This window comes from Schistocerca americana, chromosome 7 (genome assembly GCF_021461395.2).
Source record: "Schistocerca americana isolate TAMUIC-IGC-003095 chromosome 7, iqSchAmer2.1, whole genome shotgun sequence".
Lineage (NCBI taxonomy): Eukaryota > Metazoa > Arthropoda > Insecta > Orthoptera > Acrididae > Schistocerca > Schistocerca americana.
The window spans coordinates 73,610,250-73,754,428 of NC_060125.1; positions in this window are offsets into that span (position 1 = coordinate 73,610,250).

Here is a 144,179-nt window from a genome sequence, read left to right on the forward strand (position 1 = left end):
GGCTACGCTGCTGCCAAATAACAGACAAATAACTTCCGAAAGAATTGTTAACACGTGCTCAGTTGGTAGTACCTCATCGCCGACGTGCCATTAAAAGATAACCTACCCCCTCACACCAAATTTGTTGATAGTACTGAATTCGGCAGTAAATAATAGGTCGAGCATTGTTTTTCCAAAAATATTGCTTATATAAATCCATTTAGCTGCTTTGCAAACAGAAAAAAATCGTATGTGCAGAACAAGTGAAAAGAAATTTTTAATGCCAACGGTCTTTACAGAGTCACGTTGTTGGTTCCAAACTGGTAACGTCGCTATTAAATGCATTATTAAGATTAGCTGATTACTATCTTCAGTTCTTCACCAAGAATGAATTTATCCGGAGGGCTGAAAGTAAAGGAAGAAAATAGTACACTGTTGACAGACGTCAGTGTATATCACGTACGGGGGTTAAATTCATTCCTTACGATGAATTCTTCATACTTGAACAGTGATTTTCCTTTCATTTACTTTGTCACTTCGTGTCGCAATAGCAGAAGTTACTTCCTGAGATTTGTCTCTACAAGCAACAGCGAAAGTGTTTCTGAAACAAGTTCCCCTTAGCGTATACGAAAGTTTCTGATACAAACAATAACTTTTAATAACAGTTATTGGGCACATGCATCGTTCTGAAATTGCGACCAAAATACAATGGAATACCGGAGTGCATTTCACTCATTGCGTCAGCGATGAATGCGTTAATATTGTGCCTGGATGAATGGATGCAGTTTGATTGTTGGGTAAGGCTCGCAACGAAATTAACGTTCCGAATTGGCGTTTCTGCTATGCAGCAGCATACGCCGAGCACCGAATGCTATGCTTGTTATTCACATATGAAAACTTCCTTCTTGATGAGTATTTATGGAATGCTCGTTACGTAGCAGCACGTATTGCTCCAGCAATTTCCGAATTTAGCAATCATTGTCTCACCTTGACCTTACTAGTCACTTGTAGTAAGACGTGTGTACTGTTTTAATAGAAAAGGAAGTTTCTGAGTTGTCAGAAGATGAAAAGCTACTAATTAAACGGAAAAAGCACTAAATACAGGCTACGGCTAAGCGGGAAATCCGTGTTTGAGACGCGATACGGTAAAAATTTCTATTGTCGTCATTCCGTTACACAGATGATGGCTGTCGATATTCACAAATGCGAATACATTTAAGGAAAGCGAAACTAGTGACTATTTTATCTACCTGACAAACGAAGTAATGATGATAGACTGTACGGTGAGCAGTGAGTTGCCATGAGCGATAACTGAAAATTTTTGCACTAGCTTTTTACATTACAAAATAATGTGTGTACACTGCATGCAGTGTGTGAAGTGACTGACGTTGAGAAATGGACGTTATACCTCTACCATTTTATAATATGAAATAACTTGTATGCAAGACTGTAGAAACGAAAGAGTATAGTAAACCTAGTATAAGCCGAATGAGTCTACATTCTTATAACATATTATCTTTGGAGGATGTTGGCTCCAATCTCTATTCATCAATCCTGTATTAGGTTCCCCGTGGTTGTTCCACATTATTTCAGGTGTTCCTGGGAATATCCCCACCATAAAGCCAACACTGAATATCTGTCCATCCTTGTCAAACTTGACCTGCAGGTATGGGTATACCTGTATGTGTTAATTTTGTCATTTGTTCTTGCATTGTTGTTGTTGTGGTCTTCAGTCCACAGATTTGTTTGATGCTGCTCTCCGTGCTACTCTCTCCTGTGCAAGCTTCTTCATCTCCCAGTACCTACTGAAACCTACATCCTTCTGAATCTGTTTAGTGTATTCATCTCGTGGTCTCTTTCTACGATTTTTGTCCTACACGCTGCCCTCCAGTGCTAAATTTGTTATCCCTTGATGCCTCATAACATGTCCTACCAACCGATCCCTTCTTCTTGTCAAGTTGTGCCACAAACTCCTCTTCTCTCCAATTCTTTTCAACACCTCCTCGTTTGTTATGTGATCTACCCATCCAATCTTCAGCATTATTCTGTAACACCACATTTCGAAAGCTTCTATTCTCTTCCTGTCTAAACTATTTATCGTCCATGTTTCACTTCCATGCAAGGGTACACTCCACACAAATACTTTCAGAAACGACTTCCTGACACTTAAATCTATACCAATGTTAACAAATTTCTTTTCTTCACAAACGCTTTCCTTGCCATTGTCAGTCTACATTTTATATCCTCTCTACATCGATCATAATCAGTTACTTTGCTCCCCAAATAGCAAAACTCATTTACTACTTTAAGCGTCTCATTTCCTAATCTAATTCCCGCAGTGTCACCCGATTTAATTCGACTACATTCCATTATCCTCGTTTTACTTTTGTTGATGTTCATCTCATATCCTCCTTTCAAGACTCTGTCCATTCCGTTCAGCTGCTCTTCCTTTGCTGTCTCTGACAGAATTACAATGTCATCGGCGAACCTCAAAGTTGCACTTTAATACCACTAAATCACCATTATTCTTGTAAAAGAATTCCACGGTTGAATGAAACTACAGACAGTCCCACCACCACTACCGCCAAGATCGTCTAAGTGAAGATAGCGAGAGACTGACGCAAATAATGGAAGAGTACAGGAGCCGAAGTTAAGTGTCTCAGCATTATAATGAATTAATCCACTGTCCAGGTATCGGTCGTTCTTTACCCTAGGATACATTTCTAAACTTCATGAAATGAAATGTACGACTGGAAAACGTTATTAGAGGGGATTTCGCAACAGCAGATAGTATAAAGGGTTTGCGGATATAGCTGATGATGCAGGAATATAATAGTTGTTTGGATATATAGCAGTTTCAGTAGTTTTCACAATTTTTGGATCTTGTTAATCGTTAGTCATATTTTTAATTTATGGTAAATTGTTACCTATGGTATTGTAATGAATCAGTCAGATGCTATAACTGCAAACGGTGAGGTAAAACACATGGTAAAGGAGCTTGTTAGTACATTAAATACTGACTGACTTTTCGTGTGTTTATCGTAAGTAGCAAAAGACTGCACCAAGAGGTAAATTACTGAGATGGATTTAGAAGAATTACTGCTACTTGAGGAGGTTACGTATGTGTTTAGGAAGTGTTGTTACTGTCATACCTGAGAAAGTACATAGGGGAAAGTGGTCCATTCGTGGTAGGAGGGTGAAAAGAAATATCATTCATGATGAGAGAAATGGTGGGATAGGAGCTATGTTAGATTCAAGACACTGTTATCAAAAGAAGATTCGGGACAAAAGCCAGATGTTGCAAGGTACGAGCAGGTGGTTGTTTAGGTATTGGTGCGAGCTTTAGCAAAAAATAAAAAATAAAAACATAAAATAGAGTTGAATTCGATCTTCGAAATTATTTCAATGTTGTTTATCGCATATGGTTCCTATTTTCAATCATTCCACGAAATGCATTTAGATAAGTGACTGCAGACTGTTAAGGTAAACTTAAATGGCTCAGCAGAGAAACGGCATCTCGTATAATAATATTCATGTACTATAGTACGCAGATTCTGCGAAAGAATTTCCTCCCCATCTACCAGCAGCGGTTTAGCGAATATCGTTTGATAAAGGAGAGTTCTAAACAACTGGAAAAAGTCGGAAACCATTATGTTTCCAAAAAGGGTCACAGGACAGGTGAACATTATTATAGGCTTATCATGTTCGGCAATGTTGTTGGGTGCATTACGAGTGGACACCTCTCGCCATATCGTCGTACGTCCATTGTCGAACATGACCGTTTTGGTGGCCCAGGTGTTATGGTATGGGAAGTCATAATGCTGCATGGCGGTACGTACATACAAATCTTTAAACACGTTACACTCACTGGTCAACGTAATGATGGTGATGCTGTATTCATTCCCCACTTGCGTCTTTTCAGGGTTCCATTCGGCCATGACTTCATTTTTTGGATGGCAGTGCCGGACATCATATAACAGTGCAAGTGAAGGACCTGTTACGAGCGAGAGGCTACTCATCAGACTGGGTGATCTGATCATTGCCCCGACTTAAATCCCGTGGAGCACGCATGGGATGCGTTGCGGAGACGTTTTGGAACGCTCTACCACAAGAGCTCTTTACACCCGTGCGAACAGCATAGAAGCACGTTACGGAACGTGCGTTGCCGTCCGTGGTGGTTGCACACTGAGAACCATACGTAATGCCCTAGTGTATCATCATAAATTATGGTGTCTCGAATGTAAGTGTTATATTTCAATAGAAGTGTAATTTCTATTCGTATCATTGGGTGTTTTGACAGTTAATTTTAGTACAATGCTGTTGCACTTCTTTCTATATATGAGCAAAATTTCGTCGAGTTATCTTATTTGCCAGTGATACCTCACGCAGAAGTTACTTTCTTCCTTATGTTTCGTACACCGGTGTACAAGCTTATTGAATAATTGACAACAACTGGCCAGTCGATTGGTTTTTCGTTCAGTCGGTTTTTCTGTCTAATGAACTACAAACTAATGAAATTAGTCTCTGCTGTCAAGTCATCTATATGAATGTTTTTCAGCCACGTTCCGTGGTTTCATACAACGTGAGATCAGCTGCTGACACAAGTCACTAAGGTTACTTCAGTTTAGTGAGTTGTTTTACTCAGTCTCCGTGTTTGAGTCACTTCACTTACACACTTCTGAAAGCTCTTCGGTTACACACGAACCATGAGAAGGGTTATAAACTTTTCTAGAGAAAAATAAGTTATTTTCTTGACGGAGAAGTGAATAAAAAGTGTAAATTCTACGTGTTAATTTACTTAGATAAGAGTTTTTCGCACTTTTCGCACTAAATATGGACATCTGGTCACTTTTAAAATGAAACTAACTTGTGCTACATTATCAGTTTATCTTTAAATAAAGAAACACTTACTTGCTTATTTAAATTTCTTGACGCTTTGTACCCATCGTCAATATTCCTCTTCAACTTTTTTATTTAGCTGGTGATTTACTCAGTTGCTTTTGCACTGTCACTTGTCGAAGCAATTTTTTTGCGAGAAATATTTGTCATCATTCATTAATTTTCTTTGAATTTCAACAATTAAAATAGTTTCAGAATGTGAACCATCCTTTTGGGTACTGTATTTCGCACTGAATTTGTCTTGAGGATCGCTTTTTACCCAGCCATATGATTTCCTGTAGCCCCTTGCCAGTGAGTTTGACCTGCTCACAACTCTCACCATTTGATAGTAACTCCAGCGTTGTCGAACATCATCGTTTTGGTGGGATTCTTTGAATTACATTACTGTGACAACCTGCCAAAAGTCCGAAAAATCGACATTACGGAGCGCGGATAGACGTGCTGGAAGAGAATCAGTGAGGATCTGGAAGGTGCAGACAGGAATCTGGAGCCATGACAATTCCAGTGTGGTGGCCAGCTCTTGAAGGTTTATCGGTTGAGGATCCATGGCAAGAACCCTACCGAGGTGGTCCAAAAGATTCTCGATTGCGATTAAATCCGGGGAGCTTGGTACCCATGGGGGTAGGCTGAACTCACCTTGATGTTCTTTGAACCACGCACGTACACTGCGAGCTGTGTGACACATTGCACTCTCCTTCTAGCAGATGCCGTCGTGCCGAGGAGAAGAAAACTGCATTTTGGGGTGTACATGGTCCTCCAACCTCGATGCATACGTGTGATGTTTGATTGTGCCTTCCTTGTTGGCTAAGAGACATTTCAGGCGGTACACGCCAATGGTCTTCTGTCCGATGGAGAATAAAACGTGATTCATCTGAAAAGGCCACCTGTGGCCACTCAATGGAAGTCCAGTTACAGTACTGACGTGCAAATCCAGCCTTCGTCGCCGATGAACAGCAGTTAGCATGGGTGCATGAAATAAGCGAGTGCTGTGGAGTCCCATAAATAGCAACGTTCGCTGAACAGTGGTTGTTGAGACATTGTTGATAGCCCCCTTGATCCACGTGGGTGGTCAGTTGCTCCACTGTTGCACATCTAATCGCCTGTACACATAACCGCAGCCGTCATTCATCCTGACATCTGTGGCCCGTGGTGCACCATAGTTGCTTCGGCCCTGGTTATGGATAACGCCATTTTGCCATGGTCGTTATACCTTAAGTGCGACGGGACGCGGGCATTTACAAATTTTGCCGTTTCGGAAATGAATCCACCCTTTCCCCAAAAGTCAATGATCATTCCCATTTGGACGTCATATAAATCGCTACGTTTTCGCATTTCAGCGACTGCACTGTTTACCGCGCGCGGCCTCATATCTTCTGGACTGGGTGTTGAGTAGCCCATCTGGAACGTAGGGTTTACCCAGAAGGGCATTTCCTACCACTGCTGTGGATTGTAGGTGGTGGTGGACATCTTGTTTGATAGTCTCGGCTTCTATGTTGATCTGTCTATTCGATCATGGTGACAGGCCGCCTGCAGTCGTCGTGATTGTCATTCGGTCGTCCTAGTTGCTGGACGAGTGGGTTGTCGGAAATGCGGGTGGTCCTGTAAAACCGGCTCGCTGCTTCTTGAAATACCGTGAACGACCAGCTGTCAGTGCTCTTCCGACTCCACGTCGATCCACTTCCTCAAGCAGCCAAGCTCGATACAAGGAAGACCAACTAGCCACGTTTTCAATAGATTGTTATGGATCACCTTCCAGAAGAGCCACCATCGTCAGACACAGACATCAATGCTGCTCTCGACACTCTGACTGCGGCTCTTACCACAACTGTCGTTGACTCCAGACCGCCTCCAAGGATCTCCACTGTGGCAGCTCCTGCTCTCCCTGCAGACATCTAGGATCTCATCCGGGGACGCAATCGCCTAAATAGAGTTTGGCATGAAATACGCCAGCCTCATCTGAAGCGTCAAATCAGCCATCTACGCCGCACAATCAAGGCTGCACTTGCTGCCCATCGCATACGCCAGTGGGAGGAGAAGCTTGCCTCAGTTGATCCTGGAGGTGACACGTGGGAGATTGTCCGTTCCGTCACTCGGCACCCCCCACACCTGTCGCCACTCACTACCATGGACGAACCTGCCTACATGCCTGCAGCTGAAGCAGAGGCCCTGGCAACAACTTTCGAGGCAAATTTCCGGCCACTTGTGGAACCAGTTAACCTGGAGAACGTCCAAACAGTCGAGACCAGACTTGCTACCTTCCTCGATAGAGAACATGGTGACGTCACCATTGTACTGACGTCTGAACGGGAGGTCGCTGAACACATTAGACGGTTGCCCCAGAAGAAGGCCCCAGGGCATGACAATGTTGACGGGAGAGCCTTCAGCAAGCTGCCCAGGTTAGCCATCTTGTATGTAGCAGCTCTCTTCAACGCCATCTTTGAGCAAATGCGGTTCCCTTAAGCTTGGAAGGACCTTACCGGCGAATTATCGCCCCATCAGCCTCCTCCCGACGTTGAGCAAAGTGTTTGAGAGAATCCTACTCTCAAGATTCGGTCGGCTGCTTCCCCAGGACAACATCATTCCACGGGAGCAGTTCGGATTTCCTCAGCATCACTCTACGACTCAGTAGTTACTCCGCGTCGTCGAGGAGGCAAAACTGGCCTTCAACAACCGCGAGTTTTGCGGCCTTGTCCTGCTTGATGTGTCAATGGCTTTTGACACCATATGGCACCGAGGCCTTCTCTACAAGCTGTTCCACCTTGGCATCCCATCGTGATTCGTACGCCTCCTTGCCAGCTACCTCGAGGGTCGTACTTTTGTCGTCCTGGTTAGTATTCCAACTTCTTCTGTTCGCCAAGTCCTTGCTGGAGTACCACAAGGGAGCGTTCTTGGCCCGATCCTGTACAACGTCTTCACCTCTGACCTGCCAGTTAACCCGTGAGTCGGTAGCGCCATCTACGCAGATGACACGGCCCTCTTCTAGCGACATCGGAACATTGATGCCGTCCTCCGACGTTTACAAACCGCACTGCAAGACCTCGAGCGTTGGGCTGCCAACTGGAGGATCGGCTTCAAGGCCACCAAGACGCAGGGGATGATACTTACCCTCCGTCGCCCACCTGATGCGCAACCACTGGTTCTTTGTAACCAGCCCATCACCTGGGCACTGTTTACCGCGTCCATCTGACATGCTTTATATACAACACCCCCCACCCCTCCCAACTGGTAGTGCTGCCACCTACCGTCTATGTGTGGTTATTGCACGTTAACGAAAGTAGTGTTCACATTAAGGTGACTGGCCCGTGTAGGCTCAGAACGTGGTTCATTCCTGTTGATACTCTTTATCGAATTGAATTTATCTCCAGAATCACTTGTTATACAGTCACGTGATTTGCTCCAAATCCACGCCACTACGTCACTTTTTGATCTAGACACCAAGTTCGCTATTAAGTAAACGCATGCTGATAAACACGAACAAAAAACTAAACTAAAAGCCACTGATTAGCATTCAATAAGATACAAATATCGGAATAACAATAACGGTGACGACAAGTAACATATGGCAGTCAACAGCAATGATTTAACTGTGCCAAAACGATCATAAGTTTGCGCTCAGAAGGGGATGCACTAAGGATCAGGCGACTGTCTCCACTACTATCATTTGGTTCTTCCAAAAGACTAGTTCCACTCGCAAGAAACGAATGGAATATTGATCCAACCTAAACTTAAAAGAGGAACTGACTGAATTGATCTTTGTCAATTTGTTGCTTCCACAGACTGATTTCACTCAAAAGAATGAATGAATAATTCAACCGATACATAGACCCACAAGTGGAGTGATAGTTTCCCCACAATCAACTGAATTGGAGCGTTAGTGTGTGATTTCTGATTTGGTGTTTATGAATTTGTGGGCAGGAATCCTAGTCGGTAAGGACGTTGCCTTTAGTAGTTTATAGATTCTGCTGGCAGTTTCGTTGTGGATGAGGAGGAACGAGTAGACAAAAGTAACAGTGAACTCTGTAACAATTCGCCCGACAACCTTTTAAATTTTTTGTATGTCCATCGTTGTGACTTGAGGTTGGGGGGACTACGGCCGTACACTACTGTAAGAAAATGAAACACCTACAGCCGTTCTTGTGATGTCACCTATCGTATGGCAACCAGTTTCGGCGCTTCAATGCACCATCTTCAATCCTTAGTTGATGCTGATGCTGTTGCTATTTCCGAGTCAGTACATAACCAGAACTCTGGTCCATATCTCTAGAATTACTGTGTATATGTAATTATATCCTAATTTCATCTAACAGCAGGAAGTATAGTAGTGTACGCGATCTCTCTGCCAATTGTAAAAATCTTATTGTAGGCTCTTCAATTTCTTAAATGATTTGTATATTGTGTTTCACAGTTGTACTTAAGAAACCAGCTGAAATTTGTCCACAATTAATGCCTGGAAATAGGTTTGTTTACACTCAGGTTGGACAACAGCCAATAATTTAATGTGCGGATGATATTGACTGGTTTGGCTCGTCTATCCCCCCCCCCCCCCCAACTCACGGCCACAACCGCGAATGTAAAATTTGTCGGCAAGTCAGTCTATTATTGCGTAGTATTAGGACTTACTGCTCATATTATCAAACACATACATGCGATGTATCACTGATGTGACTGGCGGCTACAGAAGTGCTGCTTTAGAAGAGCTTCAGAGAATCTCTGATACCAGTTCGGTAGCGGACGGTATTACGGCTGTGTGATGGACGCATATATTCGCTTTAGTTTTGTTTCATGTCACATACAGTTAGTCTTGTAGTTAATTTTAACAAAGGTTCAGTGTAGTTATAACTTCGTTTGCTTTTCATTATTATGGGGACGTACAGTAGTACTTCGACGACAGAAAAGGGCACCATCTTCCTGTTAGTAAGATACGTGGTGTTATGACAAGGGGCTGTAACTGTCGCACGAGGAGGGGTAAGGGAAGAGATATGAGAAGAGGAAAAATGGATTTGGACGTATTTTAAAGACAGAGAGAGAAAGACACTCAACCTGTTGTTTTGTGCTATAATTATTGTTTCATCATCATCATTTTCTTTGGGCCTTTGTCCCACTTCAACGTGGGGTCGGCCTAGTTAATATGGATTTGGCTGTGTTTGTGTCAGATGGTACAGTAAATAAAAAATACTGGGATAAATTGCAGGCTTATAATTGCAGTCGTTAGAACCAGCTACACTTTTAAAAAAAATTACATACGTAGTCTTACGCTCAGGTACACTCAGAACTAACACTCAATGTAGATATTGCCTTGTAGCTTCTTCATGAAATTTTTCTTAATTTATGGCTCTCACGGTTTCATTTTACAATAATTGGAAATGTAATTAGCTGCAGGGTATACCTAAGAGCAAAGCCGAATGGAAATCCTGCCAGAAATTGTTTCCAGGCAATTCAGTTAGCGGATTTAATTTCAGGGGCTAACTACGTTAGCGGCACAAAAAGAGGCAGATACCTGCTCCGCTTGCGGAAGAAATTTCTCGAAACGAGAGGCGCTAATTGATTTAAAACGTAAGTAAAAATTATTACCTGAATAATAATTTAGTGATGGTAACAATAGTGCACATAGCACTTATTGTTATATTTAAAACCGGAGTCTGTGTGAAAAGCAGTACGTAATTGTATAATGGAGGATTCTTCCTGAAGGGTTGGTGGACGACAACTTTTATACTGTATTTCTCATAATCATTCTCGTCGCCGGTCAAACCACAAGTATTATGCATAAAGAAACGTACAAAATGTTACAGTGGTGATAACAGTCGTCTCCATAAAACATTTCAGTGTTCTGCAGCAAAGAAATAAGAACGTAGTCATGGTGACTTCAGTTTGGCACAGAAAACACACATGCTTCAAAAAAACGTCTAGAAATGCAAACACGGTGGTTTCTTACTCTCAAAAAACTGTGTCACTCTAACTTCAGAAAATCTGTTTATTGGTAAGAAACCGCCTCAAACTTCAACTTATGTTGGAATAAACTGGTCACAGATATAAAAATTACGTTATTAACCACTGACAGCAGTCTTGCCTGAACATGTAAGTTACAGGTAATGTGATCCTTTTTAAGCACAACATCTGTGGGGCAGGTATTCGGATCAGTAGGTCCAGTGAAGGATCAGCATCCTAAACAGTTCTTCCTGGTGCAGGTATGGCGATACTATCTGGATGATTAGAAGGGGCTATTCTCCCACAAGTTATCCTGCAGGAAACTAGCAGGCGACACCCACAGTAAGAAAATGCAAAGAGTAGTGTGTTTCTTCAAGTCAAAATCGGCCAATTTCGATTGATGTGTATAAGGATTCCACATTAGTTTTGCCGACGACATTTACTGCGGCCATTGTGAATAAGTTTGCTTTAGGCTACAGACTGTAACATCTATTTTCAAACTATTTTGTGTCCGTATCGATGTTTCTGTGTCAATTTGTAGTACTGCTTACGTATTATGTTGTATTTGTCATTGAAATTCTCAGACTTCGTGTACATATTTCAGTTATGTGAACTTTTGAACGACGTGGCTTAAATTGCGCTTGTGGATTTAAATAACTAATGGAATACCTGCTATGTACTGTACTGTAAGGACTTGGTCCATAATTAGGGAAAGTGTGGTTAAATGTAGAAGATGCGGGAAAGCCTCGTATCTATGGAAGTAGTCTGGCGGAGTGGAAAGATTGTTTTGCGCGCAAGCGGCAACTAGTGCTTTGTGACGGGTAAGGAGTCTGGGCTAAGGAGTGCTGTGGTTAATACCTCGTTAGCAGTAGCGAATAATTGTGGTTCATATTCCTGGAGTTTTGAGGCCAGAAGTGCTTAAGGGCAGTATTTATGGGCCTCGGATGCTGCATTTCATGACACCATTGTCATGGCAGGGTTTTTGGTGCTATAAAAATATAATTTCGGTGCCAAGAAGATATGTAACAGGGCGAGACCAACAGTATTGCTATGATTGCTTCGCTGCCAGGTTAAAAGCTACTGAAATTTGCGTCATCAGTACCATCAGCCTTCATTGTTTATATTTGGCACTGTGTAAATGGACCAGGTATTTGTGAAATTTGGTTGATTTTAATGATAACTGTGGTACTGCTAAGAACTCTATCTTACACCTGTGATTATCCCAAATCACAAGCCTGGGCAGAAAACCTATGCTAGTGCATTTAATTCCGAGTGTCCTAATTTATTATGAGAAAATGGTTGAACTTGAATTTAATATTGTGTTGTCATTTGCACAGCCAATTATAATTTTGAGTAGGTGAAAAGACTGCTTATGAAAGCACATTTGTTATTTAAAGAGTTGTAGTTTGTTGTGCTTTACTTAATTAATAGTTAATGATAAGAATAATTAAAATTTCTCGTACATACTGGTGTAGTTTTGTTCAATTCAGAATAGTTTCAAGAATTTTCCTGTTCAGTATTGCTGCTAATATCTTATAAACTACTGCACCTAGTTCATTTAAGGTACGTGTTGTTGAGAAGCATATGTTGCTGTTTACACTCTTACTGGCCATTTATCTGCAAGGATAGGTTACTGTGTTGTAGTATGAACAGATACCAAGGAAAGAGTTTAGTGTGTGTGTGTGTGTCAAGGAAGGTTAGATTAACCTTAGCAATGCCTTCTGCTTTATCGTTTTACTTGACACAAGAATGTGTAATTAGGCTGGCGACCTGTTTCACTTTGTAATGATACAACTTGCTTTTGTGCAGGGAGAATGTTTGTTCCTGACCCACTGTTTGCTGTTGATTATATTTTACTGGAGTGTTCCGGAGACGAACTCCCGTTTGATTGTTCTGTTTGCATTAGGTAATTTAACGGTCAACTTTCTCAAAAATTCCTCGCATAGGTGTAACGCTAGCATCGATTGCCGTTTTAAGGTGGTCGGTGGTAGCGTTATAACTCGACTACAAAGCGGTTCATTTAGGCTAATCCGTACGGCGCTGTAATCCCAGGGCTTCAAGCTAATATAGACTTAAGTCAACGCTGTCTGCAGAAGTGACTATAATCTACAGATTAGTATGCTTTCAGCCGCTACAGAAAAAAGTCTCTGAGAGAGCTATTTTGAGAGAACTAACTCTTAACTGCCCTCACGTATCATATCTGTAGCCGGCAGCCGTTTCTGATTCGTCGCACATCGCCATCTACAACCTTATAAACTGTCAATAACAGAGTTTATAACTGTGAAGATACTGCACGAAATTTTATGAAGACTAAATTATAACATTGCTGCAACAGGAGGCAGTTTGATGACAGTCATCAAGTTACTTCCTTTAGTATCAACATCAGAGAACTAACAGTGCATCTTGACTCTCAGCAGAAAGGAAGAAATAATCCATTGCCCCATGCGCTCGGCATTTCCAGCATTAGCTTTCTCCTCAGCGCTTCCCAACGCTAATTTATCCGTCATCATGATTGCTGAGCTCGTCGGATGTGGATAAAATTACCTGTAGAGACGGAGCAACCAGACACTCTTCATGCAGCTTTATCTCTACAAAAATTCATTTTCAGGTTTCACCCAAATTCAACTGGCATAAAATAGTATTAATGTAAGGAGAAGTTACGATTTTCTTACGGCGAATCTTGTACCATATCACTGCATTGTTCAAGCTAAAAGTGGGTGGGCTAACAATATAAAAACGTAAAATAGAGTAACAAGTTACAAAATAAACGTAAGATCAGCTGACTATTCTTTAAACGTATGTATAAAGATAGGGAAACAATGTAGCTAAAAGAGCTGTTATTTTGCGCAGGGTGAATGGGGGAAGTGGCTGCAAACCATGCGCCAAAGGTCTTACGCGCCGGCACCTTGCTACGCGAATAAACATGAAATTGTGGCGGCAACCTTGCTAAAATCGAGGAAGATTTTATTTCCAAACGTGGCCACTAAGAAATGTAGTATCGACGAAGGTCGGAATTAACTGGAACTAGGTCATACCCCAAAACAAGCACTGCAATATCTAAAGCTGTATAAGAATTGACTGGTAGCAGAATTTCTTCAGCTGACTCCCCACTGCACAGCCAGTCGAGTGCTGTTCGCAACTACAGGAACTGCACGTCAAGTCGCACGCTGATAAAACTAAAAACGAGGAAGATTTTATTTAAGTGTAAATAAATATCCTCCAGTTCTTAGCAGGAAAGTTCAGAAAAAATGTGAGGTTGTTCTTATAGCACGACTAGAGTGATCCATAGTATAAATGACCTTATTAATAATCCACTAGGGAAATTACTTTTACAAATATTAAATCATACCTGAGGCACTAGATTAGCATCGGACTGCAATAGAAATGTTTCGCCGCCACAGGCGCCTCTTATACGTAACATAGCGAAACACAATACGTGAATTCACTTAATAAACAATCGCAGCCCAGAGTACGGTTTAAAAATAGCGAACTAAGCAATAGCATGTGGGAATAAATCGTGTACGCTTCCATGTGAGTTCATTTTGTAAAGTGAAGAAACGAGCATACTTTTTTTCAATAATATCATAGCTACTGACGTTCCAAGAACAAACCTGTTTAACTTCTTGAATTGGAACTAAAAATGCCACGACCGTATGGCACTAAAGATCGTCTGATGTTCGACTTCTAGGTGGAAGGTTCTCGGACGCTACTTCGCTGACTTGCGTGGACGTACACATGAAGAGAAAAAATAAATTGAACCCACGCAGCCCCCGATAGAAGAAAATTCTCGATTCGGTGAATAATCAAGCCGAGAAACCCTCGAGCTAGAGGCAGAAAAGCAATAATCACTCCTCCTTTTTCTTTTTTTCTGAACCAGATCGAGAACTGCATATGAGTCAGTAAAAATTGCATAATAGCAATAGCCATAGTCTGGTGCAAGTGCTGGAAATTTCCAACACATCAGTCTAAGATGAATAAAAAACAAGAACTAATTTACAGGCAGATCTTACTTGTTTTTTCCAGAAATAACGCTGGTACTCTGTTAGAACCCAATTTTGCACATTTATCTCTCAAGTATTCCATTCCCAGATACGTGATAATGTATCGTGGCTGATGTGGTGTCACCGCCAGACATCACACTTGCTAGGTGGTAGCCTTTAAATCGGCCGCGCCCGGTAGTATACGTCGGACCCACGTGTCGCCACTATCAGTGATTGCAGACCGAGCGCCGCCACACGGCAGGTCTAGAGAGACGTCCTAGCACTCGCCCCAGTTGTACAGCCGACTTCGTTAGCGATGGTTCACTGACAAATTACGTTCTCATTTGCCGAGACGATAGTTAGCTTAGCCTTCAGCTACGTCATTTGCTACGACCTAGCAAGGCGCCATTATCATTTGCTATTTATCTTGTGATGCATGTAACGTCAGACCGATGTTCACCAATTATGGATTAAAGTTAAGTATTCCAGAAGCTTCGTATTTTTTTTTACTAGACTCAACTCCTTTAACTGTTCCAGACCTCACGCCAGCCTGCATGAGCTTAAACGCGTGCCTTTCGGCTTCCTCATAGTGGCTTGGCTGTCTCGCCAAGTCACAACAGCTGAGACGTTGATAGCAGCAGAAACTTAATACGTACTTACAAAAATAATAGAAAAAACTTTATGCCACTCATCGCCATTCTCCCGCCACTTACCACATCCGTAGGGACTTCACAAAGTCGTCCCACACTAAGATCATCGCTCAATATGAAATGTCGTGACATCTGGAAAACCTCTCCAAAGGTGAAGCGTGTGGGATGTAAGGTAGTCCTTATTTGCAGGTAAGAGCGCATGTTACTTTATTTCCTGTTTTGATATTTCGCTTGCGTTGAGTGAATGTATCAGCGCCGCCGTACGTACGGGGTAAGGCTGAGCTGTTGTGGGGGAGGAGACCAGACAGCGAGGTCATCAGTCTCATCGGGCTGGGGAAGGACGGGAAGGAAGTCGGCCGTGCCCTTTCAAAGGAACCATTCCGGCATTTGCCGGGAGTGTGTTAGGGAAATCTCGGAAAACCTAAATCGGGATGACCGGACGCGCCATTGAACCGTCGTCCTCCCGAATGCGAGTCCAGTGTGCTAACCACTGCGCCACTTCTCTCGGTACGGAGTAAGGAGCGAGCGGTAGATACCGACGCTGGCTAGCAGAGACGGTTGGCCATAATGCTTTTTCAGAGCCAGTGAGATGAGGTGGCGATGCTGAAATCGCTTGTGGCGTCAGCAAAGAGGTACGTAGAGAAAGTACATTTATTCTGGCGCGAATTAAGTAACTGTTATTAATAAATGTTTACTAACAAGAGTTGCCTTTTCAAAATGGTTCAAATGGCTCTGAGCACTATGGGACTTAACATCTGTGGTCATCATGTGGGGCGGCTGTTAGAAATTTATTATTTACTGTTGCATATATCCAGAATGAGATTTTCACTCTGCAGCGGAGTGTGCGCTGATATGAAACTTCCTGGCAGATTAAAACTGTGTGCCCGACCGAGACTCGAACTCGGGAGTTCCCGAGTTCGAGTCTCGGTCGGGCACACAGTTTTAATCTGCCAGGAAGTTTCATATGTTGCATATATGTTTGAATGTTGAAACACTGCATTTCCCGGCCGATTAACCATATGTGCGGCGGCGGGTGGAATTATGTTGTTTAAATGTTTCTATTAATTAGAATGTTATTTATGCTGTCTTTCGCCGTTCTCAACACTGGCTCTCTAACTACAATATTGGCTACCAGAAAGTGATTAGCAAAACGTGAAGCCTGTAATTAGAATTCCTAGTGCCCACTTCATCTGAGAATACACTTATAGTTACAGCTTATAGCTCTGAGGAATTAGGAGATTGTCTGGGATTTATAATCAAAAACAGTCGTGAAAAAACGTCCTGTATTCTGAAAGTCACAGATGAAAACAAAAGAATCCACACAATCTAACTAACAGAGCAGTTCAGAGTCTGATGCACTGATGCCACTATAACTGTCCAAATTAAATATTTAAGTGAATGCTCGCCATAATTTGATGATAATGTTCATCAAACGCCACGCTAAATAATGGTAGAATGTTTGTCCCGCGGCGGCACGTGAAAATACGACATACGCAAACTGAAGATCGATAATTAAAGTCATCCCAGAATTAACACTTCACTCGAAAATGATTTCATGGTTACGCGTATCCCGAGTAACTTAATACGGCATCCGAGGCTGTTTGTAGCAATGATACCGACGCGACGCGACGCGACTCCCGACACAGATGGCGTGCTATTCAGCGTTTGGAGAGAACTGGGGCCTTGCTTCCTCGCGCAGCGTTCTTGTATATAAAGCCGCGGTGCGGACGGCTAAGGGAACGCCTGATCAAATCGGCTCTCCCGACTAGCCGCTGGGCTAGTAATGCACCACTTTAAGTTACCTAATAAATCATAGCTTCTCTTGCTGATGGCCGATGAAGCTCTTAGTTTAAATGTGCATTCAGCACACAGGTAAGTATTGATAATAAAATTTTGACGTGACTAAGTTAAATATTTTGGGCGAGAGAATTAATTTAATTACACTGCACGCAGTAGACGAGCTCTGAACTGGCCCTTTGGAGATACGCTATCGCTATAGTTTTATAGGTATTCAAATGAAACTTCTCACATCTTCATAGTTATAGCAGATCTCCAACCTACTTAAATATAAACATCCTAGCCTTATTTATTAGCCTACATAATCTATCTTGCTTCCTTAAGTTTTAAGACAAAACCAAGAAAACATTGAGTTTCAACTAAAATCTTAAATTGTGAGATCCAGAAGACTGTTTATATTAAATAATTATGAAAAAGGAATCTGATCATAAATTTTGAAGTCTCTAGCTCTTTTCTGTTGTGCCAATGATTTTTACAGAAAAACGTCCAAATTTCGAAAATGGCTAAAGTTATCGAACTGATATTCGACACATATTAATTTAGTATTACTCCTGACATGCTAGAAACATTTTAGGTTATTCATTTGATTTTTAAAGTATTGCACAACATTTATGACGTCAGAGCTAGTTACAGCGGACTGGCTGGCACACAATGGAAAGACTGATGTGAATTTACTACGACTTGAGTAGGCTGCTTCCCTACAATCAGTCCCCTAGAACTGAGAACTACTTAAACCTAACTAACCTAAGGACATCACACAACACCCAGCAGAGAAAGTCCCTGACCCCGCCGGGAATCGAACCCGGGAACCCGGGCGTGGGAAGCGAGAACACTACCGCACGACCACGAGATGCGGGCAGTTGCCTTTTGCCTCTCAGACATGAGGAGGTGCATACTGGTCATAAATATCATCTTTCAGTAATTTCACAATACCAGGGAACGTTGGTATTAGTAAATAAATGAATAACTTGGCATAACCGAAAATGTGCGACCTTATACGAACTATGCTGATTGTATGCTCATGTTACAGACTGTGCGCTATGGTCGGCAGTAGGCGATAGGATGCCTTTCGATATAGTCATGTGTTAGATCATGCTCTCGTATCGTTAATAGCTAGCGTATATTCACTGTGAACCTGGTCATTTTACAGTGTGTTGTAAATAAATCTGCAATAATGACAACCAGTGTAAAAATTATTCGCACGAAGATCTCCTTTTCACTTCATTATGTAATACAAGAGAATAGTATTGCACTTCCTGAATTCGATGGCGCTGCTACGGCTCTACAAAGGAACGGAGAACTACGAGAGTATCTCCACAAAACAGTTAGCAAGAATTCCTATGTGATGGTTCACTAAAACAGTTCAAGGACGCACTGGCTTATTTATCGCAAAATTTGAATAAACAGAAGCAGCTCCAAGAACGCAGCAAAAAAGAATTTGATGTGGACAGCATCTTGACCATGTAGACATTGAAAATTCGCTTCCCTTTATTACCAACAGGCGATTAATACACTTGAAAATTACAGGATGCAGGTATGTTCGTTTACTGAATTGAATTATTTAGTCTAGTGTGGAATTAATTTTAATTACGTATTTGTTAGGGCCAATTCATTTATCTGTTTCTTTAACACTACAAGAATGTTTAGATCATTCACGAATGACACATTCTGGATGAATCTTCCCGCAACCTTGTTTTCATGCAGTGAGCTGCCTTGCGCTGCCAGGGGTAGTTAGTCGAACTACGCCAACTCTATCGCCGATGAACTTAACACGCCTAATTTGACCATTCTACACTTTCATCAATTACCTGTTCTCAAAATTACGGAATCATTGACATTAATCACGACTGCTCATTCCAAGAAAGAGTTATTAAACGAGCTGCATATAAATTCCACTGCGAGAAAGAATAACACTATGGTTATCTGCGTTCTGCTACGTAGCTATTGATATTTAAAAGTTCTATGTGTGCTAGAAATAGCACACTTACAGTTACAATTTCGGCGCCAATGAGCGCTCAGTAAGCTTACAAACATCTACCTCTATTGGTAAAAGCCTTACACATTAGGACATGACCCTACATGAGTTCTAAATTTGATCTCATGTTTACATACACTTTTATTCCACTACTGTTTGCGACAGGCTGACCGCCTGACTCAGCTGACTGAAAACTTTACCTGAAATTCAAACTACTGACCTCCAGTTTGAGAACAGTGACAAATAAATTCGCCTCACTGCTGCCGCTATAAATGCCTAACAAAATAAATTTTACCCATTTCAGGCGGAATCGCGTCACAAAACTAGTACATTTGCGGATGCTCTGTACCCAACTGAGAATAATCGTCTGTTTCACTTCACTACTTCACCATTATAGTAGGTTACTCGTCCGTTCTCTATCGTTTCTCTAAACAGGCTAATGAACTACACACATAACGTTTACTCTCACTGCATTGTTATCGCAACAGCGACAATACAAGGTGTTTCAAAAAGAATGTACGTATTTGAAATGCATATATTTATTAAACTTTAAGACATAAGAATATGAAACTTTACACACATATTTACGAATCTTTCAAGTTCAGATTACATATGTTCAAAATGTCCTTCATCAGCGAGACGAACAATGTCACATCTATACTCAAATTCCTCCCATACACGGGCAAGCATGTCCTTTGTCACTAGTGTTATAGCAGTACGGATCGGGTTCTTCAACTCTTCCAGGTTTTGTGGGAGTGGTGGTACATAAACGTTCTCTTTAAAGAATCCCCACAGGAAGAAGTCAGAGAGTGTCAAATCCGGTGATCGTGGAGCCCAGCAGAGACATGCTAAGTCGCCAGCTCCTTGACGACCAATCCAAGGGTTCGGTAGAGTTTCCTTCAGATATTCTCGAACTTGGCGTCTCGAGTGACGCCGTGCACCGTCTTGTTGAGAAATGAATCGGAGGATCAATTTGGTACACCAACCTGAAACGTCTTTGCACTGTAATCACGGAATTGCATTTCGCAAACTCGAGAACACAAAATGATTCCTGCTGCGGAGTAGCCATTTTAAACATATGACGGTTACCAAGAAAAATACAAGAAAACTGACATCCAGCGGCTATTAATATAGACTATATGTATTTGTTTCTCCAATAGCCGAGCTGAGGCGCAGCCATCGATAGTTTGGACAAAATAATACTTTGTAAAACGTACATTGTTTTTGAAACACTCTGTATATCGTTCATGACTTAAGGCAACTAATTATTTGTTATCTTCTGGTTGTGCGATACGCAGTGGGGCCAAATCCCAAAAAGCTGGGCAAAAACGAGAAATAAAGTGTAAGTTTCGGGCATTTTTTATCGGGGGTTAGGCGGATTAAGAGTCGGAAGGTCGAACTGTAAAGCTCAGCGGCTCCTGTCCCTTATACCTGCTATTGTGATTCAGCTGAAAGGGGACACTCAATCGAGCTAGACGTGTCGTGCACGAAGCAAAGGCATCAGCGCTGTAGTCAAGAAAACGCCGACTCTAAAAATCAATCAATCTGAAATCTAAAACTCGGAGTCAGCAGCTGCAAGTAATTATAATGTCATCGCGTATCACAAAATTAATAATAAAAGTTAATGTGATAACAACAAACGAATTATTTTTACCAAAATAAATGGAAAATTTCAAACCTGCAGATAAAAGTTCGGAAGTTCTCTACAGTTCTACAACCGGACCGATCGCATGTTGTAGATGGAGCTATTACTGATGGAAAAAAAATTAAACTAGCTCCAGCTGTGTCACTGATTCGATTTCTTGCAATGAAAAACAGACAGCTCGCTAATTTGTGCAGTTATATCCGTGGCCCTACATGCCAACTTCGACACATAAGATATTAATTCATAGTGCAGAAGTAATAAATGCATCGGTATTGCCGATAGGACAGATGTCCGGAAATGCTCAAGGCTCCACTAATAAATATACAAAAAACAGTTTCGAGGAAATTTCCCGAGAAAATTTTCCCGAGCCAATACAATGAAAAATATTATTTTACGCTTACTATTATAAAAAAAAATCCATTTATTTCGAGTTTGCCTGAATTAGCTCAAAAGACACCGCCTGCCCAGCTGGGTGGTAACGTACTTGCCTACCATGCTGCGGGCCCCGGTTCGATTCCCGGCCGGGTTGGAGATTTTCTTCGTTCGTGGACTGTGTGTTGTGTTGTCCTTGTCATCATTTCATTTCAATCTTCATCAGCAGCGCGCAAGGCGCCCAATGTCGCATCGGCTGATTTAAGACTTGCGCTCAGCGGCCAATGGGGACTCCCGGCCAACAATTCCAACACACTCATTTCCATTTTACCTCGAAACACTCCAAGTTTTTGGTCCCACAAGCAGTTATATTGTTGGTTGCGCCTCGTATACCACTATGCACAGAAAGCTACGGCAATCTCAGAGTTGTTCAAATGAGTGTGAAATCTTATGGGACTTAACTGCTACGGTCATCAGTCCCTAAGCTTACACACTACTTAACCTAAATTATCCTAAGGACAAACACACACAACCATGCCCAAGGGAGGACTCGAACCTCGGCCGGGACCAAGGGACCAGCCGCACAGTCCGCGACTGCAGCGCCTGAGACCGCTCGGTTAATCCCGCGCGGCCTCAGTTGAATCAAAGGATTGTGAACCGGATCCCTCTTCAGAGGACTATGCATACTGCTATTGCTACTACGTTACGTTTTATCTGCACGTGCCAGTTGGCACGCCGATGTTACATTTTGTACGGTCGATCCGCTTCCATTCACGTCCACTGACGTTTCGGCGCATCGTAGTTTAGTCTTCTCCCACGTTTCTCATTGCAGAAACACTGCCAGTTCGCCTTAGCAGCTTAAATTTTGACAGTGCATATCTTTTAATGTATTCTTCACGCGTGAAAAGTACTGGGTATGTTTCGACATATTGGACCACTCCCTTGCCAGATGTACTTAATGAAAATTTAGTATCGGAAAGGACAGTTGGGTGGAGTTCTTGCCGAATTTCTTTATGCTAAATAGGATCAAGGGGTTCATCGGCAGTGAAAGAACGCTTACTGAGACTATAATTTATTACAAATTATTTTAAATGAGAACAGTGCTTTACAAACGATTTGATGTTTAGCTCACGCACGTACTTGAGATGAGCGAATCATAACATAATTCCGTGCAGATACACAGTTGCTAGAAATTGAGCGTTGAAGGCCACAGGAAGAGCAAGAGCATTGAATGTAAATAACAGATGACAGTATGATTACATGGAAAATTACTACTGCGTCGTTGAAGTAGCGTTAGGAAGGTATGTGCAGGAGCTCAAATAGCTGGGACTTCTAGAGCGCATTATAAAGTAACATCCCTGGTGGTCTTACTGAAATCGCACCTGTTCCTGCCGCATTAGCATCTCCCCTCACTTTGGTGCCAAAAGTCACGATATTTAAGAGGCGAGAAGACGAGCTGCGACCTCCACAATTGCAGAAGACTTTTGCGTCTCCACGGACCGCGCTGAGGATGAATTTTGCTCCTTTCATCCCAACCAAGAATCTGTACTGCTCTGCGTCCCGACAGAGCGTACTTACTGCTTCGCGTTCCAAGAGTCCTTTTTGCTTCACGTCTGGTCCAATAGTACTTTCCTCCTTCACTTCCCGTCTGAGAGTAATACTAAAGCAACACTCCTCTGAGTAATCTACGGAAAAATGCCGAATCAGACAGAATGTTGGAGATGCCGCGAATGAAAGGCCACGTAGGAGTCGTTTCTCTCTCCGTTCGGCAAAGTTTGTTGTTACATCGGCGAATCATCTAATAACTTTACAATATTTAGCTGCGAGGCAACCACACTGCGAAATGCGTGCAGCTCTTACCAAACAGAAACCGACACCGAAACCGTTCCAAAACAAAACGCCAGCTCCTCCATTAGGGATAATTTTAGAGGCGATGTCCAGTCACAAAGGTGGAACTTCTCGCGTCCAATAGGGGTGTCGATGAACTGTAAAAATAGGAGCTGCACAACAAGCGAAGACTATCCATAGCGGGTCGTAGAGTCTTAACTGCAGCCGAGAAGTTCCAAGAACAACCTCCTTGCTCATTGACCTAGACCCAAACGCGATATTATCAAAATTCCCAGCAAGACCTATTGTCCATGCAACTGCTCACACAGCCTCTGGGAGATCGTATCTGCAAGCGGCAAAATGGCCAGGAAGTTTAGGACTACTCAGAACTCAGCGCTGCGCCTGATAGCAAGGCCAGCCGTATATTACACTCTAAGGGCTGAACCGATGCAGGGGGTGGGTTGCCGCCTCACACACTGTGCTAGACACAGGGTTATCTGAGTCAGGTAGCTAAGCAGCGCCCCAGCAGTCCATTCTCAGAAACTCTTAGCAGCTCACGTCCTGCCGAATTCCATGCCAAGACAAAATGAAAAAAAAAACACCAGCCAGCCACAAGTGCAACTAATGCAAGAAATATAGTGTTGGAGGGGAATAACAACCTCCGCAATGATCACGAAAGATATTTCCGTATCAGTACCCGGATTGTACTAGTGCAAAAGCCAAAATTCTCCCTTTATTCCTCGTCTTAGTAAATTGCACTCTCGATGAGAATGAAATCGGCGGGCTGCCTCGAGTCTCACGAATCCCAGCTCTACACAAATCTTGCTCGTCTCAGCTTGTCGCCACAAGTAGCTGCCACTAGACTGTGATACGTTCTGTGCAGGACGTCAACAGCTGTGGAGCCTCTGGCTCCTGGGCCTTAAAACGACCCTGCTCCTCAGGAGCATCCATTTCTTTTACTTCTCTTAGTGAATAAGGAAACAGAAATGAGGAACTCGGAAAGGAAATCCTGGTGCGTCTGTTTCTAGAAGGAAGAACACCAAAGAGTGTGTTTCGAATATTGTATCACGACGTTTAAAAAGATGATGGGAAAATTTTTCTGTATTTGCAAATAATTCGGTGATCCTTCGCTAAACTTTTACCCATGGTTCAGCTTCCCGTAAAGGAAACAAAAAGAAAACGGATTTTGCATTCCAGCAAACGAGTAGACTTGCTCTCCCGGTAAATTAACAATATCTCCCTTCGTACTAATATTCCATTTTTTTCATAAATTACACATCAAGTTGTTTTCAAATTATTGATGCGTTGGCTGATGATGCGTCAGATGATGATGGTGTTTGGTTTCTGAGGCGCTCACCTGTGATGCGTTGGATATCACTATATATACTGAAACACGTATGTAACGCAGCAGCGATGGCGAGGCATTGTAGCATCTGTGACCAGAGAGTATGCGCTTGACCGCGCGAGTGTTGCGAGCGGTTCTCAGTCAGTAGTAGTCTTTGCGAGTTAGTTGTCGCTATGCAGAGTAGCAGTCAGTCAGTCGTTGCGAGTCTGTAGCTCTGTCTAGTTGAGAGCAGTACTCAGTCTGTAGTCGTCATGCAGAGCGGTCGGTCAGTAGTAGCAGCCCAGTGCGGTTGTGTGATGTAGGCGGTCGGCAACTCTGGTCAAGATGAGGAATAAGGTATACTGTTAATTAATATAATCATTAGATAATGAAAAATTTTATTTATTGTAATTATTCTCCAACAAGTCTCCCAATAATAATTTTTTATTTCAAAAGCATTTTTTCAAAAATTTAATTTTTTTATTGAACTCAAGATTTCGTTGCACTTCCCATTTCATTCCACTTCTTTTGAAGAAAAACTCCACTAAAATCACAAAAAAAGAGAATATTATTATTTGCAATGCAGTTCCTCCAAGCGGTGCGCAACAACAAGAGCAGATATGTGACATCCATTTATTCTGAGGTAAGACTTTAATTGTGATTGTTTTACACAGGGCCAAAGACCGATATTTCGGTTTAATTGAATTTTTTTTGTCACTGAATGGACTTTAATTTTTTGAAGGATTTATATTTGAGTCAGATTGCGAATTTCACATTTTTGTTGCCATTGTCAGTACATTTCATTGTGGGCAGGTTACGCATAGAGCCATGTCCATCAGCATTTCTAATTAGTATCGTTATTTACTTTTAAAATTTTTGTGGGGTGGTTACACTTGGCTCCCATTTCTATTAAGTATTGCAATATTTTCTTTTTAAAAAATTGCGGTGGGGAGGTTACACTTGGCGACACCCAGTCCAGGATCGTATTTCGTTGAGAGTCTTTTGAGCGACAGTCAGATATCTGTTCTTATTTGCTTAGATAATTAGGATTTGGCGCAACGCTTTTAATAATATTGTGACTTTCTTTCTACAGGTCAACGGCAATTTGCTGCTTTGTTGTATTTGTGTGTTGCTTTTGCATTGTGCTTATTTGTTTTGTGAAAAATTTTGACTATTGTAAAAATGCCGCGAAAGACTGTGAATAGTGTATCGCGAAGTATTGTGAATGAAATTACCGACTTAAACAACGTGACCGATAGTAATTGTGATACGCAACGTAATGATGACAATCCTGCGTTCACTAACAATCAGTGCATTCCAACCACTAAAGATGACTTTCACCTTAATGATGAACAAACGAACTCAATTATCTCGTCTGTTAACTTGACGACAATTGATGATGCAGAATGCTCTATGGTAATGAGCGCTGCCGAGTTTAACACACCCGATTTGGAAAATTCAAGTAATATACAAACAAATTTTTCGAATGAAAATGGTCAGTGTAGTGAAAGTACGACGGATTTATTTAATTCCGAAATAGGGACTGACAGTGTATGTTTAACTGGCAAACCTTTTTGTAAATTGCAGAATGACCAAATGGTCACACAAAGCGCGACAATTCCAGGTACACAATCAAACAACACAGATAATGGAGTAGGTAATGCTACATTTGATTTGAATCAATTTATGGCAATAATGTTACAATTTAAGAACGATATTGGTGTAGATATCAAACAACAGAGTGAGAAAATAGACAACAATCTCAAACAACAACTCAAAGAACAGGTCAAACAACTTAGGGAAGATAACAAACACTTAAAAGAAAAACTTGACAATAATGACGAAAATTTCAAACAACTTAGTGAACAAATTACAGCCGTTGCCGCGCAGTGCCATGACACTAAGGAACAGTTGCGCGTGGAAATTGAGGCTTGTTCACAAAAAAATAGCGAAGAAATAAAGTCTGTTGCGCAAGAATTAAGGGAAATGCAAACAGCCGCGACAAATACACTCAGAGACGAAATTAGCGGAGTCGCCAAACAGTGCTCTGAAAAAGCTACACAATTACGGGACGAGTTTAGAGCAATGACGGTAGAACTTTCGCGCACTATGGACGCAAAGATAGACGCGAAATTCGAACAGCAGAACACTCAGATTAACGAGCGCTTTAATCAGCACATACAGAACAGTGATACGCGTTTCCGCAGATTTATTCAGGATCAAAACAAAGTAAAACGACAAGTCATGGAAACAATCACTGCACAAAGACAAGAGGACAAACGTAAAATATTCGCGAAAGCGAAGACGTATGTAGACAATAATATTACTACAGTGTCCGACAAAATTAATACCATAGAACAATTGAACGCGGAATTACGGGATGAAATTTCTGACCTTAAATCAAAAACAGATACACACACAGTAAATATTCAAACAGTGACAGATAGATTCGAACAGTTAGATCTAACACAGGATTGTGATGTTATCAAAGCTGATGTTAAAAAACTGAGCGAAACTGCGCGCAAGTTGCAAAAACAGATTAATGCGTCTGATTCTAAAACCGATGATCAGGTTAAGATATTGACTGAAAAATGTGATGAATTGGCCAGTCGTATTGATGTTATCGAAAATGCTAATGACAATAAATCAGACGATACTGCACCGGTTTCATTTATCCAAACGCCTGAATTTCAAAATTTACAGCAGACTATTAATGAGATCGATTCATCTAACAACACGTTACGTAGGAAATTATCAAATTTACAACAAGAAGTAACAGAAATGAAAAACACTTCTGTTAATAATACACAACAGACGCCACTTTATGAACATGTGTCAGACTCACGCAGCGCGTATAATTTGGGTAATCTGCAGAGAGTACGGGACTTAGATTCCGAACAACCACAGTTCAATAGATACTCTTACGATCCTGAACCTGTTCCATCATGCAGAGATGATAACTTCGACTACAAACATTTTCTGTCAGTGAGAAAGTTTAAGGTTTTCAAAAACGATAGAACGCAGATTCACCCACTGGATTGGATTCAACAGTTTAGTTTTGCTCTTCCACCGACTTGGCCTGTAACACATAAACTTGAATTTATTTGCAGTTTTTTGGAAGGCGAACCGGCAACTCGTATGAGACCGATCGCGAGACAGTGTTACTCGGTAGAGGAATTTCAGAATGCTTTTCTGTCAGCGTACTGGTCGAAGACGACACAGCGCGGAATTAAAGACCAACTAATTAGTTTGCCAAACTATGAAAACTCAAATTTTCCCAGTGTAACGCAATTTTTTGAGCATATGGTACAACAAAACCAGTACCTAAGTGAACCGTACAGTGAATCCGCACTTATACAACTATGCATCTCTAAATTACCACGGTCATTACGAGTGTCACTTCTAACGGGCCAGCAAAAAGAAAACATTTCAGCATTCAGAGATCTTTTACAGCTCTTGGAAGTACAGCAATCTGATTATTCTTTTGTAAACAAAAACTATTTGAGTAACAACCAAGGTCAACAACAGTACTACAATTATAATCAGGGACATAATTCCAGTCGGAAAGATAACAGACGTTTTAGGAACGACAATTACCAAAACTTTAATAACAGGCAAAATTCGAATTATCAATACCGTCAAAATTTTCAGCAACAGGAACAACACTTTAGTAACAATAGAGGTGTTTCACAACAACAACATCAAAACCAGCCGGTTAACATACCTAACCAACAATGGAATACACAAGGTCAACCAGGCTTTAATGTTTCGCCGCGTGGACGTATAGCCCCTGGTCCAACAAATAGTAACATACGTCAGCAAGGAAACAACTACGTACAAAGAAGACAGTATTTCAATTCCTATCGTAATGCACCGTATAGGAATGACTATTACGACAGACGTAAAAATAATGAGGACAATTTTCAGCGAACATCTAACAACAGTCGGTCTCACCAACAGCAAAATTATTCACAAGAACATATTCTCATGAATGAACCCGACAGTAGATACCATCCAGAGCGTAACACGCCTGGAAGAAGTAATAGGACAGTTCAAATAGTCGAAATGCCACAGAATCCTCCTAATAATAAGAACACGTCAGATAGAATCTGACTAAATACTGCACAGGACGCATCTTCTAATAACACAAGCACTACCTTTGACACGCAAAATGTTGTTCACGAAAATGTAATTACTTTTGACGACATCAGAGACACTCTTTTACAGGAAAAACCAGTTATTCAGAAAACCATTTCACATCCTGTTATCGAAATTAAAATTGGTTCATCGAAATTTTCAGCAGTAATTGATTCCGGATCGCCAATATCAGTAATAAATGAGGAGACTTTTAATGAGTGCAACAAAGAGAATACTTATCCGACGTTACCTTTAGGCAAAACAAAAGTGAAAGGAGCAGTATCGAGTAAAGGTGTAGACGTTAAATTACAGACGCATTTATCATTTTGTATTGGAGGTCATACTTTTCACTCTAATTTTTGGATTGTGCCTTTATTGACAACAGACGTTATTTTAGGTACGAATTTTCTGGTACAACACGACGCAGTTATTGATTTTCAGAATTCTTATTTAATGTTAAAGGATGAAAATGTACAACTTGCTTTAGAATTTCAGCACTCATTATCTGCGGAAGAACAAACAATCAACCGCACAGAGGTCATTTCCGCAACACGTGACATAGACTGTAATCCCACATTGTTAACGGATACGTACGTACACAACTATAATACTCCAGACGAAATGGACTACGACGTAATACAAATGATTTCCGATAAAGTTAGACAAAGCAGTGCAACTACAGACGACGAACGAACGCAATTACACAAAATTCTTTTACAGCAAGCTCCAGTTTTTGACAACATTCCTGGTACTATGTCCGGCTTTATGTATGAATTTCAAGTCAAACCGCACGACACATTTAAAGCAAAGCATTATCCCATTCCATATATTCACAGAGAACAAGTTAAAAAAGAATTGCAGGATATGCTCGACCAAGGAATTATAGAACCAGCAGTTAGTCCGTACATAAACCCACTACATATTGTTAAGAAAAAAGATGGCTCACTTCGCCTTGTACTTGATTCACGTCACATTAATGACATTATTATTAATGAAACAGATCGACCACAGACATTAGAGGAACTTTTACAGAAATTTCACGGCACTGGTATTTATTCCACATTAGATTTGAAATCGGGATTTTGGCAAATTCAACTTCATCCGAATTGTAGAAAATATACAGCTTTTCTCTGTTTCGGCGACTGTTATCAATTTTGCAAACTACCGTTCGGCTTAACTATTTCTTCTGCAGCTTTTATTCGCGGTTTGAACACAATACTCCCGACAGAACTTAAGGACAGAATTACGACGTACGTAGACGACATTCTTATCGCAGAAGCTAACTGGTCCGAACACAATCTGATTCTTGAACAACTGTTACAAACTTTTCATGCACAAGGACTTACAGTTAATCTTAGTAAATCGCACTTTGGCAAAACTTCCATAAAATTTCTTGGACACGTAATTTCAGCAGAAGGCATTGCACCTGATCCGGAAAAACTTCAAGCTCTACGTGACATTACCGTTCCTACGACGAAGAAGCAATTACGCAGTTTTTTGGGCTTAATTAACTTTTTTCGTAAATTTATTCACCATTCTGCTTTAGACACGCCTAGACTATGCCAATTAACGGGTAAAAACACTATTTGGTCTTGGGATAAGCAAGCACACTCTGAATTCATGAACCTGAAACATGCTTTGTTGAATGCACCACTTTTATCGCATCCAGATCTTACTAGAAATTTTTCCATTGCTACCGACAGTTCCAACACCGCCTTAGGCGTACACATTTTCCAGGAAATAGAAGAAGATGGTTCTACAGTAATTAAAAACATCGCATTTGCAAGTCGCATTTTGTCACCTGCTGAACGAAATTATTCCGTCACAGAACTTGAAACATTATGTGTTGTATGGGCTTTCACGAGATTTAGGCACTTTCTTTACGGCAGACATACCACCGTCTACACAGACCATAGAGCGATACAATTTTTACTTTCAGCTAAATTCACTCACGACAGGTTAAGCAGATGGAAACTATATTTACAGGAATTTAATTTTACAATAGTTCACATTCCCGGTACGCAAAATGTTATAGCAGACGCACTATCGCGTTCTCTCAGTAACAATCAGCAAGACGTAGCAACCAACTTCTGCAAAGCAAATTTCAGTGTCATGTACATTCAGCAGGTTGCATTTGAAAATTTTATTTCATCGTCATTACAGGACATAGCACAAGAACAAAATAAGGACAATGTGTGGAAAGAAATTAAACACCTTTGGCAAGATAGGAAAAATGTTACGATTAGGAACCACTACACTGTACGCAATGACATTCTGTTTCGCCGCTCTCATCCTGACAGCAACATTTGGTTATTATGCATTCCTGACGAACTAGTTAACAAACTAATTTGGTACACTCATTTAAGTTACGCACATTACGGAGCACGAAAATGTTTTCTTATACTGAGACAGAACTGTTATTTTACCAACATGGAAAAACGTATACGACGAGTTTTAGCGTCTTGTAAAATTTGCCAGAAAGCTAAATCAGACACCACTTCACATATTCCTCCTTTATATCCCATTATACCTGTGAAATTAAGACACATGGCCGCAGTAGATATTTTTGGTCCGATTCCGAGAACTAACAGAGGTTTTTGCTACATTTTTGTCGCTGTTGAGCTCACTTCAAAATTTGTTACTTTCACTCCGTTACGCAAAGCTACTGCTAAAACTGTTTCAAATGCATTTATAAAACATTTTCTATCTCATGTAGGGCATGTAATGAAAGTAATTTCTGACAATGGATCTCAATTTCGTAGTAGTGTATGGACACGCATGTTACGAGCTAGAAACATTTCTCCGATCTATATATCCAAGTACCACGCTTCTTCGAACCCTTGTGAAAGATTAATGAAGGAAATTGGTAAGCTGTGCAGAATATACTGCCACAAAAGACATATTGATTGGGATACACACATACTCTCATTCCAAGATGTAATTAATTCCATTCCAAATGAATCCACTATGCTATCTCCGACTGTTATACTGAAAAACGTTGAACCACCGAACAAAATTAAAGAATTAATAGAATTCCCCAAAAATCGTCGCCTACGACACCACGAAATAATTGACATTGCGCTGAACAACATCAAACGTGCCGCAGAGCGCCGGAGAAGACAGCAAAAACAGGTTTGTACACGCCGCGACTTTCACGTTGGACAGAAGATATTAGTACGTACACACTATTTATCCAGCAAATTAAAAGGTAAGTGCAGTAAATTTGAACTTCTATACGCAGGTCCGTATCGGATTCGCAGCATCCCTCACCCCAATGTTGTACACGTCGAAACTTTGAGAACCAGAAAATCGAAAGGCAATCACCATATCTCAAACATTAAACCGTTTATTGAGTGAAACCACTGTATGATTCAACACACTATGATGCCATTTACTAATGCAATTAATTCACCTGACTAATTATTGATGATTATCGTATTTTTTTCTTGGCAAGTGCCCGGCAAGGTAAGGTTAGCAGGTCGCTCTTCTTGTCGTTACACATCAGACCGTGCATATTTTTCCAGATGAATTTACACATTTACGACTATTTCTGCAATTATATTTATGTGACTACTTATTGATGATTATCGTATTTTTTTTCTTGGCAAGTGCCCGGCAAGGTAAGGTTAGCAGGTCGCTTTTCTTGTCGTTACACATCAGACCGTGCACATTTTCCATTTTTTTGTGTATATGACTGTACTCCAGTTTTGTTTGTATGTACTATGAAATAGTTAAGATATAACACACACCAGTCGACTTTGACATTTTTTTTTTTTTGCCTTATGACATCTCAACATCGTGACTGTTTCACATTTTTTTTTTTTTTGCTACTGCATTGTATTATTCTGTGTACATTTTTTCGCATCCGAACACTGTCAATGTCTTGGACATATTACGTTTTCTGTCATGTTATGCTGTATGGTTAATTGTGTCACCATAAACCAGTCATTATTTAGTGGGTATATGATTTAAATGCAAGACATTAATCTCTGTCATCAATTTCAGAAAGAAATGGTGCGTGTAAGAAATAAATTCAACAGAAATGGGAATTTCACCTACGGAATAAACGAAAGGAGATGCAATAACTTTATGAGGAAGAGTAAATGGATCAGGATTAACAAACATTAACAAGAATATACTATACTCATCGAAGAATAGCAGTCTTAACTAATTTTTTCTTTCAGAATACAAGGTGATTGATGCAGGCTGTCAGAGAGAACTACACATCTTAGTTTTAGTGATGAAATATGCTAGAGATAAGGAATAGTTATGTAATGAGTAATGAAGTGATTTTTTGCAGATGATAGTGAATACTGATGAATAATGATGAAGGAAATGATATTATGAATAATGAAGTTTTTCTTTACAGGTGATGATAATGGTGAAGTTATGATGATATGGATAATGAAGTTTTTTTCTTTACAGATGAGGATAATGTTGAAGTAATGTATTTATGCTACGTAGTTATTTAAGTATTTGTTGCGGTTTGCTTTGACAGCAGGTGTTACATTGCATAGTAGGATGACGGAAAGTTTTGGAAAGGACAGCTATGGAACACATTTTATACACATTTCACTACTTGTTAATTCGAAGTTCACTACTTTTCAGCATAGTGTGCGTTTCTTCTTTCAGGTCAATAATCCGTTTTTGTATTTTTTCCAGGAGAAGTTTTTCATGACACTTACTAAACCTGTTACTTATTATACCTGTTCTAGTACTTGCATTTTTATATTTTTTACCCATTTGTGTTTATCATTTATAAATGTGATCACATGTACTGCCTTGTTACATAATCTTGCTACAGCTGACTCATGACGAATGACGTTACCTATCCTCATTTGCAGCAATAGGTCAAAAGCAAAAAGTATTATGCCTCAGCAATTAATTATCGATCCCAACGCAATGCATTGCTACCAAAAAAATGTATTACCAGTCCCACATAATGTCACTAGTTTATGATAATTCTGAATAATACTGATCAACTCTGAATAGCATGTCACTCGAGTAATGACCTCTTAATGAGACTATATTCAAAATAATGCTTTGTCACTAGCTAATAACTGCCACTGTTTATTGTAATGCCTGTGATTACTAATGATTTGACTGTAATTAACTGATTTTTAATAATGACTTTGTAATGATCTGAATAATACTGAATGATGAACTATGTTTTATTCTATTCAATACTTGATGGCCACTGAGTGCCAATAATTAATGTCAATCAACGAAATTGTTATTAATTATGCCATTGATTAGCTCTTGTTTCCAATGTTGATACTTTGTTGTTGGAAATGAATGTGACTGTTTCATAATGCTTTGTAATTAGGAAAAGACTAATGATTCTTAATAGATTGGAATGACACATAATTAATTAACTATGGTACTGTTTAGTAATGCTTTGTAATTAATTAAGGCTAATAATTCTTAGTATATTGAAATGACAAATGATTAATTAATTAACTGTAATTAGACAAATGATTAATTAACGACAAATGATTAATTAACTGTAATTAGACAAATGATTAATTAACGACAAATGATTAATTAACTGTAATTATACAAATGATTAATTAACTGTAATTAGACATATGATTAATTAATGACAAATGATTAATTAACTGTAATTAGGAAAAGGCTAATGATTCTTAATTATACACTGTAACTGGAAAAGAATGCGATTATTTAATAATGCTTTGTAACTAGGAAAAGAAGATTACTGATTCTATGTAAAACAATTAATGAACATTTTTCTGTAATACTACATACTTGGTACAGAAATGTTCAATAACTGGGCTATGAATGCCACGAACTATCAATGAAGACTGTAATTGTCAATATTATGTGACTTGATGTCCTTCACCTCATAAGCTGACTACCCTGAATTACTGCAATGTCCATTTGTCCTGTTTATCCCAGTGATCATGGAGCACTATATTTGGTTTTGCACTAATTCTACGTTGGTGTGCCTTGTAAGAGTGTGGTGTTGACACGACATGCTGTCCACCACCATGAGCGATGAAGACATTATTATGGTCCCACTGTTTGGTGTACCTAATGTACTGCCAAAATGAAAACATGGAACATTACTACGACAGTTCAGTGTCTTGGCTACACTGATAAATTCTGATGGGAAAAGAACTTCAAGTTGTGTCACTTGGTGTTGTACTACTGTGGAAAGATATGGACTTTCAGAGCAGCTATGTGCAATCTAAAGTGCTACAACCATGATGCAATCCTTCCCTTTCCTATCCTGATTCTTGTCACATAAAGAAAAAATTTTTTTTTGGTAACATCATTTATGTTCATAGGTTATACATTTTTCGATTCGCTAAACTCCAGTGTGAGTACACTTATGTCACTGGTCGACATGATGTTTGCCATTATGTTTATTTGTTGTGAAAATACTAAAGACATTTTTCAGTGCATGTGCACTTTGGACATGAATTTTTTTTGCCATTATGTTTATTTGTTGTGAAAATGCTAAAGACATTTTTCAGTGCATGTACACTTGTCAACATAATATTTTGCCAGTCTGTTTATTTGTTCTGAATATGCTAAAGAATTTTTTCAGTGCCTGTGCACTTTGTTATCTGTCAAATAATTTGTATATACTTTTCTGATTTGCTACTATGTTTTGTACTCACATTTTGTCTTTGTCTGATATATTTTGTACTTAGTGCGTGTGCACAACATTTACTTTATGTACTACATCTAATTATTTTTGCCAGTCTGTTTATTTGTTCTGAATATGCTAAAGAATTTTTTCAGTGCCTGTGCACTTTGTTATCTGTCAAATAATTTGTATATACTTTTCTGATTTGCTACTATGTTTTGTACTCACATTTTGTCTTTGTCTGATATATTTTGTACTTAGTGCGTGTGCACAACATTTACTTTATGTACTACATCTAATTATTCTTGCCAGTCTGTTTATTTGTTCTGCATATGCTAAAGAATTTTTCAGTGCCTGTGCACTTTATCTGTCAAAAAGTTTGTATATACTTTTTTCTGATTTGCTACTATGTTTAGTATTCACATTTTGTCCTTGTCTGATATATTTTGTACTTAGTGCGTGTGCACAACATTTAAATATTCTGTAAGTTGTAGGATTTTGTTAATTAAAGAAAAATTTTGCCGCGCTTGGCAAGTCCAAATGACTCACCATCGCTGCCAAATTTTTGCCCCCCGAGTGGAGGGTTATGAAACACGTATGTAACGCAGCAGCGATGGCGAGGCATTGTAGCATCTGTGACCAGAGAGTATGCGCTTGACCGCGCGAGTGTTGCGAGCGGTTCTCAGTCAGTAGTAGTCTTTGCGAGTTGTCGCTATGCAGAGTAGCAGTCAGTCAGTCGTTGCGAGTCTGTAGCTCTGTCTAGTTGAGAGCAGTACTCAGTCTGTAGTCGTCATGCAGAGCGGTCGGTCAGTAGTAGCAGCCCAGTGCGGTTGTGTGATGTAGGCGGTCGGCAACTCTGGTCAAGATGAGGAATAAGGTATACTGTTAATTAATATAATCATTAGATAATGAAAAATTTTATTTATTGTAATTATTCTCCAACAAGTCTCCCAATAATAATTTTTTATTTCAAAAGCATTTTTTCAAAAATTTAATTTTTTTATTGAACTCAAGATTTCGTTGCACTTCCCATTTCATTCCACTTCTTTTGAAGAAAAACTCCACTAAAATCACAAAAAAAGAGAATATTATTATTTGCAATGCAGTTCCTCCAAGCGGTGCGCAACAACAAGAGCAGATATGTGACATCCATTTATTCTGAGGTAAGACTTTAATTGTGATTGTTTTACACAGGGCCAAAGACCGATATTTCGGTTTAATTGAATTTTTTTTGTCACTGAATGGACTTTAATTTTTTGAAGGATTTATATTTGAGTCAGATTGCGAATTTCACATTTTTGTTGCCATTGTCAGTACATTTCATTGTGGGCAGGTTACGCATAGAGCCATGTCCATCAGCATTTCTAATTAATATCGTCATCTTTCTTTTAAAATTGCGGTGGGGAGGTTACAATACGTATGTATGTATGTATACGCATATGTACGTGGATTCAACATCTCCTCCTAAACCACTGTAATATTTCAACAAAACTTGGTGTACATATCACTTACTGTCTGGAAACATCCGCTTATGGGATAAAGCTCCTACCTATCAAAGGGATGGAGCTGGAGGAGAAGAAGTAACGTAGCTCATGACGCGAAAACACCCGGATTATATTCATCCATCATTTGAAAATGAAAACACTTAGTGACTTGCAACGAACTTTACAAATCATTTCAAACGTTTAAATAGCTTTCTTTTGCCGAAAACAGGCACAAAGGCGATGAAAGGAAAAACGTTTATCGCTTACTACATTTTTCGCTGTTCATGCAGTAAAATTGCCGTATCATGCATGCCGTTTAGAATACCACTTATTTGCTACTAATTGTATTCGCAGTATATTTCGTAGACAGTATCCACACACACCACTGCATGTACCTGCAAAATTATTTTATCGTTTAACTTCCATCCCCCTGAAGCTGAAGTTAAGTTATTGTGGATGAATAATATCTAATTACTTGACTGGAAACTTTTGGCGAAAGAAGTCATTTCTCCAGTATTTTGACACAATTATCTGTCACTCTTGCAGGTATAAAGTTAATTACTACACCTCGAATAGAATCACTGTGGCTCTGCAGAATTCCGTCTATCGTCGACTCTGCAAATTCTTAAAATAATCGCAGGTTCAGCCGTACGCCGTGCTATGATATACTGACTCTGCACCATGGGAATCAGTGTCCAAGTTCTGTAACAGTTTGGATAAAGTCCAAAACTTAATCTCTTAAAATAGAGCATAAACGACCGTGGTGCAGGCTCTACTGATTTCCCAGGCTACAGAATCGCTTAAGAGTTACGACACACCAAATACTGTTCCGAGCCACAGACAAGGAAGAAGAGAAAAAAGGCAAAGAACTGAACGTACCTTTTCCATTAATGAAATTATAATTTTCCATTAATTAATAAGGTATACATCATCCTCTAGTATGAGATTAATCAAATTTCATCCCGTATTCAAAATAGCAGCTTACAACAATGTCGCTAGTTACAATTCCACTGCTATCCCACTTTCCACGAGTAAGTAAGTCCACTGTACACGTAATGTTCCAGATTCGAGCCACAGAATTACTGTATATCGAGTCAGAGACAATCTGCCTTTCGCAGTTGGAGAACGTCCTCCAGTGATATAAATCACTTTTTCAATCCACCACACAGACATAAAGGATAAAATTAAAGCCGGGTATACTGTGGAAAATCAACAACTCTGAGCCAATCGCGATATAGGAAGGACGGGTATTAAAATTGTGAAAATTTCACACAGAAAAATAATTAAACCGAAATGGCATGTACAAACCATCCTGGATATCTTAAAACATTTAGATTGCTAGTAGGGAATGAAATGATGTTTGTGTAAGTAAAACAGTTCAGTGAACAACAATAACAGTCTGTTGGTTTGTATTCGACGAAGGTTGATGGGGCCAGATGCAGTTGGTCGACAGATGGGTGGCTGCCTGCTAGAAGCTGACTGTAACTGTGAAAGCTAACCCTTTGGGGCTGTTATATAAAATGACTGAGAATGTATGCAAAATTTAGTTTACTAACCACACTTATTTTCTCAAAACAAAGACAGACATTAATTATGCTAAACAAGTTTTTATTGTATACCGTAAACGACTGACAGTTGGTTTAAAACCGTAGTGGACAAGGATCATGGGCAGCAGTGAGTCTAGAACACTGGTCCTAAAAAAGTGGATAACGCTATCTGAATTGATCTGACGCTGAGCAGACTCTGATTGATAAGCTACAGAAGTTTCTCACAAGGGAACCTCCCCATCGCACCCCCCTCAGATTTAGTTATAAGTTGCCACAGTGGATAGACCTTGAAAAACTGAACACAGATCAATCGAGAAAACAGGAAGAAGTTGTGTGGAACTATAAAAAAATAAGCAAAATATACAAACTGAGTAGTCCATGTGTAAGATAGGCAACATAAAGGATCAACAGAACACAGGAGCGCCGTGGTCCAGTGGTTAGCGTGAGCAGCTGCGGAGCTAGAGGTCCTTGGTTCAATTCTTCCTTCGAGCAAAAAGATTATTTTTTTATTTTCAGACAATTACGAAAGTTCAGGCACTCACACATAATCAACTTCGCTCTCCAAAATTCCAGGACATGTTCAGATTTGCTTGGACATACCCAGGATTTGACGGTCTACACACGAAACAATTTGAAAACGTAAAAAACTTATGTTTTGACAGAGCACAGGGAAAAGTTTGCGAGTGTGAGACTTTTGGATTCGTTTGTTGCAGTTTATGTGACAAACTCTTATGTTTTCATCGCTTTTTTGGGAGTAATTATCACATCCACAAGAAAACCTAAATCGGGCAACGAAGAAGAATCTTTTTACCCATTCGCCAAGTATACAAGTTAGGTGGGTCGACAACATAGTCCTGTCATATGATGCACATGCTGTCACCAGTGTCGTATAGAATATATCAGACGTGTTTTCCTGTGGAGGATTCGGTTGACCTATGACCTTGCGATCAAAAGTTTTCGGTTCCCATTGGAGTGGCACGTCGTTTCGTCTACTAATCGCACGGTTTTGCGGTGCAGCCGCAAAACACAGACACTAAACTTATTAGAGTGAACAGAGACGTCAATGAACGAATGGATAGATCATAACTTTGCTAAAATAAAGAAAAATTTTTCGCTTGAGGTGAGACTTGAACCAAGGACCTCTCGTTCCGCAGCTACTTACGCTAACCACGGAACCACGGCGCTCCTAATCTCGGTACATCCATGATGTTGCCTATCTTCACGTGGACTACTCAGTTTGTATATTTTGCTTATTTTTTATGGTTCCACACAACTTCTTCCTGTTTTCTCGATTGATCTGTGTTCGGTTTTTCAAGGCTTATTGACTGTGCCAACATACAACTAAATCTGAGGGGGGTGCGATGGGGAGGTTCCCTTGTCAGTATAGGTGCTGCTGTGAATCGATCACGGGCTTGAAAGAAATGCAAAAATTTCACAGTTTATCGATCAGGCAGACGGATCAAAATCTACTCTCTACCGGAGCCCTGAAATCACTGTAGATTTTAGTGTGTGACATATCCGTTCGCCGGTCATACCAAGGACCAATTTGGCTCACTTATACGACAGAGCGCACAGGGATACCAAATGTCAGGACTGATAAACCAAAAACGAATAAGTGTGCCTTCGGCAAACGAGTAGTCGGAGATGTTTGAAGTTCAAATGGTTCAAATGGCTCTGAGCACTATGGGACTTAACTTCTGAGGTCATCAGTCCCCTAGAACTTAGAACTACTGAAACCTAACCAACCTAACGACATCACACACACCCATGCCCGAGGCAGGATTCGAACCTGCGACCGTAGCGGTCGCGCGGTTCCAGACTGACGCGCCTAGAACCGCTCGGCCACCAGCGGCCGGCGATGTTTGAGGTCACACTGTCGGTACAGTAAGAACATCGCCACAGACTCCCCAGTCTAAACCACTCGCAAGTGAAGTCAGTCGCCGGCAGGTGTGGCAAAGCAGTTTTACACGCTTCAATCTGGAACCGCGCGACTGCTACGGTCGCAGGTTCGAATCCTGCCTTGGGCGTGGATGTGTGTGGTGTCCTTAGGTTAGTTAGGTTTAAGTAGTTCTAAGTTATAGGGGACTGATGACCTTAGATGTTAAGTTCCATAGTGCTCAGAGCCATTTGAACCAGTTTTTGAAGTCAGTCTCAGGACAGGTCCCAAGTACCAACCATACATCCCAGAGCATCGGCCAGACGTCCTCTTACCAGACCAAAGTCCAGCACCCGAGAGCCCCCACACCTCTTCAGAAAAAAATACATTTTCCCGCAAACGACACAGCCTCCACGCCGTCTTGAGCCAATTACAGCACTCTACAGGGGCTAAATCTCCCCTCCCACACGACAGCAAAAACTCCTGTCAAACCAGGGCAATATTTAGGAAACCAGCGTCTCTGGAAAAAAGGAGAACCCGCCAATTACTACCGTCTTTAAGTTTTTGCAGAGGGGGAAGATGTTTTTCTCCGAAGTTGCATCGCTTCCCACTGCAAGAAGCGAACAGACACAATCTTAAATATCTTCGTCTAAATTGCCTGTGCTCGGAGCTTGTTGGTCCTATGAGATATAATAAAGATTCTATTTCTAAATGTTTCTCAGGCGCCGGAGTTTTTTATACAACTGAGGCAGCTGATGGAAGTGGGTCAGGCCTATTTGCAGTATCGGGGAACACGAAAACTTGTGAATTTTTATTAACATGGCTCTGCACGCAACGCCCGGCCTACGGCTCCACTGTGTGGACGCATCCCTTCAGTCCATCTCCCCCCAGTCCAGCCTTCGGCTGGCGCCAATTCAGGTATAGCGGCATTATTCTGTTGGAGGCCTGTCTCGACAAAGGGCTGCTCTGTCTGCCCGGTACGGCTTTGGGCCTATTCGGCAAGATTTACTGAGGGATGTGCTCGCCACCAATTGCTTCCAGCTCCCAACATGGCGTTTTCACCAGCTAAGAACTATAAAAATACCTCATGCTTTTAGCTCCCTACCAGGCTCCATCAACGTCTGCTCAGGCCGTTTACTTTCTAGAGTCTCATTCAAGGTGCATCATGTTGTAATAAAATCTGTAATAATTTTCAGTATACGAAAAATAGGTGAGAGAATAACTTTTCCTCTCTCAACTGTTGGAGGTTGATGTAAGACAAAGCTGGTGGGAACAAGGAATCAGGGTGCAGGAAAGAGGGATAATGTCGAACCTCATGGCACCAGATCCGACCAATAGAACACTGAACAGCTGCAAACATAGGATCACTCAGATATCTTTACTTAATACACCGCAAAAGTACGGGTCAACAGCATGTTACTCCATTGGATCTTTCATGAATTCAGTAGATTCATAAGACGTATAATCCACTGCAGTGTCCAATGCAAAGCAATAGGTTTTATCAATTTTAAATTAGTATTTCAAAAAAATGATCCATAATAAATAGGTATTTCCAAAGTAAATCATTGCTCATGATAAATTCATTATATTCAGGTGTTCTTGGACTATATCAAGACACAGATCATGCAACATTTTTTCTAACCACATAACTCGACATACACGAATTTTTCGTTTGAGCCAATATTCAAGAAAGATCATCCTTCATTTTAAGAATCCTCTCTATGCACCAATATTACATCATCATCATTCATCGTAAGAAAGTATAAATTTTCGTATACCTGAAGTTAATGTTTCACCTGGAAAATGCTGCTGACGAAGACTATTATTAACCACCTTGCTTTGGCACCAATTCTATGCTTCCATCATACAGTTATCCTTTAAACTCCTATGCCTTCTCAGCTCCTTTTCAGGCCACGTCCGAGCCAGAATTCAATTTAGAGCAGACAGAAAAATTAATTCCTCTTACATCCATGATTATTTGAAATCCAAAAATTCACGAAAACATAAAGAAGATATCATCTTCCCGAAAGTAAAATTCATTAGGGTCAGGAACGATCAAACCAATCCCAATCTACACCTTATATACCAACCAACTTGCAGCTGCACTTAATGGCAAGAATGTAGCAAAATTTAACTGTTCATTATCGATCATTCCTGCACGTCGACAGAAAAAATCACCATCAGTATAAAGCAGAATATCTCCTTCAGGTAAGTTCAGTCAATTCCGTTACATTTTCTCTCACACGAAAGAGTAACTTACGATGCATGAACCTGAGTGGATAAAATGGGTAAACACATCCTAAATCAAAAGTTAAATAATTAAAATTAAAGATCACACAACTATACATACATACTTCCTAGAAATAAGGAATTAACTTGGTCACCAATAAATACAATTAATTAGTTACTTATTGGATAAACACTACTATTACTTCTCTAAATTACTTATTTGTAGCTTTGGTCTCACTATGAGTGCATCATTGTCCAACACAAAACACAATTACATTACATTTAATCATAGTCCATCGCTCCTCACTATGTAATTCCTAATCTCTATGAATTTAATGATTATAGTCCTTTTCACACAGTTAATCACTTCATATGACCTTTCTTAATATATTGATGAGGATACGGTCCCCTGATTGGTAAATTTTCTGGATACGCCAATAAATATGCAGCAAGATTTGGAATATTCACAATTACAATAGTCCAGTGTATAAGAATTGCCACTTCCTTTTCTTTTTAGAAATTAATGAACATCGATGACGTGTTCGCAGCAATACCTTTTTGTCTACCCTGAAGGCCAGCATCCATTTGAGTTTTCTGTTGTAATCCTTTTTTCTGATTCTGGCCTTCTCGGTAAGATTCACCAGAGCCTGTCTAATTTTCTTCCCAGCGTATGTCAGTATCTTCTGCCATCAGAATTTTATCTACCCATTCATTTCTTATTTTTCTTCGAAACGTCAGTTCAGAAGGCGTGAATTTGATGTGTGAACCAAGTTTCTCATATTTTCCTCTTCTACATGTTTCATAAGACGCCAGCAAACCGGATAGAAGCTATGACTGTATGTCCCATGTGGCATAACTTCAGGTTGACACATATATGCTTTGGTGATTCGGGTTTCTCTTCAAAAACAACCGAATGAGGTAATAGGAGGCTTGATACTAGATGCTTGCATTCATCAGTGAGGTGCATAGGTTCCATTATGTTCTCGGTTATTTGATCTGAAAATGTAGATAATTTCACTGTGTTCAGGGAAAATATTGTTCGGGATTTATTATTTGTGATGATGAAGTTTATGATGGCTGCACGTCACTGCTGCCCGTGTACTACTTCCTTCCGAAGTAAGTCAACCTCCACTGAAGCACCGAGATCGAATATTTCGCTTTTTCAACGATCGGGAAAGCGCATGTAACTGCTGAATTTCCCAAATTCAATTTCAACCGTGTCTGCATCCTAACACTTGTGCATCTTTTGCTTAGTGCTCCTATATTCTCCAGTTCTCCAGTAGCAAAACTGGTAGTTTTGTTTTTCGCGATAGTTTTTGGAACAAAGCGCTTGATGTCGCCCTTAGCCGAAGCTCCCGTGTCTAATGTTACAGTGACTGGAATTTCTTCGATTGTAGCAAGGATTTCCGAAACTGGCATGAAAGGATAAACCTAGTCACACTGATAAATATCCTCACGCAATTCCTCCTATAATTTCCTTCGATCGTTATACCGTAGGGTCAGCAACTTCTTGTCGTAGCTCCTATTCGGCACGCACTGTCGCGGTTGATTCTGTTGTTGCTGTTGCGTCAAGTTATTGTTAAGAAACTCGCTAGTTGACGGACGGTTGCTGGGAATTAGGTTGGACTGGATTGTACTTACGATCGCATATATTAAATTTGTTTCTGGCTGGTGGGAAGCTACTAACATTTCCATTTCCACTGTTGTTCCTCCAACTTTGCTTGGATTGCATTGCTTGAACTTGATTTATCCATTTGGTTGGTTCTTCGTGCATTACTACCATTTACACGGCCACGTATTACACCCGTTATTCGATCCGACGTGGACTTCAAGTCTTCTTGAATCAGGTCGAACGAATTTAACACAGATAAAATTTCTCCATATTTTCGACTGACAAATTAACTAGCTGATTTCTGACACTGACAGATAATCTATCTTTTAACATTCTCAGTATATCCCGTTGTGGTAAAGGATCGCTCCAGTAGCGACATTTATAAAGATATTTTTCGAAGTACAGGGTGATTAAAATTAAAGTTAAGCCTTCAAAACGCTTTACAAATACCGTCACTGGCCGGTATGGCTTCAAATTCCAACGCAATATTATCGGAGAAGGAGGAAAACGTATGTCAAAAGAAAAAAAAATAGTATGAAAATTGGTCAATAGATGGCGCTGTATCTGTCAGAATATGTAAAAGAAAACACCTGTCATGTGCACGATCCATTGAAGTTGGTATAAACGCGCCGGGTATACGGCTTTTCCTCCTTTCGCGTCCGCGACGTTCGCCATGACTGTCTCAACGCAGGATCGCGCTCTGCTTGTAAATCTGTATTACAAGAATGATAACTGTGCACACGTCGCTCTGCAGAAGTTCCGGACACTGAAGGGTTCGAAAAAAGTCGTTGTTACGATGACTGCCGTGGGTCTGGAGAAAATGATTCGGAAATTCGAAAAGACGGATTCTTTTGGTGTTCAACCTGTTAGAGGGAGGAAACGAATTGATTCGACGTCAGTGGAGCAGTGGCCACAGCAGTGCGGCAGGAGACGAGTGGTGATGTGCAAACGTGTAGTGCACGCAGAATTGCCCGAACACTGAATACACCCGTGAGCACGGTGCTCAAAATCCTACGCAACATCCTTATTTGCCATCCATTCAAAATTACCCATGTGCACGAGTTGCTTCTTGTTGACCTGCCAGCAAGAGAGACCTTTACTTTAGAATTTCTTGCTCGCATGGCAGTGGACAATGATTAGTCGTGGAAGATTTTGTGGACAAACGAACCCCCCTTCCGTCTGACAGGATATGTCAATACACAGAATTGTCGAATATGGACAACGGAAAATCCACACGCAAATCAGCCAGTAGCACTACATCCTGAAAAGGTCACTGTGTGGTGCGGGTTTACAGCACTATTTATCATACTGCCATATATTTTCGAAGAGGCAGGCCCTTCCAGTCCTGTTAACTGTACCGTCACTTGTAAGCGCCATGAGTGTCTTTTGCGCAACCTCGTCATTCCAGCTCTCCAACAGCGTGGATGTGGGGATGGGATCATTTTTATGCAAGATGGCACACTGCAAATCCAGTTAAGCAGCTGCTGAAGCATCATTACGGAAATGCTAAAATTATCAACCACCATTTCTCTACAGCCTGGCCGTCCCGATAACCTGATCTTAATCTGTGTGACTTCTGGCTGAGGGGCTGTCTGAAAGATGTTTTGTTCAGTGTTCCGACTACCAGCTTAGTTGCATGAAAGGCACGTATTCTGCAACACATTCTGAACCTGATTGCGGAAACACTTTTATCTGTTGTGGAACATGTTATTTCTCGACTTCAACTTGTTGCAGAACACGGTGGACAACATGTTTCGCACCAGACACTCGGAAATTAATAATCCGATTTGATTTTAAATCGAGCTTTTTATGCGGAGTTTGGCCTCAGGACAATTAAAAACGGATTTTCTCCATCCGATGTGATGACCTTGCCGTGGTGGATGGGCTTACGTAACTAACATTATCACACCTGTACACTCATGCACATCGAGTAGTACAATTTGTTTAACCTGCCCCTTAGTCATTGTTGTATGATTCATTTGTTACTTTTAGTCAACTACAAATAAATTATGATGCTTACAGCGCCATCTGTTGCTACATTTTGTAGTCATTTATTTTTATTCTGCCATACGTTTTCCCTCTTCTCCGATAATATTCCGTTGCAATTGACATTATTCTGACCAGCGGTGTTTTTCCTACACCGGTTTGAAAGCTTAACTTTAATTACAATCATCATGTACTTTCTTAACGTCCCTTGCTTGAATGAGAATTGTTGTTGTTGTTGTGGTCTTCAGTCCTGAGACTGGTTTGATGCAGCTCTCCATGCTACTCTGTCCCGTGCAAGCTTCTTCATCTCCCAGTACCTACTGCAACCTACATCCTTCTGAATCTGCTTAGTGTATTCATCTCTTGGTCTCCCTCTACGGTTTTTACCCTCCACGCTGCCTTCCAATACTAAATGAGTGATCCTTTGATTATTCATTGTAAAATATTCCGTGGTGAAATCCGCGCTAAGAACACCTGTTTCACAGGATTCACATGCTTCGGTTGCCCGCAGTGCACCTTCTCCTTGAGTATAACCTGATACAAAGGTTATTTTCTGTGCATTTGTCCATCTCCTTGTCAAAGCTTCCCTGAAGCTTCGCACCAATACTAGGGGAATGACCGTCCTCTTATCCGGACTACATACCTGAAATTGCCGATATTTGAGGATTTTCTTTTCGATATTACGTGCAGAATACATGTACTGGCCCGTAGCGGCTTCTTGTGGGCTGTATGGGGGGCTATAGTCTGGCAAATATACGTCTGGATTTCCGTAACTGGCTGCGTCGCCCCTAGTTTGCTGTCGTCGAGCTTTATATACCTTTGCTACCACTGTTCACCGCCCCTCGAAACTCTTCTAGCTTTTCGTTGGTCATCTTAGTAGATTCCTCGACTTTCTCCTTCCATTTCGCAAAGTCAGAACCCAGATGATTCTTAACCTCTTCTAATGCTTTCTTCTGGCAATTCTTCCGGGAAAAAGGATGAGACAGCAGATTTTACACCCTCTGTAATCGCCTTATTCAGCTGCTGTTCCTTCGACTTTGCCCAGTTATTGATCTCCTCCGAAAAGTAACGCTTATGTACCTCAAAATTTTCTTTGATTTTATCTTCCGGTCCTGAGGAAATATTTTACATTGTTTTGCTGTGGCTAGCAACCGTTTCTTCTCTGTGATTATGTCGATACATTATTTCGTTGACATTATACCCTTTATCCCCTATCATTTCGATTTCTATCGGAAATTTGTCTTGAGCCTGTCGCAGTTCTTTTAACTCATTCGACGTGGCCTCTTGCTTTCGGATAACATCAGCTATCTCCTCTTGCATATCGTTTTGATTTTGCACGAACAGCGGAATTAAGTCAACCTGTTTCTGGATTGTAGACTGCGCTTGCGCTATGGTTGACTGCACTTGCACTATATGAGACACATCATCAGATGGCAAGCTAAGCTTTTGCACAATTACGGTGAGGCGATCATTGCGGGAGCTGAAGACCTAGCTAGATCCTGTACCGGAATTGTGGGGTCATCTACAGCGTCCGTCAAGTTGGCTGACTCTATTTCGCTTTTGTGTTCCGCTTTTATTTTAAACCACGCCCGAGTTAAGACCGTGAAATGCTCCCAGCTACCGGAATTGTGGGGTCATCTACAGCGTCCGTCAAGTTGGCTGACTTTATTTCGCTTTTGTGTTCCGCTTGTATTTTAAACCACGCCCGAGTTAAGACCGTGAAATGCTCCCAGCTATTCCGTAAACTCTACTTTTCTGATTAACAGGCACAATAAATGGCGTCATTATTTCATGCGCAACTTAAATCTCGTAGCACTTCACAAACTACCGCTACAGATGTTTGCCTGCAGAATGATAGCGAAATTTGAAAACTGTATTGTACATAGAATAGCAACAGAGACCTTGCCACTTCTACTCACTACAAGAACCAGGTTGGTGGCATAAAAAGGCAGAAAGATAATGTGTTAGAGCTCCGCCTTTATACGTTGCATTCCGTCAAGTTTATGGTTTGAAATTCGCATTGACGGGCTTCCGTAGTCTGCACCCAACGTAGCAGCAGTACTCGTTCCGTTGCGGCATGAAACAGATGCATACAAACATTATACACAAAGTCCTGGCCTACACGATCGTCAATTTAACTTCCCTCGCCCTGAAAGTGAACTTAAAATGGTATGAGTGAATAATATTTAGTTACCTGATAGGAAGCTTCTGCACGAGAGAAGTTGATTTTCATAAGTTTCTCCCACTCTTACAGGTATAAAATTAATTACTCCACCTGGAATAAAATCTCTGTGGCTCTGCAGAATTCTTGCCATCGTCGACTCTGAAAATTCATAAAATGATCAGAGGCAGAATCGTACGTAGTGGGGAAGCAGTCTTGGGTGCTATGATGAACTCACTCTGCAGCATGCGAATCATTGCCCAAGATGTGTATCAATATGGATCAAGTCCAAACTGCAATCTCGTAAAACAGAGGAAAAACGACCGTGGTGCAGACTCTACTAATTTCCCAGGATACAAAGTCCCCTACCAGTTACGACACACCCTAAGATGTTCGGAGCCACAGGCAGGGGAGAAGATGAAATAATTGAAGAACTGAACGATTATTTTCCATTCATGGAGTTATAATTTCCCGTAAACGTTTTTCTTAGCTACATTCCAGTATACATCATCTTCTTCTATGAGTAGAAATGTTATCAAAATTAAGCAAATTTCATTCCGCATTCAAGATGGCAGCTTACAGCAATGCCGCTAATTACGGTTCCACTGCGATCCTACTTCCTACATTTTTAATGAGAAGTAAGTAAGTCATTGTATAGATAATTATCCTGATTCGATACACAGAGTTTTTATATCACGAGTCAGAGATAATCCGTCTCTCGCAGTCGTAAGAGGTCTGTCAGTCGTATAAATTATTTTCTCTTGCAAGGCCTGGCACTTGAATCACAGTTGTATTCTTTCTCAGTATCAGCCCCCGTTTTTCTCCCAATACCCAGTTACCTCTGCCCGCCCAGTTGCCCACTTCCTCCTCGCTAGGGCGTATTTCTACTCCTGGTCGATGTACTGTTGCCGTCGGAGGGTGGTACGGGCCTCCAACCCACACCTCCAAAGTGCAATGCAGTGACGCAGTGTCACTGCCCTGTAAATTAACTCACTACCTCACCAATACAATTAAACATGTCATGCTGTATGGTACCATATTACAAAAAAAAAAAAAAAAAAAATTTACGATCTAGAGGCGGGGCGTGATTAAAGCCAGCAACTAGGTACTGTGGTGGTTGGTTGGTTGGTTTGTGGGACTGAAGGGACCAGACTGCTAGGGTCATCGGTCTATGTACGGTGGTGAGGCTGAGTACGTGTGCTGTGGTGAGGCTGAGTACTTGTGGAGATAATGAGGGAGGAGGGATGGTTGGAGAGAGAGGACTGAGAAGAAAGAGAGAGGAAGTGGAAAGACATCAACTAAGTACTGTGGTGGTTGGTTGGTTTGTTTGTGGGATTGAAGGGATCAGAGTACTAGGGTCATCGGTCTATGTGCTGTGGTGAGGCTGAGTATGTGTGCTGTGGTGAGGCTGAGTACTTGAGGAGATAATGAGGGAGGAGGGATGGTTGGAGAGAGAGGATTGAGAAGAAAGAGAGAGGAAGTGGAAAGACAGCAACTAAGTACTGTGGTGGTTGGTTGGTTGGTTTGTGGGATTGAAGGGATCAGAGTGCTAGGGTCATCGGTCTATGTGCTGTGGTGAGGCTGAGTACGTGTGCTGTGGTGAGGCTGAGTACTTGTGGAGATAATGAGGGAGGAGGGATGGTTGGAGAGAGAGGATTGAGAAGAAAGAGAGAGGAAGTGGAAAGCCAGCAACTAAGTACTGTGGTGGTGGGTTGGTTGGTTTGTGGGATTGAAGGGATCAGAGTGCTAGGGTCATCGGTCTATGTGCTGTGGTGAGGCTGAGTACGTGTGCTGTGGTGAGGCTGAGTACTTGAGGAGATAATGAGGGAGGTGGGATGGTTGGAGAGAGAGGATTGAGAAGAAAGAGAGAGGAAGTGGAAAGACAGCAACTAAGTACTGTGGTGGTTGGTTGGTTGGTTTGTGGGATTGAATGGACCAGACTGCTAGGGTCATCAGTCTATGTACGGTGGTGAGGCTGAGTACGTGTGCTGTGGTGAGGCTGAGTACTTGTGGAGATAATGAGGGAGGAGGGATGGTTGGAGAGAGAGGATTGAGAAGAAAGAGAGAGGAAGTGGAAAGACAGCAACTAAGTACTGTGGTGGTTGGTTGGTTGGTTTGTGGGATTGAAGGGATCAGAGTGCTAGGGTCATCGGTCTATGTGCTGTGGTGAGGCTGAGTACGTGTGCTGTGGTGAGGCTGAGTACTTGAGGAGATAATGAGGGAGGAGGGATGGTTGGAGAGAGAGGATTGAGAAGAAAGAGAGAGGAAGTGGAAAGACAGCAACTAAGTACTGTGGTGGTTGGTTGGTTGGTTTGTGGGATTGAAGGGATCAGAGTGCTAGGGTCATCGGTCTATGTGCTGTGGTGAGGCTGAGTACGTGTGCTGTGGTGAGGCTGAGTACTTGAGGAGATAATGAGGGAGGAGGGATGGTTGGAGAGAGAGGATTGAGAAGAAAGAGAGAGGAAGTGGAAAGACAGCAACTAAGTACTGTGGTGGTTGGTTGGTTGGTTTGTGGGATTGAAGGGACCAGACTGCTAGGGTCATCGGTCTATGTGCTGTGGTGAGGCTGAGTACGTGTGCTGTGGTGAGGCTGAGTACTTGAGGAGATAATGAGGGAGGAGGGATGGTTGGAGAGAGAGGATTGAGAAGAAAGAGAGAGGAAGTGGAAAGACAGCAACTAAGTACTGTGGTGGTTGGTTGGTTGGTTTGTGGGATTGAATGGACCAGACTGCTAGGGTCATCGGTCTATGTACGGTGGTGAGGCTGAGTACGTGTGCTGTGGTGAGGCTGAGTACTTGTGGAGATAATGAGGGAGGAGGGATGGTTGGAGAGAGAGGATTGAGAAGAAAGAGAGAGGAAGTGGAAAGACAGCAACTAAGTACTGTGGTGGTTGGTTGGTTGGTTTGTGGGATTGAAGGGATCAGAGTGCTAGGGTCATCGGTCTATGTGCTGTGGTGAGGCTGAGTACGTGTGCTGTGGTGAGGCTGAGTACTTGAGGAGATAATGAGGGAGGAGGGATGGTTGGAGAGAGAGGATTGAGAAGAAAGAGAGAGGAAGTGGAAAGACAGCAACTAAGTACTGTGGTGGTTGGTTGGTTGGTTTGTGGGATTGAAGGGATCAGAGTGCTAGGGTCATCGGTCTATGTGCTGTGGTGAGGCTGAGTACGTGTGCTGTGGTGAGGCTGAGTACTTGTGGAGATAATGAGGGAGGAGGGATGGTTGGAGAGAGAGGATTGAGAAGAAAGAGAGAGGAAGTGGAAAGACAGCAACTAAGTACTGTGGTGGTTGGTTGGTTGGTTTGTGGGATTGAAGGGACCATACTGCTAGGGTCATCGGTCTATGTACTGTGGTGAGGCTGAGTACGTGTGCTGTGGTGAGGCTGAGTACTTGTGGAGATAATGAGGGAGGAGGGATGGTTGGAGAGAGAGGATTGAGAAGAAAGAGAGAGGAAGTGGGAGGGGAGAGAGTGATGAGGGTGGAGCAGACGAACGGCGGGAGGAGGGGAGATTCACGCAATGTCGAGTACTCAGTTAGTTATTTAATAAAACTGGAAATATGGTATTTGTCCAGTTTCTTAATCGTTTTGTTGTTGTGACACTCACCAACTGCTTTGTCCTATGAAGAACATTTGCCTCTAACGTCCGGCGGAAACTAAGTTATTATTGCCTCCCATGCTTTAATCTTCTCCAGTAAATGCGAATATCGCACTCAACATACCGTATCTTTCAATTTCAGAGGTGAAATCTACTCTACTCAGTTCCATCTCTAGCCAACTGTGTGACCTAAGACGACCGTTCTACAGTGAACATCGGCCACAATGCAACACGTGCCTACTGTTCACACGAGGCGAAGTGCAGCTTGGCCACTGCTGGAGGCAGTGTTACGCCACCCGTGGCGCTAGCCCGGTTAGTAGTAACACCCGTCCCGGATTATGCATTTTATGTCCAACTTGTTTATTGTGTTTAAATCATTTTTTCAACACAATATGCAGAAATTGCAATATTTAATGCTAGTTTTCCACTCGAAATAGTTTATAAAGTTGATTATTCTTGTGCAAGATTCATAAAACTAAATATTTGTCCTCCAAATAAAACGGTCTGTGAATGTGACATGTGTTTATTCAGATATATTTATGTATATTCAGATAAAGAACAAATTACAAACCTTCTACACTCATTTTACATATTTAATGGAGCACTGTAAATATTTGTGTTTATCAGATTTCCCGCACGTGCATGCCGTCATTCGCTGCGTAGCGACGACAACGAAAGAATTTTTTCTCTTTTCTAGCTTGTCGTCTCTTTCTCTTTTTGTTGGATCGCTAAATCCTTCCCTTTCACGTAGAATATTTGAAATAGTTTTCCTGAGGTCATCCGGTAAGTTTGGAATATGAAGCCGTCTCTACATGTGTCCTCTAAGCTCAGTCCTACGTTCTTCATGAACTCAAATCATTACATCTTACCATTATATGGATACATAACATAGGCATTTGTGCACTCGCTGGTGTCCGAGAGTAAAATAGTGCCAGTTGTCATCAATTCGTTTGCCGAATAGCTGAGTAGTTGCTGTGCTTTATGCCTAGAGCGTCTACGGCAGTTTTTCTGACAATGCTGAAATAGACATTCGTGGTTTGTTACATTTTTCATCGCTATAAGCACAGGGTAAATAGAAGAAATCGATATAACACTTTCGATATTTTGAAACAATGTACAATATAGTTAAGACCCTTCCCAAAACCGTAAATACTAAGGCCAACTCTTTTGGGGCTTCTCTTTCGTTGGATATTGTGGATATTAGAGTTACAACATGTCAACTTCTTTTTTGAGGTCTACTTACACAATTCAGTGGAGGAAAACCCCTTGTCTCCTGTGGTACTCTTGTTTGTACCATATATAAGCACGTTTGCCACGACAAGTCACAGATTGAGTTAGTTTCTGGAACTTTTTCTCTTCCCCTTCCATCGTAGTCTTTCTCCAAGCATTATATAAACACAGTGAGGTGACGAAAGTCATCGGATAGCGATACGTACGTAGTATTGCGTACATAAGGTATAAAAAGGCATTGCACTGGCTTAGCTGTCATTTGCAGCAAGGTGATTCATGTGAAAAAGTTTACGGCGTGATTACGGCAGCACGATAGTATTGCAGGCAAAACGCGGAATGGTAGTCGGAGCTAGAAGCATAGGACATTCCATTTCGGAAAACATTAGGGACTTCAATTCTCCGAGGTACACAGTGTTAAGAGTGTGCCGACAACACCAGATTTCAGACATTACTCTCACAACGGACGACGGAGTGCCCGCCGGCCTTCACTTAACGACCGAGGTCACCGGCATTTGCATAGAGCTGTCTGGGCTAATAGCAATACTGCTTGAAATAACTACAGAAATCAGTGTGGGACGTACGATGAACGTATCTTTTCGGAAAGTCCAGCGAAATCCGGTGAGTCCCGATTTCAGTAGGTAAGACCTGATGGTAGGTTTACAGTGTTGCACACGCCCCACGAAGCCAAGGGCAAAAGTTGTCAACAAGGCACTGTGCCACCTGGTGGTGACTCCACAAAGGTGTGGGCTGTGTTCAGATGGAATGGATCCTCTTGTCCAACTGAACAGGTCACTCACTGTAATTGGTTATTATGGGCTACTTGGAGACCATCCGCAGCCTGCTTGTCATGTAGCCAAACAACGATGGTATTTTTATGGATGACTATGCGCCATGCCACCGGGCCACAATTGTTCGCGATTGGTTTGAAGATCATTCTGGACGATTTGTGTGACTGATTTGGCTACCCAGATCGCTCGATATGACTCCCATGGAACATTTATGGGACAAATCGAGATATAAGATCTTACACAACGTCCTGCAACGGAAACACTTTCGCAATTATGGATGGTTACAGAGGTATCAGGCCGCATTACCTCTTGAGGGGACCTCCCACGACTTGTTGAGTCCATGACACATTGAGCTGCTGCACCATGCCGGGTTATAGGATGTTCGACGCAATATTACGAGGTTTCCCACGAATTTTGTCACCTCGGTGTATGATAAATATGCTTGTCTGAGATACCTGGCCTTAATGCCATTTTGAGCAGTTTCGTTGGGCTTAAATATTTTGAAAGGCCATCTGCCACTACATGGACCCTTTACTTCATATTTACATCTACAGCTACATTCCACAGTCCACCTTGCAGTGTGTGGCGGGAAGCACTTCTGGCGGCGCAGGATACTTCTGCTGTAACTATCTGATGCCCCCTTCCATTTCCGTCAGCGAATAGCGGGTGGGAAGAATGGTGGTTAGTAAACCTCAAAATTAGCTATAATGTCTCGGTAAATCTCACTGTCTGAGGGACTTATGTGGGAGACAGAGTTACTCAAGTTAATTATAATAACAGTTACACAAGTACTGAACGGAAAAAAAGAGTTAAATATCTCACATCACCATGCGTGTTATCTGTTTGTAACTCGACGCGTCAGTGTAGATTTCAGTTAGCTGCGCTCCCTATCCGTTCAGTATTTGTCACGACTGTAACAGACAGCACAAAGTTGCATCCTACACAAGAGCCAGTTCTTCCATCTAGCAATGTTTCGGACATGCCTTCTGGAAAGATGGAATACGTTGTACGAATTCATAATTAGAAAGCCGTCGAAACGCCAGCGAATTATGGCCTGTGCTCCGGAAGATCGTCTGTTACTTAACATTCATCACGTATACGACAGAGTTACAGTCTGTGCTCTGAAAAAATTGACTTTTACCTCTCACAATATACAGGTGCAGCACTATGAATATCACAAATCTGATTCACACGTACATCTCCCATTCTTCGGCTCGTTACGACTATCTTGACACACATAAAGACAATACTTTGTGTCTCAGTATTTCTACAGCGTCCTTTTCAATTAATTGCAGGCTGCAGATTTCTTGTGGCAATTTTGTGGCCTGAACGCCATACTCCTGAGCGAATGGATACTGCCATCAACTACAATCGCAGTATCAGGCTTACACCTATATGAATTTCCGAAGCAGACCCAACCCTCAATGCGTTATCGACTTTCCAAAACTTGAGGCAGTGAGGTAGCATCTGACGAAGGCAAAGAGTCACATTGTCGAAATGTTGTGAATGGACGACTCTGATATCCGGCAGAACACTTACCAATTGGATGCCAACAGACCGTTTGAAAAGCATGAAGAACTGCAGCTTCACAAAAGATTTTTGGTACATTGTATTTTCTGTGTATTAAACTGGGGACCTAGAAACGACGGAGAGGCTTCGTCCCACCGTAGCCCTCAGTGGTTCACAACCCCACAACAGGCCACAGCTGTCCAGCCACCTCATCGCCGCCCCACATCGGACTAAGGGTTACTGTGCGGTTCGGCCCCCAGCGGACCCTCCCCTTCCCCCTCCCCCTGTCAACGTCTCATACCAGACGAGTGTAACCTCAAATGTTTGCTTAATAGAGTAATTATGCTGCACGCGTACGTGGAGACAGTGTTTGCGCAGCAATCGCCGACATAGCGCTGAGACGGAATAAGGGGCACCAGCCACCATTCGCCGACGTAGGTGGAAAACCGCCTTGAAAACCATCCACAGGCTGGCCGCCACACAGGACCACGACGCTAATCCGCCAGGCGGATTCATGCCGGGGACCGGAACGCCTTCCTTCACGGGAAGCAGTGCGTTAAGCCCGTCTCACACGGAGCAAGATTCGCTGTAAGTTTCCTTGCTGGCTCGCGCGGCGGCTGCCTTGCGGGCTCCATCGTCTGCTAGCGGGCTACCTTGCTGGGAACCTTGTAAGATTTCCAGGATAGGTCCGGTGCTATTTTTCTTGCAAGGTTCCCTGCGTGCTACCTGCGTTGGCCAATCAGGAGGCGTTTCGTTTGTGACGTCAGACGCGGAAATCTTGGGCAGGAAGCCTTTGTTGATAGTCGCTTTTATCCTGTCGTGAGGTGCGGTAGGAACTTCTTATAATTATTAAATAATGGCACCGCAGTGATCCAAGGAAGCGATTGAAGCATTGATATGTACTTATAGGGAAGAACTGTGTGTGTACGTAGTGAAAAGCGCAAACTATTGTAATAAACACTTGCGTGCAGAGGCACTCGAAAGAGTTGCAAATACCAATACATCCATTCGTATAAAATTTGCAAAGGATGTACAGTCTTCTATCCTATAAAATAAAGTAGTATATAACAGTCATTATTGGTATATTTATCGTCACACAAACATTAAGAAGAAAACTTTTTTTGGCACGATGAGATAATGTAAATACTTCCTTACTACATCCACAGTTTTTAATAGAAATTCGGTTCGTTAAATTTGTGCAAAATAATAACGTTAAGACAATGATTGATACGTGGCATTCAAGGATCAGAAAATAAAATTTCAGAAAAGTACCATTTTTAAAACCAAGTAAAACGAATTGATCACGTTCGTTTTGATACAATTTGTGAGGAACACGCGTCATTGTGCCTAGCCTTCATCATGCTACGAAACTACTCGGTAAACTTGTGTTATTTTCAATAGTTTAGTGTCGCACGAGAAATTATTTTCGCCACATTTTCACAAAAGAGGGTCCACTAGGGTGGATGTGAAACCTGGCAACCAGTCCTACACTACCGTATGGATGATTTCAAAAAGTTAGTCCCACCCCTGGTGTCTCAGTGGAAAGTAAATCTTTACTGTATTCGAAAGTAAATGAATTATAGCAATAACACTGAATTATCAGATCATGTGTCTGTTACTGATACCTACTGTCACATTGTTAACACCGGGTATGATGCACTTAGAACCTACTCTCTCTCTGTCTTTTTATATTGGTAGCGTACATATACAAAAAAATAAGCTTCTTCAGAGTTTCTCGATTTCCTGTTGGCAAATGTCGCAGATACTAGAGAGAGTTATATTTCACTATCGTAACATTGTATTATGTTGCTTTTAGACAGTGTTACTATATCAAATTAGTCCACAGTGACCGGCAAAGCAACAACGATGCAAAAGAAACTCATGAACCGCGAAACTACAACACATTATAGAAAGATAGTCCACGAACAAGGGAGCTAACTTCATTGTAGATGGCTCGTATCAAAGGAATGAACTAGGGTAATGGCAGGCTTACTATATTAGGTATCCGTTAACAACTTTCTGATTCGTAATCAACAGAACGTTGTTCTAATTAACTGGGTTATTACGACTAGCTCGGATAAAATTTTGAAATCCCTCTTTAAGCTTCGCACTGTTGTCAAATTACGACCCATAATACATGGAGTGACCAGCACTCGCTTTTAGAAATGAGCTACAGTTGTTAGTACTCACTGTAGATGTAAACTCCGCCTTCTTTCCATTGGACGGTAGGTAGTATACCATTCGCAACTACCTTGATAGATTTTCTTAGACCCCGGTTCGGGGCGCCGCGATGCGCTGGCCCGTGGCGTTTTATAACTGTTGCTACGTGCCTAATCCGGCACTGTTAATAGTGAGAGAAGAACTTGATATACATAACGGAATAACTTCCATGGTTCTAGAGGTATCTGCAGTGGGTACAAACTGTAGAGGAAGACAGAGTTTGGAATACATCCAGCAACTAACTGAGCACGTAGGTTGTAGGTATATACTCAGAAATGAAGAGGTTGACGCAGGAGAGGAATTGATGGCGGACTTCGTCATACCAGTCAGAAGACTGATGACATAAAAAATGGACGCACACATCACTGAACCCAGAGGAGCAGCCTTTCTTCTGAAGCAAATCGATGTCGACGAAAGTCTTTCTTCAGGCCTTCAGAAATATATAAATCGCATGTGGAGGGATCGGGACTGCTTAGAGAATGTTTAAGGACAGCGAGAATTCCGTAGTGTAGGCGAATCAACGTTGGCAACATGTGGGCTCTCCCACATGCACAATTTCGTCTGAGTCGTGAATATCACAGGTGTCCCATCTACAAGATGTTGCATGCTTCGTCAGTCATGACCTGGGGCGGATCCAGTCCATGCCTGGCTCTACGTCGACCTCCGTGCGATTGCGCTGCAGTGCTGTGACAGAGGGCGTGGTCTTCGCGCCTCGCACCCTTCGTTGCTGATTGTAGCGAGACATCGCCAGTGTCTGTGGTGTCGCCCACATGTTACCAAGGTTGTTTCGACTACGTTGCAGAAGTTTCGCTGGAGGGCCCTTACACATGTGTTCTGGCTGGGCCAGTGAAATCTTAGCGCACTAATGCCACCTGTGAACCGAAGTGGCTTCAGATGAAGCTGTTACATGGTACCGACAAGAGTTTCCATGCACAAGTGATGAAGAGCGTCAGGTGACATTGACTTGAACGCATATGGTACATCGATGTGGGAAGCAATGATACAAGTGAGGTAGATATAAGCTCAGGACCCCAGTAGGAGAGTCGCTACAAAACGGGAGAAAAATGTAGTGACTGTGTTAACGCTTTAGTACTGTCGTGAAGCATGCGTGGAAAAATTTCTTTACATCTTAGTTCATGTTTGTCAGTGTTCCTTTTAGTTACCAAACTAAAGAAATGTGGAAGTAGGATTATATCAGACACCTTCAAACACAGCACAAAAATCTTAGTGTTTGAGGCAGCTACACTTCAATAACGGAATTAGAAGGCACTTCACGATGGACTGCCAGAAAGTTTGGGTGGGTCTGTGGGTGTAGTATAACTGTAATAGTCAGAATATTTTATCATTCTAGCAATGTGTTCAGAATATACAGGATGAACAGGAAAAGTATAAAAAGCTTAAGTGTGTTTCAGGGTACGTTGAGCTGAGGAAGAATTTTTAAGAAAAAAATTTCTTACACAGCGCAATATCTCAGTTAATTAGCGTTCAAATTAGCCAGTCAGGCTGTTACGCACGCAAATTCAAGCGGCCTGCCAGAGATGGTGTTGCCAAACATGTTCTTCGTTTGGTTTCCTGAAACTGAACAAGAGAGACATAGAAAAATGAGACAAGAGATGGTAGTAAGGGCCGAGGCCCAAGCCAAAGGTTGAGCAATGTTATGCGCTATCATCTATGCTATGAGAACAACTGACATTAATTGTATCTGGTAGATCACTTTAAATTCCATATGCTATTTTGTTGGCTATCTTCAGTGCTAATTAACTTGGAAACGGCACAATTCATCGATTTTTTTTCTGAATTATCGGTCCTCAGCACAAGCTACCCTTCAGCGCCCTCACAAGCCCTTCAGTCTGTTTCTGACAACCCTGTCTGTCTTACAATATACCATTAACTCTTATTTTTAAAGGATTTTTGTAGTGTCGTTCAAAGACCGCTGTGCCACATAAAAGTCAGCAATGCACATCGATACCACACACATTGGAGATATCTTGTTGCAGTCTGCTCTCCTGAAGACCACATCCTCTCTCTCAGCAGTGCAGCGCCATCACACGGAGGTATATATAGAGCGAGCATGGACTGGCTCTGCCTCAATTCATGGCAGATGAAGCGGTCACCATCATGTAGCTGGGATACCAGTGATATTCCCGACTCACGTGGGACTGTACTTTCATGAATGTTGAACTTCCAGAGATGAATTTCTAATTTTGTGCATCAGTATGTACTTCACTATTCAAATACTGTTGTAAATATTCGAAACATTCCTGTGACAACGGACCATATAAAGTTATACAAATCTTCTTATTATTCCTGTAGAAATGTTACCATATTTTGTAGTACCGGTCAGCCATCTACCAGAGCACTCAGAGATCCCACAGTTGTAACCGGAGGATTGCAGTTTCGTGAGATTTGGATCATCTTTTATTAACAGAAGTACATAACATTTCAAAGTAACGAATTTATTTTTTTCTTTTTTTCCGCTCTACCTGTCCATCGTGGCCATGAGCTATGATAACACATACAGAAGACGCCGGGTCCATGTTGAGCGGATGTTGGTCTATAGTCAAAAAGTGCCACTGGCCATATTGTAGTCAAAACAACGATGATTACGTATCGATCAACCACCTGGTATAAGTCTTTCGGTTGGACGCATTTTGGTGACTTGCGTGTCCCTAATCAATGCTTGGAATTCGAACTACGTATAATTCCTTTCCGTCGTTGAGATTGTGAAATTTAGGTTAAAAATAGTTCAAAATATTCCGTGATATTAGTCGGTTTCGATCTAGCGAAGTTACGTCGTCCAAGCACGTGCTTTGCGACTAGAGCAGGGCCAACAGTGATGACGTAACAACTGTGCATGCCCCAGCAATTAATGGCGAAGACGGTTGATTAGTAGCGTCATTATTTCTAACGTAAAACAAGGATTCGAGATGAAGCCACTGTTAGCAGTAACTAGTAGGTTTACAAACGTTAGTAAAAAAGCAAAGTGAAACTTTCATATTAATTGTATGGATTACTGGTAGAATCATTTACTGAAGTTTCGCATGAACGTCATCCTAACGAAGCTGGCAACCAATTAAATGAAACAAAATTAATAACTGTTGCCAGTGCATTTATAAATACATAATGTGGGTACCATTCCCGGAGTAGAAGCTGCTGTCAAGTACACGACATAATAGTACAGGAGATTTAAGCAAAACAACATATTTCTTATCATCAGTGTCAACATAATACCTCATGCTGAAGAATTGTTACTTTAGATCAACAACTTACCTACATTTTACTCCCTGTCACCACGTTGCCGGGAAAAACGTAATAACAATTCAAGCGACGTCATAACTGTACTGCAAAACACGTTTTTAGGGCGAGAATGGCGTCTGCGAACTCAGGAAGATTGAGACATAGCGGCTTGTTGCTCGCAGCGCAGCGGACGGGTGTTTTGCTTTCCCTGAGCGTGATGGATGATCCAGGCCTGCCAACTTGCCGCAGTCTGTGCGGCCACGTCTGCAACTTGGCGCGGTCTAAATACCCTAATTTAATTACACGAGCGGCCGTGGTTATCAACAAGCTCCTTCCAACTCACACTGGTGCTCTTATCGTGAATGAGTGATGATGGCGAAGCGGGGAAGTTTGACCAAGTCGGCCACTGTACTCAGGACCGAAGGAAATTTCGGAGGTAGAATTCGTGAATGTTCAGTATACGAGCTAATGCAAAAGACCACCGACAAAATTTCAGATCTTTTCCGGGAAATATTCTGAGCATTTTGGTATGAGGGAACGTCGTAACCTGTGGCTCGTTATGCCATACATTTTTGTGTCTGTTTTGCACTGCAAATTTCTGCAGATAAAACAAAAATCGACGGTGTGCGGGGTGCGTCTTATTGCGGAATAGAATTGTTCCCTACACTCACGGTACTAGCTGGTGAGAACATTAACTTCTGCTTTACTGCTCGGTAAAAAAATCAGGTTTGTTTATCCGGCAGGAGAAGTTGCACGTTGAGGGTGATAAGCAGTAATATGGCTAGGTTGGATGGTAAAGATTTGGCCGATATGTGATATGTGTATAGATTCACTGAATGCATTTTTCGTGTAGGTCATGGCCAAGTGACATTCATTCGATTGGACGCGACTTTGGTGACTTGGGTGACCCTAACTGCGGAAAGAGCGCCTACAGTTTATCGCAGAATCCGAAGCACTTGTATTTTCCAGCGACTCGTCGCATCCTTAGGAGGTGTAAGCTAGGTTAAAATCGGGCTGAAAGTTTCCTTGATCCGATTGCGATTCGATCGCTTTATCTCGAAATTTCCAGGCACACTATTTACCATTAGACCACCAGGTCCAACAACTCTGAATACAACGAAAGAGCGGCATGATGACATATTGCCGACATGTTTCCGCAGCGACCGCAGACAGCGCTTTTTCATCTGTGTTCAGGCTCTTTGACAGACCGGTCTATCATACTCGCTTTTAAACGTGTCCGAAGGAATTTTTTCATGCTGTTAGTTAGTAGGGATCACACAACGAAAAATCGTTATTTCATTATTACCAAAACACCCAGAAAATATCTCTCAACAACAGCAGAACTTTCGCCGATGGATTTCAGTTTCAGCCTGTAAATAATAGAAAACTTCATCCAACTAGTCTAGTTTACTGAGAATGTGGTTCTCGCAACGCTCTTCACATATTCAGAGATAAGTGTCTCATTTGTTCTGCGTAGGAAACAGTTTAACCGTAGATATGAGTGGACTACTTCTGAAAAAATGGTTCAAATGGGTCTGAGCACTATGGGACTTCACATCTGTGGTCATCAGTCCCCTAGAACTTAGAACTACTTAAACCTAACTAACCTAAGGGCATCACACACATCCATGCCCGAGGCAGGATTCGAACCTACGACCGTAGCAGTCGCGCGGTTCCGGACTGAGCGCCTGAACCGCGAGACCACCGCGGCCGGCGACTACTTCTGACATTTCATCAACAAATATCGCCATGACAAGGCAATTGGAGGGTTTGCACCAGATTTCACAAAGAATATTGTGCTCATGTGAAAGTCATAAATATTACAAGAATTAAAAGGAAAATGCAAACGGAATCGGGAAGCAGGTGTCTGAAAATATTAAGGTTTGTAATGACACACAAGTCTTCAATTATCTAAAAAAGGTATTATTGCTGAAAAAAGCTTTTAAACAAACATCCTTGTGAAACGTTTCAGCAACTCATACAAGACGACTGAAGTACGAGTAATCGTCAACGAATGACTTGGAGAACTCGTTAGTAATTCCGACAGTCATTGCGACTTCAGTAGTATTAAGTAAGTACAGTGGCTATTTTCAAATCCCGTGTCTCAGAGCCATTTGAACCATTTGAACCATTCTCGGTACGTTCTTGCTTGAAGAGAATAGACCCATGGGCCTGCCCCATGTACAGTGACGTTTGCATGTTATCGAGACCTCCTTGTACAGCAAGGGGTTCCTGCTTTGGAAACCACTGTTTTCATGCAAGATTGGGGAACACCTCATGTCGATCCCCAAGTGGGAGATCTGCTTAATGCAACCTTCCACGAACGTGTTATCCCCAGAGATTACTTGGCCTGAAAAATCACCTGCTCTGAATCCATGTGACTTTTAGCTTTGGGAATATCTAAAAGAACCAGGGAAACGTTAGTTCTCTAACCGATCTGAAGGTAATTATACAGGGACGCTTTGCTCAGATACAACCGAAACTGCTGCGAGCAACTATTGGTCACACCGTTTTACGGATGCAGCGTTTCATCGACATTTCCGGTCCTCATATTGAATAAATGGTCTAAGTGGTTGTTAATAATAAAGTTAACACTATGCTTTTCTCATTTGTTTCACGTTTTGTGCTCAGGTCCCGTTCTTAAAACATCAGTTATGGAAACATTTTTACATATCTTTCTTGCATTCGCAGCACCAGATTTGCACCTGATGACCAAAATTGGAACTAATTTTTTCTAGTGCAAATCTATTCTGAATTACCTTGTTAAAATACCTACCAATACTCGTAGTAGTTCAGTTATAACCGCCACAGGCCGGGGTCGCCTCAGTCGCAGTTCCCGCCATACATGTCCTTCAAGGGTGTCTCAGATTGACAGAAGACAGTGCAATGTATCAGGCATCCCACCCAAACACAGGGCGAATATACTCAGTCTCAATGTCACCATTTGATCGACGGTGGCTAGCACAGAGACCAATGCGCTCTCAGAAACACACGCTGAGGGGCTGCGACACTGTCGATGCAGAACTCCTAATCTAGGCTGGTGGGGCCTACGGCGCTCCTTAGCGGGACGCCGTAGCACTCGTTGCTAGGTGACGAGGTTCAGATGCGGGGGAGGAAGCCTCTACCCACAATCGTACGATGAGGCAATAGACGGCTCACCGCTTTTCACTGATGGCCCCATTTCTACCTAAGGACATCACACATATCCATGCCCGAGGCTGGATTCGAACCTGCGACCGTAGCAGGAGCTCGGTTCCGGACTGAAGCGCCTAGAATCGCTCTGCCACAACGGCCACTTGCGCGAGTTCCACCAGAGCCACGGGCTGCGCTGAGGATGAAGATATCGACTTCGCCTCGGCTAATTGCCGGCCGAGTACAATCCGCCAATGACCGAACGATCACGGACGGAAACCTACTCGGAAGATAGGAGAGCAGCTCTCACCCACTTGGTCATAGATCCTTGTGCAGGGCTGACTTAGGTAGGGAACGTCGATTAGTGAACTCTTAGAAGTGAACAGGCACTTGCTATGTACTGTGAAGTTTACCTATGATTATTTGCACTCAGCCATTGAGAGCCTTTTTTGTGCTATTTTGGAATCAGTGTTGCAGACTTAAACAAGTCAGGAAGATAAGTAAACCTTTTAACTCATTTGCTTGACTTCGTTACTAATTTGTTGGAGTACCGTCGAATCTTCGTTCTCCTATCCTGTTTTCTGATCCTGGGTCATAGCTGTGTGATAGTGGCAGGGAGAAATTACCTTAGCGGTGTACTGCACCGCCGGCCGAGGTGGCCGAGCGGTTCTAGGGCTTCAGTCTGGAGCCGCGCGACCGCTACGGTCGCAGGTTCGAATCCTTCTTCGGGCATGGATGTGTGTGATGTTCTTAGGTTAGTTAGGTTTAATTAGTTCTAAGTTCTACGGGACTGATGACCTCAGCTGTTAAGTCCTATAGCGCTCAGAACCATTTGAATCATTTTTTTGTACTGCACTAGAAGGCGTTTCACGAACTCACAAACTCGGCTTAGAGCAACAACAGTGGCAACTCGGCCTCCACAGCAGTATCGACGAGGACTTTACTAAACTAGCGAAGAGGGTTTACAAAATTATCCACCTGAATTTCTTGTTTGGCGTATTCTACTGAACTTATCTCATAAATATTCTGGCTCAAAAATACCACAGTTCTACACATAAAAAGAATGGTGACGCCTGTCCGGCAATTAATGAAATTTCTTCTTGTTTGTTGAATGAAGCCCTGGTCATTATTCACCTACGAGAAAAGAAATTTCGATATCCTCAATGCAACAGAAGTCATTCGAGGTGTAAGAGTTACGGGCCTCATTCGGTAGAGTGTAAATCAATATAACTCGGAAAAAATTGTGCTAATACAGAGCTGACATTCAAAGGTAAAACTCTAACCTATGTCTTTATTTGCAGACTCAAGCTATATAGGGTATAACGGGCATAAGTGCAGATATTTCTGTTGCTGACTGAGAAGGGTGTGCCGGCCGAAGTGGCCGTGCGGTTAAAGGCGCTGCAGTCTGGAACCGCAAGACCGCTACGGTCGCAGGTTCGAATCCTGCCCCGGGCATGGATGTTTGTGATGTCCTTAGGTTAGTTAGGTTTAACTAGTTCTAAGTTCTAGGGGACTAATGACCTCAGCAGTTGAGTCCCATAGTGCTCAGAGCCATTTGAACCATTTGAGAAGGGTGTACTGCACAACATTACATTAGTATTTACGAGTCATTTGCAGCTGTTACAAGTCGTACGTTTTTACGTTCGGCAGTACCTCCAAGAATAAGTGGAAAGAGCAAGCCATAAATGCTTATTTTCTCCTGGGAGACAGGTCATATATTCAGGTGTGGAGACGTCCACAGAAAACGGTTAGCGTGTACTGAGTACACAAAGCTGTAGTCCACTTAGTGGTGCAGTTACAGCCAGCAGAGGACATTGGCACATAATGTTTGCGACATGTTTATGGGAAGACTGTTCGACATAGAGAGAAAGTAGCCAACACACTGATGCTTGCACGTATTAAGGTACCACATATAAAAATATCTGCCCTTATCCCCGTACCATCCTGTATATCGACGATGATCAGTCTGGATGGTAGACTGTAGACTACAAAAATTGACTAGTGCTAATGTTGATATTTTATGCAAAAAATCTGATGGTAGACTCACGGACATCTGGGAAAAATTGGAAAACAAGTTTTACTTTTGTCATGTATCCTTATCATTTTCACTTTTGTGAGACTGACACGTCTTTCTCTCTGTATCATTGATGAGATGACGTAAATTTTCAATTGTCTTTAACTGCACTACGAACTCAATTTGTCAAAGCACTTCACATGCTTATAAATCCTGAACAACAAAAATACCTCAACCATTAGATATGAAAAAGTCTCGTTCAGTGGGCATATTTAAGAAAATTTCTAGAGTTAATTACTATGGGGAGTTGAGCGCAGTTTTGTGTCTGTATTAGCCAGAGTTTTCTTAAAATGCTCCCATTGATTTATTGTAGGTTTATGTTTCCACAGTCACAGATTTCAGCGTTACTTTGCTCAATATATGCTAACCGAAATAAATCACAACACCAAATAATAATTAATGGTGCAAAGTTTTGAAATTTCGAGAATGTATTTCTCTAGTATTAGTAATATTTGATTAACATTCCAAGATCACGGTAATGCAACCGTGAAATGTTGGTTCATTTATAACCGGTAAAAGCTAGAATGTTGAATGCAAGCATGTAAACGTGCATGAATTGTGTTGCACAAGTTCAGGATGTCGGTTTGTGGGACAGAGCTGCACTCCTGTTGCACTTGTTGGGTCAATATGGGGGCGGTTAATGCTTTTCGTGGATGATGCTACTTGTCGTCCGATGATGCCCAATATGTGCTCGATTGGCGATCGATATGATGATCGAGCAGGCGAAGGCAACATGTCGACATTCTCTAGAGCACGTTGGGTTACATCAGCGGTATGTGTGCGAGCGTTATCCTGCTGGAAAACAGCCCCTCGAATGCTGTTCATGAATGGCCGCACAACAGGTGGAATCAGCAGACAGACGCAGATATTAGCAGTCAGGATGGATGGGGCAAACACGAGAGTGCTGCTGCTGTCATACGGAATCGCACCCTACACCATAACTCCAGGTGTTGTCCCAGTGTGTCTGGCACGCAGACAGGCTGCTTGCAGCCCCTCACCTTGCCTCCTTTTAACCAAAACGCGGCCGTCATTGGCACCCAGACGGAAACAGCGTTCATCAGAAAACAGAACAGCTCTCCTCCCTGCCCGTCAATGAACTCCCGCTTGAAACCACTGAAGTAGCTAAAGACGGTGGTTTGGTTTCACTGGAATGCACGCACTGTGCAGGGCGTCTGGTTCGAAGCTGTCTCACTGTGGAGCCAACAGCTGCTCAAATCGCTGCTGCAGATGCAGTACCATACGACGGAGGCGCTGATCTTCCCACTCGGAAGTACCATATCGCTGTCCGCTTTCCGGTCTTCTTGCGGCCATACATTCTCACGACCATCGCTGGCAGCAGTCATATACAGTGACTACATTCTTGCGCACCGAGCGGGGTGGCGCAGTGGTTAGACACTGGACTCGCATTCGGGAGGACGACGGTTCAATCCTGCGTCCGGCCATCCTGATTTAGGTTTTCCGTGATTTCCCTAAATCACTCCAGGCAAATGCCGGGATGGTTCCTCTGAAAGGGCACGGCCGACTTCCTTCCCAATCCTTCCCTAATCCGATGAGACCGATGACCACGCTGTCTGGTCTCCTTCCGCAAAACCAACCAACCAACCAACATTCTTGCTAATTCTTCCTGCAGTATCACAGAAGGAACGTCCAGCTTTTCGTAGCTCTATTACTTGACCTCGTTCAAACTCAGTGACGTACTGAATATTGTCTCTTTGTCGTCCAATCGCAAAGGTAACTGACGCTCACGGTGGTTTCAGCGTCTGTTTAAAGTAAACTTGATTTGCATTCTCATAGTGGAGCTAGTAGCGCCACTCCTATGCGACTGCCGTGAAATTAGAATAGACTTCACTTCCAGGTACAGAAAAACGCCTATCAACTTCTAGTTGTATGTTAAACGGGGACCTAGAAACGACGGAGAGGCTCCGTCCCAGTCGCAGCCGCCGTGGTCCACAACCCCACGACGACTACCGCAGTCCACGCCACCCCTCCGCCGCCCCACACCGAACCACCCATTCAGGGTTATTGTGCGGTTCGGCCGCTGGTAGACCCTCCCCCCCCCCCCCCAGGGAACATCTAACACCAAACGAGTGTAACCACTATGTTAGTGTGGTAGAGTAATGGTCGTGTACACGTACATGGAGAACTTGTTTGCGCAGCAATCGCCGACATAGTGTAGTCTAGTCTTGGCTCTGAGCACTATGGGACTTAACATCTATAGTCATCAGTCCCCCAGAACTTAGAACTACTTAAACCTAACTAACCTAAGGACATCACACAACACCCAGTCATCACGAGGCAGAGAAAATCCCTGACCCCGCCGGGAATCGAACCCGGGAACCTGGGCGCGGGAAGCGAGAACGCTACCGCACGACCACGAGCTGCGGACGACATAGTGTAACTGAGGCGGAATAAGGGGAACCAGCCCGCATTCGCCGAGGCAGATGGAAAACCGCCTAAAATCCATTCACAGACTGGCCGGCTCACCGGACCTCGACACAAGTCCGCCGGGCGGATTCGTGCCGGGGACCAGGCGCTCCCTCCCACTCCGGAAAGCCGTGGGTTAGACCGCTCGGCTAACTGGGCGGGCAACTTGTAGTTACTTGGCTCAACTCCTATGGGTTATGATTTTTTTCCGTCATTGCATATATTGGCTGTCCTTTGTAACAGTCGTAGGCCCCAATTTCTCCGATGTTTCAGCAGGTATTCCAGGGTGTAACTGTAGTCAGACCAAGCAAATACTACTCATCACGTATTTTATACCGCTTCAAAAGTCGGTTCGTTACTCATTAGAAACAAAATCATTTTTGAAGTGGGGATGTTACAGAACTACTCCAAATGAGCCCAGTGCAGTATTTGCTTTATCAGTATGTACAGCAAACAGGAAAAAGCCAGCAGCGACTGAACAGCGCTGCTGCTTGGCGTTAGCAGTCAGTGCGGGCCAGGGGGTTGTTGTCGCTGCTAAAGTGCTCGCTATTCTTCGTGTTTTCTGTCCCTCTTAATACATACCTACATAATATCTCGCTGGACTGGCTTGCGACCACTCTATCGAATAAGGACTTAAACATCCGCTTTAAAAGTAATTTTGTTTGCGGTGGGGGTAAACCGTCGCTTTCCGTTCCGTCAACACGCGGCGTCGTATGAAAGATGTAATGAGCAGTAACACACACACACACAAAACACAGATATCCACCCACCCATCCACCCACCCACACACACACACACACCCACACACACACACACACACACACACACACACACACACACACACACACACACACTTTGTGTGTGTGGTACTGCTCATCACGTCTCTCGTTCGACGCCTCTTATATATACACTAAGTGATCAAAATTATCCTGACACACCCAAAAACATACGTTTTTCATGAAACATCCTAGCAGATTAAAACTGTGTACCGGACCGAGACTCGAACGCGGGACCTTTGCCTGTCGCGGGCAAGTGCTTTACCAGCTGAGCTACCCAAGCACGACTCACGCCGCGTCCTCACAGCTTTACTTCTGCCAGTACCACGCACTTGCCCGCGACATACAAGGGTCCCGATTTCGAGTCTCGGTCCGGTACACAGTTTTAATCTGCCAGGAAGTTTCATATCAGCGCACACTCCGCTGCAGAGTGAAAATGTCATTCTGCAAATATCTCCAAGGCTGTGGCTAAGCCATGTCCCGCAATATCTTTTCTTTCAGGAGTGCTAGATCTGCAAGGTTCGCAGGAGAGCTTCTGTAAAGTTTGGAAGGTAGGAGACGAGGTAGTGGCAGAAGTAAAGCTGTGAGGATGGGGCGTGAGTCGTGCTTGGGTAGCTCAGTTGGTAGAGCATTTGCCCACGACAGGCAAAGGTCCCGAGTTCGAGTCTCGGTCCGGCACACAGTGTTAATCTGCCAGGAAGTTTCATATCAGCGCACACTCCGCTGCAGAGTGAATATCTCGTTCAGGATACGTTTTTCATGTTAGGTGCATTGTCCTTCGACTTAGTGCCTGGTACTCCATATCAGCGACCTCAGTAGCCATTATACATCTTGAGACACAGAATGGGGCGCACCGCGGAACTCACCGAACGTGGTCAGGTGATTAGGTGTCTCTTGTGTCATTGGTCTGTACGCGAGATTTCCACACTCCTAAACATTCCTAGGCACACTGTTTCCGATGTGATAGTCAAGTGGAGACGTGAAGGGACACGTTCAGCACAAAACCAAACAGGCCGGCCTCGTCTGTTGAATGACAGAGACCGGCGACAGTTGAAGAGGGTCGTAATGTCTAATAGGCAGATATCTATCCAGACCATCACACAGGACTTCCAAACAATATCAGGATCCACTGCAAGTACTATGACAGGCGGGAGGCGAGGAAACTTGGATTTCATGGTTGAGCGGCTGCTCATAAGCCACACATCACGCCGGCAAATGCCAAACGACGCCTCGCTAGCTGTGAGGAGCGTAAACATTGGACGACTGAACAGTGGGAAAACGTTGTGAGGAGTGACAAATGACGGTACACGATGTGGCTATCCAATGGTAAGGTTTGGGTATGGGGAATGCCCGGTGGACGTCATCTGCCAGCGTGTGTAGTGCCAACAGTCAAATTCGGAGGCGGTGGTGTTATGGTGTGGTCGTATTGTTCATGGAGGGGGCTTGCACCCCTTGTTTTTTGTGTCGCACTATCGCAGCACAGGCCTACATTGATATTTCAAGCATCTTCTTGCTTCGCACTGTTAAAGACGAATTCGGGGATGGCGACTGTATCTTTCAACACTATCGACCACCTATTCATAATGCACGGCCTGTAGCGGAGTGACTACATGGCAATAACATCCCTGTAATGGACTGGCCTGCACATAGTCCTGACCTGAATCCTACAGAACACCTTTGAAATGTTTTGGAACGCCGACTTCGTGCCAGGCCACAACTACCAACATCGATACCTCTCCTCAGTGTTGCACTCCGTGAAGAATAGGCTGCCGCCGGTCGCTGTGGCCGAGCAGTTCTAGGCGCTTCAGTCCGGAACTGCGCTGCTGCTACGGTCGGAGGTTCGAATCCTGCCTCGGGCAGGGATGTGTGTAATAACCTTAGGTTAGCTAGGTTTAAGCAGTTCTAAGTCTAGGGGACTGATGACCTCAGATGTTAAGTCCGATAGTGCTTAGGGCCATTTGAATGGGCTGCTATTCCCCAAGATAGCTTCCAGTACATTATTGAACTTATGCCTTAGAGAGTGAAAGCTGTCTTCAAGGCTACGGGTGGGCCAACACCATATTGAATTCCAGCATTAACGTTGGAGGGCGCCACGAACTTGTAAGTAATTTTGTCAAGTGTCCAGATATTTTTTATCATATATATATATATTTAATTCTGTGTGTGTGTGTGTGTGTGTGTGTGTGTGTGTGTGTGTTTGTGTGTGTGTGTGTGTGTGTGTGTGTGTGTGTGTGTGTGTGTGTGTATGTGTGTATAGTACAACTTATATTTCTGTTTGGCCCGGTTTTGTGTAGAAACGTCTATGTGAAGCTAACATGGGTACCACATGTCGCTCGGAAATAAATGTTCGTGATAGAAAATAAATATAGGTTTGCTGGATTATCTTATTGTTATCCATTTCTTCATACAGAATAAATAAATATTCATGCATAATTTTGTGTTGATATTCCTCACCAATGTGAACAGATGATTTTAGAGACAACACAAATTTTATATTTGTATACAAATATTTTAATTCAGTCAGCAGATTCAATGATTCGCCTTATAAATCAATGGAACCAGGGACTATAGAGGACAGAGTTCCATAGAGAGAGGTGAAGAACCGTTTCTCACAGTGCATAACTTTGGTCATTATTCTGTTATTCAGTTTATAGCAGGTGACATTTAATATCATCAAGCCTTATAAAATTGACTACCAACGGGGAAGAAATGAAACATGCCATCAACGTAATAGATCGAATCATTCTTTTGTCAGTATTTCAATATGTGCCATGAGATGTCAGGATATTGTCAAACAAATCTTTTGTTTTATCCAATACGAAGACGCATTGTATTGAATCTAAAATTTTCTGTAATTTCTGCCTGAGCAGTATTGTTCATCACCAAAATACGGCTATGTCGTCAGATATTAACATCGCTCACAATCTGACTAGTAATTCATCTTAGTTGTTTTGTTCTTTTAGTAGTTCCTGGTCCTTTTAAGTTTCGTCATCACGGCATTTCTTGGTATGAAATGCTAAATATTTTTATTTGTGAGAACTTTAAACATGTTCTATTCATAAAGTCAAGGCTCTCATCCAAAGTCGAATGAAAGCCTAGAGTAGCGTGACAGCGTCGCCGATACTCTCTGCCATTGACGACTTCAAACTTTTCTCGTTTCCCGAACTTTTGACCCTCCCCCTCTGGCGCAGCGCATGTAAAGTTTTTCAATTAACGGAAAGGTGGGCACTGTTATCCGTATCTTGGTTCCTAATCTGTCTGCCATAGTGTCTGTTACTTTGACAGGTTTCACCCGAAACAGCAAATATTTTCAGCTGAATAAACCAAAGACGTTTCTACACCAGGCGCTCTAAGACGAGAAAGGAAATTAATCTGAAGTAAAAAATACTGTAGAACATCAGTGCTACTTACGGAATACACCAGGTAAATAATATTCGGATTATGTGTTCATAAATGGAGATTCATACTCTCTCTCAAACAAAGGCAAATAATTGTTTGAAATTAAGAAACTGCATGGAAGCTGTGGGACCGGCTGATTAACAACCAATTTAGTTGAACGCTGAGGTGAACGCGTCTTCAAAGAAGATAGTACATCACTCTGAACAGGTCCTCAATCGAGATGCGTACGAATGGAGATGATGGTAATGTGTAAAACAGAGAATTACATGAACATATTCTTACGGTAATTCAGACATCTAGTACTGAGCGCAATCTACACTACTTGCCATTAAAATTTCTACACCACGAAGATGACCTACTACAGGCGCGAAACTTAACCAACAGGAAGAAGATACTGCGATATGCAAATGATTAGCTTTTCAGAGCATTCACACAAGGATGGCGCCAGTGGCGACACCTACAACGTGCTGACATGAGGAAAGCTTCCAACCGATTTCTCATACACAAACAGCAGTTGACCGGCGTTGCCTGGTTCAAATGGTTCAAATGACTCTGAGCACTATGGGACAACATCTGAGGTCATCAGTCCCCTAGAACTTAGAACTACTTAAACCTAACTAACCTAAGGACATCACAACATCCATGCCCAAGGCAGGATTCGAACCTGCCACCGTAGCGGTCTTGTGGTTCCAGACTGAAGCGCCTAGAACCGCTCGGCCACACTGGCCGGCCATTGCCTGGTGAAATGTTGTTGTGATGCCTCGTGTAAGGAGGAGAAATGCGTACCATCACGTTTCCGACTTTGATAAAGGTCGGATTGTAGCCTATCACGATTACGGTTTATCGTATCGCGACACTGCTGATAGCGTTGGTCGAGATCCCATGACTGTTAGCAGAATATGGAATCGGTGGGTTCAGGAGTGTAATACGGAACGCCGTGCAGGATCCCAACGGCCTCGTATCACTAGCATTCGAGGTGACAGGCATCTTATCCGCAAAGCTGTAACGATCGTGCAGCCACGTCTCGATCCCTGAGTCCACAGATGGGGACGTTCGCAAGACAACAACCATCTGCACGAACAGTTCGACGACGTTTGCTGCAGTATGGACTATCAGCTCGGAGACCATGGCTGCGGTTACCCTTGACGGTGCATCACAGATAGGAGCGCCTGCGATGGTGTTCTCAACGACGAACCTATGTGCACGAATGGCAAAACATCATTTCTTCGGATGAATCCAGGTTCTGTTTACAGCATCATAATGGTCGCATCCGTGTTTGGCGACATCGCGGTGAACGCACATTGGAAGCGTGTATTCGTCATCGCCATACTGGCGTATTACCCGGCGTGATGGTATAGGGTGCCATCAGATACACGTCTCGGTGACCTTTTGTTCGCATTGACGGCACTTCTAACAGAGGACGTTACATTTGAGATGTGTTACGACCCGTGGCTCTCCCCTTCATTCGATCCCTGCGAAACCCTACTTTTCAGTAGGATAATGCACGACCGCATGTTGCAGGCCCTGTACGGGCCTTTCTGGATACAGAAAACGTTCGACTGCTGCCCTAGCCAGCACATTCTCCAGATCTCTCACCAACTGAAAACGTCTGGTCAATGGTGGCCGAGCAACTGGCTCGTCATAATACGCGTCACTACTCTTGATGAACTGTGTTATCGTGCTGAAGCTGCATGGGCAGCTGTACCTGTACACGCCATCCACGCTCTGTCTCAGTACACATGCGTATCAAGGCCGTTATTACGGCCAGAGGTGGTTGTTCACGATACTGATTTCTCAGGATCTTTGCACCCAAATTGCGTGAAAATGTAATCACATATCAGTTCTAGTATAATATATTTATGCAATGAATACCCGTTTATCATCTGCATTTCTTCTTGGTGTAGCAATTTTAATGGTCAGTAGTGTAGAATCAGCAAAATGACATCCGACTGAAGGAAATAAAACGGTTCACTCCAGGGAAAAACTTGTAGAACGGTTTTACAGTACTTTCATCTCTGTTCGCGTTGGCCAAATTGGAAGTCTATTTTCGGCCTATGATCCGTACGTTAGCCACAATTAACTGCTGCAAGTCCACACTGCCTCATAGAGCATACGGACGACAGCTTCAACAGAGGCCCGGCACAAAATTGGATTTCATCATTTAGAAATCAGCCAATTAAACTGATCATAGAAGCGACAATAAAACAATGGTTGGGAGCCCTACCTGAACTCGCAGGTCTGCCTTGTAGTACCTATCTGGGACAATGTGGTAGTTTACATGTATCAACTCACCCTGTTTACGAACTGAAGTGAATTAATTTCCGCTGCGGAATCTACAGCTGATATACACTTAAAATGCCACATAAATTGATACAGCTACCTAATATCGTGTAGGGCCCCAGCGAGCACGCAGAAGTGCCGCACCACGATGTGGCACGGACTCGACTAATGCCTGAAGTGGTGCTGGATGGAACTGACACCATGAATCCTGGAGGGCTGTCCATAATTCCGTAAGAGTACGAGGGGGTGGAGGTCTCTTCTGAACAGCACGTTGCAAGGCCTCCCAGATATGCTCAAAATTTTCATGTTTGGGGAGTCTGGATGCCAAGAATGTTCCTGGAGCTGCTCTGTAGTACTTCTGGACATGTGGGGTGTCGCATTGTCCTGCTAGAACTGCCCAAGTGCGTCGGAATACACAATGAACGTGAATGGATGCAGGTGATCAGACAGGATGCTTACTTACATGTCAGAGTCGTATTCGAGATGTATCAGTGATCCCATATCACTCCTAATGCAGAGGCACCACACCGTTACAGAGCCTCCACCTGCTTGAACAGTCACCTGCTGACATGCAGGGTCCATGGATTCATGTGGGTGTCTCCATTCTCGTACACTTACATCCGCTGGATACAATTTGAAACAAGGCTCGACGGACCGGGCAATATGTTTCCAGAAATCGACAGTCCAATGTTGGTGTTACCGGTCCCAGGAGATGCGTAAAGCTTTGTGTCGTGCAGTCATCAAGATCACACGAGTGGGCTTTTGGCTCCTAAAGCCCGTCGATGATGTCTCGTTGAATGGTTCGCCTGCTGACACTTGTTGGTGGATCAGCCTTGAAGTTTGAAGCAATTTCTGGAAGAGCTGCACTTCTGACGCGTTGGACGATTCTCTTCAGACGTCGATGGTCCCGTTCTTGCAGGATTTTTTCTGGCCGCAGCGATGTAGGAGATTTGATGTTTCACCATATTCCTGATACGATTCACCCGTGGAATTGTCGTACGGGAAGATCCCCATTTCATCGCTACCGCTGAGATGCTGTGTTCCATCGCTCGTGCGCCGACAATAACACCACGTTCAAGCTCCCTTAAATCTTGATAACCTGTCATTGTAGCAGCACTAGCCGATCTAACAACTGCACCAGACACTTGTTGTCCTATATAGGCCTTGCCGACCGCAGGGGTGTCTTCTGCCTGTTTCCATCTCTCTGTATTTGAATACGCATGCGTATACCAGTTTCGTTGGCGTATCTCCTGAGGGCACATCGTCGTGCTGTATGACGATGCCATCCTGTTAAGTAAAGTATAGTGACCTCCGGGAGAAGAATATCCAGCAGGATATTGACACGAGGAATACTAAAACTAGCATTACGCGAGTTGAAGCGTGAAGTGTTAAATACCTTGGTCACATAGGTATGTTATAGAATTTGTATGGGAGGAAAGATAGGTTGAAGTTAAGCACTATTGAAGTGTGGTGGCAGGAGAAATAGCTCAGTGCACGGTTACTAACAAAATATCAATATGGGATTTGAAGAAGTCAGTCTAATATAAAATATGTATATAGAAATATGGCTGAGTGAATATGAACCGCGTAGTGATTTGTACATCATAGCCGAGATATACATGAGGCCAACACCGTCCACTGCAGTAGACGTTTAGATGCTTATTGCCTACGCGGATGGGGTGTAAATTGAAAGAAAAGTTGCATGAGGAGCTAAGAGATGTTAGTTAGATTGTTAAGGAAGGAGAGGGGACTGGAAATCAACAGTAGGAAAAAGAAGCGCAGGAAAATAAGTAGGAGAATGTATACAGGGGGGAAAGTGGAAGCTACCTGCTAGAATTTTCACACCGCATATCAATCATTGTCAACTCTTGCTTTGAGAATCGAGAACGAATATTGCATTCGTGAAAGAGACCTGGTGATATCAGAAGAGTTGGGATGAATTACATTTTATCAGAACAATTTTCCAGGAGCAGATGTAGACTCACGATATAATTAAATTGGTATGAACCGCATATTTAATCTGAAAAAATAAAGGAAAGTTATAAAGTATGGGTGATGAGAGCAGGGTGAGTTGAAAGAACCAGATATTGTCGACAGGGAGCATCAGGTAACGATTTACTGAAACGGAGGAAATAACTACGATAGAAAACGAAAGGGAAGAGAAACTTTGAGAAGACAGCAGACCAAAAAACAGCAAGAAAGGCATTTTCTAGTACGACTCGTTCGATAAAACGTGAAATATCTAATTCAGTGATGGAGAAATATGAAAAATCCACAAATAGGGCAGGGAAAAGGGAATACAGTCAAGTAAATAACGAGAGTGACGTAAAGTCCAACTTTTGAAACATGAGTGGTTGGCGAACAAATGAAAAGCTATAGAAGCATTCAGACAACGGGAAGCAAAAATGGTGCGAACAGGACAATTAAAGAAACATTTGGAGGAAAGGGAAGGAGCTGGATGAATACCAAAAGCTAAGATGACACAAAGTATAGGTATGAAGGCTGACAGGTGGAAGTACTATGTAAGATGGATAGATAAAAGGAACAGATTAGGAGATAATATTATAGAGAGGGAATAAGAAAACTGGAAACTTGTGGTAAGGTCATATGGGACCAAACTGCTGAGGTTATCGGTCCCTAAGCTTACAAATGCTTAATCTAACTTAAACTAACTTATGCTAAGGACAACACACATCCATGCCCGAGAGGGGAACCGAGCCTCCGGCGCGGGGTGGGGGATGACAGGGAATAAGAAATGGATTAAGTCGAAATGAGAAATATTAAACTGCGAGAAGAAATTGAAAGAGCACTGAAAGGCATAATTCAAAACACTCCTTCAGAATTATTGACAATTTTGGGAGAAAATACAATAGCAGAACTATTCTACCTTGAATGCAAGTTAAATGAGACAAGTGAAATACCCTCATTTCAAGAAGAAGGAAGGTACTGACTGATATGAGTATCACTGAATCGTCGGTTCAGTAAGTCATAGCAGCAAAATACTGAGACGAATTGTTTACAGAAGACTGGTAAGGCATACATCGTTCAGCCACACGCGTGAGCGTTGCACATTAATGAGAATGTGAATTTTATTCCATCCCTTGACAATACACTAATTCTTATTACAGACAAACTTTCCATCTTCGATCAGTCACATTTAGTTATTCAGCTACTTACGTCTTCCACACATCATTCTTTTATCGAAATGGTGTAGAGAGTGTCAGTTTCACTAGAGGCATATACTTCTGTTAAGTAAGTAGGTATCTATGGTTTCTTTGACCCGATTCCTTTCTGAATGAAGTCTTTTCCTCTTCTTCTGTAGATCTTGTGCTGTTACCGCATTGCTTCCATAATTCTGTATGCATGCCTGATGCCAGTTTGTCGTAGAGGCCATTAATACCTCATCACTATGCCACAAACACTGCTCACCTCTAAAGAATTCGATAATGAGGTCATATTCTTGAATCAACATTGCCCAATGCATGATACGGTTGCTTGCGAATATGACTGACTTTAAAAATGTCAGCACTTAGATAGTATGTACCTACTTACACATTTCTGCCCGCAATATAATGTCTTAATCACTTTACGGCAAACACTACGGCCAGTATCTTTGACTCCATCATACGAGGGTGAGTCAAATGAAAACCTTAAATTTGTAATAAGAAATCTAAATTTGGCGCCCTTATCCTGTAAGTTGGTAAGCATGCCACAAACAGCGTGCAGAATGGCCTGTAGGTGGCAGCATTGCGCAGATGCACACATACCGTCGCAGTATCAGTATAAAGATGGCCGCCCCACTTGCGACTTGCACCAGGAAAGAATAGCGTTCTGTTATTCGGTTTTTGCGTAGTGAAGGTGTGAAACCTATTGAAATTCATATACGAATGAAGGTTCAGTAGGTGATGAATGTTTGTCACAGCAGCAAGTCTACGAACGGAGTAGGAAGTTCGCAAATGGTTTGACTTCAGTGGAAGATGCTTCTCGTCCAGGTCAGGCACAAGGAGTTGTGACTCCTCAGAGCATTGAAGCAGTTGAAGCCATAGTGAAGAAAAACCGCCGTGTGACACTGAATGACATTGCAGCATGTTTACAGATTAGTCATGGGTCAGCACACCACACTGTGCACGACGTCCTCCATTTTCACAAAGTGTCTGCAAGATGGGTGCCACGGCAGCTGACTTCTGAAATGAGAGAACGGCGTGTTGATGCTTATGAAGAACTTCTTCGGCGCTTTGAACGAGAAGGTGATGGCCTCCTTGCAAGAATCGTTACTGGAGACGAAACCTGGTTTCACTTCCACCAGCCGGAAACGAAGAGAGCGAGCAAGAAATGAAGACATTCCTCATCACCAAAACCAAAGAAGTTTCCAACAGAACCATCAGCAGGGAAGGTTATGCTGGCTCTCTTTTGGGACGAAAAAGGCGTCATTTTGGAGCATTACATGCTAGAGAGACCACTGTCACCAGTGCATCATACACAGATCTCCTAAAAAAATCATCTGCGGCCTGCAATCAAATGAAAGCGACGTGGATTGCTGTCAGCAGGTGTCCTTTTGCAACATGACAATACATGGCACCACACTGCCCGTACAACAGTTGCAACAATCACAGACCTGCATTTTGAGTGTCTTCCTCATCCACCATACTCACCAGACCTTGCCCCAAGTGATTTCCATATGCTTGGACCGCTCAAAGACGCAATGAGAGGAAAGAAGTTCCGTTCTGATGAAGAGGTACGCCACGCGATGCATGGGTGGTTGCGCGAACTACCAAAAGAATTAAGGAGTAAAGAAGAAGAAAACCTTCAGTGTATCAGAACGCAACCCCATCAACAATCACAAACACGAGGAGACAAGAAACAGCAAACTTCTTCATTTGTACGTCGGGCCTAATGCCGTTAAAGCGATTGTTACGCCAAATATCTATACTTTAGCAGAAGAGATGACACAAGTTAGAACCTTAAATCCAAGAAACATGAACAGTTGTTTCGTGACATGAGGGTGTATTTATGAAAGGGAGGATAATTGCATGTAGAAAAAAGGAAGCATTGTAGCAATGATACTGTATAAGTTAATAAGTGATGTATGTGTGCCCTGTGAAAGCGTTGGCCAAATGAGGTTCTACATCGGAGATTGCTGAATAATAAGAGAGAAATGGACACCGACAAATACTATGACAGTTAAGTCTTTGGAGCAGATAATATGAACTAATTAACATTTAAAACGTGAAAACAGTGCCAAGGATATTGTAAGCGGAAAGAACATATTCACACGCTGGAAAACCCAGAAGGACTGTTACTTGCGCTTAGAAGCTTAGAAATGAGTGTTGATAATTGCGTTTACTTTTTTGAATTTCCATACAGTGTTGTTTTTAATTTCAATTACGTTTCTTTACGTCGTTTCCGTTCTTTTCATATATATTTATTTCCACTGCATAGTAGCAGGCTTTTGTTCCTTTTTTGTATTTATGTAAATGTCAGAGACGAAAATGTCACCAGAACACATGTAAAAATTTTTATTACATGTAAGCTGTGTATACTTTGGGCCACGGAAATTAGAAGTATTCTTGTTTTCATTATATGTATAGTTTTCATATACTTCTGAAGATGTTTCTCTAAAGTACATGAGAGGCTGACCAACTACATGGTTCGGTAGGTGACAGAATTCGCACATGGAAGATCTTTTTCTCCTTGAAGTTCTCAGAACGTAGAATATTTCTGTCGTAAGGGCATACATTTTTATAATAATACGAATATTAAGATATGCTTAATATTAGAGGTACAGCTATATAGTGTCACCATGAAGCGCAGAATTTTATCACTGTGAGAAAAGCATGGGGTGCAATTGAGTGTTAGTGGGTCGTAGAAAGATAGTATATTTGGTTATATGTGGAGCACAGCGACGTAAGCGAAAGAAACGTAGGTTCTGCTTAAACTTACATCATTTAAAATTGGTGCTTGCGTAATGTTTGCCGGCCGAAGTGGCCGTGCGGTTAAAGGCGCTGCAGTCTGGAACCGCAAGACCGCTACGGTCGCAGGTTCGAATCCTGCCTCGGGCATGGATATTTGTGATGTCCTTAGGTTAGTTAGGTTTAACTAGTTCTAAGTTCTAGGGGACTAATGACCTCAGCAGTTGAGTCCCATAGTGCTCAGAGCCATTTGAACCATTTTTGCGTAATGTTTCAACGCTGCGACCACCTTTTTTAAGGCATAATAATTGCTCCCTGGGTCTTCCATTCCTCGTAAAAGACACAGGTCTGAGGCAAGAGACGCCCCAGGACGGCTCTTTCACGCAGTCCGGATAGTAATAGTTATTGGAGCCCAGCGGGCAGTGTCCTTCTGTAGACGGGAAGTGCCGAAGAGTCACGGACTGTCACTGACACTGTCGAACTGGAGGAAAACGAGATGTTAGCAGCCGAAGAGGCGGAGGGAACACTACAGGACGTGGGACATGAATGTGAAATGTACGATATGCATTTGACAGGAGAAAGAAGGCCTGCCATGAATGACATTTTAACGTCTGAATGTGGTCCCTGCATTTAGGGATGTGAGAGCACTCACTGACACAGACACATATTGTCTAGACAGAATGAAAGAGGACGGGTGGAGGTGAGGGACGAGTGGACAGGACACGGGACATCCATACTTATCTAGCGACATACTGTTGCTCAATAAAGGAATGTCAACTACAATAAAGACAGCGTGTTCTTTTCCTTTCCTGCAAGAGAGTTGACGGCGTTACAGATTATTTCACGAGGATGTTATCGGCAGGAGGAGGCTCACAAGCTAGGCAATTGTATGTGTGGCCACACCCAGGGTGACAGCCCTGGGAAACACAAAGAGATCTCCATGGAGTGACATTTCCTTCCAGACGCGAAAGAAGAAACATACCACTGAGAGAGCAAATGTGACACTTTCTGGGTTAAGTCTACAGATGACACATGATTGTGAGCAGTTTCTGACAACCCCCCCACCCAACGCCCCACAGCCCGTTCGACGCACAGCCAACTATAAGCACTGTGACGTGTCAGCTCCATGGCTACTGACAGGGGATGTGACCATCCCACATGCAGCTCAAATTCTGCTCCCACACCAGCAGCCCGGTCACAGTCCGGTACAATGCACTCCAGCTACCTTGTCCAACACTGCCTGGCAGCTCTATTTCTCTCACACTAACTACGATTTAAGACCCCGGTAACGATGTTAAGAATCTTGTAATGGAAAGCAGGCAAATTATTATTTCATTTTTATGAATTAAAGTAACTTGTAAGTTTTATTTTCAGAGCCGTGGTCCAAAAGCACTTTGTTATAAAATTAAATATTTATGAACATTCTCCATTTAATATTTTTGGGGGTGGCATTCCTAATCATTTTATACAATTACTTACAAATGCCGCTCTCGAGTGATTTTTAAGCTATTTTGATTTCTTTTACCTAATACACAAATCACCAGAAACAACAACAGGAATAAAAACTAGAGGAATGGAATGTAGTCTAACTAAAGCAGTGAATCCTCAGGGAAAAAGAAAAAGAAACTGGTACACCTGTCTAATATCGTGTATGGCCCCCGCGAGCACGCGAAAGTGCCGCAACACGACGTGGCATGGACTCGACTAACGTCTGAAATAGTGGTACAGGAAATTGACACCATGTATCGGGCAGGGCTGCCTATAAATCTGTAAAACGAAGGAGTGGAGATCCCTTCTGAACAACACGTTGCAGGGTATCCCAGATACGTTCAATAATATTCATGTCTGGGGAGTTTGGTGGCCAGCGGAAGTGTTTAAACTCAGAAGAGTGCTCCTGGAGTCACTCTGTAGCAATTCTGGATGTGTTGGGTGTCGCATTCAAATGGTTCAAATGGCTCTAAGCATTATGGGACTTAACATCTGAGGTCATCAGTCCCCTAGACTTAGAACTACATAAACTTAACTAGCCTAAGAACATCACAAACATCCATGCCCGAGGCAGGATTCGAACCTGCGACCGTAGCAGCCGCGAAGTTCTGATCAGAAGCTCCTAGAACCGCTAGACCACAGCGGCCGGCGGTGTCACATCGTCCTGCTGGAATTACCCAAGTCCGTCGGAGTGCGCAAAGGACATGAACGGATGCAGGTGATCAGACAGGATCCTTACGTACGTGTCACCTCTCAGAGTCGTATCTATATGTGTCAGGGATCCCATATCGCACCTCACACCATTACAGAGCCTGCACCAGTTCGGACAGTCCCCTGCTGACATACAGGGCCCATGGATTCATAAGGTTGTCTCCGTACCCGTACATGTCGATCTGCTCGATAAATTTTGAAAAAGAGACTCGTCCGACCAGGCAGTGTGTTTCCAGTCATCAACAGCCCAATAGCGATGTTAACGGGTCCAGGCGGGGCGTAAAGCCTTGTGTCATGCAGTCATCAAGATCACACGAGTGGGATTTTGGCTCCGAAATCCTATATCGATGATGTCTTGTTGAATGGCTCGCCTGCTGACACTTGTCGGTCGTCCAGCATTGAAATCTGCAGCAATTTGTGGAAGGGTTGCACTTCTGTCACATTGAACGATTCTCTTCAGACGGCGTTGGTCCCGTTCTTTCAGGATCTTTCTCCGGACGCAGCGATGTCGGAGATTTAATGTTCTACCAAATTCCAGATTTTCACGATATACTCGTGAAATGGTTGTACGGGAAAATCCCCACTTCATCGCTATCTCGGCGATGCTGTGTCCCATCGCTCTCGCGCCAGCAACAGCAACTCACTTAAATCTTGATAATCTGCCACTGTAGCAGCAGTAACGAGTCTAATAACTGCGCCAGACACTTGTTGTCATGTATAGGCGTTGCCGACCGCAGTGCCGAATTTTGCTTGTTTACATATCTCTGCATCTGAATACCCGTGCCTATACAGGTTTCTCCGCGCTTCAGTGTATTAGGAAATGAGACACTGAAACTAGTCACTCAGTTTTGTAGATTGGGCAGCTAAATAAATGATGATGGCCGATGTAAGGAGGATATAAAGTGCAGACTGATAACGGTGAAGAAGAATTTTCGGAGATGATAAATCTGCAGTGTATATATTTTTTTCCTTATTGTTATTTTAAACCTTTACAACAGGTAGGCCGGCAGCGGCCCATCCACGCCGCTACAGATGTACCTGTAGGATAAAAACAGGAGACAGACAAATGAAAAAGAAATGAAGTCGTTCACGGAAGACAGTGTCGCACTCGGAAGTTCAGCTCAGTGCACAATATTGTATATCAATGCTAATAATAAAACTGCAAAACCATCGTGACTGTTTGTTTCAACACACTAACCTCCAAAACTACTAGACGAAGTTTCATGGGGGTTTTTCATGTAACTTGAGCGTAGCATGGTTCAACGAATCTGCTTTATGAAAATAAGATCACGGAAAAAAACATCTTAATTTAAAGTTTTAAAATTCTGCTCAATTAGTGGATCGGTTGATTACGTTATTGACACGACCATCACAGCATGGTAGACCACAGAAATAATAGATGGCACTGACAGTTTCGTAGTACCGCAAACAACCAATAGAATACGCTGTTAGTTCTTCTTTCTCGGTATCAGAAGTATTTTCCGAAGCATACAACAGCGATAGAATTAGGCGTCCCAATCTTATCTTCACGAATACAAACTAACATTGTATTTAATTGGCTAGGATGTACAGATTTACTGATTTCGCATTTAGTATTAAAACCTTGACGGAACTGCTTTGCTTCTTTCGATTGGTTTCGTTTATATTTGACATCTTGGAAAGGAAAAGCGATCCGCCCTATCCTTTGTTATGCCCATCCGGCTTGGATCTCCGCCCCCCCTCCCTTTTATAAATCCCTCCAAATCCTTGAACGTCATGCTCTCCGCCTCGCCTATCGCATCCGTCTCCCCTCCCCCACGCGGATCCTGTACGATCTCATCCCCTTCCCCCACCTCCTCCTTTTCCTTGAAAGGATACAGATCCTGTACACCTCCCGCAAACTCGATCCTCCTCACCCGCTGGTCTCCCCGATCCTCTCCCACCCCCGCCCGCTACCACACCTGTATTCCCACGTCCCACCCGGTCTCCATCTCTCCACCCTCCTTACCCTCTCCCAAGGTGGCTTCCGCCAGCTCTCCCTCCCTGATGATGTCCTCCTCCCCTCCATCTACCCCTCCTACCAACTTTGATCCTCCCTCCCTCTTCCTGTATCTGTTCCTTTGGGCACCCTCCGTCCCTCCCCACCCTTCCTCCCCACTTCTCCCCCGGGCCTCCCCTCCCCTGTCCTTCTACTCCTCCTCCCCTCTCCTCAGCCATTGGCATCTCTGTTCTCCCCTCTCCACCCTCTCCACCCGCCCTCACCCTTCTTCCCCTCTTGGCAGGTCCCCGGACTCGTACACGCTACGTGGACTTTCGCGTGCCGGAGATCATCACTTTCTGTGTCTCGTGTGTGCGACGTCGTTTAGTGTTTTTAGTGTCCGCCGTCACGCTTCTCCGTTCACTTGTGCCATCGGATTCATCAATGTTATGTGCGCCGTGTCAATGTGTTTTCAGTGTCTTTTTCGTCGAGTGTGAACGGCTCCGTTTTTTTTGTGTGACTGTGACCACTATTTTTTGCCCGTCACTATGTTCATTTTCATTCTCCATTCTTGTACTGTGATTGTCAACTCTATGGCTGAAGAGCGGCGTAGCATGCCGCTGCCAGCCTACCTGATTGTTCAGGTGTTAAAATAACAATAAAGTAAAAAAAAAAAAAAAAAAGGAAAAGCGAATTCATTGACAATCTGATTTTGGTCCCCCCCCCCCCCCCCCCCTTTTTTTCAGACTGAGGTGCGGAACTTTAAAAAGCGACGGTATTCAAAATCTTTTCCTTAAGTTCTATTGTGAACCATGGACGTATCTAATACAAATTTAACGGTTACGAAATCGTTTCTAAAGGTATTTGTATGTATCCCAGCACAGAAATGAAATGTGAATTTGAAGTAGTCCTAACAGGGTTGTAATAGAAGCTTTTGAAATATGTGGGTTCAAAGTTTATTTGTGACAATACTGCCATAGAGATGCAATGCAGCAAAATTAAATTATGTCGCAAATACTATACGTCAGTTAGTTATCTTATCTCGACGCAAATAGATTGAACTTCGCCACGTCATGCGCATGCGCTGTTAGAAGAAGAACAGAGAACCGTGTAGGTCTAATACAGGGCCAGCCACAATATGCCGAGTCACACGCGAGCCAGATAAGCGGGCTGCGAGCGTGCCGAGGCTCGGACTCTCTTGGACTTGGTCGGTCCTTGTCAGGAGTACTCGGTCCAGCGCGACATTTCGTTTAGCATTGCGGTATGGTATTTTACGGTGTGGTATTTTGCGGTTGGCACACCTCTCTTCAGTTCAGCAGAATCGTGGTGCCCGCGCTCCGTATCCTTCGCCACTTGTTCGTGTTACGACGGAAGGCCTCAGGTTAAGAGGCTATTTTCACAAAAGTAGCCGTCTAGTATATATTGTCACAAGCCTTTATAAATGAATGTGAATGACAGCAGAGAGGGATGAGAATTCTCGGTATGTTCTGGCTGTAGTATAATCGATTGTACTGCAGATTTGCTATGAAACTACATTACAACACCATGCAGAAAAATTTAAAGATTGAGCTCTTAAGAAAACAACGAATCGACCGGTAAGATTCATTGTTCTCTACACCACGAAGCACTTTAGGCTAAATTTGCAGGAATAGAACACTTGAAGAAATTGGCGGTATGAACAGAAAGATTTTGAAGTCGTAGACATTTTTTCCAATGTCAGTTGCAATAGTTTTCGATGGAACGGAATAAAGAGTATGGAAACTTTATATATTACTAAAATATGGGGTGCTTAAGTCTCGGGGTATGCAGTGAAAAGATTTTTTGATTTGATACTTGCTGTTGTTGAATTTATGAAGGTAAAAGGAGTGCCTGCACGAAAATAAAACGTCTGGTTTGGATTGCAGACCGCCTATTTTAAGTGGGCTTGCCTGCACACCGTCCATTGTAGAACCCTACATGTTCAGAAACCGCTTACTTCTATTCCACTTGGATGCATTTAAAGAGAATTCATGTTGTAGAAGGGAAAAATTATGACAAAAGCAATGCAGTCCCCTAGGTTCAATGATCTTAAAGAAAACACGAGGTATGAAGATTTTATCTTGGACTTGAAACAATTGCAAAGTTTGTTTACTAAACGTTTTGAGGATACTACCAATCGTACATCGCTTTTCCAGCTGTGTACGATACCGTTTCACGTGCCGGCCGGTGTGGCCGTGCGGTTAAAGGCGCTTCAGTCTGGAACCGCGTGACCGCTACGGTCGCAGGTTCGAATCCTGCCTCGGGCATGGATGTCTGTGATGTCCTTAGGTTAGTTAGGTTTAACTAGTTCTAAGTTCTAGGGGACTGATGACCACAGCAGTTAAGTCCCATAGTGCTCAGAGCCATTTGAACCATTTGAACCGTTTCACGTTTCAGTTGAAGGCTTTCCTGTGCATGTAGCTAATTGATCTGCCTTATAATTCCCGTATTAAAGAGAAATCATTTTATGATAAAACTATCCAGAATGTCTACCTTGTACACAGGTACAGGTTCCACGTCTCTACTGCATGGTTGGAAAAATGCTACAAGAGCTGGATCAATATGTATGAGCGACCTTTATTCGATAGTGAAACTAAGGAGTCACTATTACGTGGCAACTTGATTGCGACAATCTCTGAAATTATCTGTGTCTCTCTATATGCCCGACAGTTTCTATGAGATAAAAATTATGTCTTCACCACGTCAAAAATTAATACAAAACTGAAAATGTATTTATGTATGTATGTATTTGTGTAAGAACGTTCCACATTTCCTCCTAAACCACGAGATCGGAAAACAAAATTGGTACACGCATAGTTCACTGTCTGGGAATAGTGCTGGAAAAGCGGTTTAGCCCACGACACAAGAGTTATCCAGTATCTGGCAATGAGAGCACTTAGAGACTTGCAACAAGCTTTGCACATAAATTCAAACCTTTAAAGAAACATTTTGCAGACAATATTCACATATACCACTGAATGTACCAGAAAAATTAGATTATTGTACGATACTTAGGCCAGGAGATATCACATCATAAACATTGAGATGCGTGAACCACTTTTCGCATGACGTTTTGATTTACTACTACGTTACTGGTACTTTTATCCACAGTACATTCCGCAGAGAGTAGGCATATATTACCGCTGATACAATGCAAAATTACATCGTTATACAGCACATAGCTCAGGCGATACGATGTCATGAACGTTATGGAGCGTGAAAATGAAGGTGCATGGCGAAATTCGATAGACGTACTAGAGAAATATGTGTACAAATACGAGCGATACATGTTAAAAATCTGTGAAATATATCTGACAGGTGCGCACGGGACGAAAGTCGTAGCTATAAACTCATCCCAAACCTCCGGAACGATCTCATTTAAGTTTCTTACACATATTCATTACAATATGGAAATAAACACTGTAACAATAAGTACCACCAGTCTCCTACTGGGCTGAGTGTGGTAACGAGAGAGAGATGGGAGGGCAAGGAGATGGGCAGACAGGGGGAGAAGGAAGGATGTGATTGATACCGATAGGAAGAGAAGGAGAAGGATAGAGACAGGGAAGGGGGGGGAGGGGGGTGGCCGGATATAGTGGGATGTGGAGAAGGGCAGAGGAGGAAGGAGCGGATGGTCAGAGGGGGCAGGTGCAGATTGACAGAGATAAGGAGAAGGAGGGTATTGTGGTGTCACCGCCAGACACCACACTTGCTAGGTGGTAGCTTAAATAGGCCGCGGTCCATTTAGTACATGTCGGACCCGCGTGTCGCCACTGTGTGATCGCAGACCGAGCGCCACCACAAGGCAGGTCTCGAGATACGGGCTAGCACTCGCCCCAGTTGTACGACGACTTTGCTAGCGACTACACTGACGAAGCCTTTCTCTCATTTGCCGAGAGACAGTTAGAATAGCCTTCAGCTAAGTCCATGGCTACGACCTAGCAAGGCGCCATTAGCCTTACATAGTTGGATAGTTATAGTATGAAATGTCTCATCCGGAATGCTGTATTCACAACAAGGATAAATAAAAGTTAAGTATTCGAGGAGCTGCATACTTTTCTTATGAGAATTCACTACTTATCCTGTTCCAGAATTCACGCCCGTCTGCGTTAGATTTCGGCCTCCTCTATCTACAAGGTGTTGGCACATTTGCCAACACATCAGGTATGGATACAGAGAGGGACAGGAGGAGATGGACAGAGAGTCGGGGAAGTGGAGCAGGTGGACAGAGAAAGATGGACAGAGAAAGATGGTCGTAGAAAGGGCAAACAGAGGGGGCAAGAGGAGATGGACAGAGAGAGGTTGAAGAAGGGGATGAACAGAGAGAGGAGGAAGGAGGAAATGGAATAATAGAAGACTGAAATAAATAAAAACGACAATTCTTGGTTTCTCAACTAGTAATCAAACAATACCAAAAATTTATTTCGTTTGTGAGCTATGTTTTTGAGAAATACGAAATATGAAACCAACTTGTGTGTAGCGCTATTGCATTGGCGTCTAAATACGCCGAGTTGGCAGATTTCCCTTCTCTCATTTGCTCCCACTAGGACAGAGTGGTGTGTCTGTGGAGCAAGCGTGCAGCTAAGCCGAACGCTATGGCATGCGAAACACAAAAGCTCGGCTTGGGAGTTGGAGTCTCGGCCGTCCCTGGTCTAACGTAATGCAGTCATGCTGTTTTCGAAACAAGAACTCAGGGGCTTGGGAAAAATTGAGTGAAGCAGAGGACGTACAGCACAACAGTGGCATTAAGGACTTTAATAAGCTTGTTAGCGTCTCCACTGCCTTACAGAACCTTTCTAGGGTACATAAAAATGTCGAACGAGGGAGGCAAATTGTGTCTCTCGGCCAGATCGCCCCGGCGTCAGTGACGATGCGTCTGATACTACCACACTACCGATCAGCGATCGACACCAGACAATGCGTGGCCCGAGAGAGAGCGCAAGACTGTTTTCGCATTCTGAAGGAACGCCTGGTGATGCGAGAAATTGCTTCACGATGGTTTCACAAGAAGCAAATGGAAAAAAGTTTGAGATTTTCACTCTGCAGCGGAGTGTGCACTGATATGAAACTTCCTGGCAGATTAAAACTGTGTGCCGGACCGATACTCGAACTCGGGACCTTTGCCTTTCGCGGGCAAGTGCTCTACCAACTGAGGTTCGCAGGAGAGCTTCTGTAAAGTTTGGAAGGTAGGAGACGAGGTCCGGCACACAGTTTTAATATGCCAGGAAGTTTCAAATGTAGAAGAGTTTATGGTACGATCCGTTTGTACTCACTTGGAGTGAGGCATTCTTCTGCTGGATCATACAAGCACACCTCAAATAACAGTCAAACAAATGATGTCATTACGGATCACCAAGACGATCGAAAGTTTCTTCAGAAGCCCAAGAGTGTGAAAACGCTGGCGCTTCTCATGTACGACTTAGATGGTGCTATCCTAAAGGTAGGTTCCTGCTTAACTTGTTTTGCATGATGATATTCTGAGTACCATGCAGCAGGGACAGGTTCAGTTCCCGGCCAGTCGAAAGTTTTCTCTACTCGTGGACTGGGTGTTGCGTTCTCCTCATCACGCTATCATCACGATCGACACGTAAGTTACCAAGCGTGACGTGAACTGAAAACACTTGCAACGTGGCAGCCGAACTTCCCAAGGTGAGACTCCTGGCCGTAAGTAGCGTACGACCACTTCATTTCACCCCATACCCCATGACGGATGATGACAGGGCCTTGTCATGCCCCAGTGGTAGGGAAAGAAGGAGTCCTAAGTTTTCGTCTCAAAACACTTGAAGGTTAGTTAGCAGACTCGCGATGCATGCATAGTGCAGAGCACCTAAATGCCACGATGGTCGGGCAGCAGTCGGTAGTTCGTGGCCTGGTGACAGTTACGGTAGTAGCATCATAGTGATGGCATTGTCGTCAAGGTACCTAATAGGGCAAAGTGACTTGCTGGTTCTAGGAGACTATATTACAGTGAATTGATAGTTCTTTTAAAATTCTCTCTGACATCACATAGCATGCAAATTGGCAATGTGACGGCCGCACGTTGGGTGTCAAAAATATAGTAAACTGATAACTCCTTCATGATCTCTTTCATTAAATGACATGTAGATTACAAATTATACTGCTCTACGTTGGGAGCCTACAATTAAGAAAGATAGAAAAGCATAAGTTTATGAGATTAAGGAACTGATAAAGGAATGTAACAGATTGTTTCTACGAATAAAAAATGAAATGACGGCAATTATTTCTGTATCTTTTACGCACAAGGTAAAACAAAGAAAATTGCTAATCTCTGACCCGATTTGACTGGGAGTGTACACGGCTCAGTTTAATTAAAGGGAAGGTAGAGCAATGAATCATGTCATTATTCTTTACAGTCAGTTGTCATGTGATGGTGAGAAAGAGATCGCCTTGCAGTTGTGCAGTGACGATTCTGCTGCTCTCCTCAGTGGCCTGCAGCTATGCAGTGAGGATCGGGAATAGTACCCGCGTTGACAGGTTGTAGTGTGTTACCATATCCAAAGCAGCGTTATCACAGTGTCTCAAGGTGGAAATGGATGGAACAGCCCCCATGTCCCCTCGCTTCCGCGCTGTCACACCGACACGCTTCACTTTTCATTACTCTGCTAAGCTCACCAATCTAGGATTTTCCCTACTCTTGGCGTTATGCTTAGCAAACTCTTATTAGCATTGACAACCAAATGACTGCTGATTCGTGACCACACCTCCCTATGCAGATTGGAAATTTTCTATCTTGCTTGTGCTGGTGTGTGACTCGTGAACTGGAGTCTGTCTCACATTTCACTGTCGAGGTTGTTGCTAGCGTTGGTCACACATTGTTCCGAAATTTCTCTGCATTCCTTAGTTGCTGTTAAACCAGCCACACGAGACTTCTATGTAACGGCTACCTCTGCGTAAGGTCTGGACAGTGCCATGCTTGTGCTTCGTGTAAGAATCCGCTGCTGTTCGTAGTTTATAAGAAAGCTCCTTACTGTCCAGGAAACATTTTTTTGAGCAGACTTTCTTCTGCAGTTCTTTGTTTTCGTATTTCTCCCTATGCGGATTCTAGGGACTTTGTATACGCTCCGTCCCAGTGCTTGTGGGGTGCTGGAATTGTCGACACACTCTCGCTTTCAAAGGCAGGTAAAAATAGGTGCTGTGGGCCAGAAGATTCACATGCTTCCACATGAGTATTATTGACACTTTTTGGTGCACACACCAGCCCAGTGAGTGCAGAGGTCCGACAGTTTTTGGCACACTCATTCTCCGCTAGGCTCTTTGCAAGGTGTCCTTTGTAAAGCTAGATGAAGAGATCATTCAGCCGACGCCCCGCATGTTTGTAGAGTGCCTCTGTGGCGCTTGCCCTATGGGGTCCGACTTCCCCATCGTGCTGGGACACTGCTGCTGTGGGTCGGCTAATGTGGACACCAGGGAGTTACCATACAGCTTCTTCTGATACGGGTGAGAGTCATAGCAAAGTGGCACATCTGTGTTGACTTGGGTTGTCGCATACAAATACACACGTCAAAAAGGAAAAAAAACTCTATTACCCAACAGTAACACTGACACTTCAGTCACTAACGTGAGGTTATGTAGGGATATTACATTTTCAGTTTCGCCCTAGCGTTTCAAGTCCAGTCGACTATTTACGCAAAGGTTTCCCTTGATGCATAGGTAAGAGACATGCACATGTGGAACAGAAATCGCATTGAACGTGGTGATAACGTTACAGATGTAGACAAAACATATACAACATAAACATGGAACCAAGACGTGTTGAAATAAAAATGAACCACACTCTGTAATACTGTTCATCATGAAAATACGTGTCTCAAATGGGAATGCTATTTGTCTTAAGACACATAGGGCTACAATTGGACACAAACAGTGGCAGTGGCAGAAGAATTTGTTTTACATTCACTGCCACAGCCTACCATCATGGTATGACGGTCTGATGATGGTCAAAAGCAACCGAAACCGGTTACCACAAAATAAATTTTTCTGCTGTCGACATAGTGTCCATATTTGAGTTACTTTTTGCCAGTCCGCAACTCTTCAAGAGAAACATCCTCAAAAATTACATAAGGTTCGGATAGGTGAAACAAAAATGAACTTTGCATCGCGATGATGTTTATCAAAGAGTTATATATTACAAATGTCAACGTGTAAAACATATAAGACACAAAGAATGAAGACATGTGACAAAAGTTTAAGGTATACTAGTAACGCTCCTCTACGAGCTCTAAAACATTGGATACAAAATGGATGTCAGTTCAAGCTCCTGGTCAGCCAAAACAATAAATTTTTGCTGAGATACATAACTGGTCTGTCTTGGGCAGAGCTGGATAGTACTGGACGGGTCACGCCTTAACATTTTTGCCAATAGCACGCTATGTTCCGTCTCCGAGAGTTTATGTTCCTACCTTCTAACACACACAGGAATAGCACTGCTACATTTTTGCCAAAAGCACGCTATGTTCTGTCTCCGAGAGTTTATGTTCCTACTTTCTAACACACACAGGAATAGCACTGGTACATTTTTGCCAACAACACGCTATGTTCTGTGTCCGAGAGTTTATGTTCCTACTTTCTAACACACACAGGAGTAGGACTGGTACATTTTTTCCAACAGCACGCTATGTTCCGTCTCCGAGAGTTTATGTTCCTACCTTCTAACACACACAGGAATAGCACTGGTACATTTTTGCAAACAGCACGCTATGTTCCGTCTCCGAGAGTTTATGTTCCTACCTTCTAACACGCACAGGAATAGCACTGGTACATTTTTGCCAATAGCACGCTATGTTCCGTCTCCAAGAGTTTATGTTCCTACCTTCTAACACACACAGGAATAGCACTGCTACATTTTTTCCAACAGCACGCTATATTCCGTCTCCGAGAGTTTATGTTCCTACCTTCTAACAAACACAGGAATAGCACTGTTACATTTTTGCCAATAGCACGCTATGTTCCGTCTCCGAGAGTTTATGATCCTACCTTCTAACACACACAGGAATAGCACTGGTACATTTTTGCCAATAGCACGCTACGTTCTGTCTCCGAGAGTTTGTGTTCCTACTTTCTAACACACACAGGAATAGCACTGGTACATTTTTGCCAATAGCACGCTATGTTCCGTCTCCGAGAGTTTATGTTCCTACCTTCTAACACACAGAGGAATAGCACTGGTACATTTTTGCCAATAGCACGCTATGTTCCGTCTCCGAGAGTTTATGTTCCTACTTTCTAACACACACAGGAATAGCACTGGTACATTTTTGCCAACAGCACGCTATGTTCCGTCTCCGAGAGTTTATGTTCCTACCTTCTAACAAACACAGGAATAGCACTGGTACATTTTTTCCAACAGCACGCTATGTTGCGTCTCCGAGAGTTTATGTTCCTACTTTCTAACACACACAGGAATAGCACTGGTACATTTTTGCCAATAGCACGCTGTGTTCCGTCTCCGAGAGTTTATGTTCCTACCTTCTAACACACACAGGAATAGCACTGATACATTTTTCCCAACAGCACCCTATGTTCTGTCTCCGAGAGTTTATGTTCCTACTTTCTAACACACACAGGAATAGCACTGGTACATTTTTGCCAACAGTACGCTATGTTCTGTCTCCGAGAGTTTATGTTCCTACGTTCTAACACACACAGGAATAGCACTGGTACATTTTGGCAATAGCACGCTATGTTTCGTCTCCAAGAGTTTATGTTCCTACCTTCTAACACACACAGGAATAGCACTGGTACCTCATTTTCTACCACGGAATTTTCAATCATTATCTATAATGTACGCGTCACTGATCCATTGGGAAGCTTTCTTCTTATTTACCTGGTGACATTGTGTATCGTGTGTATTAATCCGGGGACCTAGAAACGACGGAGAGGCCTTTCGCTCCGCCGCAGCCCTCAGTAGTTCACGGCCCCACAACAGGCCACAGAAGTCCACCCACCCCATCGCCACCCCACACCGAACCCAGGGTTACTGTGCGGTTCCGCCCTCAGTGGACGCGCAGGGAACGTCCCATACCAGACGAGTGTAGCCCCAAATGTTTGCGTGGTAGAGTATTGATAGTGTACGCGTACGTGGAGACAGTGTTTGCACCGACATAGCGTAGCTGAGGCGGAATAAGGGGAAACAGCCCGCATTCGCTGAGGCAGATGGAAAACCGCCTTAAAAACCATCCACAGGCTGGGCGGCACACCGGACCTCCACGCTAACCCGCCAGGCGGATTCGTGCTGGTGACCGGAACGCCTCCCCGCTCGGGACGCTTTTCCGCTCGGGACGCTTTCCCGCTCGGGACGCCTTCCCGCTCGGGAAGCAGCGCGTCGGACCGCGCGGCTAGCCGGGTGGGCACTTGGTCGCATAGTCAGATGTCCATCAGCTGCGTGAACGGACTCGAACATCAAAAAAGAAAATGGTGCATCTACCTAACTTTATATGCTCGAGTGATCTTAGCCTACCATTAACTTTTAACATGCTAAATACGAGCAAACTTATTCACAAAGCTTAATAGTGTCAGCTGTGCGAGCTATGCGAATAAACTCAAGCGTCCACAATATAAAAAAAAAAGTCGTGCATCTACCTCATTTTGAACACTCAAGTGAGTTTTACTTAACCTTAAATTCTAACATACAGCCGGCCGCGGTGGTCTAGTGGTTCTAGGCGCGCAGTCCGGAACCGCGGGACTGCTACGGTCGCAGGTTCGAATCCTGCCTCGGGCATGGATGTGTTTGATGTCCTTAGGTTAGTTACGTTTAATTAGTTCTAAGTTCTAGGCGACTAATGATCTCAGAAGTTAAGTCGCGTAGTGCTCAGAGCCATTTGAACCATTTCTAACATACAAAATAATCCAAAAATGCTTAAATTCACATCTCATCACTCACCGCGAGTGCTTCTAGCACGTATGTGTGTGCTGCAGAGACTACATACTAATTACTAGGACAGAAAATCTGTTCACAAAATACAGTGTGTTGTTAACAGTCATCTACAACTGCCTATACCGCTACCGCTGAACGTAAAGCTGTTGAGTCACATATGCCTTCACACTGCGGGCGCTAAATATCCCTTTAATTGCGAAGGCATTCGGCGTTGTCTGCAGTGTCCCCTGATTGCGAGCGAGACATCAGTTTTTCGCGCCACTTCGATGCATGGAACCCACCTGTCGTCCACAGAGAATCGTCCGACTTTTGCTCATTTTTCGATCGTGTACGGAACATCCTCATATTCTAATATCTGTGGGTGGGCGTACACTATACTGTCGTGGCGCACCTCACAGTGCTTCTAAGCTGCTCAGCAGCCTCTTTCGAATTCTCCGCTTCATATGAGCTTCCCTGTTGCTGTGGCGATTTTCAGTTCAATCTTTGTCATTTTTTCGGCACGCTTGTCGTCACTTCATCTGATTGTGGTCCGTCGCTGGAAACTGTTGAATTCCCTTTGGAGTCTGTCTGCCGTACTCGCATGGGAGGCTTGGAGCGTCCCGAGAGCGTATTCATGAACGGCCTCTGGGTCTCTGAAGCCCCTAATGAGGTGGTGCTGAACAGAATTGGGGAGAAAATGGTGGTGCAATCTGACTAGAAGAATGGATAGCCTGATAGGACAAGTTCTGAGACATCGAGAGATTACGAATTTAGTACTAGAGGGAAGGTTGGGTGGTAAGAATTGTGGAGACTGACCAAGAGATAAATACAGTAAACAGATTCAGAATGATGTAAGTTGCAAGAAAACAACACCACTCATGCACCTGGCATCACACACAAAGAGGTTAGCATATGCTAATAAAAGAATGGGTGGTTAATTCTATCTGTGTCGTGTCGAAAAATTTAGAAGTTCTCACTCTGACAAAAACGCGTGAATGAAGTCAAACACCACTTCGGGCGTCAAAATGTAATGAACTGAGTGTTGTTTCAAAATTCTCTCTGATGTCGCATAGCATGTAAATTACCAATCAGATGGTCCGACGTTGGGCGGGGAAAATGTAGAAATTGAGAACTCCTTTATGATCTCTTCCATAAAATGACACGCAGATTATTAATTGTACTGCCCTGCGTTAGGAGCCAATAATTAGGTGGCACCAATCAAAACGCAATAGCTTATGAGGTTACGGGAATGACAAACGAAAGAAACAGATTGGTTAGATGAGTAAAACATGAAATAAGGGCACTTTTTAAAATACAAAACAAGAACATTACATATCTCACGGCCGGTTTAACTGGACGTGTACATGACTCGGAAGGAGGAGGGGTTAATCATCTAACTATTCTTCACAGTCACTTGTTGTGCGATGATGTCGGAGACAGGCTCTGGGTCGGGACGATGTGTCGCATTGGAGTTGTGCGCTCGCGATTCTCCTGGTCTCTTCGGTGGATTAAAGCCATTGAAGAATTTCTGTTACGTAACTGTGACTCCTCATTGAGGTGAGGCCATCGTTTTTCGAAATATGCTTGAAAATCTCCAGCTCTCTGAATACGTCGAGCCTATGACGTTTATTTTCTCGAAGTAACATGGAAATTTCTTCAACGCCTTTCGGTCTGTGACCGTAAAATAACAAATGATCAGCAAAAGTTGACTTATGTACATTAGCGCCTCTTTTTCCCAAGAAATGTTCCTTGTACCTAACACCAAAAGAACTTCCAGTTTGCCCTATACAGAAAACGGAATACGTATCACAAGTGATTTTATACACTCCTGAACTGTGTATAGGAGCAACTGTGGACTTGAGATCACGACTAAGATTTTTTTTTTCAAGTTATTGTTAACGGAAAAGGTAGCTTAACATACGTGTTTCAGTTAGAAGACGATGAATCTTATAAGAAAAAGGGCCTAAAAGTGCGAGAAAACATTTTTGTACTCGTTACTGTCAGAGACAGCACTGATGCCTGAAGTGGTCACATTAGCGTCGTTTTTAACTTCGAAGATCTTGTCAACTAATGACGGATAAGGAACGTTGTTAACTGCAATATTTTTTCGTTATATTGATCTGTTCAGTAGGCTTGTCACGTGACAAAGGTACAGAAACTGCACGATAAATGGCTGAATGGAAGAATGCTTTTTTGTGGGGATGAGGATGCATTGAACTAGAGGGCACAATTTAATCTGTATTAGTGGGTTTTCGAAAAATACCCAAAGAAAGTGTGTTGTTGTCAATAGGAATACTGAGGTCGAAATAACTCAGCTGAGAATCGATATGTTCTAAATCACTTGTGAAGCTGGCTTTTTTTCATGAATACTACACAAAATTTTAAACAAATACTGAATTCCTTCCTGGGAAGCACTGTATAAGATCAAAATGTCGTCTACGAACCGAGAATATGGCAAAATACCCAGATCAGCAGCTGAAAAACTATTGAAGAATTTCTCTTCCAGTGTATTAATGAAAATATCGGCCAAGACTCCCGCCAGTCCGTTACTCATTGCCAGGCCGTCAGGCTGATTGTTTTGTTTGACGTTTAAAACAAAATAGTTGTATTTTTCTACTATTCTTAGCAAACGAATTAAGTCAGTGATTTGCTCATCATAAACATCTTTTTCCAACGTACGTAGGTTTTTTTCAACGATGTCAATGGTTTGGTGAACAAGTATTCGTATATACATTCGTAATATCCAATCAAAACAATTTAGTATCTTGATCACACTGCAGAGCTTTGATTTTACTGACTAGATTTCCACTATTGGCGACAGATTAATTATTTCGAAAAAAAAGGATTTACTGTTAATACTGTTCGCTATCGGATGGCGAATTTTATGTACTTTAAACTGGGAACGCAAGTTTGGGGCCTATTGATTCATACTAATTAGCTGTTTTTTATGAAACGGTTCAAGCAAATGCATAGCGCTGTTTATGGCATGCCTAATTTCATTTCTTTTTGTATCACGGGGGTCGGATTCTCATCTAGCTCTGAAATATTATTCTCTTCAAGAAACTGTAATGGCCGGCCGCGGTGGTCTCGCGGTTCTAGGCGCTCAGTCCGGAACTGCGCGACTGCTACGGTCGCAAGTTCGAATCCTGCCTCGGGCATGGATGTGTCTGATGTCCTTAGGTTAGTCGGGTTTAAGTAGTTCTAAGTTCTAGGGGACTGTTGACCACAGATGTTAAGTCCCATAGTGCTCAGAGCCATTTGAACCAAACTGCAATGTTTTAAACGCATATTCGTTCTGAGTAGGCCATATTGCTTATAAAATTCGCCGTCTTCTAATTAAAAAATATGGACGCAAATTTACGTTTTCCACTAACAATAACTTGAAAACAAATCTTATTTACAATCTGGAGTATACAGTTGCTTCTATACACAATTCAGGAGTGCACGAAATCACACGTGATACGTGTCCCGTTCGTTGTATAGGACAGACTGCAAGTTCTTTTAATGTCAGGTGCAAGGAACATTTATTCGCAAAAAGTGGCACTAATGTAGGTAATTCCACTTTGGCTGATCATCTGTTGATTTTCGGTCACAAGCCAATGTGGTCGAACAGCTAAAGATTTCTAAGCATATATCTAAGAACGTAGGCCTCATCCTCAATGATCAGTTACAATTACGTAACAAAAATTTTTTCAATGGCTTTAATCCAGTTCTCGTGCAATTTTGATTCGTCTATTTTTTTATTATATTTTCCTGCCGCTGGTTGCGAAAAACATTTTTCTTCAAATCTCATAGATGTGTACTACAGAAGTCATTTTCATAGAGAAATTTTTTGGATTGTACACCTGTTTGCATAAATTTTCTGAAGTATACTGTCCTTTATGTAACAATAATTTCTGTAAAGCCTGACGGATCGCTCTTAGTTATACGTATCTGCATGAGTGTATTTTCCAAGCTACATTGAGCTCTCTTCCTTTGTAATTTGTTTTTATGATTAACTGTTATTTTGTGTAAACGTGTGAGAGTACAACAAAAGAAATTTAAATAAATCCTAGATTTCAGAAGCGTTAGTTTACACAGTTCTTTAACAGGATAAGACTGACTGCAGTCAACGTGGCTTTCACGCTTCCCCGTGTGGCGCTCTACTTTTTCGTTTCGTCGCGAAGACAATACAGGGTTTCGAAGCAAAGACAGGCAGCAAGTACAGTAAGTGTCGTATACAGCCAATTTAAAACATTTACAACTGTTAAATTATGAAACCATTTTTTTTCCTTTTTGCTTTTTTATAGTAATTTTTAAATTCAGCTGCAACTCCGTGTAAAGTCATATTTGATGCTGGTGGGAAGTCCGTTAGTTCCAGTAGTAGCCAACCTCTTTATGAAGCACTTCCAGGACATCGCCTTGGACACGGCTCCTGCAAGGCCGAACTGTTTTTATCGCTACGTCGACGATACCTTCGTCATTCGGGCACATGGGCAAGAAAAGTTAGAAGAGTTTCTGGAGTACCTCAACAGCATCCAGGACCACATCAACTTCACAATGGAAGTAGAGAAGGAGGGTTTCCTGCCGTTCTTGGACGTGCTTGTCCGTCGTAAACCCAATGGCTCCCTAGGTCATAGCGTTTACCGCAAGCCCACCCACACGGATCGGTCTTTGCACGACACCAGCTTCCATTACCCAGCACAGAAACAGTCAGTTCTGAGGACCATGGTACATCGAGCTGAAACCATCTCAGACGCTGAAAACTTGCCGAGAGAATTGAGCCACCTACGCAAAGTTTTTAAGGAAAACGGTTACTACAACAAACAGATCTCACAAGCAGTATTATCCAAGCCTCAAAGGAAAAAGGCCTCTGAAGAAGACAACAAGCAGGTTGCATTCTTACCGTTTTGTGGTTCGACAACAGGGAAGATTAGTCGGCTCCTGAAGAGGCATAAAATAGACATAATCGGCAGTCCTCCGGCAAAGACCCGCCAACTAATGAAATCTGTGAAAGACGATGTAGGCCTCAGAACGCCAGGAATTTACGAGATACCGTGTGGATGTGGGCAGTTTTATGTCGGCCAGACTGTTCGCACAATTGAACAGCGCCGCATAGAACATGAAAGGTGTCACCGTCTGCGCTGTTCCGAAAAGTCAGCTGTATCAGAACATGCTGTGGGAAACGGATACCGAATTGCGTTCGATGAGACGACTGTTATTAAACGTACTATTGGCTTCTGGGATAGCGTGGTAGGCCAGGCCATAGAGATTAGAATTTCTGACAACACCTTCAATAGAGACGGTGGACTGCAGCTGAGTACAGGGTGGGATCCGGTGTTGAGGGAGTTGAAGTGGGCCCGGCAGCTGCGCGGCCAAAATATTACCATATATGGTGCGGGATCGAGCACCAGTGACGTCACGACTCGGCAATGACAGCCACACGACAGTCATCCACTTGACAATGGAACAATTATGTTCTACCAATGGACACAGTGGAGAGGCTGGGATGGAGGGTAGAAGCCTGAGGGAAGGTTGGTCGCTAGACTGATGCATTTCCCTCGTACATAGGTCTGCAGAATGAATGGCGTGGAGGCAGTTCCCCACTCTCGCTACCACACCACGTCATAAAAACATCTACAATGTGTTTCACAAAGTTACACCAACCCTTCCGCAGCTTTCCTTTTCAATCACTCATGCAATACGCAGATATGCCTAGTGGCGTTTATCTTACGCAAAATGCTTTAACATTACGTGGAATACAGATAGGTATTATTAATAACAATAACACAAGATTTTTTCCGTCAGGCGAAGGTCCGGGGGAAGGAGATAAAGTCTGTAACTTTCAGACATGTTGCTGTCAACATGGTAGCTTGATTTCTACAGCGTCGGCTTTCTACAATTGCGCCGGCATAAGTTTCACGAACCGTAGACACTTGTAGCTGTTTAGAGACCTACAAAAAAAATAAAATAAAAAAAAACAAAAAAAAAAAACTGACACGGATGATTCGCACACCACACGATGACTGACTATGTTAGTTGTTGGTTCACTTCTCAAAGTCAGTGTAGACTATCTGGTGACCAGTGCTGCCTACTATGAAGGTAGATTTGCCAATGGTTTTTAAAGAACGCACGATAATTCATGCGGAAACAAAATTAGACTAAAGAAAGAAACAGCGCATCGTAAAGGAATTATCGGAATAGGACGGAAATCGGTAGATGTGATGTACATGTATAGACAAACCAATGATTACAATTTCAGAAAAAAATGGATGACTTATACAAGGTTCACAAATTGAAAGAGTCAGATACGCGGTGGTCCATATCAACCCATTCGCCAGCGCTTATTTGGTTTGGCGTTGATTGACAGAGTTGTTGGATTTCCTCCGGAGGGGTATAGTGCCAATATCTACCCAGCTGGTGCGTTAGATTGTCAAAATGTCGAGCTGGTTTCAGAGCCCTGCCCATAATGCTCCAAAGCTTATCAATTGAGGATGGATCTGGTGACCTTGCTGGCCAAGGCACGTTTTGGCAACCACGGAAACCAGCAGCAAAAACCCTGTCAGGGCAGGCATTATCTTGCTGAAATTTAAGCCGAAGATCGCTTGCCATGAAGGCAACAAAACTTAGCGTATAGTAGTGAAGCAACATAAATAACTTAATAAAAGCAAGTCTTCTGGTTGAGACTGTATACCACTTAGGTTGCTTTCGGAGTATGCTGATGCATTAGCTCCATACTTAACAATCATATACAACCATTTGCTCGATGATCCGTACCCAAGGACTAGAAAGTTGCACAGGTCACAGCAATATTCAAGAAAGGTAGTAGGAGTAATTCACTAAATTACAAGCCCATATCGTTAACGTCGATATGCAACAGGATTTTGGAACATATATTGTGTTCGATCATTATGAATTACGTCGAAGAAAACAGTCTATTGACACACAGTCAACACAGGTTTAGAAAACATCGTTCCTGTGAAACACAACTAGCTCTTTATTCACATGAAGTGTTGAGTGCTATTGACAAGGGATTTCAGATCGATTCCTTATTTCTGGATTTCCGGACGGCTTTTGACACTGTGCACACAAGCGGCTCGTAGTGAAAATGCGTGCATATGTAACATTGTCTCAGTTATGTGACTGGACTAGCGATTTCCTGTCAGAGAGGTCACAGTTCGTAGTAATTGACGGAAAGTCGTCGAGCATAACAGAAGTGATTTCTAGCGTTCCCCAAGGTAATGTTATAGGACCTTTGCTGTTCCTTCTCTATATAAACGGTTTTGGAGACAATCTGAGCAGCCGTCTTCGGTTGTTTGCATATGACGCTGTCGTTTATCGACTAATAAAGTCATCAGAAGATCAAAACAAACTGCAAAACGATTTAGATAATGTATCCGAATGGTGCGAGAAGTGGCAGTTGACCCTACATAACGAAAAGTATGAGGTCATCCACATGAATGCTGAAAGGAACTCGTACAACTTCGGTTACACAATAAATCAGGCTAATCTAAAAGCCGAAATTCAACTAAATACCTAGGTATTACAATTACGAACAATTTAAATTGGAAGGAAAATATAGAAAACGTTGTGGGGAAGGCTATCCAAAGACTGCGTTTTATTGGCAGGACACTTAGAAAATGTAACAGACCTACTAAGGAGACAGCCTACACTACGCTTGTCCGTCCTCTTTTGGATTACTGCTGCGCTGTATGGAATCCTTGTCAGATAGGACTGACGGAGTAAATCGAAAAAGTTAAAAAAAAAGGCGGCACGTTTTGTACACTACTGGCCATCAAAATTGCTACACCAAGATGAAATGCAGATGATAAACAGGTATTCATTGGACAATTATATTATACTAGAACTGGCATCTGATTACATTTTCACGCAATTTGGCTGCATAGATCCTGAAAAATCAGTACCCAGAACAACCACCTCTGGCCGTAATGGCGGCCTTGATACGCCTGGTTATTGAGTCTGTGTTGTCACTACAACACTTGCTAGGTGGTAGCCTTTAAATAGGCCGCGGTCCGTTAGTATACGTAGAACCCGCGTGTTGCCACGGTCAGTGATTGCAAACCGAGCGCCGCCACACGGCAGGTCTAGTGTAGAGTGACTCCCTAGCACTCGCCCCAGTTGTACAGCCGACTTTGCTAGCGATGGTTCACTGTCTACATACGCTCTCATTTGCAGAGACGACAGTTTAGCATAGCCTTCAGCTACGTTATTTGCTACGACGTAGCAAGGCGCCATATTCAGTTACTACACTCCTGGAAATGGAAAAAAGAACACATTGACACCGGTGTGTCAGACCCACCATACTTGCTCCGGACACTGCGAGAGGGCTGTACAAGCAATGATCACACGCACGGCACAGCGGACACACCAGGAACCGCGGTGTTGGCCGTCGAATGGCGCTAGCTGCGCAGCATTTGTGCACCGCCGCCGTCAGTGTCAGCCAGTTTGCCGTGGCATACGGAGCTCCATCGCAGTCTTTAACACTGGTAGCATGCCGCGACAGCGTGGACGTGAACCGTATGTGCAGTTGACGGACTTTGAGCGAGGGCGTGTAGTGGGCATGCGGGTGGCCGGGTGGACGTACCGCCGAATTGCTCGACACGTGGGGCGTGAGGTCTCCACAGTACATCGATGTTGTCGCCAGTGGTCGGCGGAAGGGGCACGTGCCCGTCGACCTTGGACCGGACCGCAGGGACGCACGGATGCACGCCAAGACCGTAGGATCCTACGCAGTGCCGTAGGGGACCGCACCGCCACTTCCCAGCAAATTAGGGACACTGTTGCTCCTGGGGTATCGGCGAGGACCATTCGCAACCGTCTCCATGAAGCTGGGCTACGGTCCCGCACACCGTTAGGCCGTCTTCCGCTCACGCCCCAACATCGTGCAGCCCGCCTCCAGTGGTGTCGCGACAGGCGTGAATGGAGGGACGAATGGAGACGTGTCGTCTTCAGCGATGAGAGTCGCTTCTGCCTTGGTGCCAATGATGGTCGTATGCGTGTTTGGCGCCGTGCACGTGAGCGCCACAATCAGGACTGCATACGACCGAGGCACACAGGGCCAACACCCGGCATCATGGTGTGGGGAGCGATCTCCTACACTGGCCGTACACCACTGGTGATCGTCGAGGGGACACTGAATAGTGCACGGTACATCCAAACCGTCATCGAACCCATCGTTCTACCATTCCTAGACCGGCAAGGGAACTTGCTGTTCCAACAGGACAATGCACGTCCGCATGTATCCCGTGCCACCCAACGTGCTCTAGTAGGTGTAAGTCAACTACCCTGGCCAGCAAGATCTCCGGATCTGTCCCCCATTGAGCATGTTTGGGACTGGATGAAGCGTCGTCTCACGCGGTCTGCACGTCCAGCACGAACGCTGGTCCAACTGAGGCGCCAGGTGGAAATGGGGTGGCAAGCCGTTCCACAGGACTACATCCAGCATCTCTACGATCGTCTCCATGGGAGAATAGCAGCCTGCATTGCTGCGAAAGGTGGATATACACTGTACTAGTGCCGACATTGTGCATGCTCTGTTGCGTGTGTCTATGTGCCTGTGGTTTTGTCAGTGTGATCATGTGATGTATCTGACCTCAGGAATGTGTCAATAAAGTTTCCCCTTCCTGGGACAATGAATTCACGGTGTTCTTATTTCAATTTCCAGGAGTGTATAATTACTGTGTTCAAGAATGTATTCTGCAGAGATAATATTGTGAATCATGTACCGTCAAGAGCAACGTTCATCATTAATGGATTAAAGTATCAAACTAATTACGTCCGCTTTCTGAATTCTCATTCCTTGTCATGTTCCAGACGTCACGGCAGTATAGTTCTTCCCTCCTCATGCCAGCCGGCGTGAGCTAAAACGCGTGCATTTCGGACTCCACTCGGAACACGGTGTTGGCTCTTCTGCTAATACAAAAGAGTCAAACAGAGCTTGGATGGGTTGTAGAGCTACAGTTGCCCATGCAGCTTCAACACGGTTCCACAGTTCATCAGGAGTAGTGACTGGCGTATTGTGACAAGCCAGTTGCACGGCCACCATTTGCGAGACGTTTTCAGTTGGTGACAGGTCTGGAGAATGTGCTGGCCAGGGCAGCAGTCGAACATTTTCTGTAACCAGAAAGGCCCGTACAGGACCTCAACATGCGGTCGTGCATTAATTTGCTGATATGTAGGGTTTCGCAGGGATCGAATGAAAGGTAGAACCACGGGTCGTAACACATCTGAAATGTAACGTCCACTGTTCAAACTGCCGTCAATGCGAACAAGAGGTAACCGAGGCATGTAATAAATGACACCCCATACAATCACGCCGGGTGATACGCCAGTGTGGTGATGACGAATACACGCTTCCAATGTGCGTTCACCGCGATGTCGCCAAACACGGATGTGACCATCATGATGCTGTGAACAGAACCTGGATTCAACCGAAAAAATGACGTTTTGCCATTCGTGCAACTAGGTTCGTCGTTGAGTACACCACCGCAGGCGCTCCTGTCTCTGATGCAGCGTCAGTGGTAACCGCCGCCATGGTCTCCGAGCTTATAGTTCATGTGCTGCTGCAAACGTCGTCGAACTGTTCGTGCAGATGGTTTTTGTCTTGCAAACGTCCTCATCTGTTGACTCAGGAATCGATACGTGGCTGCACGATTCGTTACAGCCATGCGAATAAGATGCCTGTCATCTCGACTGCTAGTGATACTAGGCCGTTGGGATGCAGCACGGCGTTCCGTATTACCCTCCTGAACCCACAGATTCCATGTTCTGTTCACAGTCATTGGATCCTGACAACGCGAGCAGCAATGTCGGGATACGATAAACCGCAATCGCGATAGGCTACAATCCGACCTTTATCAAAATCGAAAACGTGATGGTACTCATTTCTCCTCCTTACACTAGGCATCACAACAACGTTTCACCAGGCAACGCCGGTCAACTGCTGTTTTTGTATGAGAAATCGGTTGGGAACTTTCCTCGTGTCAACACGTTGTAAGTGTCGCCACCGGCGCCAACCTTGTGTGAATGCTCTGAAAAGCTAATCATTTGCATAGCACAGCATCTTCTTCCTGTCGGTTAAATTTCGCGTCTGGAGCTCGTCATCTTCGTGGTGTAGCAATTTTAATGGACAGTAGTGTATTTTGCAGTAAGACTGCGTGGGAAAACCACGAGAGTGCTCCTGCTGTCATACGAAATCGCACTCCAGATAATAATTCCAGGTGTAGGTCCAGTGTGTCAAGCACGCAGGGAGGTTGGTTGCAGGCCCTCAACTGTTCTCCTTCTAACCAACACACGGACATCACTGGCACCAAGACAGAACCATCTTTCACCAGGAAACAGAACAGACCTCCACCCTGTCGTCCTCCAATGAGCTCTCGCTTGACACCACTATGATGCAAATGGTGTTATTTTGGCGTCAGAGGAATGCACGCTACAGCGCATGTGGTTCGGAACTGTACTTCGAGTAATCTTGGAGTGTGTTTCAAAGTATTGCTTTATCACTTTCCTTCAAATTGGAACACTATATACACTACTCAGTAACATGTAAATAATCGTGTTGCTATCGCAGGATCATGGATAATGCTACGCTACATGATATCTCTGGCTGTGCTCTCAATTTTCTATTAACTACTAGTATTAGATGATCGATTTATGGAATGAGGCTGGCAATCATTGCAGTTCACTATTTCAGTCCCAACAGTAGCTCGATCACATCATCCCAGTAGGCTGGACCGTATAAGATAATGAAGGCAATATGTTGCTATGTTTCGTTTGATTTTTGTATCAGATGAAGCCCTTGATACCAGCCTCCCGCGAGTATAGTCTGCGAGTGCGTTACATAACCGTTGGGGTATCCTCAACTGTCCAAATAATACGAACAACGAAATTGACCATAGGCTATAAAACGCTCCGGCTGTGTCTAACGTGACGGCTAAACGTTTCTTGCTGTATTTGTTGTTAACAGCGATCGCTTGATTGCCGCGCGGGATTAGCCGAGAGGTCTGAGGCGCTGCAGTCCTGGACTGTGCGGCTGGTCCCGGAGGAGGTTCGAGACCTCCCTCGGGCATGGGTGTGTGTGTTTCTCCATAGGGTAATTTAAGTTGAGTAGCGTGTACGCTTAGGGACTGATGACCTTATCAGTTAGGTCCCATAAGATTTTACACACATTTGAACATTTTTTCGATCACTTGATTAACAGCATTTAGATCAGCTACCACTTCTTGAAGCTACATTTTGTTCATCAAGACATTTTACCTCTCTTTGCGTTGGTAGTGGATCACGTATGCGTCGTTTCTGCATATTTTCCAGAGTGTTCAGACGACAAATAAATGTCTTGTGACTAGGGCCTTCCGTCGGGTGCAAGTCTTTCGATTTGACGCCACTTCGGCGACTTACGCGTGGATGGGGATGAAATGATGATGACTAGGATAACACAACACCCAGTCCCCGAGCGGAGAAAATCTCTGACCAGGCCGGGAATCGAACCCGTGCCTTTAGGATTAACATTCTGTCACGCTGACTACTCAGCTACCGGGGGCGGACGTCTGTACAATGTGAAATCAATAGTATTTTGGTCGTCGCGGGGTTTAGAAAGAATCATCTCTGCCTCCTTTCAGATAATTGGTACTATTACGCGTGTATATTTGTGACTATACCGTATAGGCTGCTTAGCGTATTTTTTGTCATCAATGATACGTTTCGGCTAAACCCATGATTATAATCAAATCTTAGATAATGTGAAACAAATTTCCGTGTCACTTGCAACAAAAGAGCTACGCTGTTGTAGGGCTTTGACGTTCGGTTTCGGTTTAGCTTCGGACCTCTCTCTTACGTTGCATGTCTTTGCCAGAGTAAAGATTTGACGTAAAAATGAGATTTTGATGTCTTTCGAGCACTGCAAAAGCCTCTAACCGCTCTGTGTAGGCCTTATTTTTTAGACCATATTGAAGATAAATCTTCATTGGCAGTTATTTTATGGATGCCGCTGTGACCTGTGAAGTTACCGCCTGATCATCTGATAGTGCATTTGTTTCTCAGTCTTACCCTTGAACAAGACAGTTGTTTATGTCTCGTGAGCAGCGAATGGCAACCGCTGCGTTTTCTGTAGTTTGTTTGCGCTTCCTGCATGCAGAGTACATTTATCTTGCTATCTTCAGCTATCTTCCGTAGCTCTATCTACATGAGGAGGCAGCTCATAGAATTAATTTGTCCTACCTTAATCTCTGCCGTTAAGTAATCAATTGTATATATATATATATATATATATATATATATATATATATATATATATATATATATATATATATACAATTGCAAACTTTGCACAGTAGGTTGCAGAGACATTTATTGCTCCTAGAAAGATTCTGTCGAATGCCTCTGGATTCGCTGATGAAACATTAGAAGTCTTCTGGACGACTGTATATCTCAACGCAACAACAAGGCGGTATTTGTATGGCCCCCAGAGGTGGTCTCCAAAGTGATAGTTGTTCATGCCTACCGAACGTTGCCTCCATGCTGCCCCATACACTCAGCTAATTCCCATGGAAAACGTAACTTTAGTTTCCGAGATATTTATGCACCACACCTGACGCGCCTCCGTCGCTTTTTTATGTTTTCCTTGCTTCATCCGTAATGTGTTCTTTTACTTCCAATGAATCAGATCCCTTAACTTCGCCTTCTTCGTGGTCACCAAATTTCAATACAAGTTTATAGATAATAATGCTACTTCCCAATAATTTCACCTTTCTTCGGTTTATCCTAAATCAGTAATCAGTACTCAAAAGACTTATCATTCCATTAAACAGATTCTGTAATGGATTTTCATCTTCATTTAGGATAGCAACGTCATCTACATCTACATCTACGTAATTACTCTACTATTCACAATAAAGTGCCAGGTAGAGGGTTCAATGAACCACCTTCAAGGTGTCTCTCTAAGGTTCCACTCTCGAACGGCACGCGGGAGAAACGAGCACTTAAATTTTTCTGTGCGGTCACTGATTTCTCTTATTTTATCGTGATGATCATTTCTCCCTATGTATGTGGGTGCCAACAGAATGTTTTCGAATGATTGCCACTCCAATCCACGCATAATGTCTGTGACACTATCTCCCCTATTTCGCGATAACACAAAACGAGCTGCCCTTTTTTGTACTTTTTCGATGTCATCCGTGAGTTCCACCTGATGCAGATCCCACACCGCACAGCAATACTCCAGGATAGGGCGGACAAGCGTGTTGTAGGCAGTCTCTTTTAGTAGACCTGTTGTACCTTCTAAGGATTCTTCCAATCAATCGCAGTCTTTGGTTTGTTCTACCCACAATATTATCTATGTGATCGTTCCGATTTAGGTTATTTGTAATTGTAATCCCTAAGCATTTAGTTGAATTTACAGCCTTCAGATTTGTGTGACTTATCGCGTAATCGAAATTTAGCTGATTTCTTTTAGTACTCACGTGAATAGCCACACACTTTTCCTTATTCCGGGTCACTTGCCACTTTTCGCACCATACAGATATCTAAATCATTTTGCAAGTCGTTTCGATCATCTGGTGACTTTACAAGACGGTAAATGACAGCATCATCTGCAAACAATCTAAGACGGCTACTCAGATTGTCTCGTATATCGTTAATATAGATTAGAAACAATAAAGGGCCCATAACACTTCCTTGGGGAACACCGGATATTACTTCCGTTTTCCTCGATGACTTTTCGCCTATTACTACGAACTGTGACATTTCTGACAGGAAATCACGAATCCAGTCGCACAACTGATGCGATACTCCCTAGCCACGCAGTTTGGTTAGAAGACGCTTGTGAGGAACGGTGTCGAAAGCCTTCTGGAAATCTAAAAATATGGAATCAATTTGACGTCCCCTGTCGATAGCACTTATTACTTCATGAGTATAAAGTGCTAGTTGTGTTTCACAAGAACCGTGCTCACTATGCGTCAATAAATCGTTTTCTACGGGGCACTTCATAATGTTCCAGTACAGTATATGTTCCAAAACCCTACTGAAAATCGACGTTAGTGATATAGGCCTGTGATTCAGCTGATTACGCCTACTTCCCTTTTTGTGTATTGATGTGACTTGAGCAATTTTCTAGTCTTTACGTACGGATCTTACTGTGAGTGAGTGGTTGTATATAATTGCTTAATATGGAGCTATTTTATCAGAATACTCAGAGAGGAACCTGACTGGTGTACAATCTGGACGGGAGGCCTTGCGCCGGCCAGTGTGGCCGAGCGGTTCTAAGCGTTTCAGTCTCGAACCGTGCGACCGCTATGGTCGCAGGTTCGAATCCTGCCTCGGGCATCGATGTGTGTGATGTCCTTAGGTTAGTTAGGTTTATATAGTTTTAAGTTCTAGGGGACTGATGACCTCAGATGTTAAGTCCCATAGTGCTCGGAGCCATTTGATTTGGAGACCTTGCCCTTATTAAGTGATTTAAGCTGCTTCGTTACTCCGAGGATATCTACTTCTCTGTTTCTCATCTTGGCAGTTGTTCTTGAATCTCGTCAGTGATATCCTTTCACCGCAAATTTTAAATCCTCCCTTGAAACTTCTTTCACTTACGCCAGTGCTTCACCGATCCATACACTGAATCACAGGAGAGAATAATGACATCCCTGTCTCACAACCATTTTAATCCGAGTGTTTCGTTCTTGGTCTTGCATTTATGTTCTTATTTTTTCCGTTATTGGTACGTATATGGATCTACTGAACGATAGTTTAAATTGTTTGCACTCCTGTCTTACATCGTTACTAATCCGAGCAGTGTGTTCTTTGTCTTCCATTGTCATTCTTCCACTCTTCGTTCTTTTACTTATGGTATATTAACAGCCATTTCCTAAAGGTTACTCCTATTTCACTGAATTTCGAAAAATTTGCACCTTGTGACACTTCCAAAAACTTCTTATTGGTTGAAAAAACCAATGGAGTTGTCTCGATTGTTCTGAAATGTTTTTTACATTATCGATCGCAACGTTAATTCTAAAAAAATTGATTCCCATAAGGAACTGTAGTGCACAGCAACCGTAGACTATAAGGGAGGGCAGGTACACAGCAATCAGTCTCAATGCCACTAGTTTTTATTACTCTTGCATATCTACACTTCGCCTGTATATAGCCATCTTCAGTTCATTTGAGTTACAACACAACGAACTCGTGGCAGTACATGGCACCATACGAGCTTGTATGGTGACATGTACTGCCGCGAGTTTCTTGGGTCGTAATTCAAATGAACTGAAGATGGCTATTTACAGCCGAAGTGTAGATATGCAAGAGTAATAAAAACTAATAGGGTTTCGAGTGATTTCTGTGTGTCTCTCCTTCCTTCCAAAAAATTGTTTGGCGCAAGTGCCACAGCATTTACCATCTCATTTTATGTGCGACCTCGTGAGATATTTTTTAAGCTCGTTTGCTGTAACTTTCGTAACTTTACGGCGGTTAACATGATGAGGAGCTTTTAAGAATATTTTTGTCGATTGACTTCCGGAGCCTTAAAGAAATTTGTGAATGACTTGATATATCGCTCTGCGCTGATCTTTGATATATAACAATGTAAAGTGTGGCTGGTGTCCGTCAACATTTAGTTTACTGCAAGGAAAGGGTTAATGAAGTGACTGCATAAAGTACTTAGGTCAAAAAACGTGATATTTATGAGTGGCAGTGCTTGATAATAGTCTTAACAGAAAGCATTCGCACACTGATCAACGGTTTCCACAGTAGTTTCCAGTGCGACATGTCGACTTACAATAGTTTCTTCAAAAATTGGCATGTCATGTTTCGACAATTACAATATGAAATGTATACATGTTCAACCAGAGAGTTGTCAGCTTTTATGATTTTATATTCAAATTAATAATTGGTAAGCAATAACGGTGATAATGGATTCATTGTATCAAAGGAGAGTGAATGAAATGACTGAAAGTTTGTTGCTAGACTTGGTCTGTGGTTGGTCATAGGTGTTCGAGTTTTTCCACACACGCTATTTGTCTTCGGTGACGTTCGTCGTTTATGATGGTGTGTCCCTTTAAGTCGTTCAGGCTCTGGACTACTAAACACCGTACAAGTAGTCCGAAAGTGTTCAGCAAAGTGAGAGTGGCACATAGTCTCGGCGCTCTTGTGGTTTTACCCTGAACTTTTTATTGCTTTATAGTATATTTGTCGAGGAAAATCGGACAATACGTAGTCCGCTGATGGTCCCCAGTGAGAAAGCGAAGCGTGAAGCAACATGTGACAAGCAATGTCTCATAAGGCTAATGGACACGATCAGTGCATTTTGCATGTTCCAAGAGAAGACATTTCGCTGTCCAAACGTCAGCCTGTTTTGCAAATTACCCCCGCGCTGCTTCTATTCTGTGTGCAGTGCACTTACGGCTCGTTAGGAATGCTTAATGATGTGAAGTTGCGGCTAATGACCGAGGTCATTAACGCTACACAGGGCTTCATTCCTGGGTCTCCGAGCAGTTTGTCGCTGCCGAGGAATGCAGGAAGTTAGCAACAAGGAGAGGTGATTCCTGTAAACACTCCTTGCAAAGCGTTTTCTAGATTATCATTTCGTAATATCTGGTTTCGAGATGTATGATGGACAATACGTGTAAAATGGGAAAAATTGGTATCGCAGTGACGCTGCTGTGATGCATCACTTTAACTTTACTGGAAATTGCTACTTAATTTCATTGCAATTTATGAAACCTAGACTTCGTTCTTTTCTAGTTTTAGTTAGGAGAACTTCGGCCTTCACTCTCTACTTTTTTGTTCCATATTCTAACAAGTAAACTTTAACACTTAGTACTTGTAGTGTATTGAATACTATGAAAATTCGTAGTAAATTCACTAACACACTGATGTATAACCCAAAACAATAAAATTATTTTTACATTTTACCCATAAGTAGCATGGCTTTGATATGAAAATTTGTGCTTTGTCACTTCGTAGCTTTGTAGTTGTTAACTTTAATGGAACCAGTCCACCAACACATCAGGAAACCTACAACGTTGCGAGTCATAGTTTCGCTACACACCGTTATAAGGTGCGCTTTGTCAACAGTTAAGTCCGAGACAGTAAGCGATTCGGAAACTGAACTCTATGACGTCAGCTTTAGACGATGGAGCATGCATCGTAATTACACCGGCTTCTTGCTCAAAGCTAACAGTAACTTCGTAGCAACGTACTTTCCATAAAAGGAAGCTTATCGGAGACTAATATCTTCATTATAGCCACTGAGCCGAAGGATCAACGCAAAGCGTAACTTTTGTGGCGTAACAAGAAGTTGGAAATTAGAACAGTTTGGGCTGGAAGATGGTCCGCATGGATCCTCAGTGCTGCCCTCGGAATTCACTCGTGAAATTACAAAACTTGACCAACATATCAGTCGAAATACTCGTATGAAAATATTTAACAGTTTCGGAAGTTTTCAATAAATCTCATTCATCCTACTCTTGATATTCTCATGTAAAAATTGAAATGGATTAGTCATAGCAGTCACAGACATTATAATATTTAACAGTTCAATGTATGTGACGAATAATTACTTGTAAATCTTTACTTACAGTTGTTCTTGCTCCTTAAGCCTTATTGCAGCATATTTAGGTTCTCTAGCGTTGTGGTGGAAATAACATTACTGGGTCGACTGTTTTTTTGGTTGCTCTTGTAATGAAGAATGAGTATATCGCAAGTAACTGATCTGTTACAGAATGTCGTCTTCAGTCGAAAGATTACGTCTCTGCAAATGAAAGAACAAAGCACGGTGACTCGCACTGTTAACTAAGGCGGGTCACAGGGGTCGTTGTAGATATTGTCAAGAGATGTACGGCTCATCTTCTAAAGCTCATTAAGATTAAATTTTGTAGATGCAAACATGTCAGCGCACCGAAGTATTAAATTCCTGCTTATGTAGCCACCAGGCAATATTTCGGATTTTCGTCATTTAGTTTTAGAAAACGTTTCACGCATATGTACTCATGTCGTTGGCACTGAGAAACAAAAATACGAAAATAAACAAATTGCTTTTGCTGCCATGTAGCATTAGAGCGCAAACTAAAACTATCTGTGGTAAAAGGTTTTACTTTTATTTTTCTAAAATTTCTTCTCTGCCTTAACCAGTCCATAACATGGCAAACGTAGACCATGAAATATATTTCTATTTCATGAGTAAAAGGCTTTCGGCTGTCTGTATTTCGATATTTGTTGAATTCTTATGCCGTAACGTAATCTTAATTTCCTGGGGTTCTAAATTTCAGCTAAGGCTCTACATCTGGTGATACAGTCGGTCATGTATATTATGAGCATTTGCTTCTGTGGTGATTCGTGGAAAATCTTCTGCGTTGTTCGCTTTTCATTATATACTTTTCATCAGCAAAGTGTTATAATATTCTTTGTATTTACATTAGCCGTACGCCTTACATTTATTAATGTCATTTACATTCACTGAGGGCATTAATGTATATCTGCCTCAGTCCTCCACAGTCACTTGTGAATATCTCTCTCCTACTCACTCTATACACAACTTCCTGGAAATCTCCACGTGGAGTTTGCGCCAGAAATTTATAAACGCAACTGAAAACCTTCCATGCCAACTGCGAATTACTTCGTGTACTAAACAGCCTCCCTCCATAATATGGGAATTAAACTGGTTCTCCAATCTCAGCATGTCTCAAGGCAACGAATAGGCGTCCACGGTGAGGATTTCTGAGGTCATGATCTGGGTTCCAATCAACAGACTGTTATTTTTCGTGTGTGGCAAACCGTGCTGTCCTGTGTTTCTACGTGACTTAAAAAAAAGCACCACAGCATACTCAGCAACACTGTGTGGCCTCCAGCAGTGATTCCACGAAATCCTTTCGCCTTTTGCTGTCCTAGCTGATACCCATATTACAGGAAGTTTCTCAGGATACAGCATGAGAGCACCTACCAAAATGGCGAAATGTGCTTCTCCTCGGCAGGGAGCAATTGCTGATCCAATTGCTGACGCAACTCAGCAGAAGTTGTGAAAACTGACCACAGGGACAATCCTCCATGGCCCTCCATTTCCTGTGGCCAGCTACCCCCTGTGGCTCAGTCTGTTCTGTGCGGTGTCGTGCACTATGCTGCAGTGCTTGCCAGGTTCCCCTTTGCTTTTTCTATACCTATAGCCTGCCGTGTTTTGCGAATTGGCACCATTACGCCTTACAGCCGTGCCTCTGAGAGCAGAACAAGCGCTCATGTCCTCCACCTCAAATAACTTCTTGCATCTAGCTGCTGTTGAACAGACGCTGTAAACCCTCTCTAATAATGAATAAAATTATTCTAATAGTTTCACTGATCATTGAACATACAATTATCAGTTGAGCTCAGTAAATACAGTGGAAGAAAGGTGCGCCGAAGGAAGCTGCCATCTTTTAGTGTAAGCTTCTGCATTATTGTGGCGTAATTTCTACTAATTTTATCGTCAGCAGTTCGACAGATTTCTACTGAAGTGTGGAACAGAGTTAGTGTGTGAGTGGTATTTGACTGTGGGTGGTGCAGATGTCAATTTTAATCTCCCATTTAAATAAAAATTTACAATGCCACAATACATCCACAAATGAACACAGAGTTACTTCCCATGCTCTACTGGCGACTTCTTGGGTCCCATGCCACAGCAACGTCACCTGAATACGCCCTCTAGTGGCTGGAGGTCAAATCTGCTACAATACACACTTATTGGGGTTGCATCGCGTTGTAGACTATGCTGCTTACATCGAAGATCGAAATGAGGAGAACTTTCCCACATCCAACATGACTGCTTTTCCTCAGTTATGTTCTATGGGAAGCTCTCGTTGGGTGTACCGCGGTGTCCATTTTACAGACATCTATGATTCATCAGCATTATTACCACATTTTGTCGTTTTGGATCATCGCAAATTTCACTCAGAAACTCCTGGGCATTCTTTTCATGGTCTTCTTTTTGGTCGGATTTCAAGGCGTTCGGAATGAATATTAATATGAAGAACTTGAATATGCCAAAATATTACTTGGCATCACCAACTGATCTAAATCTGCATGGATACTCTGCAAATCACTTTTAAGTGCCTGGCAGAGAGATCATCGAACCACCCTTACAGTTCTCTATTATTCGAATCTCGTATAGCGGGCGGAAACAACGAACACCTATATCTTTCCGCGCGAACTGTGATTTCCCTTATTTTATGATGGTGTTCGTTTCTCTCTATGTAGGTCGGCGATAGTAAAATATTTTCAAATTCAGAAGAGAAAGTTGGTGGCCGGAATTTCGTGAGAAGATTCCGCCGTAACGGAGAACGCCTTTGTTTTACTGATGTCCATCCCAAATCCTGTATTATTTCAGTGAAACTCTCTTCCCTATTTCGCGATAATACAAAACGTGCTGCCCTTCTTTGAACTTTTTCGATTTACTCCGTCAGTCCTATCTGGTAAGGATCCCACACCGCACAGCAGCATTCTAAAAGAGGACGCACAGGCGTAGTGTAGGCAGCCTCCTTAGTAGAACAGTTGTATTTTCATAGGTCCTACCGATAAAATGCAGTCTTTGGTTAGCATTCCCCACAAAACTTTCTATGTGTTCCTTCCAATTTAAGTTGTTCGTAATTGTAATTCCTAGATATTTAGCTGAATTTACGGTCTTTAGATTTGACTGATTTGTCATGTAACCGAAGTTTAACGGATTCCTTTTAGCACTGATGTGGATGACCTCACGCTTTTCGTTATTTAGGGGCGATTGTCAATTTTCGCACCATACAGATATTTCTTCTACATCGTTTTGAAATTTGTTTTGATCTTCTGATGAGTTTACTAGTCGATAAACGACAGCGTCATCTGTAAACTAGTTAAGATGGCTGCTCAGATTGTCTCACAAATCGTTTATATAGATAAGGAACTGCAAACGGTCTATAACACTACCTTGGGGAAAGCCAGAAATCACTTCCGTTTTACACGATGACTTTCCGTTAATTACTACAAACTGTGACCTCTCCGACAGGAAATCATGAATACAGTCACGTAGCTGAAAAGATTTCACTAAAGGCCCCTTCTGCGGTACAGTGTCAAAAGCCTTCCGGATATCCAGAAATACGGAATCAATCTTAAATCCATTGCCAGTAGCACTCAACACTTCGTGTGAGTAAACAGTTAGTCGTGTTTGAGAAGAAAGATGTTTAGTAAATCCTTGTTGACTATGTCTCAATTGACCGTTTTCTTCGAGGTAATTCATAGTGTTCGAATACAATATATGTTCCAAAATCCTGCTGCATATCGACGGAAATGACGTGGGCCTGAAATTCAATGGATTACTCCTAGTACCTTTCTTGAATATTGGTGTGACCTGTGCAACTTTCCAGTCTTTGAGTGCGCATCTTTTGTCGGGCGAACGGTTTTATATGATTTTTAAGTATGCAGCTATTGCGTCAGCATATTCTGCAAGGAACCTAATCGGTATACAGTCTGGACCACAAGACTTGGTTTTATTAAGTGATTTAAGTTGCTTCACTACTCCGAGGATATCTACTTCTACGTTACTCATGTTGGCATCTGTTCTTGATTCGAATTCTGGAATATTTACATCGTCTTCTTTGGTGAAGGAATCTCGGAAGGCTGTGTTTAATAATTCTACTTTGGCAGCACAGACTTCGACAGTATCTCCTTTGCTGTCGCGCAGGTAAGGCACTGATTGTGTCTTGCCTCTAGCGTACTTCACACGCGATCAGAATCTCTTTGGATTTTCTGCAAGGTTGCGACACAAAGTTTCGTTATGGAAACTATTATAAGCATCTCGCATTGGATCCCGCGCTAAATTTTGAGCTTGTGTAAAGGATCTCCAATCTTGGTGATTTCTCGTCTGTTTAAATTTGGCATGTTTTTCTCGTTGTTTCTGCAACAGTGTTCTTACCCGTTTTGTGAACCAAGGAGAATCAGCTCCGTCGTTTGTTAATTTATTTGGTATAAATCTCTCAGTTGCTCCCGATACTATTTCTTTGAATTCATCTGGTCTACTCTTACATTGTTAATTTGTAACGAGTGGAGATTGTCTCTCAGGAAGGCGTCAAGTGAGTTTTTAACTGCTTTTTTGAATAGGCATATTTTTCGTTTATTTTTGGAGGATTACTATACTCAGTCTCGCTACGACAACCCTGTGTTCACAAATCCTTGTATCCGTTTTGGTGCTCGTTATTAATTCAGTATTATTTGTTGCTAAGAGTCAAGTATGTTATCACAACTGTTTACTATTCACGTGGTCTCATGAACTAAAGGCTCGAAATAGTTTTCAGAGAATGCATTTAGCACAATTTCGGGAGATGTTTTTTGCGTACCTCCAGAATGAAACATGTGTTTTCGGCAACATATCGAGGGTAAATTAAGGTCACCACCATCTGTAATTGTATGAGTCGGGTGCGTGTTTGAAATCAAACTCAAGTTTTCTTTGGACCTTCCAGCAATCATATCATCTGAATTGGGAGGTCGGTAAAAGGATCCAATTATTATTTTATTCCGGCTGCAAGGAACGACCTCTGCCCATACTAACTCACAGGAACTTTCTACTTCAATTTCACGACAAGATGAATTACTTCTAACAGCAACATAAGAATGGCCTGTGACGAGGGCCTCCCGTCGGGTAGACCGTTCGGCTGGTGCAAGTCTTTCGATGTGACCCCACTTAGGCGACTCTAACAGCAACAAACATGCTACCGCCAAACGTGTTTAGTCTGTCCTTTCGGACCACCATTACGTTCTACTCAAAAATTTCTGCTGAATTTTCTCCCGCTTTAGCCATGTTTCACAGCTTATAACGATTTGAGCATCAGTGCTTTCCATTAGCGCTTGGAGCTGTAGTACGTTCCCAACACAGCTACGACAATTTACAACTGTTATACCGATGGTTCCTGTATCTACGTTCTTCCTGTGTTCAGCCTGACCCGTTGTGACTGAGTCCTTTCTGTGTTTTCCCGAGACCCTCTAACCTAAAAGACCGCCCAGACCACACAGCCCCTGCTACACGTGGAGACACTTCCTGCGTGTAATTGACCCTTAACCTAGTCAGTGGAACCTGGAACCCAACCACCCTACGGCGCAAGTCCAGGAATCTGCAGCCCACATGGTCGCAGAACCATCTGAGCCTCTGATTCAGACCCTCCACCCGGCTCTGTACCAGAGGCCTGCAGTCATGTCGACTATGCTGCAAATAGTTCGGCTTTCATCTCGCAAGCAAGACTGACAGCCATTACCACTTCTGTTAGCCGCTCGAAATCAGAAAGTATGACTTCAGACCTAAAGCGACACACATCATTGGTACTGACGTGAGCCACGACCTGCAGTTGGCTGCACCCTGCGCTCTTCATTGCATTCAGAAGGACCCATTCCACGTCTGGAATGACTGTACCCGGTAAGCACACTCAGTGCACATTGGTTTTCTTCCCCTTCTCGGCTGTCATGTCTCTAAGGGGCCCCATAACGCGCCAAACGTTGAAGGTCCCAACTATCAATAATCCCAGCCTATGTGATTGCCTGTATCTTGCAGTCTGAGAGGTTTCCTCTGAAACAGGACAGGCGACTGCATCTGGCTGAGCAACAGTGTCAGCCACAGACAGCATCTGGAACATGTTTGTCAGATTAACCGGGATGACCTTGCGTGTGGCCCCATGGGAAGATTTTCGCCGCCTGCTACGCCCCGGGGCGACCTCCCACTTGACCACAGGTGAGAGGTCAACCTCAGTGTGAGCAGTAACTGGACTGGCCACCAGTGAGGACTGATCGGACGACTCTGACGTGCTGAAAGTCAGTTGGATCCACACAGCCAATTCACAACAGTGGTGACCAACGACTGCAACATCAAGGTGAGTAACCGAAGCCATCACGGCCTGGAGCTGAGAGCGAAGTGTCACCAACTCGGCTCGCATCCACACACAACAATCACACTCCCTATCTACACTAAAGACCGTGGAAAACAAAACTACCCAGATAAACGGACTATTGGCACGTGGTGCGGAGCTGTACAGTAGACGCTGATGAAAACGCAGGAACTGTGTTTAATAAATTAAATTAATACGCAGAGACTCAAAAATCTAACTACCAAATCACTCAGGTGAAACTAAATAATTGGTCCCTGATGAGGAACTTGTAATATGTCACAAAATCGGTTTACTTTCCGACGCAAACGTAAACGCGAGAACTGTGGTTATCAGGTGTTAAATTAACGCGCAGAAACTCAAGAAACTAAACTAACAAAGATCACAGATGAAGTTATATCATTTGCTCCCGGTTAGAAACTCGTAAAAGTCACAAAATCGGTTACTTACCTGTTGCTGCGTCTGTTCGGCCGGCTGCTGCTGCCTGACTGGCTGACTACCGCCAACGGTGTTGCAGGGTCATCAAGAACCTCCCTTATAGTGATTTGGCGGTTGTCAGTGACTGTTTATGAGGCTGGGGCCTCCAGGGCATTCGCTACATTTAACGACTTCCGTGTGCTCTTGGAAACGTGTGTACCATGTCCACACACTTGTTTCATTTACAAACACTTTGTCGAAAGCAATCTTAACAGTTTAGATTGGTTGCTGCATCACACTCCATTCTAAAAAACCAAAATTCAGTGTTCTACATTTGTTTGATTTCTCCAACTGTTAAAATCACCTTCCATACAAACACAAGTGTACGCTTAGCAACAGATGACAATAAGGGAAGTATTCAGTATGGGTTCAAAGTACGACTTCAACAAGTGTATCGATTCAGCAATGAAGATATGGTTACTGGCTATGTACACTCTGAGTGTAGTTACCGTATTTATATATCATTGGATATTGGTTATATTTCACTTCAATATTTTACTTTCTTGAAATTTCTTTAGTAAAAATGGAGGAACGTTGCAGCATGATGATCATACATGAATAAACAAAATTTATGTGACATGAATGGAGAGGAAATTGTGAGACATTTGTTAAAAGAACAACCAGTGAGGTTGGTTCCAATGATGAGATGTTTGATTCAGAATGGAGTCAGTCTAATGACATGGATGTGCATCGCGGTGGATCGTGTAAACTGCAGCCGTATTCCTGAGAAAAATGAAGGTGAAAGAGATTCCGCATGTAAAAAAAAGATTCAATTACAAAACAATACTATAACGGCGATGCAGGTCATCTACTAACACGCCCTCCATAAAAATACCAGTGTCTTGTCTTTTACAGACGACTTCGACGATTTTCCCGTTATAATTTCCACGAAGGGAGAAACTCAAAGAAATTTTACAACACATAACTGACGTAGAAATGATTCCATGACAGTTGTTTGTTTTGTTTTAGCGCGTAAAACGTCCATGTCAGTAGCTGTGAAACACTGTACAGCACTAATGGTAGTTCCATAATATTTAGAACAATATCTTGTCAAATGCTTAGTGGCCCACGTTATAAGGTGTCAGGCAAATCCAACACCTTCCATGAAAACCCTGACATGTTAAGCAAATCCAGTAGTATGTCACATAGCTCCGAATAAATCGTGACATTAAATTAACCAAAGTAATACGAGTTACGAGTGAGCAAATGAAATACCACAGACTAACACAAGAATGCCTAAATGCATGTCATACCTTCCCACCGTGAGACAGACGCAGTTCCAAGGGGAGAAACGAGAACAGAAGCCGAGAGCAGAACCGTGTTAAGCTGGATGGCCCTACGATAAGGGGCGGACACCCACGTCGCCAGCTAACCGCTAGGACCATCCCAGCCGCAAGTTTTAGTGTGAGACTTTGTCGCGTCTCTGTTACGTCAAGACCACCCCCCAGCCCATGTTAAAAGCTAGAGCCCTCCAGAAGAACAGTATAGATCTTACGATAACACAATAAGGGCCACACCACCCGCAAGTTTTAGCGTGAGTTTTTTCGCGTCTCTCTTACGTCAGGACCACCCCCCAGCCCATGTTAAAAGCTAGAGGAGCCCTCCAGAAGAACAGTATAGATCTTACGATAACGCTAAAAGGACCACACCAGCTGCAAGTTTTAGCATGAGACTTTCTCGCGTCTTTGTTACGTTGCAAACTTTAAAAACACTGCCCCACCACGAAAAGTATAACGTTTCTCATTGGATGGACATAATTTCTGTAGGCGGAGCTTAAGGTTAACATTTGGACCCTGATTGGTCAGATGAAAACACAGCCAGATAGTTTTTTAAAACAACTTTGATAAATTGTAGCAAGGGGAATTTAGGAGAGGGTTGCTTCCGAGACGGCGAGGTGAGCGGAGCTGTGCTGCGTGCCGCCCCCTGACGAACACCGACAAGGTAATGAACGCACGCGATGCCGCATAACAGCGCATAAAGCTTCACTCAGAACTGCAGAAGTCTCATCTGTTACACCCCCTTTTTTGCGTAATACTAGTGTCGATCGTCAATTAAAGCTCACGGTGCTCACATTTGCCACTTGAAGTAAAAATCAGAAACGCGATGATTTTTCTGTTATATAGTTATTGAGAAGCCACATCAGCTACTGTAATATACGACAAGTTAGATAAGTAATTAAGGATAATTGAGGGTCACTGTAGACCATTTTGATAGTTTTCTCTCTTGTGAAACTTAATTTAAACCTAGATTATAGATGTGATATGGCATAGGTCATCCTTCGATCCACTGTAGAACTTGGAAACCCACTCAGGGAATATTCGTTCACATTTTTGTTGAGCGCAGTTGGTTTTTACCATCCTGTATTAAAACATTTCCTTTTATCAATAGCGCAATTTATAAACAATGTTTTGTGAGTGGAATAAAATTTCCAATGGTAAACTTATCTGCTTTTTCGACGTTATTTTACCAGCTAACTAAAAATAGAAAAGCCGTGAACCCCTTCCACTAAATTTAGTTAGTATTAAGTTTCTTTTACAGGGAGTGCAGTGGAGCTGACGTCAAAATCATTAAGTATTTGGTTATATCATCGCTAGTCTCGCTGTACTCTTCTGAACTCTACATGTCATGTGTGGCCTGGCGTCTCCTTACCAGCAACAGGTCCCAGGTTCAAACTAGTCAATTCCCTAAAAAACACGCTCAGAGCGTCGTTGCGCGAAAGTGGTAGGGAGACACGATATAGAACATACAGACACCACGCAGAATGCTAGAACGTCACCGTTTAATCGTAGAAGGTGTATCCTGTTGAAAGTTCTCTACAATATTTCACAAAACGTACCCGTAGAATGTGGACAAGCAAATTTAATATTCCACTCGTTCTTTGTCCTTATGGTATATTACATCAACACCATCGAATACTGCAGCAATTTTTCGCATTACGGACACCATTCAGTCGGGTGGGTAACAGGATTTTTCTGCCGTGATAGCCTGGATTTTCGAATGTTATTGATAAAGCAAATTAAAAATTCGAGATCCAGATTCTGAATAACTGACAAGTGTTGTTGACGGAGTGAAATACCAACTGGATATTAGTCCTAGTTCTGGATATACGAGCGGTGCTCAAAAGGAAGCTACGAAACAACGTTGCGTGTATTATTGAGTTATTTATTCCAAAGTAATCACCAAAGGCCTGAGCATAGCTCTCTTCCCAGAATCCCTTTGGCTGTGACAGGGTGGGTCTTCTATCGGTCCTTCAGCTCGTCGTCCGTGTTGAAACGTTTCTCTTTGCGATGTTTGTTTAGCGGCCCAAACACAGTGAACTCGCAGGACGGCATGTCCAAACTCTAGGACGGATGCTCAATCTGGCCATTACACCTGTGTGATCTTGGAGACATAAGGACGCGCGTTGTCGTTGAGCAGAATCATTACCTCCACGAGCAAACCAGGCTGTTTGCTCTTGATGGACTTGCGTAGGTTACAGAGTTGTCGCAGTACATGTCACTGTTAATGGTTTTTCCGTGCTCGAGGAATTCGATGAGTATCGGGACTCGGACTTCGGAGAAGATAGTTAACATTACCTTGCCGGCCGACGGCATAGCTTTAAATTTTTTAGCAGAAGGTTACTACACTACGTTCGCGTCCGTAGGTGTCTCACTATGTTATTGACAGCCGTGGCGACCGAGCGGTTCTAGGCGCTACAGTTTGGAACCGCGTGACCGCTACGGTCGCAGGTTCGAATCCTGCCTCGGGCATGGATGTATGTGATGTCCTTAGGCTAATTAGGTTTAAGTAGTTCTTAGTTCTAGGGGACTGATGACCTCAGAAGTTAAGTCCCATAGTGCCCAGAGCCATTTGATTTGAACTGTGTTATTCCATTGCGGCATATACAAATTTCACCACTTTCGTTCTTACGATGTTCCGTACCTTTTCATTGGCACATTCCTTGTAACATCATCTATAACAAGCTCAGATTTAATATAGTCTGTGCAAAGTGGGTCCCAAAACAACCCCAATGAAGCGTAAATCGTCGACAGTTACTGGACCATCATGCCAATGAATGTGAAATGTTTTCAAGCGTATGATGACTGGAGATGAAATATGGGTTCATCACTTTGAAACGGAGGGAAAATTCCAGAGTTCTGAACGGAAATTCTGCGGATCTCTACCCAAAAGAAATTCACGAATCAGTTCTTTGCAGGAAAAATGATTCTATCAGTTATTTTGGATGTCCAACGACGCGTTCTGGAGCATTACATGGAAAAGGTGGTCAACAGCAAACTGTCTTTGCAACGAGGTGACATCGCAATTGGAAACAAATGTCGTTTTTCTTCTTTTTTCATTTTTCGTTAGCATGCCAATTCGCGTTCCTGTGTCCCCACCCACGCAGTTCAAACTCTTGTAATATGGTGTGGATCATTCGGAATGGAGACCTGTCCACGCCCTGTCAGGTTTTCATTTCTCCGTTCCAGTTAATGGGGGTTTAACAGATCGTCGAATCACCTTCGACGAAGTGTTGAAGGAAACGATGAACGTGCAGCTTGCTACTCAATCGAAAAATTGTTTTTTTGAGGGCGTTGTGCAATGATGAACCAAGTGCGTTGATATCCGGGTGATTATGATGAATAGTTGCCACTGCAGGAGTTTTACTGTTCTTCTGCGAAATTAGAAAACGTTTGGGCAGATACTTTCCTAGTTAATCTCTTACATTCACTGGTGTTATGAGCCTCAAATACCACCATGGAGTATATGAACTGGCACGTAAATGTAAGAATCCTAAGGGCTGAAGAAGTTTCTGCAAGAAGTTCAGTGATCACAATATTGTTACTGCTATAGAGTAAACTATTTTACGAAAGAGCTGCAGTGAGAGAATGTACTCAACGTTAGCGATAAAGAGCTGCGACATGCTCACCGCAATGAAAGACTTCTACTTACAAAGCAGGCACAACTGAATTTTTTTTGTTTACTAACCCTTGCTGGGGCCATTCTGGTTTGTTTCCCATCTGGATGCCCAAGAAACGTACACGAAGTCGTACTGATATTCAGGCACAACTGAAATTTTTCGTTACTAACCCACTTGCTGGGGACATTTCGGTTTGTTACCAGTCTAGATGCCTAAGAACCTGACACGCAGTTGGGCAGATATTATTGTGTAGCACATTCAGTCAATGATGCAAATGAAGTTTAGATGAACTTCACATGCACTATCTGAAAAGTTGACTTTTTGACTATGCAACTACACTCCTTCAAATATTATTTTATAATTTGACTTCAATGTTTATATTTTAAAGACTGTCTTTTTATAACTATGACTAAAAGAACTAATAAAATTAAAAAAAACTGAAGACAACATGCCACGCACTAGCGGCACATGTCAGCTATAACTTACATCTTTGTATAATGTTTTCAGCCGAGCTGTTAGTTGAGGCGCTGATTAAGCAAAGGTTGTTGTTACTGACACTGAACCTAGTGTCGAAAGTACTAAGCTTTTGGTGAGGCAACGTTTTAAGAATAACGTCTTAATTTTTCGCATTTCGTAGCTTCGTGTTACATAATTTGGATTACCATATTTTCTTGTATAGTGCCTAGTAATGCACAAATTGCCTCACGTTTATTCTTCGTCGTCTTTCCTGAGCATAGTACATTGTTTTTTTGTTTTTGTCCTTTAGATTACACAGAAAATAATTTATCAGTACTGTTCTTAGAGTTCTTTTAGTTATTGATTAATATTCTACTATTCGATACTTATTTTCAAGACAGAATAAAACTGTTCATGCAGTGTGTGTGCTAAGTATAGCTATAATCAGCGTTCGTCCTGTAACTTTGTTCTGGACAGTGAAGCTGAGTCCACATCTCTGATTTATTGAAATTATACATAACCTTTCTACTTGAACCTGATTAATGCGATTGCTGTACTGCCGGCATTTGGCTGCTATTGTTTTAAGTTGAAGAATTTATTTGGTGGTGCAGACTTCGTGCGTGACAGACAGTGGAATTTAGAAATAAATTATCAACTGGTGTTGGACTATGTCCTGTACTTGTTGAGAATTTTGTGAGGCGATCAAACGAAAAATCCGCATTAATAAATCTTGATGTTCTTGGTAAGACCCGGAATGTAACCAATGTTGAAATCTCCAGAGACAAATACTTCCATAGCATTTCTGCTATTCCGTCAGTACACTTTCTCCTAGCTCCGTTACATTTGATACACTCTAAAAAATGAAAAACAAACAACTTTCTTGAAAGTTTCCAAATCTACTACAGTTCGACGAGTGAATAAGTTTTGTAATTCACTGCTACTTCATACCGCGAGACGTAAGATAAATTATTGAGCTATGTGGCCGAGCGGTTCTAGGCGCTCTAGTCTGGAACCGCGCTGCTGCTGCTGTCGCAGGTTCGAATCTTGCCTCGAGCATGGGTGTGTGTGATGTCCTTAGGTTAGTTAGGTTTAAGCAGTTGTAAATCTAGGAGACTGATGACCTCAGATGTGAAGTCCCATAGTGCTCAGAGCCATTTGAACTATTTGTTGTTATGCTAACAGGAAACAGCCGTTGCAGTATGAGAGGCCGAAAATTGACATGTGAAGCCAGCGCAGAGCCCTGAATAACGATGAGTTGTCGTTATTTCAGTTTTCACATGGAAGCCTGGGTTCATGCAGTTCTCCACATTGGTCTATTCTGTGCAACCGACTTCATGTTTACGTAGCCAATGCAAGCTACATGCTTGAAACGGTGGTCAATTCGCCTCCTTCTAATATAATTACCCCCACATTTCAATGCATTACCAAATTGCTCAAATCTCTCATCAGTTCATTTACTCAATCTGTACCATCACATTCTTGTTTTTCCGATTTGCTTCACTGCCACTTCATTATTTATCCGTGCGAGCTAAAGGTTTCTTCCGAAGAACCAAATTTCTATTTCTCTCAGAATCGCCTGATTTAATTCGATTACATTCCATTATATTTTTTTTTCCACTTTTTTAATATTCATCTCATAAAATATTTTCAATACCACTACGTTCAGTTGATCTTGCAAGACTATTGATGTCACTGGGATAACAGCAATATCATCAGCAAGCACTAACGATTTTGTTTTTTTCTGACTTTAGTGCTATTCACGTACTTCTCATTTGTTTCCATTACTGTATGCTCCATCTTCAGATTGAATAACACGAGGCACACTCTACTAACTTAACTGCTTTCGTTCCATTCGCAACTACTGCCTTCATGTCTGTCGACTCTTTCAAATATAGTCTAATTTCTGCATACGTCTTAGGTAACTTTCTCTCCCTGATTGTTATTACGCTACCTGAAGAATTTTAAAGCATGTGTTCCACTCAGCAGTGTCAAAATGTTCTCTAAAAGTGCAAATGCTACATGTGTGAGCTTGGTTTTATTCAAGGAGAAATCGTACTGTTAATAATGCCTCGCCTGTTCCTACATTTGTTTGAAACCGAAACTAATTCTGCAGTACCTGTCTTCCTTTGATTTGCAATTACTGCATTCCACTTGAAGTGCGGAGGAATTTCACCAGTCTGATGTAATTTGTATCCTAGCTTCAAGCTACAAAGGTTGTCTGGCGTACGCTACACTCCTCCTATGTGATTGCCATAGTTTTGGAGCCCTGAAGGAAGACTTTCGTGGCCAACGATTTGCTTCGGACGAAGAGGTGTATGCCTTGGTACAGTCATGGTTCTGTAGACAACATTTTCCTGTGAAGGTATTGACTGCCTTGTCTCACAACGGGATAAATGTATTAACAGCTATACCGTTTACTTTCGAAACAGCAGATATTTCACTTATTTATCTCCCCATCTGTTCCGTTTTCATTTGTATGTCCCATATTTATTAACATGAACGAGACAAAATGTTTTGTTTATATGGTTGTTTTTATATCAAAAGGCTACATTCAAGTAATTGTTTGGCATACGCGATGGAGCAAGCAAAATTCACCTGCCAATTTCTTTCTTCTGGCAGCAATCCTAGTAAAGATCTAATACTGAATTATATTTTCACAAAAATCTGGCACCTATTTGCTATTACTGCAGCCGGCCGCGGTGGCCGAGTAGTTCTAGACGCTTCAGTCCGGAACCGCGTGACTGCTACGGTCGCAGGTTCGAATCCTGCCTCGGGAATGGATGTGTGTGATGTCCTTAGGTTAGTTAGGTTTAAGTAGTTCTAAGTTCTAGGGGACTGATGACCACAGCAGTTAAGTCCCATAGTGCTCAGAGCCATTTGAACCATTTTTTCAAACTCATATTACAAGTACTTTTTTTTGTGCTATCTACATCTACATCTACATTGATACTCCGCAAGCCACCCAACGGTGTGTGGCGGAGGGCACTTTACATGCCACTGTCATTACCTCCCTTTCCTGTTCCAGTCGCGTATGGTTCGCGGGAAGAACGACTGTCTGAAAGCCTCCGTGCGCGCTCTAATCTCTCTAATTTTACATTCGTGATCTCCTCGGGAGGTATAAGTAGGGGGAAGCAATATATTCGATACCTCATCCAGAAACGCACCCTCTCGAAACCTGGCGAGCAATCTACACCGCGATGCAGAGCGCCTCTCTTGCAGAGTCTGCCACTTGAGTTTATTAAACATCTCCGTAACGCTTTCACGGTTACCAAATAACCCTGTGACGAAACGCGCCGCTCTTCTTTGGATCTTCTCCATCTCCTCCATCAACCCGACCTGGTACGGATCCCACACCGATAGGCAATACTGAAGTATAGGTCGAACGAGTGTTTTGTAAGCCACCTCGTTTGTTGATGGACTACATTTTCTAAGGACTCTCCCAATGAATCTCAACCTGGTACCCGCCTTACCAACAATTAATTTTATATGATCATTCCACTTCAAATCGTTCCGCACGCATACTCCCAGATATTTTACAGAAGTAACTGCTACCAGTGTTTGATCCGCTATCATATAATCATACAATAAAGGATCCTTCTTTCTATGTATTCGCAATACATTACATCACTGCTGAACAATCGCATTGTCTTCACTGTTATGTTCATGTATAGCGTGAGATATCCGAATATCCGAAATTTCTTCTCCAATGACAATTTAGCTTCAGAAGTTATCATCTTAGTTACAGTGCCGTCAAGGAAGTTCAATTTGCCAGCTAACCCAATGGTACTGGGCGCATTACTCAGTATTTCTGGTAAACATCATAAACACAGTGGTCGGTCTGTGGGTGTTGAATCGACTTTTCACAAACTTTGAGGGAACTGTTTAGACAAGGGCGAAATTGAAAAGGACCTTTCTTTCCTCAGTTTTCTGCGCCATGTCAGCAGGGATGACAAAACGTCGCCAGCTCCACAGTTCTTCATAATCATTAGTACGGCCCTCTTTACCTCTTTAAATCTCCAACTAACATTTTTACATCGGCGTGACTTATAGCGCTTTCTCCAGAAACTTTACTAACCTGATGATGTATTTCGACGACATTCGCTAGTTTTAAACACGGAACATGAATCTTTGCCCGTACTTCACACACGACGGTAATTTAAGATAACTGAGGCATTTTAACTAAATATAACACGGCACGCATGCTTTCGTTACGGCGACTGTGGGCATCCAACCAGATACAGGTGTCAAACGAGAAGCCGGCGGTGGTAGGGCCGCGGGGGGCCTACTTGAAAACGGCGTTCACTTAAAAAGCAAATGCAGAGACTTCAACTAGGGATGGACCGTTTCCTTACGGCAAGTCGTGAAATAGGCAGTGAAGCTACTCCTGCCTCTTTTACGAGGCATTATGTATCTGAAGAGGATAAAATCCCGCCCCAGTACGCTTTGTACCCTTTCGCCGTTCTTCATTTTTGTTCTCCGTGAGCGTCTAGAGCACAGTCCAAGGTTCTACTTGGTTGTATTACATGCACACCTTTGAGACTTCTTTCTCTATGGAATCTCAGTAAGGTGAAACATGAAATATGGTTCGAGACTCTACAAATCTCGAGGTACGCCGTTTTGTAAAATTATATTGCACTATCAAGGAGCCTTGAAAATTTCTGAATTTGATGTACCTTTGCAGACTTCACCATCCGAACTCGGTGCAGATAGTCTACGATGCACAATATTTACCGTATTCGCCTCGAACGCTGTATAAATCCGGTGTTTTCAAGCCTGGGCGCATTTATTTAGTTTCAGCTGGTGGTCGGAGTCCTATCCGAGTCTTTCTAAACGTACAGCGGCAACATAGAAATTGGGCAACGAGTTCGTTTCTTTTCCTTTCCTCTCAACTGTTTTACGTCTTCTTACGACCACGAACGCTAATTTGTGTCTCCCATACACCATTTTTTAAAAATAATGGGATCTATAAAATTAATGAAAAAACTTCGTATGACAGCTGGGGACTACAAAGCAGACAAAGTTACGGCATAATGCTACTTTGCAAGCACAATAGCTCATGACGGAGTGAGCAAGAAGGACATAAAAAGGAGAACAGTGCAGCAAATGAAGGCATTCTTGGCCAACAGAAGTGAGCTAGTGTGGAATATTAACCTAAATACGAGGAAGATATTTCTGAAAATCTTCTTCCGAGCGTAGTATTTTGCGGAAATGAATCATGGACTGTGGGAAAAACGAGAAAGAAAGGGATGGAAGCTTCAGAGGTACGGTGCTATGTAAGATAGGGACGTGGCGGCCAGTATGCATTCTCTGAAGTAGCTACCTAAGAAGTATGGCCATGGAGATCAGGCAAATGGTCTAATTTACTGCCTGCGATCGCTGTTCTGTACTTTTAGCATTTTGAGAGACCAAGGGCCGGTGTCCAGACTGCGTGACCGTGAAATCACGTACGCAGAACATACGACATGGGTATTGTGGGAGACATGTGAGGACTCTGAGAAAAATGAGTGCGATAGAATCATGTCAGATTCGTTATTTTATTAGCTCGGGCCTCGATTAGTGACGTAGGACGTTCTCCTTGGCACTGAGTCACCATGGCAACACAACTGCCGAATAGCAAGATCTGGATATTTGGGGTAAGGTCTTATGGGACCAGACTGCTGAGGTCATCGCTCCCTAAGCCCACACACTACTTAATCTAACTTAAACTAACTTACGCTATGGACCACACACACACCCATGCCCGAGAGAGGACTCGAACGTCCGACGAGGGGAGCCGCACGGCCCGTGACAAGGCGCCTGAGACCGCGCGGTGTAGCTGTGCGGTCGAACAGCAAGAGATGGCGCCCTTGTTTCTTTCTATAGTGGCACCGGGGGTAAGTCTCCTTTCTAAAGTTGTCCTATACATGCGGCAGGGTAATCATTAAGGGGCTTCGGGACACTCCTCTTTGACGGAAATCCGACATGAAATCATTCCGTCCAGTGGCTATTTCGCGTGTTCTGACGTAACCAAGGAGGACAAAGCTTTTTAAATGAACTGACCTGAGTCATATTTAATCATTTAAATACTTGAAAGTTGGAGATGACTGTGGTGAAGCTGGTAGGATAATTCTTCAATCCATCAGCAGCCTACTGATTGCCAAGTTGTTATTTCAGATCTTCCAGTTTTTTTTTTTTTTTTTAATTTGCTTATTAATTTATATGACTGCTACTTCAATGTGTAATAATTATTTTAAAATGAGTGAGTTCTTCTGCATCAACTCCTCAATCGTTCCCTGCAGTTTTTAATTTCCATTCATACTACCTTTTCTATAATTTCCTGAGAAATACGGCTTCACAACATTCCATGTAAATATAATCATTTGCATTTAAGTTAACGTTACTTTGTTTTCCGTAACACAAACACATTCCTATTATGAGATCACGGAACTGCCGTTAAACGTTCATCAAAATCGATTGAATATGTGACAACGAACGAATGTTTTACTACATAAATAATGTTTTGGTCTAACTGGAATTTGTACGTTCAAAGTTTTGCACGAAAACAAAAAGATGATTCGGAAACAGTGTCCTTATAAAATACATTCGATAGATAGTAATTGCCTTTACATAAAACTTTATTTAAGTTCCTTTCTACTTCCTATAGTTTAGACCGTCCCTTACAATATTGTTTCGCTTTATGTCGGGATGCCCTTCCTAACGCCACAGTCGACATAGTAACCTGAGGAAGGAATGTTGGGTACCACACATTTCTGTGAATTGTGGAAATTTTGTTCTGCGTGTTATTGTATTGTAACTGTTTATGTGTACCGTTCTCCATTCTGGTCTGTATTGTGCAAGCCTATTCATCTCTATATTCTTATCACAACTTTCAAACACTTGAACCTGCTTACTGTAGTCAACTCTTGGCCTCACTCCAAGAATCTCGAACTCTGACTTCTCTCTAGTAACAAACTGATTATTCGTGTTTGCTTCAGGATGTGTCTTGTCAACTTATCCATCCTCGTAGTCAAATTGTGCTATAAATTTATTATCTCCTCTTCTCGATTCAGTGGCTCTCTATTAGTTACATGGCATCTATCTCTCTTATATTCTTCTATAGTTTCGCGTATCCTCCTTACGTGGTTCCTGTCAACACGTTGTTTAGGCATCTGTATTCCGTTTCTCTTGTTCAAGTTATAATAATGTTTACATTTTCTTCTTTCCTCATTCATATTTCATATCTCGAGTGCTATTCAAGTTTTTCTGCTGGGCTTCCTATTTTGGCCTACTTGTTCACCTAGTACCTTCTCTATATCTTCTCTCAAGACGTCTTGAGTTTCGTTCTGTCGTTCAGCATTGCTTGGAACTCTCTATAACCTCATGTCGTTTAACTTATTTATTTGCTTATGCCATAATTTCACATCTTTCTTCGCCATCAACCTACATTTCATAATTAATAAACTGTAGTTAAGAGTCCACATTGCAGCTGAAGTGATGAAATTTAATTACTTTCTCTAGTTGCTCACTGCGTATTCTTATTATCATACGTTCATCTCCAGTCTGATTTGTAAGCATGTGTTTTATATTATTTATATTTGCTTTTATTTTAGGTTTTTTGTTTATTTGTTTATGGCCTTAAGCGTTTTATTTAGATCATTTCCTGATTCTTCCATTACTACAATGTCACCAGCAAATCTAATGCAGTGAATACGGGTGTCATTAAATTTGATTTCAGTCGATCTTCCACCTCGATGAACATACTAGATGTGTAAGGTGATAGAGAGCGTCCTTGTATCACTCTGCTCCTGATATTAAGCTTTCTCTTGGTGCAATAAATATCCAGGTTTTCTGTTTATTTGTTTATGGCCTGAAGCGTTTTATTTAGTTCATTCCCTGATTCTGCCATTACTACAATGTCACCAGAAAATCTAATGCAGCGAATACGGATATCATTAAATATGATTCCAGTCGATCTTCCACCTCGATGCACATACTAAATAAGTAAGGTGATACAAAGCGCCCTTGCATTACTCTCCTTCTGATATTAGCTTTTTCTTGCTGCAATAAATATCCAGCTGCGAAACCTGAATTTTGTATACACTCCAACTTAGTCTCCTGTTCTACGAGTCACAACTGACTTGGCTCGTTGTATTAAGCAGTAACATTTAATTAGAAGTGTGAAATGCACTTTGTAAGTAAATAAATGCTATACATCATTTTCTGTTTATTTCTAATTTTCTTTCCAAAATGTGACATTGTTCCAACTTTGCATCTCTCGTTACTTTTCCTACTCTTAAACCATATTGATAATTTGCTATATTTTCAGTCTTTTTCTTTTTAATCTTCTCTTATACAATCGATAGTAATATTTTTGAGGAATGAGGTGGAAAACAATAGATATTTAAAAAAAGTCAAGAGCACATAGAAAAATACGAACAACATATTGCTTAAAAAGTACTTCAGCTTCCATACTAATAGAAGAGTCGTCCTGACATGCGGATGAGCAACCTTACCAATGCAGGAAAGACTAGCGCCGAGGCTGTGAAAATGTGACTCTGGTGAACCATAACAAGAAGTAGCTTGGCTGACGGACACAAAAATGATATGTTTCTACAAGAAATGCGAGAGAAGAAATAACTGTTGAGAGTTATAGGACAGCACAAAGCAAAACTCATTGAATACTTAATCAGCCATGATATTCTTTTATAAAATATTTTAGAATGTACGATTGTTGGCTGTATTTTCTTCACACATGGGAATGAAGAAAACTGCTGCCGACGAAGCTGTGGCTGCAGAGATAAGACTTAACCTTTGGAAAAAAGGAGAGAAATCGTCGTTCACAAAAGCTCTTTAACAGGCTATGCAACTTAATATATGGGTTCTATATCTATGTTGTCCGTAGCTCGTGGTCTTGCGCTAGCTTTCTCGCTTCCCGGGCACGGGGTTCCGGGTTCGATTACCGGCAGGGTCAGGGATTTTTTCTACCTCGAGATGACTGGGTGTTGTTGTGTCGTCTTCATCATCATCATTCATCCCCATTGCGGTCGGAGGAAGGCAATAGCAAACCACCTCCGCTAGGACTTTGCCTAGTAAGGCGGTGCAGGTCTTCGGCATTGTCTCCTACGCTCCTCAGAGTGTGGGACATCATCATCATCACATATACACTACTGGCCATTACAATTTCTAACGACTTGCTACAGACGCGACATTTAATTGACACAAGAAGATTATGTGATATGCAAATGATTAGCTTTTCAGAGCATTCAAACAAGGTTGGTGCTGGTGGCGACACCTACAACGTGCTGACATTAGGAAAGTTTCCAACCGATTTCTCATACACAAACAGCAGTTGACCGGCGTTGCCTGGTGAAACGTTGTTGTGATGCCTCGTGTAAGGAGGAGAAATGCGTACCATCACGACTTTGATAGAGGTCGGATTGTAGCCTATCGCGATTGCGGTTCATCGTATGGCGACATTTCTGCTCGCCTTGGTCGAGATCCGATGACTGCAAGCAGAATATGGAATCGGTGGGTTCAGGAGGGTAATACGGAACGCAGTGCTGGATCCCAACGGCCTCGTATCACTAGCAGTCGAGATGACAGGCATCTTATCCGCATGGCTGCAACGGATCGGCCCGCATCTCGTGGTCGTGCGGTAGCGTTCTCGCTTCGCACGCCCGGGTTCCCGGGTTCGATTCCCGGCGGGGTCAGGGATTTTCTCTGCCTCGTGATGGCTGGGTGTTGTGTGATGTCCTTAGGTTAGTTAGGTTTAAGTAGTTCTAAGTTCTAGGGGACTGATGACCTAAGATGTTAAGTCCCATAGTGCTCAGAGCCATTTTTGCAACGGATCGTGCACCCACGTCTCGATCCCTGAGTCAACGGATGGGGACCTTTGCAAGACAACAGCCTTCTGCACGAACAGTTCGACGACGTTTGCAGCAGCATGGCCTATCAGCTCGGAGACCATGGCTGCGGTTACCCTTTACGCTGCATCACAGGCACTAGCGCCTGCGATAGTGTACTCAACGACGAACCTGGGTGCACGAATGGCAAAACGTCATTTTTTCGGATGAATCCAGGTTCTGTTTACAGCATCATGATGCTCGCATCAGTGTTTGGCGACATTGCGGCGAACACACATTGGAAGCGTGTATTCGTCATCGTTATACTGGCGTACCACCCGGCATGATGGTATGGAGTGCCATTGGTTACACGTCTCTGTCACCTCTTGTTCGCATTGACGGCACTTTGAACAGTGGACGTTACATTTCAGATGTGTTACGACCCGTGGCTCTACCCTTCATTCGATCCCTGCAAAAGCCTACATTTCAGCAGGATAATTCACGACTGCATGTTGCAGGTACTGTACGGGCCTTTCTGGATATAGAAAATGTTCGACTGCTGCCCTGGCCAGCACATTCCCCAAATCTCTCACCAACTGAAAACGTCTGGTCAATGGTGGCCGAGCAACTGGCTCGTCACAATACGCCAGTGAGTACTCTTGATGAACTGTGGCATCGTGTTGAACTGCATGGGCAGCTGTACCTGTACACGCCATCCAAGCTCTGTTTGACTCAATGCCCAGACGTATCAAGGCCGTTATGTGGGCCAGAGTTGGTTGTTCAGGGTACTGATCTCTCAGGATCTATGCACCAAATTGCGTGAACATGTAATCGCATACCAGTTATAGTATAATATATTTGTCCAACGAATATCCGTTTATCATCTGCATTTCTTCTTGGTGCAGCAATTTTAATGGCCAGTAGCGTACTTACGTCGCCGAGGGGACAATGACAGTTGCAGAGAACAGTGCTATAGAGGACTCTAAGGAAGCCTTTGTCACAAATGTGTTTCAATAAGATCACGGACTAGTAGTAAGATGTGCGACTGGAGTAGGCTCCTCCGAACCTAAACCTGGAAAGCCAGGAGGAGATGCGGTTTAACGAAAACACATACTGCATGAATGTCGTATCGAAACCCACTGTAATTGAACAAAGCAGCAGAGACTGTATTGTATCACAACAACCTTGTGCGCCGCCGAAACCTTTTAGAAGTTATAGGTATTACCTCTCCATTTGGTGACATGTTAAAACCTTCGCCCTTTCTGTGGCCAACTTGTGGCCGCAGGGAGGCTGTCGGCAGGGGCCTGGGTTAATGTCGTTTCTGTGCTGGCTGGGGTGGCGGCGGCGCGGCGTGGAGGTAGAAACACCTGGTGTCCGCGCCAGCTCTCGTGGGACAGCGCCAGAGGCGGCGCCTCACCGCCTGCAAAGTGAATTCTCCGAAGGAAGGAAGGCCAGTCCATTAGGAGCCGGGCTGCCACATCTGTCTGCCAGCTGACGTTCCCCAACGACTATCGACAAGCTCCGACAACTATCGACAAGTTGCCGACAGGAAGGCTGGCAGGCAGGGCGAAAACTTGTCCCTTTCTCCGGAAATGGACAGCTAACCTTGTCTCGTAAGAGCACTCTTTTCCTCGCTCAAGTTTTGTGTGTCGTACGTGGTCAGTCTCAGAACATCTTTACGACAGCAACAGACATATCAAACGCTTAGTTATCGGTATAGAACAGAGCGGATCATTCTGCGGATATCCAGACCAGTACTTAGCATGCTGATAAACATGTGCAGATGCCGATATCTCCGTTTATATCTTCATTCACCTACAGTAATAGTCACATTGAGGTTATAAATCAAAGGACAGTGGCAGGTGGTGTTACCAGTGATCAGCGAATGCGATTACATGAGTTGGCAATGTGTACCTGTTGTAATGGAAATTTAAATTTAGCTGGCGCTTTTGGAATATTTAGAATGGCCAGTTTAAGCACAACACACTTTCTGTCCTTATCTGCACCTGTTGTTGTTGTTGTGGTCTTCAGTCCGGAGACTGGTTTGATGCAGCTCTCCATGCTACTCTATCCTGTGCAAGCTTCTTCATCTCCCAGTACCTACTGCAGTCTACATCCTTCTGAATCTGCGTACTGTATTCATTTCTTGGTCTCCCTCTACGATTTTTACCCTCCACGCTGCCCTCCAATACTAAATTGGTGATCCCTTGATGCCTCAGAACATGGGCTATCAACCGATCCCTTCTTCGAGTCAAGTTGTACCACGAACTCCTCCACAATTCTGTTCAATACCTCCTCAGTAGTTATTTGATCTACCCATCTAATCTTCAGCATTCTTCTGTAGCACCAGATTTCAAAAGTTTCTGTTCTCTCCTTGTCCAAACTTTTATCGTCCATGTTTCACTTCCATGCATTTCTATACTCCATACAAGTACTTTCAGAAACGACTTCCTGACACTTAAATCTATACTCGATGTTAAAAAATTTCTCTTCTTCAGAAACGCTTTCCTTGCCATTGCCAGTCTACATTTTATATCCTCTCTACTTCGATCACCATTAATTATTTTGCTCCCCAAATAGCAAAACTCATTTACTACTTTAAGTGTCTCATTTCCCAATCGAATTCCCTCAGCATCACCAGAGTTAACTCGACTACATTCCATTATCCTCCTTTTGCTTTAGTTGATGTTCATCTTATATCCTCCTTTCAAGACATTGTCCATTCTATTCAACTACTCTTCTATGTCCTTTGCTGTCACTGACAGAATTACAATGTCTGCACCTACTGCTTCTTTACTGATGAGCAAAAACTCCACGATTACTTGCTTAACAACGTGTTTTTCCACATCTGAAACACATTACACCATGGAATCGAGAACTAATTGGGAGGTTTCCTGAACTATGGGGTACCAGATGTCTATACATAGGAAACGCAGTTCCTGTAAATTATTGGGCGGTGATTTTGGTCACGGATATCATCTCAGATGTGTCCATCGATTAGAGATCTACGAATGTGGTGGCCAGAACATCAGCGTAGGTTTACAATCGCGAACCTCAATCCCCTGAAGTATTATTCTGGTCTTGTCACGTGGACAGTTATTCTCCTTTAAGATGCATTCGCTGTCGAGGATGACATAAAGCATCAAAGCACACAGCTGGTCCGAAATAATAGTAGCTGTCATGGTTCTTTCGATTACTATCACAGGTCACATTGAAGCACATCGGAATGGCCCCTCAAGTGTAATAACGGAGCTAAGTGGCCTGCGACCACTACGCAGTGCCTCTTTCAAGCAGAAGCTAACTTGGTTATTCTGGTGTAACAAGAAACGTAAGTCATCATACCGGAAGAATCATTTCTAGTGACATACAGTCCAATCACGATGATACCGTGCTCACTGCAGTCGTAATTGTCAATCTCGTTTGGTCATGTTGGGTAGGTCTGCTGCGTCGCTCAATCTTCGACAATGTGCCCTGAACGACCTCCACCAACGGTGTGCTATGTCGTCGGCTCAGCCAGAGAGAGACAGCCCCTTTTTCTACTTTACAGAGTGGCAAAGTCCGCGAACTTGACGTTCTGCACCGACTACTAATGGTTTCATTACCCTTCAACACTTTTCACACATGGATACGACTGCGGCTCTCGAACAGGCGACGAGCTTGGCCGTTTGGATAATACCCAGTTCCAGGCGCCAAGCCATTGCGACCCACCCTTTCCTCAGTCTCTCATTTAAGAAGATTTCGCCTGTGGCGGAAAGTTTCGTCACTAAAATGACTCCACATTCGTCTCTGTTCTCCTTATATGCAAGGATTGCCCAGAAAATAATGCACCACTTTTTTTCTTCAACATCACTTTATTGAACATAATAAGAATTACACACATAAAAGAATGGTATTTTATCTGCACACCCTATTTTTCCACGTAATCTCTAGCCCGTTCTATGGCCTTCCTCCAGCGCGAAACAAGGGCGTCGGTACCAGTCCTTATCCCGGTGGCGGAGACAGTGCTTCGCTGTGTGAATCATGTCCTCGTCTTCTGTACTTCTGTCGACAGCAGGTGCTCAATAGCCTTCGAACAAGCGTTTGTGAATATTCCCCACAGTATCTGTCTCTGCAGTGAGAAATTAAATGACGGCACGTTTTATCTAACTTACATCACCTACAGGCGCCATATTGAAACTGTCCTGCAGCTTCGCTATCTGTCGGAAGTGACGGGAACTTGCGCGCTCACTCAAGACACTTCAAATAAAACACACGTAACATTTCGCATTCGTAGCTCTGGTGTCACCGTCAGACACCACACTTGCTAGGTGGTAGCCTTTAAATCGGCCGCGGTCCGTTAGTATACGTCGGACCCGCGTGTCGCCACTATCAGTGATTGCAGACCGAGCGCCGCCACACGGCAGGTCTAGAGAGACTTCCTAGCACTCGCACCAGTTGTACAACCAACTTTGCTAGCGATGGTTCACTGACAAAATACGCTCTCATTAGCCGAGACGATAGCATAGCCTTCATCTACGTCATTTGCTACGACCTAGCAAGGCGCCATTACCAGTTACTATTGATACTGAGTCATGTACAGTCAGGAGCGACGTTCGCCATTTACGGATTAAAGTTAAGTATTCCACCAGCTACGTTCGTTTATCTAAATTCTAATTTCCTTGACCTGTTCCAGACCTCACGCCAGCCTGCGTGAGCTAAAACGCGTGCCTTTCGGCTTCCTCTAGTAACCTGGTGTTGGCTCTCCTGCCAACCCACAACAGTAGCATTGTTTTCGGATGAGAAAAAAATGCGGTGCATTAGTTTCCGGGCGAACTTCGTACTTTCGTTACCACATTAAATGCCCTCAGCGGAACCTGGCGATATTCAGTGTCGTGGTAGGCAGTGGACATAATGTTTTGATTCGCCATTGCATTTATAATGAGATATATGTATTTAAATGTTAATAAGCTTCTTCTGAAGGTATTGGCCTGGAGTATAGGCCCTCATGGTAGTGATATGTGAATGAATAATAGATGGTACAGCACTCAGTAGCGAGCTTTTGAAAGCTGATGTTACTCAGGAATGCTAAGGATCAGGTTTTTAGGTGGGAAAATTGATGGGGAAACTGAACTGATTTCGAGAGAAAAAGATTTACTACTCAGTTTGACTAAAGGAATGTATCGGCTGCTGGGACACAATCCGAGGCGCCGAGGAACAGTGAATTTATCTTTCGTGGAATTTGCGAGACGTTTCCTGGATGATATTCCTGTGAGGTGTGGCTTCTGAAGTTTCTACGACCCTCATTTAACGCTTTACTCCCTACTTCCAAGTTCCTGTCAGCGCACAACAAGAGTCTGCGAAATTGCACAGGCTGCTTAAACTCGCTACTATCATCCCACATTGCTGCAAGTTGCTCGGAACCGAAGGCAAGTCTATACCCGTGTGTGAAAGTGCATACGATGAGACATGATAGAAACCGAAGCGTTCATTCACACGTTTGCTTTCAAGCAGTGAAGACGTTGGCAGCCGTGTACTTCATAGCTCCCATGGCGCTCTAAGCAGGTGGTTTCGTGGAGATAGAGGACAGAGGATGGCAGCTTGCTTCAAAGGACAGGTCAGTGTTTTCATTGAATAATATGAAGCGAAGCCGTGACATTTTGATGTGAAAAGTAAATATTATCTCAACAGGAACGAATGTGATACACAAAGAAACGAAATATGGTTTATATTAAAACAGAGTAGGACGAAGACAACATAAGAGGATATTAGAAAGAAAATAAAGAATCTAAGTTCACGGGACTGCCGAGAAAGCCGACAGTGAGTTTGTTTACGTACTAGAAGTATTATTTTTCGAGAGGCTTCGATTCACCACTCACAGATGTTCTACAGTAGCCACTAACTCCTCGGAAGGTGTAGTGGTTTGCCTTTTCAGAATATCGTGCTTCGACAACTTCGGTTGCACTGGATTCAACAGGAAACGGTAATTATCATCGCTCATTTTCAAATTTTCGTCTTCTAAAAGTGGTTACTTTTCTTTTAAACTAATGTCAAGCTGACATTCGTACATTTTTTAATCCATAATGTCCGTTTTCTTCTTTTCTTAATGTTCACTGCCACTACATATGACCCAGAGGCCTCAGAGAAAGTGAGAAATCCAAATTTCCTTTTCGTGCTCGACGCCGCAACTTCCCGCTGTCTATACGTCCCCCTCCCAATGACTTTGTGTATGTGTTCTCCTCATCATCATTCGGGAAAACTGGCGAGACTGGACAGTGGAATGATTGGAACTTCGTAAGGGCGCTGATAACCACGCAGTTCAGCGCCCCTCAAACCAAAAATTATCTTCATCATCATGTGCGCTATGTGGCGTGTCTTGTCCCTTGGAACTTTTCCTGATCGCTATGGTATGCACTAGATTGCGCGCCTTAGGAATCGTGTCAACGCGCGCTTTTAATGCTTGAGCGAGCGGCCAAATGCTACATTGCAATAAACATTACTGAACGAGCATTAATATTTAACGTGAAGTGACACGAAAACTATGTTCACTTAATAGAGTAAATGACCTATGAGAATTCTTTTCATTTCAGTTTTGTACACCACACAAATCAGAAAAAATCCCTCATACAGCTTGACGCACCAATGATTGTTCATTGATAGCCGACTGAAAAACTGGTGCTTTGGTCTGTAATTTATCGAAATAAAAACCTGTTGAAAAGGCATTAAATGGACTACATTATCACCTTTACATTCAATCTACTTTCGCTAGGTGTAGCCACTATAAGCACCATGATATCTAACTATACGAAAATACGAGAAACCAAACTGAAATTATCGATTCGGCTGAACTTTGTTTATGACTTCTAGGGCACGAGAATAACCAAAGATGCTGTGGATTTTTTGCGAGTATAAATTTTAATTCTGATACTGGAGACAAACCTAGTTATTGCACTCTGTTAAATCATAAGTTTACCGCTGGACAATGCAGTATAATTAATTACATTCACACCGAAAAGGACATCAAAGACTCTGAGGTCTTTCTGGATTTCAAGGAAGACGCGTCGTCTTGACGTTGCATAATATGTACGTCGATTTCTAAGAGCAGCAGAGCTCTCTGTTGTTGTGGGAGCCAAAAACGGAGCAATGAAGCCTGAGAAATTAATATCTCATTACAACACCATTTCAAGAAATTTAACGGAGGCCACTGATTTCCTGCGTGAAGGTGATTGTAAAAAAATATAAATTGTTTTCAGAGATACAGGTATGACGGTAACAGTCAATGTCTCTTGCGATTCACATCATATAAGGTATTACACTGAGGTGACAAAATTCATGGGATAGCCATATGCATATATACAGATGGTTGTAGTATCGCAAACGCAAGGTATGAAAAGCCAGTGCATTGGTGGAGCTGTCTTTTGTACTCAAGTGTTTCATGTGATAATGTTTCCGACGTGATTATAACCGTACGAGTGGAATTCATAGGTTCTGGACGCGGAATGATAGTTGGAGCTAGACGAATGGGATTCAATTTCGTAGCTCAAATTATACCCGAAGTATATTCTCAACTTTTCAGCACAGGTCACAAGAAACTGGATCATCAAGCTAAATTACACCACTGTGCAACTCATAGCTGAGACAAATCCTGAACAAAATTATAAGGATTCGAGCTATACCATTCCATACAAATACGGAAATCAAGCCGGCCGTTGTGGCCGAGCGGTTCTAGGCGCTTCAGTCCGGAACCGCGCGACTGCTGCGGTCGCAGGTTCGAATCCTGCGTCGGGCATGGATGTGTGTGATGTCCTTAAGTTAGTTAAGTTTAAGTAGTTCTAAGTTCTAGGGGACTGATGACCTCAGATATTAAGTCCCATAGTGCTCAGAGCCATTTGAACCATTTGAACGGAAATCAACAGCTTGTACAAAATAAATCCAAACCCAAAAATGTCTTCCGTTGACAATATGTATGTCCAGTGAACAAACCTCCGCACTTAGAAACACAAATACTTAACACAAACACTGTAAGAAAGAACACAAAAACTCAAAACACAAATTTAAAATATCAATACAAT